The sequence below is a fragment of the Salarias fasciatus genome, chromosome 19 (genome assembly GCF_902148845.1).
Source record: "Salarias fasciatus chromosome 19, fSalaFa1.1, whole genome shotgun sequence".
Lineage (NCBI taxonomy): Eukaryota > Metazoa > Chordata > Actinopteri > Blenniiformes > Blenniidae > Salarias > Salarias fasciatus.
Genome location: NC_043763.1, coordinates 22,004,724 through 22,148,902, shown reverse-complemented (window position 1 = coordinate 22,148,902; position 144,179 = coordinate 22,004,724). Strand labels below are relative to the sequence as shown.

The window sequence follows — 144,179 nt, the reverse complement described above, 5'->3', positions numbered from 1 at the left end:
CGCCACCCGCTGGTAGAAGTGAGGCTTGTCATGATGCGCATGCGTTAAACTGCGTTAAAAATTTTAACGAGATTGATTACGTAAATTAATTAACGCAATTAACGCGTTATTTTTGACAGCCATAATGTGTGTGTGTATATACACACACACACACACACACACACACACACACACACACACACACACACACACACATGGCTGGGCACGTGAACTCAACTATTTATTTTAAAAGTTGAGTGTTTTCTGCTGGAAAGAGTGAAAAACATCTTTAAGAGTCTTAAGGTTTTCAGATCCCAGCTCCAGGATGAAATTTGATCAGTCAGGAAAAACACAGCAGATGTTTTAACTGTAAAAGATGAATCCTGAAGCAATGAACAGCTAAATAGAAGGAAGTTAAGTAAACTGTGGCACCGATTGGACAAAAGTGAAATTACAGCATTCCTTCATACTGCTTCTTCAAACAAGATTGGGATTGATAGAAAAATAGTTACAAATATCCATTGAATGAGAGGCGTCTCTGTATTCCTGAATGTGTGCAGATAAAAAGCTACATGTGAATATTTCAGTCACTATCTGATCCTGGTGAGAGCAGACTTGCTTCAGCTGGTTAGCTCCAGGTGTGAGTGGATGTTTGATGTTTGATGAGGAGGTTTTAGTACTGAGGAGCAGTGATGTGGAGCACTGTGGTAACTGGCTGCACAGAAGTACACTGCACTGCTGCTGACTTGGAGTTTCTCCATGGTTAACGTGCTGTTCTTGTTCTTGTTTGCGTCTCCGTGCATCTTCACATCCAGTCCTGGTTCTGGATTGCCGTCTGTGAAATAGATATATCCGAGGAGCTGCAGCTCTCCCTGGGACTGCTTGTACCACAGGATTCTGTCGTAGTTGTCAATGCTGTGTGAGCAGTAGATTTCAGCTTGTTCTCCTGGTTTGCTGTGAATGTTTAGTGGCGTCTGGCTCACACGTTCAGTGGAGGAAGAACCTGCAACACAGAACAGTGAAACACTTTACAGTATAATTCCAGCTTTGTGTGCTGTCTAAAACTGTTGAAATGTCGTTACCTGAAACCAGAAGACATACAAAGTGATTGATGACAAATATGATGATCATGTTGACGATGTTGTCAGTAAAAACCTCCAACCTCATCTTGAAGGAAAATAAACTGCCACCCTGATGCTGTACGGTGGGAGGAGTTTAGGAGTCCTGGACCCCTTTGAAGGGGTGTGACAGATCTCAGTTCAGCCTGAAGCCTCCAAATTGAATAGAATTTTCATGTTTTGTTATTTCTTTGCTCTGAAACGATGAGGAAAAACAGATTTTTTTTTTCTCAGATTATTATGCCCTCAGTGTCGGTAAGTTTCCTGGACATTTCACTGTATTTTGCAGCACAGAGTGTCATTAAAAGTTGCGTTATGTTGAGACTGTAGTAATTTTCAGGGCGAGACAACAAAATTTATTTCTTGGCAGGTGCTCAAAGTTGAAAGGAGACACATGGAACACAAACTTGAAATTCCACACAGAAACATTCTTCCTTTACCTGTTTGAATTGTAGCAACCCATATTCTTAAAACATGTAACGTGGAATCAAAACATGCCATATCATTCTCTGCACAGCAGCAGCCTCCTAGTGGACACTGAGCTGCAACTACAGTAGAATGTGAAGCAAACAAAACCAAACACGTAAATGTAATCTGGCTGACAGTGACTGAAGAGTCATGATAATATGTGGATAAGTTTGATCACATGTATTGATGTTTCACAGTTGTTGAACACAAACTATAGCTCCCCCGTTACACACCATGATCACCTTCAGTCACGATTGTATTAATAATGTGCACATCGTTGTCCATATGTAGTGTGTACACAGCAATGTCTTAAATGAAAATGCATTGTTTTTGAACACAATCATATCCACCCCTGCAGACTAAAGAGTCACCATGTTTCAAAAACAAAAAGCATGTTTTTTTATATGTTTTGAGTTCCTTCCTGTGCATCGTCTGTGGCTTTATTTGTATGACTTCCTGGACTGTGTGTGTCACTGTGCCTGGCAGCGCAGTAGTAGGTGCTGCTGTCGTTGAGAAGCAGCTTGGTGATTTGAAGAGAGAAGCTGGTTTTGTCTGTATTGAAGTGTGGCTCAAAGCGGCCCGTGGTTTCATCATACTCCTTTGTAAGAAACTCTATTTGGGCTCCTTGGTGGCTCTGTCGGTACCACAGCATGGTGTAGCTGCTCATGCTGGACTCTGAGCCCAGCCGGCAGTCCAGCGTCACTTTGTCTCCCGGGTGAGATGTTTGATCTCCAGACTGAAGAACGACGAAAACAAGAGCAATAGTCTCATTGACAAGAAATCGTGGAGGTTTTTTAGTGAAGGAGTGTCATCAGACCACATCACTGTGTTACTGGCAGCACAGAAATAAAGAGCCGAATGTGACGACTCTGCTTTCTGTACGATCAGAGCTCCTTCCACCACGCTCTTCCTGGTCAGCTTGAATTCTTTTTCAAACTGACCCTCGTAGTTTTGGGAGTTTTCATAGCCGTAGCCAATGAGAGTCATGGCCGTGCTGTCTCTTTTCTGCTGACACCACATCATCAGAAGGCTGCTATCGTCATGCTTGCAGTTAATGTGGACTTCACTGCTCTCTTTCTCCACCAGTGGAGATGACTGTTTGATTGTAGCTGCGCTCACCTGACCTGCAGAGAAGAAATCAGAGAATTCAAGTCAACATTAATGCTGAATCTTAACGACTCAAGAAGGTCAGGATCAAATTTAGAATCTTACTTGTGAACCAGATGGAGAGGAAGAGGATGGTTTGAACAGGTGAAGACATGATTGACGACTGGTGAGGAGAAAGTGCTGCATGTCAGAAAGAAGGAGGGTGTTGTGATGTGACGGCTGATCCATCCTCACTCCCTCATGACGGAGGCTGGATGTGCTGTGCCTCCACCTGTTGGTCACATCTGTTCATGCAGCTCATTTTCTGCAAATATCAGAGAAACCAGTGATTCACAGCATTTTTATTGAGGGACCCAAATGTTGACTGTTGGAAACTTAACACATCACCACCACACCCTGGTCAATTCAATCCAGAGTTGATGGAACCTCATACCACTATTGTGAAATCCATTTTCTTTGTTATATTTTGTAATGATGATTTCCTGATGATAAACTCTTTGGGTTGGCGGTCCATTTTGAAGTGTTTGGTGGTCTGGTGCTGTTTAAACTTGCAGTTTCAAGCTTTCATTCACCAGCTCCACTTTTGTCTCTTGCTTCAGTGAAGCCATATTCTACATAGCTCTTGGTCCACTCCTTGCTACTTTTAATCTTTCCCTTTAGCCTGACTTACCTCCATGTTTTCTCCACTTTTCTGTTTATTGGAGACGCGTTCCATTGAAGACAAAGTGCCCCCTTCAGAATCACTGACATTGTCCAACAATGAAACAGCAACAACAAGCAGAAGATATAAATATGTAGAACTGTAATTTGCAAACACTTTTTTATACAAGTGTCACTGCTGGAGAAAGTAAAAACTCAACTGTCTATTTAAGGTGCCTCTGAGAGGAGGGTTCCTCACATTTGAAGGGACGGGGGTTTGGTGGTGTGTGTGTGTGTGTGTGTGTGTGTGTGTGTGTGTGTGTGTGTGTGTGTGTGTGCGTGCGTGTGTGCGTGCGTGCGTGCGTGCGTGCGTGCGTGCGTGCGTATAATACTGAGCTACCACAGTAATCAAATTCTGAGGTTTCATGATGCACAATCTCTTTTCAAGCACATTTGTTTTTTTCAATCGTGACATGAACAGTCATGTTTCGAATACTATGAACATTTTTGGTCAGAATCCACCTTTTTCCTTAATATTGAAACTGGTTGGACTTTCTCTAAAGCACAATGAGGCTGATTTACAAGACGTTTCAATATATCCTGTAAAAAAAGAGTACAAACTCCTGGTTGTGTGCAGACAAGAAATTGATCGACTCAAAGTCGATGCAGGTGTTGATTGTGAGTTATTTTCTGAGTTGATGGAGGAAAAAAAATATCCTGTTGTTGAATTGCAATGCTTAACGGTTGTAAACCAGCTTTGATCCTGTGCTGTCTGGGTTTGGAGTTTCCTGTCGATGTGCGGTTATCTTCCAGCTGGTTCACATGTTTTTGTACAGTAGAGTCAGTGTTTCTGATCACTGTGCATTCTTGCAGCACCAAAATATTCACCAGTGTCTTCTGGGTGTTTGAGGCTGAGCAGGTGAAGATGAGCCTCTTTCTCTCCGTCTCCAGTCACATGGAAGCGTCCTTCAAACGACTTCTCCACGTTAATAGTCTTAATGTACATGTAGGCCACCAGCTTCAGTGACGTGTCCCCTCGCGGGCGCTGATACCACAGAATCATGTCGTAGCTTGAGATTTGATGAGAGAAAGTGAGGCGGACTTCACTGCCTGTTTTCCAGAATAATTGTCTTGGCTCCTGCGACACTTGGTTTTCTTTATTGAGGTAAACTCCTGTAAAGAGATGAAGGAAAATGAGACACTTTGAGCAGTGTATGCAAAAAAAATTGATGGATTTTTGTGAAATTGCTGGGAGACTGAATTAATACCTTTAATCCAGAGTGCGGAGAGTACAGTGATGAGGAGATGGGATGGCTTCATGTTGAAATGTGATGAACTGACTCACCACGCTTTGTGAAGTCAGAAAAAAGGAGGAGGAAACATTGAAGAGGAGTCAACGTGAGGCTGTTTTCAGACCAGCCCCCTCTGAGGTCGACCTCTGAGTTTAGGTTCAACTGGGCAGAAGGTCGTGTTGCAGTAAAGACCACCTAACCTGAGAATAAGTCAACACCAAGAGGAGAAGATCCTGAAACAAAGAACAGACCACGACTTTGATGGGCTGACACCAAATCTAGACTGAGACCAGAGCATTTCGAGACCAAGGACTGCTGCTCAACACGTCCAAAATGAAAGAGATAAGTGGATTTTGTCAGGCGGAAGTCACAGCGTCTGCCAGTCCAGATTGATGGTGAATGTATTGAGGTGGTCACTGCCTGTTAATATCAGGGTGATGATGAGGTTTTTTGATGGAAATCACGAAACCTGTTCCATTTTCCAGGCCTCTGTATCTGCAGAACTCCAGAGCATTTCACCTCTGGGTTTTGGGTGGGGTCAGCACGGCTCCACATGCGGAAGAACTTTTTTTTTTTTTTTCAAACTTGGAGTAAATCCATATTTTTCAGAATGGAATGAGGTTTTATTACCAGAAACCAGTAAAACACTGAAGGTCACACAGAAGAAGATGATCATGACGTTGTATTTCCATTTCATTCATAGATCAAACCCTCCCTTTGAGAACACAGACACATTCTTATTTCACTGGTTTCCTCCTCTTCCACCCAACAACCAATCAGTGATCACGACACGGCGCTGAATCTGTACACACACACTGAAACAGACTCACTTTTTATTTTACACTTTACAACCATTTGCGATATTTTCAGACTTTATACTTGTAATTGTTTTAAAATACTGTGAGACGTTACATTTAACAGATTTGTGTTTGCACCATTCTCATTTTTACCATGTTTTCACAGATTTTTTGAGACTCTGGTCAATTATTTTCAGTCGTCTTTGTTGATAACATTCAGACCTTTCTCAGCAAAATGGACAAGGAAGAAATATTGAGACCAAAGACAACCCTTTAATTTGTATGAATCCTGGACTTAAATTTCAAATTGAATTTAACACCAAACAACAGCAAAAAGAAAACCCTGGAATTGAAATGAAGGATTGAAATCGTTTTCCTGTTTTCTTCTTTATTTGCACACAATAAGATTATACTGCAGAATTCAAGGTAATAATACTTGACTCAACACACTGGCAAGAAATCATCCTTAAAATGGTGAAAAAAACTAAACAGGGACTAAAATGGCAAAAACTCCAAAAATAGCTTGAACCACCAAATACTGCACACTGAAGAAAATACCAGCTAAAGTTGCTCAGATTAGGAAACAGTTTTTCAGATGGAACAACAATTTCTGGAAGTATTTTAAATTATATACACACACTCATAAACTAAAATATCTGCTTTTAAAACATATTAATTTATTTCAAAGTTTTCAGATCACAGTTCCAGGACAAACTCTGATCAGTAAGGAAAAACAGTCCATGTTTTAACTAAAGATAAAGGTTGAAGCTCTGAGCAGCTAAAAACTACAAACTGTCTAAGGTCTGTCATCCAGTGGCCAATAGTGGGGTTACATTATAACTTCATACTACTCTTTTAAACAAGATTGAGAGAAAAAGTAGTTTTAAATATCCACTGAATGAGAGGAGTCTTTGTGCAGATAAAAAGCTACATGTGAACATTCCTGTTACTATCTGATCCTGGTGAGAGCAGACTTGGTTCAGCTGGTTAGCTCCAGGTGTGAGTGGATGTTTGATGTTTGATGAGGAGGTTTTAGTACTGAGGAGCAGTGATGTGGAGCACTGTGGTAACTGGCTGCACAGAAGTACACTGCACTGCTGCTGACTTGGAGTTTCTCCATGGTTAACGTGCTGTTCTTGTTCTTGTTTGCGTCTCCGTGCATCTTCACATCCAGTCCTGGTTCTGGATTGCCGTCTGTAAAATAGATATATCCGAGGAGCTGCAGCTCTCCCTGGGACTGCTTGTACCACAGGATTTGGTTGTAGCTATCAATGCTGTGTGAGCAGTAGATTTCAGCTTGTTCTCCTGGTTTGCTGTGAATGTTTAGTGGCGTCTGGCTCACAGGTTCAGTGGAAGAAGAACCTGCAACACAGAACAATGAAACACTGAAAAGTATAATTCCAGCTTTGTGTGCTGTCTAAAACTGTTGAAACCTCGTTACCTGAAACCAGAAGATTGATAAAGTGACTGATGACAAATATGATGATCATGTTGACGATGTTGTCAGTAAAAACCTTGAACCCCATCTAGAAGGAAAACAAACTGCCACCCTGATGCTGTACGGTGGGAGGAGTTTAGGAGTCCCGGACCCCTTTGAAAGGGTGTGACAGATCTCAGTTCAGCCTGAAGCTTCCAAATTGAATAGAATTTTCATGTTTTGTTATTTCTTTGCTCTGAAACAATGAGGAAAAACAGATTTTTTTTCTGAGATTGTTATGCCCTCAGTGTCGGTAAGTTTCCTGGACATTTCACTGTATTTTGCACCAGAGAGTGTCATTAAAAGTTGCGTTATGTTGAGACTGTAGTCATTTTCTGGGAAACGAAATTTATTTCTTGGCAGGTGCTCAAAGTTGAAAGGAGACACATGGAACACAAACTTGAAATTCCACACAGAAACATCTGTGAAAGAAACTTCCTATAACTGTTTGAATTGTAGCAACCCATATTCTTAAAACATGTAACGTGGAATCAAAACATGCCATATCATTCTCTGCACAGCAGCAGCCTCCTAGTGGACACTGAGCTGCAACTACAGAAGAATGTGAAGCAAACAAAAACAAACATGTAAATGTAATGTGGCTGACGATGACTGAAGAGTCATGATAATATGTGGATAAGTTTGATCACATGTATTGATGTTTCACAGTTGTTGAACACAAACTATAGCTCCCCCGTTACACACCATGATCACCTTCAGTCACGATTGTTTTCATAATATGCACATCGTTGTCCATATGTAGTGTGTACAGAGCAATGTCTCAAATGAAAATGCATTGTTTTTGCACACAATCATATCCACCTCTACAGACTACAGAGTCACCATGTTTCAAAAACAAAAAGCATGTTTTTGGACTGTTTGAGTTCCTTCCTGTGCATCATCTGTGGCTTTATTTGTATGACTTCCTGGACTGTGTGTGTCACTGTGGCTGGCAGCGCAGTAGTAGGTGCTGCTGTCGTTGAGAAGCAGCTCGGTGATTTGAAGAGAGAAGCTGGTTTTGTCTGTATTGAAGTGTGGCTCAAAGCGGCCCGTGGTTTCATCATACTCTTTTGTAAGAAACTCTATTTGGGCTCCGTGGTGGCTCTGTCGGTACCACAGCATGGTGTAGCTGCTCATGCTGGACCCTGAGCCCAGCCGGCAGTCCAGCGTCACTTTGCCTCCAGCGTGAGATGTTTGATCTCCAGACTGAAGAACGACGACACTCAGACCTGCAGCACACAGAGGTTTCACCATGTGGAATCATCTCGTGTCATGAAGGGAAGCTCTGGAAATGTGACTGTGACTCTCAACTGAGTGTAAAAGAAGAGGCAAATACAGCAGTTTGACCAGCATGTTCCCTTTACGAGCTGCTCTCTGCTGAATGGTGCAAACTTCCCTCTTTTCGAACAAGGTGAAGTCACATGATCACATCAGGATGTCATCATAAGACCAACTGATAATCTGATTCCCTTGGAGGACATTTGTCTTCAGAGTATGTCAGAGCAGATCCTGCTTCATGATATAATAGATACAGTTTGACCCACATGCACCTGGATCAAGAATGTTTTTCTTTTTTTTTTTTTTTTTTTTAACTTGATTGCTGTATGACCAGGGCAATTAACATGGTCAAATGTGCTGACGACACCACAGTGGTCGGCCTGATGTCAAAGGGATACGAGATAGTGTGCAGACAACAGCCTAACCCTGAACACCTCAAAGAGAAAGGAGATCATCATAGACTGCAGGAGGAACAGGACTGACCCCTCCGTCAACGGCAGGTGTGTGGAAAGAGTCCACACATTCAGGTTCCTGGGTCTCCAGATCTCGATGACGTCTCCTGGACAGACAACACCACAGCTGTCATGAATAAAGTTCAGCAGCAGCTGCAATTCCTGAGAGTCTTCAGGATGTACAACATGGACAGGAAGCTACTGCTGGCCTTCTACTGCTCATCTATTGAGAGCCTGCTGACGTCCAGTGTCTCCACCTGGTCTGGGAGCTGCATCGAGGCAGAGTGAAGCTCAGTCAAAGCAGCACAGAGCATTTCTGACTGTCCTCCATCCTCCGTCATGGACATCTACTCCACCGGGGGTCTCAACAGAGGTCAGAATATTATCAAGGACAGATCACATCGCATTTCTCAGCTTTTTGATCCGTTGCTCTCTGGGAGGCCATTGGCAATCATTAAGAAATCAAGAGGGAACCTCCCCTCAAACATCATCGGTGAAATATTTAGCAACGTGCAGTTACTCATCTTGCACAATTGTGTGTGAGTGTATTGGGAGCTGACGCAGCCTTTCATCAGGCTGCTGAAGCCAAAGTGTGTTTTTAGTCAGGGTTTCTCATCAGACCACATCACTGTGTACTGGCAGCGCAGAAGTACACAGCCGAGTCTGTTATGTTCACATTGCGAATGATCAGAGCCCCATTTTTCACGTCTTCTCTCCTAATCTCAAAGCCAGTCTTGAACTGCTCCTCATAGTTCGGATCGCTGCCCTGGTAGCCGTATCCGATTAGATTCAAGCCAACTGTCTGGGTTTGCTGGTACCAGAGCATCACAGGCAAATCACTGTCATCGTGTTTGCATTTAAACTCCACTGTTTCTGTTTTGGGAACTATTTTGGGATGAGAGGGATCAAATTTCACACTCTTGGCTTCATCTGTGGGTAACAAAAAAAAAAAAAAAGCATTAATACAAGACCAATAACCACAATGCTGTTTATAGCAATGCACAAAGTGAAGATGTTTTGAAAGGTGATCTTACATGAGGGGAGCAGGACGACGAGGAGTCCGAACAGAGCTGGAGACATCCTGCAGGCGTGTGCTGCTGCCAGAGCCTGAAAACAAGAGCAATAGTCTTATTGACAGGAAATTGTGGAGGCTTTTTAGTGAAGGAGTGTCATCAGACCACATCACTGTGTTACTGGCAGCACAGAAATAAAGAGCCGAATGTGACGGCTCTGTTTTCTGTACGATCAGAGCTCCTTCCACCACGCTCTTCCTGGTCAGCTTGAATTCTTTTTCAAACTGTCCCTCGTAGTTTTGGGAGTTTTCATAGCCGTAGCCAATGAGAGTCATGGCCGTGCTGTCTCTTTTCTGCTGATACCACAACATCATCAGAAGGCTGCTATCGTCATGCTTGCAGTTAATGTGGACTTCACTGCTCTCTTTCTCCACCAGTGGAGATGACTGTTTGATTGTAGCTGCGCTCACCTGACCTGCAGAGAAGAAGTAAGAGAATTCAAGTCAACATTTATAATGAATCTTAACGACTCAAGGAGGTCAGGATCAAATTTAGCATCTTACTTGTGAACCAGATGGAGAGGAAGAGGATGGTTTGAACAGGTGAAGACATGATTGACGACTGGTGAGGAGAAAGTGTTGCATGTCAGAAAGAAGGAGGGTGTTGTGATGTGACGACTGATCCATCCTCACTCCCTCATGACGGAGGCTGGATGCCATGTGCTGTGCCTCCACCTGTTGGTCACATCTGTTCATGATCACAGAAACCAGTGATTCACAGCATTTTTCTTGAGGAACCCCAAATGTTGACGATTGGAACCTCAACACCCCACCACCACCACCACACCCTGATCAATTGTTCAACCAGAGTTGATGGAACCTCAGAGCACTATTATAAAATCCATTTTCTTTGTTATATTCTGTCATGATCACTTCCTTTATTCTGAGGATGAACTCGGGGTCATGGAGTGTTTGGTGGTCTGATGCTGCTAAAAACTTGCAGTTTCAAATTTTCTTTCACCAGCTCTAGTTTTGTCTCTTGCTTCAGTGAAGTCATATTGTCTGTAACTGTTGGTCACATCTTTGTTTCTTTTAATCGTTCCCTTTAGCCTGACTTCCCTCCATTTTTTCCACTTTTCTGTGTATTCGAGACGCTTTTTTATTAAAGTCCACATGAGCTTCATTGTCATTTTTGCTGTGAGCTTCTGCTGTGGGGGCCAGGCCCCCTGGTTGGGAATCACTGACATACCGTAAATCCTCTTATAGCAGCCGGGGCTTTTATTTGTCCTAACTGGATCAGGCACCAGGCTTTTAATGGAAGGAGGCATGTATAAGAGAGAGGCTTATATTTAAAATTTTTCAAAAAGAGCAGAAAGATCTTTTGACAGTAATGCAATTTAGAGCTGGGGTGTATATCGAATTAATTCGAATAATTCGATTTTATTTTTTCAATCGATGTGAAAAAATTTGAAGTTCAACATCGAGTTTAATGTTGTCTGTCCCTCCACCATTTTTACCGGACGTGTGTAATACACACAGTCGCCATAACAGGAGGACTGGCGCTGTAGCACAGACTACTGTAAGTACAGCGCCGTAGCGCTTCACAGAAATAAGACAAGACAGAAAAAAAAGAACAGGCTGATATTGGGAGGCGGCTTTTCTGAGTTTCCTTCAAAGATGCATCCGGTCACAGGGCCGGCCCTGGCTTCTCAGGCGCCCGAGGCGAGCCCAAGACGAGTGCCTCGTCGGAGCAGGTTGCCGAGCAACCCCGAGAGTTGTTGAGCAGGGGGCTGCTTCATAAGCAGCTCATGAAGGGAATTGTATTTCATGATTTTTTTTCCCCCTTCATCATGCCGCCCCCGTGAGTCTGCCTCCCAGTTGACTTGTGGAAAAAACCGCCACTGCCTGGTCATTAAAGATGTTAAAGGAGTTTTACAACCTTAAAAATACTTATTTTCCACCATAACTATGTTCCACATTTTGAATGATGTGTACAGTGTGCCCTGACATATTCATTACAAGTACCTCTAACAGCGCTAAATTCTCACTTGAAAGTTGCAGTGCAGGTAAAGTAAAGTAAAGAAAAGTAAGAAAAGACTGGCTTCTAGCACTGCCACAGCTCCACACAGACTCCACCAGGTAGAGGACACTTACATCTTACTTGAGCGCTTCTAAACGAGTGAAGACGGAGTTCCCCTCTTCCGTGCACACGAGCCACAGGGACGAGTTTTTCACTAAGCTGCATTATGCCGAAGGCCTGCAGGGGGCGCTGTTTCGCATAAAATGTGCAAACTCCATAATAGGGCACCTTTAAAGGAGACAGGCTTTTCATGGAATACAGGTCATTATTAGAGGATTTTCAGTGATAAAATGATCAAGCAGTAATACCAAACAGAAGATATCAATATGTAGAACTGTTGTTTGCGAACACTTCTTTACACAAGTGTCACTACTGAAAGTAAAGTAGAAAGTGAAAATAGTCTACTGAAGTAAATGTATTCAAATACTCAACAACCAAAGTAATCAAATTCTCAGGATTCATGATGCTCAATCTCTTTTTTTTTTAGTCTGTTTTTTTTAAATCGTGACACATCCAATAAAGGGTCATGTTTAAAATAATATCAAAATTTTGGAACAGAATCCAAATTATTTCTGAAATATTGAAACAGGTTGCACTTTCTCTAAAGCACCATGAGGCTGATTTACAATACTTTTCAATATATATGTGAAAGAAGGTGTCCAAACTCCTGGTTGTGTGCACACATGAAGTTGATCGACTCAAAATTGATCCAGGTGTTGATTGTGAGTTATTTTCTGAGTTGATGAAGGAAAAACGTGAATGGTTGTAAACCTACCTTGATCCTGTGCTGTCTGGGTTTGGAGTTTCCTGTCGATGTGCGGTTATCTTCCAGCTGCTTCACATGTTTTTGTACAGTAGAGTCAGTGTTTCTGATCACTGTGTATTGTTGCTGCACCAAAGTATTCACCAGTGTCTTCTGGGTGTTTGAGGCTGAGCAGGTGAAGATGAGCCTCTTTCTGTCCGTCTCCGCTCACATTGAAGCGTCCTTTAAACGGCTCCTCCACGGTTATTGTCTTGTAGTATATGTAGGCTATCAGCTTCAGTGACGTGTCCCCCCGCGGGCGCTGATACCACAGAATTGTGTAGTAGCTTGAGATTTGATGAGAGAAATTGAGGCGGACTTCACTGCCTAGTTTCCAGAGTAATTCTCTTGGCTTCTGTGACACTTGGTTTTCTTTGTTGAGGTAAACTCCTGTACAGAGATGATGGAAAATAAGACACTTTGAGCAATGAATGGAGAGAAATTGATGGATTTGGGTGAAATTGCTGGGAAACAAGAATTTCAGAAATTCAAAATTCCCATCGCCGTCATCATACTGTTAGAAATAGCAAGAACTGGGTGAATGAGGAACTTCTTCAACTTTATTCACTGTCAAAGCTCCTGTATTAAACACTAAGTGCACTTCAAAGAATATCACACAGGTGGACCAGAAAACACTCAATCCTCTCCTTTTCAATATTCGTCTATTTTGAAGAAACAAGAATTAAATTAGTTTGTGGTACAAAACAAAGACTGAATTAATACCTTTAATCCAGAGTGCAGAGAGTACAGTGATGAGGAGATGGGATGGCTTCATGTTGAAATGTGATTAACAGACTCTCCACGCATTGTGAAGTCAGAAAAAAGGAGGAAACAGTGGAGAGGAGTCAACGTGAGGCTGTTTTCAGACCAGCCCCCTCTGAGGTCGACCTCTGAGTTTAGGTTCAACTGGGCAGAAGGTCGTGTTGCAGTAAAGACCACCTAACCTGAGAATACGTGAAGACCAAGATGGGAAGATCCTGAAACCAAGAAAAGACCACGACTTTGATGGGCCGACATCAAGTCTAGACTGAGACCAGAACATTCCGAGACCAAGGACTGCTGCTCAACACGTCCAGAATGAAAGAGATGATGAGGACTTTGTCAGGCGGAAGTCACAGCGTCTGTCAGTCCGGATTGATGGTGAATGTGTCGAGGTGGTCACTACCTGTTAATATCTGGGTGATTATGAGGTTTTTTGTTGTTTTTTTTTTGCCAAAATCATGGAACTTGTGCCATTTTCCAGGCCTCTGTATCTGCAGAGCTCCAGAGCTCATCAGCAATTCACCTCTGGGTTTTGGATGGAGTCAGCGCTGCTCCACACACGGGAGACCCCACCCCACCACCGCTGGATTGTCACTCACAGAAACATTCAGAAATGTAATTTTGAGCTTAGTTTTCTCAGGATATTTCCCCAGCATCAGAAAAATGCCACAAGAACATGTGAGTAACATAATAAACATGATTTTCATTGGAGTGGATCTTTAATGTCAGTACTTTACATTTGAGCGAGTGAGAAATGATCAGTTCTGATGTCAGTTTTCTTGCTCAATCAGATCTTCTTCTTCCAATCTGTTTCATATGGTGTGAATTTTAAGATAGCATGGTTATATTTTATTCTTCAAATCCTGAAATTTCATGCCAACATCTGCAGTCTTGCTCAGGCTTTTGTTTCCTCCCTGAAGCTCCACCCTTTTATCTGATGTGGCTCTGCAGGGGGAGACCAGGGACTGAGGGGAGAGCCAGGTGCACCCTCCTGACATGATTCATGCTGGTTTTTGTATTGAGGAGCAGGGAAAAGTTGCACTGTGCCGAGAAGCAGCACAGAAGTACACAGCAGTGCTGCTGAGCTGGAGCTTCTCGGCTGTGAACGTGCACGTTTGACCCTTCATCGCACCGCCGCTCAGCTTCGCCGTCACTCCGTCCTCCATTAGCCCGTTATTCACGTTCATGTATCCGAGGAGCTCCATGTGGCTGCTGCCGCTGGGCTGCTTGTACCAGAAGATCCAGGTGTAGTCCTGAAGTTCATGCCGACACGTGATTGTGGCCGTTTGTCCAGTTTGGGAGTAAATGTGACGAGGATTCTGGTGAACTTGATCACTTTGAGAAGACACTGAGAACACAGAGCAACTTCTGCACTGAATATGTTGACTTTCCTTCAAATTCTGATTGTTAACATTTCTGAAGTTTCTCCAAATCCTAAAGTTTAATTTCCCAAATGGAAAAATATTTTTTCTTTTCAAACTCACAGTGAATCCATATTTTCATAATGAAATGTTTTATTACCTGAAACCAGGAAAACATTGAAGGTTACACAGAAGAAGATGATCATGATGTTGTGTTTCCACTTGATTCATAGATCAAACTCTCCCTTTAAGAACACACACACCCTGTGAGTTCACTGGTTTCCTCCTCTTCTAAACCCAACAACCAATCAGTGATCACGACACGACGCTGAATCTGTACACACACACTGAAACAGACTCACTTTTTATTTTACACCTAACAATCATATTTTAATTGGAGCTGGGACATTTTCAGACTTTATACTGGTAATTGTTTTAAAATACTGTGAAGCATTCTCATGTTTACCATGTTTTCACAGATTTTTTGAGACTCAAGTCAATTTATTTCAGTCATCTTTGCAAATAACACTCCCGCCTTTCTCAACACAATGGACAAGTAAGAAATATTGAGACCAAGGACAAACCTTTTAATTTGTATGAATCCTGCACTTTCATTCAAATTGACTTTAATAGCAAAAAACAGCAAAAAGATAACCCTGGAATTAACATGAAGGATTAAACTCATTTTCCTTTTTTTCTTCCTTCTTTGCACACAATAAGATTATACTAGAGAATTAAAGGTAATAAAACTCGACTCAACACACTAAGAAATCATCCTACAACAACACTGCAACACTGGGGGAAAAAAACAGGCAAAGTTGCTCAGATGGCAAAACAGTTTTTCAGATAGAACAGTTTCTGTATGTATTTTTAATGACATACACACATACGTAATCTAATTTTGAAACATCTCTGTTAGTCTTGAAGTTTTCAGATCCCAGTGCCAGGACGAAGTCTGATCAATAAGGAAAAATCCAGTCAAAGTTTTTTTTAACTGTAAAAGATGAAGATTGAAGCTCTGAGCAGCTAAAAACTACAAACTGACTAAAGTCTTCCACCCAGTGGATAACAGTGGAATTGCAGTAAACCTTCATACTGCTCCTTTAAACAAGATTGAGATTGAGAGAAAAATAGTTACAAATATCCACTGAATGAGAGGAGTGTCTTTGTTTCTGGATGTGTGCAGATAAAAAGCAGCATGTGAACATTTTTGTTACTATCTGATCCTGGTGAGAGCAGACTTGGTTCAGCTGGTTAGTTCCAGGTGTGAGTGGATGTTTGATGTTTGATGAGGAGGTTTTAGTACTGAGGAGCAGTGATGTGGAGCACTGTGGTAACTGGCTGCACAGAAGTACACTGCACTGCTGTTGACTTGGAGCTTCTCCATGGTTAACGTGCTGTTCTTGTTCTTGTTTGCGTCTCCGTGCATCTTCACGTCCAGTCCCGGCTCCGGTTGGCCGTCTGTGAAAGCAATATATCCGAGGAGCTGCAGCTCTCCCTGAGACTGCTTGTACCACAGGATTGTGTAGTAGTTGTCAATGCTGTGTGAGCAGTAGATTTCAGCTTTTTCTCCTGGTTTGCTGTGAATGTTTGGTGGCGTCTGGCTCACACGTTCAGTGGAAGAAGAACCTGCAACACAGAACAATGAAACATTTTACACTATAATTCCAGCTTTGTGTGCTGTCTTAAACTTTTGGAACGCCGTTACCTGAAACCAGAAGACTGATAAAGTGACTGATGAGAAATATGATGGATCATGTTGACGATGTTGTCAGTAAAAACCTTCAACTCCATCTTGAAGGAAAACAAACTGCCACCCTGATGCTGTACGGTGGGAGGAGTTTAGGAGTCCTGAACCCCTTTGAAGGGGTGTGACAGATCTCAGTTCAGCCTGAAGCTTCCACATTGAATTGAATTTTCATGTTTTCTTACCGTTTTGGTCTAAAACAAAGAGGAAATAATGCAATTTTTTTCTGTTTTGTTTTTGTTTTTGTTACGGTCTGTACAGAGGCTCAGACGCAGACAGCAAGTCGGAGGCGGGTCTGAAGGATGCAAGAACAGTTTATTCCGGGGGGTCAGGAACCAGCGAGTCCAGGCGGCTGATCTGAAGGGGCTCAGTCCGAATTGTCGGTGGCGAGCTTCAGTAGTGGTGTCCTGGCTCTGCGTCCTGAGACAGTTCGGGGCAGGTGGGCGGCTGGAGAGGCAGAGAGCTGCTGGGCACTGTGGCAGGCTGATCGGGGCTCAAACTGCAAATAAGAATAACTATGTTATCTTGGGTAGCTACTCAGCTGAAAGTGCTCACACACGTCACACATGGGCATAGATGTTACGATCCAGCGCTGACTCTCAACCTGGGTGTTGCTTAAATAGTGCCAGTGTCCCAAGCAGCTGAAAGTCATCCTGCTGACGAGCTGAACCCATGCTGCAGCAAGCCTCCTCTCCAGCTCCACCCACCTGAAAAACAAAAACCAGAACCGCACAGCACCACTAGGAGGCTGCTGCTGTGCGGGTCCTGACAGTTTTAGAGATCTTTGTGCTGTCAGTAAGTTTCCTGGATATTTCACTGTTTTTTGCACCAAACATGATCATTAAAAGTTATGTTATGTTGGGATTGTCGTCATTTTCTGGAGTAGATGTGAAAAAATGTACAAAAACGTAAACTTTCACAAAACTTTCCCTCTGCACTACAACCACGAAACGCTTTAAAGTTTAACTTCAAAGATAGTTGTGTCTCTATTTTACCAGTCCGGCCCACTCAGCCAGACATTGCGCTGAATGAGGCCTCTGAACTGAACTGTGTTCGACACTCCTGGTGTAGAAGATGGAGGGATGATGAATGTTTTGACTTCTGTTATAAGATGGTGAATGAGCGTTCATGGAGCACTCGTGTTGCACTGTGCTCTGCTGGCAGCGCAGTCGTCCACCGTGTTGTCCTTGGACTGGTTCGGTTTCAGAAGATGAAGAGAGGACGAACTGTGTCCGTCTCCGCTCGCTGCATAAAGCTCTTGATCCATTTCAGAATCAACACTTGTGTGTGTATCTCCTGTTACGTCAACATAAACTATATCCATCCTCCTTGGAGACTGTTTGTACCATTGAATCAAGATGAACTGAGGGTCTGAATGTTTGCAGTTCATCTGGAGTTCTTCTCCCAGTGGTGAAGATCATTTACATTTTCAGACAATTTTTATTTCATGTAAAATCCTGAAAACGACTCTTTGTGTCCCAGTCCTGTATCATTTCATTCCAAATTGAATGAATCACATGCTGGACCCCCCCTGCTCTCCCTGCTCTTCAACACGAGCTCCTTGAGGTTTCTGCACATGGTCTGTGTGTGTGTGTTTCACTGTGTTGACTCACAGCACAGAAATACAGGCCGCCGTCTTCAGGTTGAAGCTGTTTGACTGTGAACGTCCCGCTTTGAGCTTCAGTCTTGGTGGCTGAGAACTTGTCTCTGCTGAACTCTCCAAAGTCGTGGTCTTTCCTGGCCGTGGACGTGAACACTATCAGCTCCATGGTTTCTCCAGGCAGCTGTCTGTACCAGTACATCTGGAGGAAGGATGCATCCTTGGTGTGCTCGCAGTCGATTGTTGCATCGTCACCCTTGTTTCTCCACAGTGTGGACTTTTGAGTAACATCACTGCCGTGACTGGGATCTGTGCATATAAACCAGGAGAAGATCCTAAACATATGTTTCAGCAGCAAAAACATGAGAGAAACTTGTGAAAACTGATTATTTGAGCCCAAATGGTGTCGCATTACCTGATATCCACAGAATAAAGATGGAGAATGAGAGGAAGGCTTGTTTTAAGATGATGACCTGCATATTTTGTAGGACTGAAGCCGCCTGAGTCTCTGGGATATGAAGAGCTGCAGGTGGGAGTGTCTCTGCTTCAAGCTGCTGTGAGCCTTCAGGATCTGTGCTTTGTTGGTGCTTTGGCTCCCCCTGTCAGTCACAGAACACGGGATTAGGTTGAAATCAGTCTGAAAACAGTTGGATCTTTTCATGGCTGAGGATTGTAGTATTTGCAACAGCTTCAGATCTACGGTCTCCTTCAGAACTCCTGCCTTTGGCACCGTTAGCAAGCCAGCATCCATTATTGAGTCGCCTGCAGTCAGCAAGAAATGAGCATTTATTACCATTTCCCATATCAGCATAGGGTTTTGGTGGTGTTTGGTGTTTGGAGCAGCTGTTCTGGCTGTTGGAGGCTCTGCTTTGTTTCATCATTGTGCTGGTGGTCGTTTCATCCCCAGTGGGTGTGTACGTGTGTGTGTGCCTGTATATTCACAGGGTTGGGGTGGGTGAGGTGACACTGGGGGTTGGATTGATCGATGGGTGGGCTGCTGGTTGGCCGGGGTTGGGGAGCTGGCTGTCCCTCGGCAGGGCGTCCGGTCCTCCAATCTTCCTGATCCGGGGTGGGGCTGGGCTGGTGTGTGGAGGCTGGGCTCTGCTCTGCTCCGCCTTAGGGGCCGGGTGGTCGGGCTTGGCTCCTGGGGGCACGGTGGACTCTTCCTCTGGATTTGGGTGGGGCCCTGGCCCCCTCTGCAACACACACACACACACACACACACACACACACACACACACACACACACACACACACACACACACACACACACTCTTGTATTCTTACATCAGAAATGTCACTACTATATCAAATCTGCTGCTGACCAGAATGTCAGCGTTATAAACCTCTGTATCTCTCTTGGTTGATGTGACTGCAGTTCAGAACTGTCTGGAGCACAGCTGTCGCATATTTACTGGTTAGAAGATGGTTTGATGCTGTGTGATCACTGAGGTTTTGATATGTCAGCAACTGCCATTTAAACTTCCCCTCATAGACATATGAAGTTATTTTGATTGACTCTGTAGAATCAACCTTCTGTTGTTTCATGAAGAAGTGAAGATCACGACTCAGTTCTGTATGTTTGAAATTCTTTTAGAGAAAAGAAATGAAAAACAAAATTTCGCTTGTTGTGTAAAGACACCGTCACTATTTGAGAAGACTGAATACAGAGAAGCTCAGATTGGGTCGTATTGACAGAAACTATGTTGATCTCTGTAAATATTGGCGTGTGAAACATTGATTGTATTGCAGGTTGATCCAGCAGGTGGCGCCGCGGTGATGATCCTGCTGCAGTCTGTGGAGTCTGGAGTAAACTGCAGCTTCAGAGGAGTCTCAGAAAGAGAGGTGAGTCTGAGAAACAAACAAGTGTTACTCTCAGTAGGTGAATCACTGAATAAGTCGACAACTATGTGAGTACCGTGTACTCGGTTACGAACTGAGTAACTTTGTAAGCAGTAACATATCTATGTTAAAAAAAGAAGAAATAAGAAGACATAAGCATGTCTTATTTGAGAAAGTTTAATCTTGGCCCCCGCCTTCTCTCAAAGACAGGGATCGTTAATTGAAGTTGGGCTGTCAGTCATTCCATCAATGAAGCTTGTCTGTTTTTTTTGTGTCCATTGTACGATTGTAGGTGACTCAGGTCTCAACCAGCAGATTTTTACCATTTTTCTTGCAGTCTTTAACAGTAGATGCAGTGGAAATCCCAGATCATGTGTGACTGGTCCCCCACCAGTCCACAGTTTCTTATACTAATGTAATCCAATCTATGGAAATATTCTGTGATAACTATTGTACTCATAAATCCTGTGTATGAGTGTATTGGGAGCTGACGCAGCCTTTCATCAGGCTGCTGAAACCAAAGTGTGTTTTTAGTCAGGGTTTCTCATCAGACCACATCACTGTGTACTGGCAGCGCAGAAATACACAGCCGAGTCTGTTATTTTCACATTGCGAATGATCAGAGCCCCATTATTCACGTCCTCTCGTAATCTCAAAGCCAGTCTTGAACTGCTCCTCATAGTTCGGATCGCTGCCCGGGTAGCCGTATCCGATTAGATTCAAGCCAACTGTCTGGGTTTGCTGGTACCAGAGCATCACAAGCATAGCACTGTCATTGTGTTTGCATTTAAACTCCACTGTTTCTGTTTTATGGACTATTTTGGGATGAGAGGGATCAAATTTCACACTCTTGGCTTCATCTGTGAGTAACAAAAAACAAACAAAAAAAATGTTAATACAAGACCAATAATCATAATGCTCATAATAATCATAAAATGAAGATGTTTTGAAAGGTGATCTTACATGATGGGAGCAGGACGAGGAGGAGTCCGAACAGAGCTGGAGACATCCTGCAGACGTGTGCTGCTGCCAGAGCCTGAAAACAAGAGCAAAAGTCTCATTGACAGGAAATCGTGGAGGCTTTTTAGTGAAGGAGTGTCATCAGACCACATCACTGTTACTGGCAGCACAGAAATAAAGAGCCGAATGTGACGGCTCTGCTTTCTGTACGATCAGAGCTCCTTCCACCACGCTCTTCCTGGTCAGCTTGAATTCTTTTTCAAACTGTCCCTCGTAGTTTTGGGAGTTTTCATAGCCGTAGCCAATGAGAGTCATGGCCGTGCTGTCTCTTTTCTGCTGATACCACAACATCATCAGAAGGCTGCTATCGTCATGCTTGCAGTTCATGTGGACTTCACTGCTCTCTTTCTCCACCAGTGGAGATGACTGTTTGATTGTAACTGCACTCACCTGACCTGCAGAGAAGAAATCAGAGAATTCAAGTCAACATTTATTTGGAATCTTAACGACTCAAGAAGGTCAGGATCAAATTTAGCATCTTATTGTGAACCAGATGGAGAGGAAGAGGATGGTTTGAAAAGGTGAAGACATGATTGACGACTGGTGAGGAGAAAGTGCTGCATGTCAGAAAGAAGGAGGGTGTTGTGACGTGATGACTGATCCATCCTGACTCCCTCATGACGGAAGCTGGATGCCATGTGCTGTGCCTCCACCTGTTGGTCACATCTGTTCATGCAGCTCACTTTCTGCAAATATCACAGAAACCAGCGATTCACAGCATTTTTCTTGTGGGACCCCAAATGTTGACTGTTGGAAACTCAACACCCCACCACCACCACACCCTGGTCAATTTTTCAACCAGAGTTGATTGAACCTCAGAGCACTATTATAAAATCCATTTTCTTTGTTATATTCTGTCATGATCACTTCCTTTATTCTGAGGATAAACTCTCTGGGTTGACGCTCCATCTTGGAGTGTTTGGTGGTCTGATGCTGCTAAAAACTTGCAGTTTCAAATTTTCTTTCACCAGCTCTAGTTTTGTCTCTTGCTTCAGTGAAGTCATATTGTCTGTAACTGTTGGTCACATCTTTGTTTCTTTTAATCGTTCCCTTTAGCCTGACTTCCCTCCATTTTTTCCACTTTTCTGTGTATTCGAGACGCTTTTTTATTAAAGTCCACATGAGCTTCATTGTCACTTTTGCTGTGAGCTTCTGCTGTGGGGGCCAGGCCCCCTGGTTGGGAATCACTGACATACCGTAAATCCTCTTATAGCAGCCGGGGCTTTTATTTGTCTCAACTGGATCAGGCACCAGGCTTTTGATGGAAGGAGGCATGTATAAGAGAGAGGCTTATATTTTAAATTTTTCAAAAAGAGCAGAAAGATCTTTTGACAGTAATGCAATTTAGAGCTGGGGTGTATATCGAATTAATTTGAATAATTCGATTTTATTTTTTCAATCGAAGTGAAAAAAATTAAAGTTCTACATCGAGTTTAATGTTGTCTGTCCCTCCACCATTTTTACCGGACGTGTGTAATACACACAGTCGCCATAACAGGAGGACTGGCGCTGTAGCACAGACTACTGTAAGTACAGCGCCGTAGCGCTTCACAGAAATAAGACAAGACAGAAAAAAAAGAACAGGCTGATATTGGGAGGCGGCTTTTCTGAGTTTCCTTCAAAGATGCATCCGGTCACAGGGCCGGCCCTGGCTTCTCAGGCGCCCTAGGCGAGCCCAAGACGAGTGCCTCGTCGGAGCAGGTTGCCGAGCGACCCCGAGAGTTGTTGAGCAGGGGGCTGCTTCATAAGCAGCTCATGAAGGGAATTGTATTTCATGATTTTTTTTTCCTCTTCATCATGCCGCCCCCGTGAGTTTGCCTCCCAGTTGACTTGTGCAAAAAACCGCCACTGCCTGGTCATTAAAGGTGTTAAAGGAGTTTTACAACCTTAAAAATACTTATTTTCCACCATAACTATGTTACACATTTTGAATGATGTGTACAGTGTGCCCTGACATATTCATTACAAGTACCTCTAACAGCGCTAAATTCTCACTTGAAAGTTGCAGTGCCGGTCCGGCACCAGCTTTTTTTTGGGGAGAATTTGAAAGGAATGACATAATGCGCGCTCCGGCTGGTTCGGTTTCATTTTGTCCGCCATTACTCCGCCAGATGCTTAGTGAGCAACAACTGAGCAGGAGCTTCCAGAAAGTAAGAAAAGACTGGCTTCTAGCACTGCCACAGCTCCAGCACAGACTCCACCAGGTAAAAGAAACGTAAATCTTACTTGAGCGCTACTAAACGAGTGAAGACGGAGTCCCCCTCTTCCATGCACACGAGCCACAGGTACGAGTTTTTCACTAAGCTGTATTATGCCCAAGGCCTGCAGGGGGCGCTGTTTCACATAAAATGTGCAAACTCCTTAATAGGGCACCTTTAAAGGATTTTCAGTGATAAAATGATCAAGCAGTGATACCAAACAGAAGATATCAATATGTAGAACTGTTGTTTGCGAACACTTCTTTACACAAGTGTCACTACTGAAAGTAAAGTAGAAAGTGAAAATGGTCTACTGAAGTAAATGTATTCAAATACTCAACAACCAAAGTAATCAAATTCTCAGGATTCATGATGCTCAATCTCTTTTTAAGCTTTAGTCTGTTTTTTTTAATCGTGACACACCCAGTGAAGGGTCATGTTTAAAATAATATCAAAATTTTGGAACAGAATCCAAATTATTTCTGAAATATTGAAACAGGTTGCACTTTCTCTAAAGCACCATGAGGCTGATTTACAATACTTTTCAATATATATGTGAAAGAAGGTGTCCAAACTCGTGGTTGTGTGCACACATGAAATTAATTGACTCAAAATTGATCCAGGTGTTGATTGTGAGTTATTTTCTGAGTTGATGGAGGAAAAACGCTAACAGTTGTGAACCAGCTTTGATCCTGTGCTGTCTGGGTTTGGAGTTTCCTGTCGATGTGCGGTTATCTTCCAGCTGCTTCACACGTTTTTGTACAGTAGAGTCAGTGTTTCTGATCACTGTGTATTGTTGCTGCACCAAAGTATTCACCAGTGTCTTCTGGGTGTTTGAGGCTGAGCAGGTGAAGATGAGCCTCTTTCTCTCCGTCTCCGCTCACGTTGAAGCGCCCTTTAAACGGCTCCTCCACAGTTATTGTCTTGTAGAAAATGTAGGCTATCAGCTTCAGTGATGTTTCCCCCCGCGGGCGCTGATACCACAGAATTGTGTAGTAGTTTGGGATTTGATGAGAAAAATTGAGGCGGACTTCACTGCCTGATTTCCAGAGTAATTCTCTTGGCTCCTGCGACACTTGGTTTTCTTTGTTGAGGTAAACTCCTGTAAAGAGATGACGGAAAATAAGACACTTTGAGCAATGAATGGAGTGAAATTGATGGATTTGGGTGAAAATGCTGGGAAACAAGAATTTCAGAAATTCAAAAGGTCCCATAGCCGTCATCATACTGTTAGAAATAGCAAGAACTGGGTGAATGAGGAACTTGTTAAACTTTATTCACTGTCAAAGCTCCTGTATTAAACACTAAGTGCACTTCAAAGAATATCACACAGGTGGACCAGAAAACACTCAATCCTCTCCTTTTCAATATTCGTCTATTTTGAAGAAACAAGAAATGAAATTACAGTTTGTGGTACAAAACAAAGACTGAATTAATACCTTTAATCCAGAGCGCAGAGAGTACAGTGATGAGGAGATGGGATGGCTTCATGTTGAAATGTGATGAACTGACTCACCACACTTTGTGAAGTCAGAAAAAAGGAGGAAACAGTGGAGAGGAGTCAACGTGAGGCTGTTTTCAGGCCGGCCCCCTCTGAGGTCGACCTCAGAGTTTAGCTTCAACTGTGCAGAAGGTCGTGTTGCAGTAAAGACCACCTAACCTGAGAATACGTAAAGACCAAGACGGGAAGATCCTGAAACCAAGAAAAGACCACGACTTTGATGGGCCGACATCAAGTCTTGACTGAGACCAGAGCATTCCGAGACCAAGGACTGCTGCTCAACACGTCCAGAATGAAAGAGATGATGAGGATTTTGTCAGGCGGAAGTCACAGCGTCTGTCAGTCCGGATTGATGGTGAATGTGTCGAGGTGGTCACTGCCTGTTAATATCTGGGTGATTATGAGTTTTTTTTTTTTTTTTTTTTTTTTTTTTTTTGCCAAAATCATGAAACTTGTGCCATTTTCCAGGCCTCTGTATCTGCAGAGCTCCAGAGCTCGTTAGCAATTCACCGTTGGGTTTTGGACGGAGTCAGCGCTGCTCCACACACGGGAGACCCCACCCCACCACCGCTGGATTGTCACTCACAGAAACATTCAGAAATGTAATTTCGGGTGTAGTTTTCTCAGGATGTTTCCTCCAGCATCAGAAAAATGCCACAAGAACATGTGAGCAACATAATAAACATGATTTTCATTGGAGTGGGTCTTTAATGTCAGTACTTTACATTTGAGCGAGTGAGAAATGATCAGTTCTGATGTCAGTTTTCTTGCTCAATCAGATATTCTTCTTCCAATCTATTTCATATGGTGTGAATTTTAAGATAGCATGCTGATATTTTATACTTCAAATCCTGAAATTTCATGCCAACATCTGCAGTCTTGCTCAGGCTTTTGTTTCCTCCCTGAAGCTCCACCCTTTTATCTGATGTGGCTCTGTAGGGGGAGACCAGGGACTGAGGGGAGAGCCAGGTGCACCCTCCTGACATGATTCATGCTGGTTTTTGTATTGAGGAGCAGGGAAAAGTTGCACTGTGCTGAGAAGCAGCACAGAAGTACACAGCAGTGCTGCTGAGCTGGAGCTTCTCGGCTGTGAACGTGCACGTTTGACCCTTCATCGCACCGCCGCTCAACTTCGCCGTCACTCCGTCCTCCATCAGCTCGTTATTCACGTTCATGTATCCGAGGAGCTCCATGTGGCTGCTGCCGCTGGGCTGCTTGTACCAGAAGATCAGGGTGTAGTCCTGAAGTTCATGCCGACACGTGATTGTGGCCGTTTGTCCAGTTTGGGAGTAAATGTGACGAGGATTCTGGTGAACTTGATCACTTTGAGAAGACACTGAGAACACAGAGCAACTTCTGCACTGAATATGTTGACTTTCCTTCAAATTCTGATTGTTAACATTTCTTAAGTTTCTGCAAATCCTAAAGTTTAATTTCCCAAATGGAAAAATATTTTTTCTTTTCAAACTCACAGTGAATCCATATTTTCATAATGAAATGTTTTATTACCTGAAACCAGGAAAACATTGAAGGTTACACAGAAGAAGATGATCATGATGTTGTATTTCCACTTCATAGATCAAACCCTCCCTTTAAGAACACAGACACATTATGAGTTCACTGGTTTCCTCCTCTTCTAAACCCAACAACCAATCAGTGATCACGACACGGCGCTGAATCTGTACACACAAATACACACTGAAACAGACTCACTTTTTATTTTACATCTAACAATCATATTTTAATTGGAGCTGGGACATTTTCAGACTTTGTACTGATAATTGTTTTAAAATACTGTGAAACTAAGAAATCATCCTACAACAACACTGCAACACTGGGAAAAAAAAACAGGCAAAGTTGCTCAGATGGCAAAACAGTTTTTCAGATGCAACTGTTTCTGTATGTACTTTCAATGATATACACACGCATGTAATCTACTTTTGAAACATCTCTGTTAGTCTTGAAGTTTTCAGATCCCAGTGCCAGGACAAAGTCTGATCAATAAGGAAAAATCCAGTGGAAGTTTTTTTTAACTGTAAAAGATGAAGGTTGAAGCTCTGAGCAGCTAAAAACTACAAACTGACTGAAGTCTTCCACCCAGTGGACAACAGTGGAATTGCAATAAACCTTCATACTGCTCCTTTAAACAAGATTGAGACTGATAGAAAAATAGTTACAAATATCCACTGAATGAGAGGCGTCTCTGTATTTCTGGATGTGTGCGGATAAAAAGCAGCATGTGAACTTTTTTGTTACTATCTGATCCTGGTGAGAGCAGACTTGGTTCAGCTGGTTAGTTCCAGGTGTGAGTGGATGTTTGATGTTTGATGAGGAGATTTTAGTACTGAGGAGCAGTGATGTGGAGCACTGTGGTAACTGGCTGCACAGAAGTACACTGCACTGCTGCTGACTTGGAGTTTCTCCATGGTTAATGTGCTGTTCTTGTTCTTGTTTGCGTCTCCGTGCATCTTCACATCAAGTCCCGGCTCTGGATTGCCATCTGTTGAATAGATATATCCGAGGAGCTGCAGCTCTCCCTGGGACTGCTTGTACCACAGGATTGTGTAGTAGTTGTCAATGCTGTGTGAGCAGAAGATTTCAGCTTTTTCTCCTGGTTTGCTGTGAATGTTTTGTGGCGTCTGGCTCACACGTTCAGTGGAAGAAGAACCTGCAACACAGAACAATGAAACACTGCTCAGTATAATTCCAGCTTTGTCTGGTGTCTAAAACTGTTGAAGCGTCGTTACCTGAAACCAGAAGACTGATAAAGTGACTGATGAGAAATATGATGATCATGTTGACGATGTTGTCACTGAAAGCCTTCAACCCCATCTTGAAGGAAAACAAACTGCCACCCTGATGCTGTATGGTGGGAGGAGTTTAGGAGTCCTGAACCCCTTTGAGGGGGTGTGACAGATCTCAGTTCAGCCTGTAGCTTTCATGTTGAATTGAATTTTCTTACCGTTTTGCTCTAAAACAAAAAGGAAATGGTGGGATTTTTTTGTTTGTTTTGTTGTTGTTTCAGAGATCTTTGTGCCGTCAGTAAGTTTCCTGGATATTTCACTGTTTTTTGCACCAAACATGATCATTAAAAGTTATGTTATGTTGGGATTGTCGTCATTTTCTTAAGTAGATGTGAAAAAATGTACAAAAACGTAAACTTTCACAAAACTTTCCCTCTGCACTGCAACCATGAAATGCTTTAAAGTTTAACTTCAAAGATTATTGTGTCTCTATTTTACCAGTCCGGCCCACTCAGCCAGACATTGCGCTGAATGAGGCCTCTGAACTGAACTGTGTTCGACACTCCTGGTGTAGAAGATGGACTGATGATGAATGTTTTGACTTCTGTTATAAGATGGTGAATGAGCGTTCATGGATCGCTTGTGTTGCACTGTGCTCTGCTGGCAGCGCAGTCGTCCACCGTGTTGTCCTCGGACTGGTTCGGTTTCAGAAGATGAAGAGAGGACGAACTGTGTCCGTCTCCGCTCACTGCATAAAGCTCTTGATCCATTTCAGAATCAACACTTGTGTGTGTATCTCCTGTTACGCCAATATAAACTATATCCATCCTCCTGGGAGACTGTTTGTACCATTGAATCATGATGAACTGAGGGTCTGAATGTTTGCAGTTCATCTGGAGTTCTTCTCCCAGTGGTGAAGATCATTTACATTTTCAGACAATTTTTATTTCATGTAAAATCCTGAAAACGACTCTTTGTGTCCCAGTCCTGTGTCATTTCATTCCAAATTGAATGAATCACATGCTGGACCCCCCTGCTCTCCCTGCTCTCCAACACGAGCTCCTTGAGGTTTCTGCACATGGTCTGCGTGTGTGTGTTTCACTGTGTTGACTCACAGCACAGAAATACAGGCCGCCGTCTTCAGGCTGAAGCTGTTTGACTGTGAACGTCCCGCTTTGAGCTTCAGTCTTGGTGGCTGAGAACTTGTCTCTGCTGAACTCTCCAAAGTCGTGGTCTTTCCTGGCCGTGGACGTGAACACTATCAGCTCCATGGTTTCTCCAGGCAGCTGTCTGTACCAGTACATCTGGAGGAAGGATGCATCCTTGGTGTGCTCGCAGTCGATTGTTGCATCGTCACCCTTGTTTCTCCACAGTGTGGACTTTTGAGTAACATCACTGGCGTGAGTGGGATCTGTGCATATAAACCAGGAGAAGATCCTAAACATATGTTTCAGCAGCAAAAACATGAGAGAAACTTGTGAAAACTGATTATTTGAGCCCAAATGTTTTAGTTGGTGTCACATTACCTGATATCCACAGAATAAGGATGGAGAATGAGAGGGAGGCTTGTTTTAAGATGATGACCTGCATGTTTTGTAGGACTGAAGCCGCCTCAGTCTCTGGGATATGAAGAGCTGCAGGTGGGAGTGTCTCTGCTTCAAGCTGCTGTGAACTTTCAGGATCTGTGCTTTGTTGGTGCTTTGGCTCCCCCTGTCAGTCACAGAACACGGGATTAGGTTTAATTCACTCTGAAAACAGTTGGATCTTTTCATGGCTGGGGATTGTAGTATTTGCAACAGCTTCAGATCTACGGTCTCCTTCAGAGCTCCTGCCTTTGGCACCGTTAGCAAGCGAGCATCCATTATTGAGTCGTCTGCAGCCAGCAAGAAATCAACATTTATTACCATTAACCCTGTCACCATGCAGTTTTGGCGCTTGGGGCAGCTGTTCTGACTGTTGACCGGGGTTTTGGAGCTGGCTGTCCCTCGGCAGGGCCTCCGGTCCTCCAGTCTTCCTGATCTGGGGTGGGGCTGGGGTGGCATGTGGAGGCTGGGTTCTGCTCTGCTGTGCTTTGGGGGCAGGGTGGTATGGCTTGGCTCCTGAGGGCATGGTGGGCTCTTCCTCTGGGTCAGGGTGGGGCCCTGGCCCCCTCTGCTCCGGGGCTTGGGACCTGCATGTGTTGACCTGGCAGCTTGTGCTGAGGCCTGGTGCCAGCTCCCATTTTCCTGCAGGCCCCTCCTGCCTGGGCTGGCACTGGTCTGGTGCCTCCTGGGCTGGGGGCATGGCCCTGCCTGCGGAGGTTTGCAGGGGCCCCATTGAGCCTTGTGGGGCACTGGGCTGCATGGTTTGGGCCCATCATCCTGGGCCCTGGGGGTTTTGCGACAAGCCCTCCTCCATCTCGTTCCACACATGCTCAGTGGGCAACACACACACACACACACACACACACACACACACACACACACACACACACACACACACACACACACACACTCTTGTATTCTTACATCAGAAATGTCACTACTATATTGTATCTGCTGCTGACCAGAATGTCAGCGTTGTAAACCTCTGTATCTCTCTTGGTTGATGTGACTGCAGTTCAGAACTGTCAGAACTGACAACTGTCGCATATTTACTGGTTAGAAGATGGTTTGATGCTGTGTGATCACTGAGGTTTTGATATGTCAACAACTGCCATTTAAACTTCCCCTCATAGACATATGAAGTTATTTTGATTGACTCTGTAGAAACAACCTTCTGTTGTTTAATGAAGAAGTGAAGATCACGACTCAGTTCTGTATGTTTGAAATTCTTTTAGAGAGAAGAAATGAAAAACAAAATTTCACTTGTTGTGTAAAGACACCGTCACTATTTGAGAAGACTGAATACAGAGAAGCTCAGATTCGGTCGTATTGACAGAAACTATGTTGATCTCTGTCAATATTGACGTGTGAAACATTGATTGTATTGCAGGTTGATCCAGCAGGTGGCGCCGCGGTGGTGATCCTGCTGCAGTCTGTGGAGTAGAGTAAACTGCAGCTTCAGAGAAGTCTCAGAGAGAGAGGTGAGTCTGAGAAACAAACAAGTGTTACTCTCAGTAGGTGAATCACTGAATAAGTCGACAACTATGTGAGTACCGTGTACTCAGTTACGAACTGAGTAACTTTGTAAGCAGTAACATATCTATGTTAAAAAAAGAAGAAATAAGAAGACATAAGCTTGTCTTATTTGAGAAAGTTTATACTTGGCCCCCGCCTTCTCTCAAAGACAGGGATCGTTAATTGAAGTTGGGCTGCCAGTCATTCCATCAATGAAGCTTGTCTGTTTTTTTGTGTCCATTGTACGATTGTAGGTGACTCAGGTCTCAACCTGCAGATTTTTACCATTTTTCTTGCAGTCTTTAACAGTAGATGTAGTGGAAATCCCAGATCATGTGTGACTGGTCCCCCACCAGTCCACAGTTTCTTATACTAATGTAATCCAATCGATGTAAATATTCTGTGATAACTATTGTACTCATAAATCCTGAGTGTGAGTGTATTGGGAGCTCACGCAGCCTTTCATCAGGCTGCTGAAACCAAAGTGTGTTTTTAGTCAGGGTTTCTCATCAGACCACATCACTGTGTACTGGCAGCGCAGAAATACACAGCCGAGTCTGTTGTGTTCACATTGCGAATGATCAGAGCCCCATTATTCACGTCTTCTCTCGTAATCTCGAAGCCAGTCTGGAACTGCTCCTCATAGTTCGGGTCGTTGCCCTGCAAGCCGTATCCGATTAGATTCAAGCCATCTGTCTGGGTTTGCTGGTACCAGAGCATCACAGGCAAAGCACTGTCATTGTGTTTGCATTTAAACTCCACTGTTTCTGTTTTGTGGACTATTTTGGGATGAGAGGGATCAAATTTCACGCTCTTGGCTTCATCTGTGAGTAACAAAAAACAAACAAAAAGAAATGTTAATACAAGACCAATAATCATAACGCTCATAATAATCATAAAATGAAGATGTTTTGAAAGGTGAACTTACATGATGGGAGCAGGACGAGGAGGAGTCCGAACAGAGCTGGAGACATCCTGCAGGCGTGTGCTGCTGCTAGAGCCTGAAAACAAGAGCAAAAGTCTCATTGACAGGAAATCGTGGAGGTTTTTTAGTGAAGGAGTGTCATCAGACCACATCACTGTTACTGGCAGCACAGAAATAAAGAGCCGAATGTGACGGCTCTGCTTTCTGTACGATCAGAGCTCCTTCCACCACGCTCTTCCTGGTCAACATGAATTCTTTTTCAAACTGTCCCTCGTAGTTTTGGGAGTTTTCATAGCCATAGCCAATGAGAGTCATGGCCGTGCTGTCTCTTTTCTGCTGATACCACAACATCATCAGAAGGCTGCTATCGTCATGCTCGCAGTTAATGTGGACTTCACTGCTCTCTTTCTCCACCAGTGGAGACGACTGTTTGATTGCAGCTGCGCTCACCTGACCTGCAGAGAAGAAATCAGAGAATTCAAGTCAACATTTAGAGTGAATCTTAATGACTCAAGAAGGTCAGGATCAAATTTAGCATCTTATTGTGAACCAGATGGAGAGGAAGAGGATGGTTTGAAAAGGTGAAGACATGATTGACGACTGGTGAGGAGAAAGTGCTGCATGTCAGAAAGAAGGAGGGTGTTGTGATGTGACGGCAGATCCATCCTCACTCCCTCATGACGGAAGCTGGATGCCATGTGCTGTGCCTCCACCTGTTGGTCACATCTGTTCATGCAGCTCAATTTCTGCAAATATCACAGAAACCAGAGATTCACAGCATTTTTCTTGTGGGACCCCAAATGTTGACTGTTGGAAACTCAACACCCCACCACCACCACACCCTGGTCAATTTTTCAACCAGAGTTGATTGAACCTCAGAGCACTATTATAAAATCCATTTTCTTTGTTATATTCTGTCATGATCACTTCCTTGATTCTGAGGATAAACTCTCTGGGTTGACGCTCCATCTTGGAGTGTTTGGTGGTCTGATGCTCCTAAAAACTTGCAGTTTCAAATTTTCTTTCACCAGCTCTAGTTTTGTCTCTTGCTTCAGTGAAGTCATATTGTCTGTAACTGTTGGTCACATCTTTGTTTCTTTTAATCGTTCCCTTTAGCCTGACTTCCCTCCATTTTTTCCCACTTTTCTGTGTATTCGAGACGCTTTTTTATTAAAGTCCACATGAGCTTCATTGTCATTTTTGCTGTGAGCTTCTGCTGTGGGGGCCAGGCCCCCTGGTTGGGAATCACTGACATACCGTAAATCCTCTTATAGCAGCCGGGGCTTTTATTTGTCTTAACTGGATCTGGCACCAGGCTTTTAATGGAAGGAGGCATGTATCAGAGAGAGGCTTATATTTTAAATTTTTCAAAAAGAGCAGAAAGATCTTTTGACAGTAATGCAATTTAGAGCTGGGGTGTATATCGAATTAATTTGAATAATTTGATTTTATTTTTTTCAATTTATGTGAAAAAAATTAAAGTTCAACATCGAGTTTAATGTTGTCTGTCCCTCCACCATTTTTACCGGACGTGTGTAATACACACAGTCGCCATAACAGGAGGACTGGCGCTGTAGCACAGACTACTGTAAGTACAGCGCCGTAGCGCTTCACAGAAATAAGACAAGACAGAAAAAAAAGAACAGGCTGATATTGGGAGGCGGCTTTTCTGAGTTTCCTTCAAAGATGCATCCGGTCACAGGGCCGGCCCTGGCTTCTCAGGCGCCCTCGGCGAGCCCAAGACGAGTGCCTCGTCGGAGCAGGTTGCCGAGCGACCCCGAGAGTTGTTGAGCAGGGGGCTGCTTCATAAGCAGCTCATGAAGGGAATTGTATTTAATGATTTTTTTTTTCCTCTTCATCATGCCGCCCCCGTGAGTCTGCCTCCCAGTTGACTTGTGCAAAAAACCGCCACTGCCTGGTCATTAAAGGTGCATTTAGGAGTTTTACAACCTTAAAAATACTTATTTTCCACCATAACTATGTTACACATTTTGAATGATGTGTACAGTGTGCCCTGACATATTCATTACAAGTACCTCTAACAGCGCTAAATTCTCACTTGAAAGTTGCAGTGCCGGTCCGGCACCAGCTTTTTTTTGGGGAGAATTTGAAAGGAATGACATAATGCGCGCTCCGGCTGGTTCGGTTTCATTTTGTCCGCCATTACTCCGCCAGATGCTTAGTGAGCAACAACTGAGCAGGAGCTTCCAGAAAGTAAGAAAAGACTGGCTTCTAGCACTGCCACAGCTCCAGCACAGACTCCACCAGGTAAAAGAAACTTAAATCTTACTTGAGCGCTACTAAACGAGTGAAGACGGAGTCCTCCTCTTCCGTGCACACGAGCCACAGGGACGAGTTTTTCACTAAGCTGCATTACGCCCAAGGCCTGCAGGGGGCGCTGTTTCGCATAAAATGTGCAAACTCCATAATAGGGCACCTTTAAAGGAGACAGGCTTTTCATGGAATACAGGTCATTATTAGAGGATTTTCAGTGATAAAATGATCAAGCAGTGATACCAAACAGAAGATATCAATATGTAGAACTGTTGTTTGCGAACACTTCTTTACACAAGTGTCACTACTGAAAGTAAAGTAGAAAGTGAAAATGGTCTACTGAAGTAAATGTATTCAAATACTCAACAACCAAAGTAATCAAATTCTCAGGATTCATGATGCACAATCTCTTTTTAAGCTTTAGTCTGTTTTTTTAAATCGTGACACACCCAGTGAAGGGTCATGTTTAAAATAATATCAAAATTTTGGAACAGAATCCAAATTATTTCTGAAATATTGAAACAGGTTGCACTTTCTCTAAAGCACCATGAGGCTGATATACAATACTTTTCAATATATATGTGAAAGAAGGTGTCCAAACTCGTGGTTGTGCGCACACATGAAATTAATTGACTCAAAATTGATCCAGGTGTTGATTGTGAGTTATTTTCTGAGTTGATGGAGGAAAAACGCGAACAGTTGTAAACCAGCTTTGATCCTGTGCTGTCTGGGTTTGGAGTTTCCTGTCGATGTGCGGTTATCTTCCAGCTGCTTCACACGTTTTTGTACAGTAGAGTCAGTGTTTCTGATCACTGTGTATTGTTGCTGCACCAAAGTATTCACCAGTGTCTTCTGGGTGTTTGAGGCTGAGCAGGTGAAGATGAGCCTCTTTCTCTCCGTCTCCGCTCACGTTGAAGCGTCCTTTAAACGGCTCCTCCACAGTTATTGTCTTGTAGAATATGTAGGCTATCAGCTTCAGTGATGTTTCCCCCCGCGGGCGCTGATACCACAGAATTGTGTAGTAGTTTGGGATTTGATGAGAGAAATTGAGGCGGACTTCACTGCCTGATTTCCAGAGTAATTCTCTTGGCTCCTGCGACACTTGGTTTTCTTTGTTGAGGTAAACTCCTGTAAAGAGATGACGGAAAATAAGACACTTTGAGCAATGAATGGAGTGAAATTGATGGATTTGGGTGAAAATGCTGGGAAACAAGAATTTCAGAAATTTAAAAGGTCCCATAGCCGTCATCATACTGTTAGAAATAGCAAGAACTGGGTGAATGAGGAACTTGTTAAACTTTATTCACTGTCAAAGCTCCAGTATTAAACACTAAGTGCACTTCAAAGAATATCACACAGGTGGACCAGAAAACACTCAATCCTCTCCTTTTCAATATTAGTCTGTTTTGAAGAAACAAGAAATGAAATTACAGTTTGTGGTACAAAACAAAGACTGAATTAATACCTTTAATCCAGAGCGCAGAGAGTACAGTGATGAGGAGATGGGATAGCTTCATGTTGAAATGTGATGAACTGACTCACCACACTTTGTGAAGTCAGAAAAAAGGAGGAAACAGTGGAGAGGAGTCAACATGAGGCTGTTTTCAGGCCGGCCCCCTCTGAGGTCGACCTCAGAGTTTAGCTTCAACTGGGCAGAAGGTCGTGTTGCAGTAAAGACCACCTAACCTGAGAATACGTAAAGACCAAGACGGGAAGATCCTGAAACCAAGAAAAGACCACGACTTTGATGGGCCGACACCAAGTCCAGACTGAGACCAGAACATTCCGAGACCAAGGACTGCTGCTCAACACGTCCAGAATGAAAGAGATGATGAGGATTTTGTCAGGCGGAAGTCACAGCGTCTGTCAGTCCAGATTGATGGTGAATGTGTCGAGGTGTTCACTGCCTGTTAATATCTGGGTGATTATGAGGTTATTTTTTTTTTTTTTTTTTTTTTTTTGCCAAAATCATGAAACTTGTGCCATTTTCCAGGCCTCTGTATCTGCAGAGCTCCAGAGCTCATCAGCAATTCACCTTTGGGTTTTGGACGGAGTCAGCGCTGCTCCACACATGGGAGACCCCACCCCACCACCGCTGGATTGTCGCTCACAGAAATTCTCAGAAATGTAATTTCGAGTGTAGTTTTCTCAGGATATTTCCTCCAGCATCAGAAAAATGCCACAAATACATGTGAGCAACAACATGATAAACATGATTTTCATTGTAGTGGGTCTTTAATGCCAGTACTTTACATTTGAGCGAGTGAGAAATGATCAGTTCTGATGTCAGTTTTCTTGGTCAATCAGATCTTCTTCCAATCTGTTTCTTATGGTGTGAATTTTAAGATAGCATGGTTATATTTTATTCTTCAAATCCTGAAATTTCATGCCAACATCTGCAGTCTTGCTCAGGCTTTTGTTTCCTCCCTGAAGCTCCACCCTTTTATCTGATGTGGCTCTGTAGGGGGAGACCAGGGACTGAGGGGAGAGCCAGGTGCACCCTCCTGACATGATTCATGCTGGTTTTTGTATTGAGGAGCAGGGAAAAGTTGCACTGTGCTGAGAAGCAGCACAGAAGTACACAGCAGTGCGGCTGAGCTGGAGCTTCTCGGCTGTGAACGTGCACGTTTGACCCTTCATCGCACCGCCGCTCAGCTTTGCCGTCACTCCGTCCTCCATCAGCCCGTTATTCACGTTCATGTATCCGAGGAGCTCCATGTGGCTGCTGCCGCTGGACTGCTTGTACCAGAAGATCTGTCTGTAGTCCTGAAGTTCATGCCGACACGTGATTGTGGCCGTTTGTCCAGTTTGGGAGTAAATGTGACGAGGATTCTGGTGAACTTGATCACTTTGAGAAGACACTGAGAACACAGAGCAACTTCTGCACTGAATATGTTGACTTTCCTTCAAATTCTGATTGTTAACATTTCTTAAGTTTCTCCAAATCCTAAAGTTTAATTTCCCAAATGGAAAAATATTTTTTCTTTTCAAACTCACAGTAAATCCATATTTTCATAATGAAATGTTTTATTACCTGAAACCAGGAAAACATTGAAGGTTACACAGAAGAAGATGATCATGATGTTGTGTTTCCACTTGATTCATAGATCAAACTCTCCCTTTAAGAACACAGACACCTTGTGAGTTCACTGGTTTCCTCCTCTTCTAAACCCAACAACCAATCAGTGATCACGACACGGCGCTGAATCTGTACACACAAACACACACTGAAACAGACTCACTTTTTATTTTGCACCTAACAATCATATTTTAATTGGAGCTGGGACATTTTCAGACTTTATACTGGTAATTGTTTTAAAATACTGTGAAACATTCTCATGTTTACCATGTTTTCACAGATTTTTTGAGACTCAAGTCAATTTATTTCAGTCATCTTTGCAAATAACACTCCCGCCTTTCTCAACACAATGGACAAGTAAGAAATATTGAGACCAAAGACAAACCTTTTAATTTGTATGAATCCTGCACTTTCATTCAAATTGACTTTAATAGCAAAAAACAGCAAAAAGATAACCCTGGAATTAACATGAAGGATTAAACTCATTTTCCTTTTTTTCTTCCTTATTTGCACACAATAAGATTATACTAGAGAATTAAAGGTAATAAAACTCGACTCAACACACTAAGAAATCATCCTACAACAACACTGCAACACTGGGAAAAAAAAACAGGCAAAGTTGCTCAGATGGCAAAACAGTTTTTCAGATGGAACAGTTTCTGTATGTATTTTTAATGACATACACACATACGTCATCTAATTTTGAAACATCTCTGTTAGTCTTGAAGTTTTCAGATCCCAGTGCCAGGACGAAGTCTGATCAATAAGGAAAAATCCAGTCAAAGTTTTTTTTAACTGTAAAAGATGAAGGTTGAAGCTCTGAGCAGCTAAAAACTACAAACTGACTGAAGTCTGCCACCCAGTGGATAACAGTGGAATTGCAGTAAACCTTCATACTGCTCCTTTAAACAAGATTGAGATTGAGAGAAAAATAGTTACAAATATCCACTGAATGAGAGGCGTCTCTGTATTTCTGGATGTGTGCAGATAAAAAGCAGCATGTGAACTTTTCTGTTACTATCTGATCCCGGTGAGAGCAGACTTGGTTCAGCTGGTTAGTTCCAGGTGTGAGTGGATGTTTGATGTTTGATGAGGAGGTTTTAGTACTGAGGAGCAGTGATGTGGAGCACTGTGGTAACTGGCTGCACAGAAGTACACTGCACTGCTGTTGACTTGGAGTTTCTCCATGGTTAACGTGCTGTTCTTGTTCTTGTTTGCGTCTCCGTGCATCTTCACATCCAGTCCCGGCTCCGGTTGGCCGTCTGTGAAAGCAATATATCCAAGGAGCTGCAGCTCTCCCTGGGACTGCTTGTACCACAGAATTGTGTTGTAGCTATCAATGCTGTGTGAGCAGTAGATTTCAGCTTTTTCTCCTGGTTTGCTGTGAATGTTTAGTGGCGTCTGGCTCACACGTTCAGTGGAAGAAGAACCTGCAACACAGAACAATGAAACACTGCTCAGTATAATTCCAGCTTTGTCTGGTGTCTTAAACTGTTGGAACGTCGTTACCTGAAACCAGAAGACTGATAAAGTGACTGATGAGAAATATGAGGATCATGTTGATGATGTTGTCAATAAAAACCTTCAACCCCATCTTGAAGGAAAACAAACTGCCAACCTGATGCTGTATGGTGGGAGGAGTTTAGCAGTCCTGGACCCCTTTGAAGGGGTGTGACAGATCTCAGTTCAGCCTGAAGCTGCCACATTGAATTGAATTTTCATGTTTTCTTACCGTTTTGGTCTAAAACAAAGAGGAAATAATGCAATTTTTTTCTGTTTTGTTTTTGTTTTAGAGATCTTTGTGCTGTCAGTAAGTTTCCTGGATATTTCACTGTTTTTTGCACCAAACATGATCATTAAAAGTTATGTTATGTTGGGATTGTCGTCATTTTCTTAAGTAGATGTGAAAAAATGTACAAAAACGTAAACTTTCACAAAACTTTCCCTCTGCACTGCAACCATGAAACGCTTTAAAGTTTAACTTCAAAGATTATTGTGTCTCTATTTTACCAGTCCGGCCCACTCAGCCAGACATTGCGCTGAATGAGGCCTCTGAACTGAACTGTGTTCGACACTCCTGGTGTAGAAGATGGACTGATGATGAATGTTTTGACTTCTGTTATAAGATGGTGAATGAGCGTTCATGGATCGCTTGTGTTGCACTGTGCTCTGCTGGCAGCGCAGTCGTCCACCGTGTTGTCCTCGGACTGGTTCGGTTTCAGAAGATGAAGAGAGGACGAACTGTGTCCGTCTCCGCTCACTGCATAAAGCTCTTGATCCATTTCAGAATCAACACTTGTGTGTGTATCTCCTGTTACGCCAATATAAACTATATCCATCCTCCTGGGAGACTGTTTGTACCATTGAATCGTGATGAACTGAGGGTCTGAATGTTTGCAGTTCATCTGGAGTTCTTCTCCCAGTGGTGAAGATCATTTACATTTTCAGACAATTTTTATTTCATGTAAAATCCTGAAAACGACTCTTTGTGTCCCAGTCCTGTATCATTTCATTCCAAATTGAATGAATCACATGCTGGACCCCCCTGCTCTCCCTGCTCTCCAACACGACTTCCTTGAGGTTTCTGCACATGGTCTGCGTGTGTGTGTTTCACTGTGTTGACTCACAGCACAGAAATACAGGCCGCCGTCTTCAGGCTGAAGCTGTTTGACTGTGAACGTCCCGCTTTGAGCTTCAGTCTTGGTGGCTGAGAACTTGTCTCTGCTGAACTCTCCAAAGTCGTGGTCTTTCCTGGCCGTGGACGTGAACACTATCAGCTCCATGGTTTCTCCAGGCAGCTGTCAGTACCAGTACATCTGGAGGAAGGATGCATCCTTGGTGTGCTCGCAGTCGATTGTTGCATCGTCACCCTTGTTTCTCCACAGTGTGGACTTTTGAGTAACATCACTGCCGTGAGTGGGATCTGTGTATATAAACCAGGAGAAGATCCTAAACATATGTTTCAGCAGCAAAAACATGAGAGAAACTTGTGAAAACTGATTATTTGAGCCCAAATGTTTTAGTTGGTGTCACATTACCTGATATCCACAGAATAAAGATGGAGAATGAGAGGAAGGCTTGTTTTAAGATGATGACCTGCATATTTTGTAGGACTGAAGCTGCCTCAGTCTCTGGAATATGAAGAGCTGCAGGTGGGAGTGTCTCTGCTTCAAGCTGCTGTGAGCCTTCAGGATCTGTGCTTTGTTGGTGCTTTGGCTCCCCCTGTCAGTCACAGAACACGGGATTAGGTTGAAATCAGTCTGAAAACAGTTGGATCTTTTCATGGCTGAGGATTGTAGTATTTGCAACAGCTTCAGATCTACAGTCTCCTTCAGAACTCCTGCCTTTGGCACCGTTAGCAAGCGAGCATCCATTATTGAGTCGCCTGCAGTCAGCAAGAAATGAGCATTTATTACCATTTACCATATCAGCATAGGGTTTTGGTGGTGTTTGGTGTTTGGAGCAGCTGTTCTGGCTGTTGGAGGCTCTGCTTTGTTTCATCATTGTGCTGGTGGTCGTTTCATCTCCAGTGGGTGTGTACGTGTGTGTGTGCCTGTATATTCACAGGGTTGGGGTGGGTGAAGTGACACTGGGGGTTGGATTGATCGATGGGTGGGCTGCTGGTTGGCCGGGGTTGGGGAGCTGGCAGTCCCTCGGCAGGGCGTCCGGTCCTCCAATCTTCCTGATCCGGGGTGGGGCTGGGCTGGTGTGTGGAGGCTGGGCTCTGCTCTGCTCCGCCTTAGGGGCCGGGTGGTCGGGCTTGGCTCCTGGGGGCACGGTGGACTCTTCCTCTGGATTTGGGTGGGGCCCTGGCCCCCTCTGCAACACACACACACACACACACACACACACACACACACACACACACACACACACACACACACACACACACACACACTCTTGTATTCTTACATCAGAAATGTCACTACTATATTATATCTGCTGCTGACCAGAATGTCAGCGTTATAAACCTCTGTATCTCTCTTGGTTTTTTTTTTTTTTTTTTTTTTTTTTTTTTTTTTATTAATCCAATTTCAAACACACAACAGTTACTCAGAACACAAAAGGGGGATACACATACACATAGTCAAAACAAAAAGTACAAATTAGCACTGCAATATGTCAGCCAGCATAAGACAGAAACAAAACAGTCAGCGTGAGGGGAATCCCTTAAGCAAGTAAGATGATTTCGATGGGCCTATAAATGTCAAATACAGGTTCCAGGTGGAATAAAAAGCATCAGATGAGGAAGTGAACATACAAGTAATGAATTCACTAGGAATACATTCCATTACAAGATTGTGCCAAGTTCTCTTGGTAGGAGCCGAGTCTTTGATCCAAAAACACAAAATATTTTTCCTGGCAGCAAAAGTCAACAAATTAAACAGTCGTTTGTGCTGCTTAGAATGAATACGAGGGTCCGGAAGGCCGAGTAGAAGATGTTTGGGATCCAGGGGTATTATGGTATTAAATATAAAAGACAAGTCTTTCACCACACCAGACCAATAATTCTGCATTTTGACACAGGACCACACGCAATGGAAATAGTCACCAACCTCAGATTTGCATTTCCAACACAGCGGAGAAAAATTTGAGTCCATCTTATGTTTAAGAACAGGTGTTATGTGTATACGATGCAAGATCCTAAATTGAATTGACTTAGTTCGATTACAGATGGATATTTTGGAAGCTTTTTCCCAAACATCATACCAAACCTCTGGATCAATTAATATTCCCATATCCTTTTCCCAATCTAGTTTTACAGACATGGAGACTGGGAGAGTAGTAGAGACTATCGTTTTATAAAATATTGAAATTGACTTCTTACCACTGTGGGAGCAGAGTAAGTTTTCCACCACAGATAAGTCATTTATTAATTTTGTGCCACTGGTGATAAAATGTCTGAGTTGTAAATATCTAAAAAAATCTGTTTTCTGAAGGCCAAATTTTTGCTGTAGCTGAACAAATGGTAACACTTCTTGGTTTACAAACAGGTCACCTAGTTTTGTGACCCCCTTGTTTACCCAAAGTTTAAATCCGTCATCTTTACAGCCGGGAAGGAAGTCAGGATTATCTACAATTGGAACCAGAGAGGACGTAATATTACTGCGACCTTCCAACTTACAAATCATTTTCCAAGCTTTAACAGTATTTATGGAAATTGGGTTGGAACACAGTTCTTTAACTGATTGTTTTACAAAAAGAAGGTTCCAGAGAGGGCAGGTGCACTGAGCGGATTCAATATCTAACCACACTGAAGTGGCATCATTCTTACACCAGTGCATGATCGTGCATAAATGTACAGCTAGCTGGTAATGTCTGAAGTTGGGCACATCAAGGCCCCCATCAGAACCAGGTCTTTGGAGTTTAGACAATTTCAGCCTTGGTTTTCTCTTGCTCCAGATAAAAGAACTCAGCCATCCCTCAAGCAACTTAATAACCTTATTTGTCAGTAAAAGTGGTATCATCCGGATAGGATACAGTAATCTCGGTAGAATAAACATTTTCACCAGAGAGACCCTGCCCAGCCAAGACAAAGGCAGAGTTCCCCACCGATCTAAATCTGCTTTTATGGCATCCAGAAGAGGCGGATAATTGGCTTTATACAAAAGTTCAAAAGAAGGGGTTATAGAAATACCTAGATAAACAAATCCTGAAGGAGACCAGCGGAAAGGAAATGCAGAAGGTAATGTAGGAACAGATACTAAGGACCCAAGTGGCATAGCCTCTGACTTGGAGAAGTTAATTCTATAGCCAGAAAATTCACTAAACAAAGAAATAACACGAGTGAGAGTCAAAATGGACGATTGAGGATCGGACAGAAAAATTAGCACATCGTCCGCATAAAGAGAAATTTTGTGTTCTTTATCATTCACGGATATGCCAGTTATTGATTTGTTCTGTCTAATTACTTGGGCTAGTGGCTCAATAGCCAGATCAAAGAGCAGAGGACTCAAAGGGTCGCCCTGCCGGTTGCCTCTGAAAAGGGAAAAACAATCAGATTTAAAACCATTCGTAATGACAAATGCAGTGGGAGAGTTGTAGAGAATTTGAATCCACTTAAGAAAAGTATCACCGAAACCAAATCTAGAAAGAACAAAAAATAAATAGGTCCATTCCACGCGGTCAAAAGCTTTTTCTGCGTCGAGAGAAACTACTAAGGCTGGATCATTGGAGCCATGAAGAAGTTGAATAATATTAAGTAGTCGTCGCACATTATCACTCGAGTTTCGGCCCTTAATAAAACCAGTCTGATCATTGTGAATAACATCAGGGAGTACTTTTTCTAACCGTAAGGCAAGTATTTTAGAACGTAATTTTTGATCTGAATTGAGTAGAGATATTGGTCTATAAGAGGTACACTTTTCTGGGTCTTTTCCTTTTTTAAGAATAACAGAAATATTAGCTTCCCTCAGAGAGGGAGGAAGTACACCTAGAGTAAATGAATGGTCTAGCATGGCTAGAACGGAGTCTATGACTGTCTCCCCAAAAGTTTTGTAAAATTCAGATCCAAATCCATCTGGTCCTGGTGCCTTTCCTGATGGCATGGATTTCAATGCAAAAAGGGCCTCCTCTCTGGTAATTGGGGCATCCAGCCTCTGTCTCTGGACATCTGTGATGCGTGGAAGTGTGATCTCTGAAAAGAAAGTGTGCATAAGATCTAAGGCATTGTGAGGTTGCTCTGATTTGTACAAGTTTGAATAAAAAGCTGCAAATTCGGCATTAATGGATTTTGTATCGAGAAGCCTGGAGCCATCTGAGCCAGTAATAGAGACAATAGTTTGGGCAGCATATCGCCTTTTAACCAGATTTGCAAGATATTTTCCAGGTTTGTCTCCTGATTCATAGAGTTTTTGCTGAGCAAATTTCAAAGAGTATTCTGCTTGTTCTATAAGTAGTGTATTCAGAGCTGTTTTAGAAGCTGAAATTTCAGTGAGTAATTCAGGATCATTTGTGGATATGTATCTCTTCTCCAAATCAGCAAGGCCACACTGAAGATCAATAATATATTCTCTTCTCTGACGCCTCCTGGATGCCACATAGGAGATAATCAGGCCCCTACTGTAGGCCTTACAAGTCTCCCAAAGAATCGAGGGATTTCCTGCCGGTGATGAATTAATGGACAAAAACATTTTCAATTCAGAGGTTAAATAAGAAATAAAACGGTCATCCTTAAGAAGAAAGGTGGGCAATCTCCAAAATTTAGATAGAGCACAGTTACTGGTAAAATTATAGACCATAAAGACTGGAGCATGATCAGAAAGTATAATATTGCCAATTGAGCATGATAGAACTTGAGAAATATTAGTTGAGGGGACAAAAAAGTAGTCCAGTCTGGAGTAACTTTTATGGGGAGCAGAGAAAAATGTGAACTCCAAGTTTGTGGGATGAAAACATCTCCAAACGTCAACGTAACCTATATCTTTGCACAAAGAAGAGAGCATTTTGGCTTGTTTGGAGACAAAAAAGTTTTTATGAGCTGGGAGTCTATCAATAGAGGGGTCAAGAATACAATTAAAATCGCCCCCTACAAAAAAATGGTCTGAGGTTAAATTGGCAAAATCTGAAAAAACCTTTGAAATAAAGTCAGGAGAATACCCAGGAGGGCAATATAGATTTAAAAATGAAACAGTCTGACCAAAAAGTGTCCCTGAAACCCTAACAAAACGTCCTAAAGGATCTTTAAAATAATCTGTAGCTATGAAAGGGATTTTTTTATTAACTAAAATAGCCACCCCCCTGGCATAAGATGAGTATGAAGAAGCAAAAACTTGACCAGCCCACCCCTTACAAAGTTTGGAGAAGTCCTTGCTCATAGTATGAGTTTCCTGAAGGAATGCAACAGAAATCTCCTCCCTCTTCAAAAAGGAATAAATCGCTGCTCTTTTGGCAGATTTTTGTAAACCTCTCACGTTCCACGAACATATTTTAATTTTCACATTAGAACCAACCATAAACAACAGTCAGTAGAAGTATAGGCGCTGACATAGCAGATAAAATATGCAAATAAATGTGGACCAAAAATGTATTCAAGAAATGGATGAAAAGAATAAGCAATATCCCCTATCTGAGCAACAAAGAACAAGTGTGAAAACCACATAACATTAGAACAAAAACGTAACAGAGCAAAGAAAATAAAAGGGTCATTCCCTAAAAAAGAAGGGACACCATTCTCATATCCTACTGTTATCAAACAGTGTATAACTGTACAACTAAACAATTTGCATTTGCACCACTTGGCTTAATCAATGAAGATATTTTTAGTCAATCAAAATGCAACATAATAACCACGGGCATAAAAAACGGAGGCATGTACCGGTACTTTTATGAGTCAGTCATGGAGTTCAAGAAGGCTTCGACCTCCTCCGGACAACTGCACCTCTTCTTAACACCGTCGTGGGAGATTTGCAGAGTAGCTGGGTAATACAGTCCGTAGGTTATTCCTCGGTCCCGTAGTTTGCGTTTAACGGCATCAAACGCCTTGCGTTTCTTCGCCAAATCCGCGGAGAAGTCATTAAAGAAAAAAAGTCGGGATCCGTTGAAAACCAGAGCGTTATTATTGCCGGCCCGGCGAGCCGCCTCCATTACTCGTTGTTTATCCTGGAAAGCGTGGAAGCGTAAGAGCAGCGGCCGGGGTTTGTTGCCCACAGGTGATTTTGGTCCAGGGATCCGATGCGCTCTCTCCAGCGGGATGCGCCCAGTATCCGCTGGTAGCTTTAAAAACTGCGGCAACCACGACTCAAAAAACGTCACCGGCTGACTCGTCTCAGTTCCTTCAGCTAGTCCCAAGAGGCGAATATTCAAACGCCTGCTGTAGTTTTCAGCCATATCCGCCTTTTCCGACAAGACACCGACCTGCTTCTCGAGTTGTCCGATTCTTGTTTCATACGCCAGAATGGAGTCTTCGGAGGCTACCATCCGAGCCTCCGCCTGGTCAAGACGTGAGTTGGCGGACTTAATATCCTCCGCATTCTGGCGCACAGTTTCGGTCAGAGGTCCGAGCTTCTCGTCAATAACTTTAGTGATGTTAGCGGTCATTAGCTCAAACGCCTTGGCCATAGCAGGATCGAGGTCCGCCGTAGCATCATTAGCATCGGGGCTAGCGGGCCCATCGCCATCTTGGTGCGAGTCACCGTCAGCCGAAGGTGCGCCGTTTTTGTCCTTTACCCTCCGAGGTTTCCCCATGCTGTCAAAAGATTGTGGCCAAAATGTTTCTAGGGACATAGCCCGTGTTGTCCACCTAAATATCAGAGAATAACTCAGGAGATTGTCAGGATATTAGAAGAAATAAAGCCAAGTGGCACGGAGCCTCTACCTAAACGCTGTTTTCACTTCGCCGCCATCACGTGACCCGTATCTCTCTTGGTTGATGTGACTGCAGTTCAGAACTGTCTGGAGCACAACTGTCGCATATTTACTGGTTAGAAGATGGTTTGATGCTGTGTGATCACTGAGGTTTTGATATGTCAGCAACTGCCATTTAAACTTCCCCTCATAGACATATGAAGTTATTTTGATTGACTCTGTAGAATCAACCTTCTGTTGTTTAATGAAGAGGTGAAGGTCACGACTCAGTTCTGTATGTTTGAAATTCTTTTAGAGAGAAGAAATGAAAAACAAAATTTCACTTGTTGTGTAAAGACACCGTCACTATTTGAGAAGACTGAATACAGAGAAGCTCAGATTGGGTCGTATTGACAGAAACTATGTTGATCTCTGTAAATATTGACGTGTGAAACATTGATTGTATTGCAGGTTGATCCAGCAGGTGGCGCCGCGGTGATGATCCTGCTGCAGTCTATGGAGTCTGGAGTAAACTGCAGCTTCAGAGGAGTCTCAGAAAGAGAGGTGAGTCTGAGAAACAAACAAGTGTTACTCTCAGTAGGTGAATCACTGAATAAGTCGACAACTATGTGAGTATCGTGTACTCAGTTACGAACTGAGTAACTTTGTAAGCAGTAACATATCTATGTTAAAAAAAGAAGAAATAAGAAGACATAAGCTTGTCTTATTTGAGAAAGTTTATACTTGGCCCCCGCCTTCTCTCAAAAACAGGGATCGTTAATTGAAGTTGGGCTGTCAGTCATTCCATCAATGAAGCTTGTCTGTTTTTTTGTGTCCATTGTACGATTGTAGGTGACTTAGGTCTCAACCAGCAGATTGTTACCATTTTTCTTGCAGTCTTTAACAGTAGATGTAGTGGAAATCCCAGATCATGTGTGACTGGTCCCCCACCAGTCCACAGTTTCTCATACTAATGTAATCCAATCTATGGAAATATTCTGTGATAACTATTGTACTCATAAATCCTGTGTGTGAGTGTATGGGGAGCTGACGCAGCCTTTCATCAGGCTGCTGAAACCAAAGTGTGTTTTTAGTCAGGGTTTCTCATCAGACCACATCACTGTGTACTGGCAGCGCAGAAATACACAGCCGAGTCTGTGGGGTTCACATTGCGAATGATCAGAGCCCCATTTTTCACGTCTTCTCTCGTAATCTTGAAGCCAGTCTTGAACTGCTCCTCATAGTTCGGATCGCTGCCCTGGTAGCTGTATCCGATTAGATTCAAGCCAACTGTCTGGGTTTGCTGGTACCAGAGCATCACATTCATAGCACTGTCATTGTGTTTGCATTTAAACTCCACTGTTTCTGTTTTGTGGACTATTTTGGGATGAGAGGGATCAAATTTCACACTCTTGGCTTCATCTGTGGGTAACAAAAAACAAACAAAAAAAATGTTAATACAAGACCAATAATCATAATGCTCATAATAATCATAAAATGAAGATGTTTTGAAAGGTGATCTTACATGATGGGAGCAGGACGAGGATGAGTCCGAACAGAGCTGGAGACATCCTGCAGACGTGTGCTGCTGCCAGAGCCTGAAAACAAGAGCAAAAGTCTCATTGACAGGAAATCATGGAGGCTTTTTAGTGAAGGAGTGTCATCAGACCACATCACTGTTACTGGCAGCACAGAAATAAAGAGCTGAATGTGACGACTCTGCTTTCTGTACGATCAGAGCTCCTTCCACCACGCTCTTCCTGGTCAGCTTGAATTCTTTTTCAAACTGTCCCTCGTAGTTTTGGGAGTTTTCATAGCCGTAGCCAATGAGAGTCATGGCCGTGCTGTCTCTTTTCTGCTGATACCACAACATCATCAGAAGGCTGCTATCGTCATGCTTGCAGTTCATGTGGACTTCACTGCTCTCTTTCTCCACCAGTGGAGACGACTGTTTGATTGTAGCTGCGCTCACCTGACCTGCAGAGAAGAAATCAGAGAATTCAAGTCAACATTTATTTGGAATCTTAACGACTCAAGAAGGTCAGGATCAAATTTAGCATCTTATTGTGAACCAGATGGAGAGGAAGAGGATGGTTTGAACAGGTGAAGACATGATTGACGACTGGTGAGGAGAAAGTGCTGCATGTCAGAAAGAAGGAGGGTGTTGTGATGTGACGACTGATCCATCCTCACTCCCTCATGATGGAGGCTGGATGCCATGTGCTGTGCCTCCACCTGTTGGTCACACCTGTTCATGCAGCTCACTTTCTGCAAATATCACAGAAACCAGCGATTCACAGCATTTTTCTTGTGGGACCCCAAATGTTGACTGTTGGAAACTCAACACCCCACCACCACCACACCCTGGTCAATTTTTCAACCAGAGTTGATTGAACCTCAGAGCACTATTATAAAATCCATTTTCTTTGTTATATTCTGTCATGATCACTTCCTTGATTCTGAGGATGAACTCTCTGGGTTGACGCTCCATCTTGGAGTGTTTGGTGGTCTGATGCTGCTAAAAACTTGCAGTTTCAAATTTTCTTTCACCAGCTCTAGTTTTGTCTCTTGCTTCAGTGAAGTCATATTGTCTGTAACTGTTGGTCACATCTTTGTTTCTTTTAATCGTTCCCTTTAGCCTGACTTCCCTCCATTTTTTCCACTTTTCTGTGTATTCGAGACGCTTTTTTATTAAAGTCCACATGAGCTTCATTGTCATTTTTGCTGTGAGCTTCTGCTGTGGGGGCCAGGCCCCCTGGTTGGGAATCACTGACATACCGTAAATCCTCTTTTAGCAGCCGGGGCTTTTATTTGTCTTAACTGGATCTGGCACCAGGCTTTTAATGGAAGGAGGCATGTATAAGAGAGAGGCTTATATTTTAAATTTTTCAAAAAGAGCAGAAAGATCTTTTGACAGTAATGCAATTTAGAGCTGGGGTGTATATCGAATTAATTCGAATAATTCGATTTTATTTTTTCAATCGATGTGAAAAAAATTAAAGTTCAACATCGAGTTTAATGTTGTCTGTCCCTCCACCATTTTTACCGGACGTGTGTAATACACACAGTCACCATAACAGGAGGACTGGCGCTGTAGCACAGACTACTGTAAGTACAGCGCCGCAGCGCTTCACAGAAATAAGACAAGACAGAAAAAAAAGAGCAGGCTGATATTGGGAGGCGGCTTTTCTGAGTTTCCTTCAAAGATGCATCCGGTCACAGGGCCGGCCCTGGCTTCTCAGGCGCCCTAGGCGAGCCCAAGACGAGTGCCTCGTCGGAGCAGGTTGCCGAGCGACCCCGAGAGTTGTTGAGCAGGGGGCTGCTTCATAAGCAGCTCATGAAGGGAATTGTATTTCATGATTTTTTTTTTCCTCTTCATCATGCCGCCCCGTGAGTTTGCCTCCCAGTTGACTTGTGCAAAAAACCACCACTGCCTGGTCATTAAAGGTGTTAAAGGAGTTTTACAACCTTAAAAATACTTATTTTCCACCATAAATATGTTTCACATTTTGAATGATGTGTACAATGTGCCCTGACATATTACAAGTACCTCTAACAGCGCTAAATTCTCACTTGAAAGTTGCAGTGCCGGTCCGGCACCAGCATTTTTTTGGGGAGAATTTGAAAGGAATGACATAATGCACGCTCCGGCTGGTTAGGTTTCATTTTGTCCGCCATTACTCCGCCAGATGCTTAGTGAGCAACAACTGAGCAGGAGCTTCCAGAAAGTAAGAAAAGACTGGCTTCTAGCACTGCCACAGCTCCAGCACAGACTCCACCAGGTAAAAGAAACTTAAATCTTACTTGAGCGCTACTAAACGAGTGAAGACGGAGTTCCCCTCTTCCATGCACGGGAGCCACAGGGACGAGTTTTTCACTAAGCTGCATTATGCCCAAGGCCTGCAGGGGGCGCTGTTTCGCATAAAATGTGCAAACTCCTTAATAGGGCACCTTTCAAGGAGACAGGCTTTTCATGGAATACAGGTCATTATTAGAGGATTTTCAGTGATAAAATGATCAAGCAGTAATACCAAACAGAAGATATCAATATGTAGAACTGTTGTTTGCGAACACTTCTTTACACAAGTGTCACTACTGAAAGTAAAGTAGAAAGTGAAAATGGTCTCCTGAAGTAAATGTATTCAAATACTCAACAACCAAAGTAATCAAATTCTCAGGATTCATGATGCTCAATCTCTTTTTAAGCTTTAGTCTGTTTTTGAGGAGTCAAACATATTCTTCAGGGACACAGGACAAAACAAAGATCAGGGTTCAATTATTTATTGAATATCCTCCACAGAGTCGGCGTCTTCGTGTGGTGAATTGACGAAGCTCTGGGGGAAAAGGAACCCTCATCACCCGTGCCCCAAAAGTTACATCAAAATGAAACAAAGTATCAAACGAAAGGAGGCCCAGATGCGCCAGCCAACTTAAGAAAAAGACGAGTTCGCAGCCCAGCTGCTATGCAGCCGTCGAAGCTGATCCCTCGTCCAAACTAAAAAAAACCCCAACTAAACCCGATCAAAAGAAAGGCGAAAACGGGACGGCTGGTCACACCTGGACGGAAAAAGACAGCGATCCAAAAGAAGGGAAAAAACGCAAAAAAGAGAACGCAAAGCCGGCTAGTGGGCTAGCATGCCCTGCAGCCACATGCCTGCCTGTTGGAGCCGGAGTCCATGGCGCGCCGGCGAGCGCACCTGGCGACAGGTGTAACGAGGTGGGTGGGCGAGCGAGAGAGAGACCGGACAACGACGACTCAGAGCGCCGCCTCCACGCTGCTATTTATAGCGCGGCGACGCGACTCGCTCCAATCAGAACCGAACAAAAAAGGAAAAAGATAATTACTTCAAAAAAGTACAAAACAGGATAAATATTCCCTAAATATCTGAAGGGGGAAAAAAACGTGAAACTGTCCGTAAAAAAAAACCACGATGTGCCCGCAGCACATCACACACCCAGTGAAGGGTCATGTTTAAAATAATATGAAAATTTTGGAACAGAATCCAAATTATTTCTGAAATATTGAAACAGGTTGCACTTTCTCTAAAGCACCATGAGGCTGATTTACAATACTTTTCAATATATATGTGAAAGAAAGTGTCCAAACTCCTGGTTGTGTGCACACATGAAATTAATTGACTCAAAATTGATCCAGGTTTTGATTGTGAGTTATTTTCTGAGTTGATGAAGGAAAAACGTGAATGGTTGTAAACCTGCCTTGATCCTGTGCTGTCTGGGTTTGGAGTTTCCTGTCGATGTGAGGTTATCTTCCAGCTGGTTCACATGTTTTTGTACAGTAGAGTCAGTGTTTCTGATCACTGTGTATTGTTGCTGCACCAAAGTATTCACCAGTGTCTTCTGGGTGTTTGAGCCTGAGCAGGTGAAGATGAGCCTCTTTCTCTCCGTCTCCGCTCACATTGAAGCGTCCTTTAAACGGCTCCTCCACGGTTATTGTCTTGTAGAAAATGTAGGCTATCAGCTTCAGTGATGTTTCCCCCCGCGGGCGCTGATACCACAGAATCGTGTTGTAGCTTGAGATTTGATGAGAGAAATTGAGGCTGACTTCACTGCCTGGTTTCCAGAGTAATTCTCTTGGCTCCTGCGACACTTGGTTTTCTTTGTTGAGGTAAACTCCTGTAAAGAGATGACGGAAAATGAGACACTTTGAGCAATGAATGGAGTGAAATTGATGGATTTGGGTGAAATTGCTGGGAAACAAGAATTTCAGAAATTCAAAATTCCCATCGCCGTCATCATACTGTTAGAAATAGCAAGAACTGGGTGAATGAGGAACTTCTTAAACTTTATTCACTGTCAAAGCTCCTGTATTAAACACGAAGTGCACTTCAAAGAATATCTCGCAGGTGGACCAGAAAACACTCAATCCTCTCCTTTTCAATATTCGTCTATTTTGAAGAAACAAGAAATGAAATTACAGTTTGTGGTACAAAACAAAGACTGAATTAATACCTTTAATCCAGAGTGCAGAGAGTACAGTGATGAGGAGATGGGATGGCTTCATGTTGAAATGTGATGAACAGACTCACCACACTTTGTGAAGTCAGAAAGAAGAGGGAGGAAACAGTGGAGAGGAGTCAACATGAGACTGTTTTCAGACCGGCCCCCTCTGAGGTCAACCTCTGAGTTTAGGTTCAACTGGGCAGAAGGTCGTGTTGCAGTAAAGACCACCTAACCTGAGAATACGTGAAGACCAAGATGGGAAGATCCTGAAACCAAGAAAAGACCACGACTTTGATGGGCTGACACCAAGTCTTGACTGAGACCAGAGCATTCCGAGACCAAGGACTGCTGCTCAACACGTCCAGAATGAAAGAGATGATGAGGATTTTGTCAGGCGGAAGTCACAGCGTCTGTCAGTCCAGATTGATGGTGAATGTGTCGAGGTGTTCACTGCCTGTTAATATCTGGGTGATTATGAGGTTTTTTTTTTTTTTTTTTTTTTTTTTTTGCCAAAATCATGAAACTTGTGCCATTTCCCAGGCCTCTGTATCTGCAGAGCTCCAGAGCTCATCACCAATTCACCTCTGGGTTTTGGACGGAGTCAGCGCTCCTCCGCACACGGGAGACCCCACCCCACCACCGCTGGATTGTCGCTCACAGAAACATTCAGAAATGTAATTTCGAGTGTAGTTTTCTCAGGATATTTCCCCCAGCATCAGAAAAATGCCACAAGAACATATGAGCAACATGAAAGACATGATTTTCATTGGAGTGGGTCTTTAATGTCAGTACTTTACATTTGAGAGAGTGAGAAATGATCAGTTCTGATGTCAGTTTTCTTGCTCAATCAGATCTTCTTCCAATCTATTTCTAATGGTGTGAATTTTAAGATAGCATGCTGATATTTTATTCTTCAAATCCTGAAATTTCATGCCAACATCTGCAGTCTTGCTCAGGCTTTTGTTTCCTCCCTGAAGCTCCACCCTTTTATCTGATGTGGCTCTGCAGGGGGAGACCAGGGACAGAGGGGAGAGCCAGGTGCACCCTCCTGACATGATTCATGCTGGTTTTTGTATTGAGGAGCAGGGAAAAGTTGCACTGTGCCGAGAAGCAGCACAGAAGTACACAGCAGTGCTGCTGAGCTGGAGCTTCTCGGCTGTGAACGTGCACGTTTGACCCTTCATCGCACCGCCGCTCAGCTTCGCCGTCACTCCGTCCTCCATCAGCTCGCTATTCACATTCATGTGTCCGAGGAGCTCCATGTGGCTGCTGCCGCTGGGCTGCTTGTACCAGAGGATCAGGGTGTAGTCCTGAAGTTCATGCCGACACGTGATTGTGGCTGTTTCTCCAGTTTGGGAGTAAACGTGACGAGGATTCTGGTGAACTTGATCACTTTGAGAAGACACTGAGAACACAGAGCAACTTCTGCACTGAATATGTTGACTTTCCTTCAAATTCTGATTGTTAACATTTCTTAAGTTTCTACAAATCCTAAAGTTTAATTTCCCAAATGGAAAAATATTTTTTCTTTTCAAACTCACAGTGAATCCATATTTTCATAATGAAATGTTTTATTACCTGAAACCAGGAAAACATTGAAGGTTACACAGAATAAGATGATCATGATGTTGTATTTCCACTTGATTCATAGATCAAACCCTCCCTTTAAGAACACAGACACCTTGTGAGTTCACTGGTTTCCTCCTCTTCTAAACCCAACAACCAATCAGTGATCACGACACGGCGCTGAATCTGTACACACACACTGAAACAGACTCACTTTTTATTTTACACCTAACAACCATATTTTAATTGGAGTTGGGAAATTTTCAGACTTCATACTGGTAATTGTTTTAAAATACTGTGAAGCATTCTCATGTTTACCATGTTTTCACAGATTTTTTGAGACTCAAGTCAATTTATTTCAGTCATCTTTGCAAATAACACTCCCGCCTTTCTCAACACAATGGACAAGTAAGAAATATTGAGACCAAAGATAAACCTTTTAATTTGTATGAATCCTGCACTTTCATTCAAATTGACTTTAATAGCAGAAAACAGCAAAAAGATAACCCTGGAATTAACATGAAGGATTAAACTCATTTTCCTTTTTTTCTTCCTTATTTGCACACAATTAATTATACTAGAGAATTAAAGGTAATGCAACTCGACTCAACACACTAAGAAATCATCCTACAACAACACTGCAACACTGGGGAAAAAAAACAGGCAAAGTTGCTCAGATGGCAAAACAGTTTTTCAGATGGAACAGTTTCTGTATGTATTTTTAATGACATACACACGTACGTCATCTAATTTTGAAACATTTCTGTTAGTCTTGAAGTTTTCAGATCCCGGTGCCAGGACGAAGTCTGATCAATAAGGACAAATCCAGTTGAAGTTTTTTTTAACTGTAAAAGATGAAGGTTGAAGCTCTGAGCAGCTAAAAACTACAAACTGACTGAAGTCTGCCACCCAGTGGATAACAGTGGAATTGCAGTAAACCTTCATACTGCTCCTTTAAACAAGATTGAGACTGATAGAAAAATAGTTACAAATATCCACTGAATGAGAGGCGTCTCTGTATTTCTGGATGTGTGCAGATAAAAAGCTACATGTGAACATTTCTGTTACTCTCTGATCCTGGTGAGAGCAGACTTGGTTCAGCTGGTTAGTTCCAGGTGTGAGTGGATGTTTGATGTTTGATGAGGAGGTTTTAGTACTGAGGAGCAGTGATGTGGAGCACTGTGGTAACTGGCTGCACAGAAGTACACTGCACTGCTGTTGACTTGGAGTTTCTCCATGGTTAACGTGCTGTTCTTGTTCTTGTTTGCGTCTCCGTGCATCTTCACATCCAGTCCCGGTTCTGGATAGCCGTCTGTTAAAAACATATATCCAAGGAGCTGCAGCTCTCCCTGGGACTGCTTGTACCACAGAATTGTGTTGTAGCTATCAATGCTGTGTGAGCAGTAGATTTCAGCTTTTTCTCCTGGTTTGCTGTGAATGTTTGGTGGCGTCTGGCTCACACGTTCAGTGGAAGAAGAACCTGCAACACAGAACAATGAAACACTGAAAAGTATAATTCCAGCTTTGTGTGCTGTCTTAAACTGTTGGAACGCCGTTACCTGAAACCAGAAGACTGAGAAAGTGACTGATGAGAAATATGAGGATCATGTTGACGATGTTGTCAGTAAAAACCTTCAACTCCATCTTGAAGGAAAACAAACTGCCACCCTGATGCTGTATGGTGGGAGGAGTTTAGGAGTCCTGAACCCCTTTGAAGGGGGCGTGACAGATCTCAGTTCAGCCTGAAGCTTCCACATTGAATTGAATTTTCATGTTTTCTTACCGTTTTGCTCTAAAACAAAGAGGAAAAAGTGGGATTTTTTTTGTTTGTTTTGTTGTTGTTTCAGAGATCTTTGTGCCGTCAGTAAGTTTCCTGGATATTTCACTGTTTTTTGCACCAAACATTATCATTAAAAGTTATGTTATGTTGGGATTGTCGTCATTTTCTGGAGCAGATGTGAAAAAATGTACACAAACGTAAACTTTCACAAAACTTGCCCTCTGCACTACAACCATGAAACGCTTTAAAGTTTAACTTTAAAGATTGTTGTGTCTCTATTTTACCAGTCCGGCCCACTCAGGCAGACATTGCGCTGAATGAGGCCTCTGAACTGAACTGTGTTCGACACTCCTGGTGTAGAAGATGGAGGGATGATGAATGTTTTGAATTCTGTTCTTAGATGGTGAATGAGTGTTCATGGATCGCTTGTGTTGCACTGTGCTCTGCTGGCAGCGCAGTCGTCCACCGTGTTGTCCTCGGACTGGTTCGGTTTCAGAAGATGAGGAGAGGACGAACTGTGTCCGTCTCCGCTCGCTGCATAAAGCTCTTGATCCATTTCAGAATCAACACTTGTGTGTGTCTCTCCTGTTTCGCCAATATAAACTATATCCATCCTCCTGGGAGACTGTTTGTACCATTGAATCAAGATGAACTGAGGGTCTGAATGTTTGCAGTTCATCTGGAGTTCTTCTCCCAGTGGTGAAGATCATTTACATTTTCAGACAATTTTTATTTCATGTAAAATCCTGAAAAAGACTCTTTGTGTCCCAGTCCTGTATCATTTCATCCCAAATTGAATGAAACACATGCTGGACCCCCCCTGCTCTCCTTGCTCTTCAACACGAGCTCCTTGAGGTTTCTGCACATGGTCTGCGTGTGTGTGTTTCACTGTGTTGACTCACAGCACAGAAATACAGGCCGCCGTCTTCAGGCTGAAGCTGTTTGACTGTGAACGTCCCGCTTTGAGCTTCAGTCTTGGTGGCTGAGAACTTGTCTCTGCTGAACTCTCCAAAGTCGTGGTCTTTCCTGGCCGTGGACGTGAACACTATCAGCTTCATGGTTTCTCCAGGCAGCTGTCTGTACCAGTACATCTGGAGGAAGGATGCATCCTTGGTGTGCTCGCAGTCGATTGTTGCATCTTCACTCTTGTTTCTCCACAGTGTGGACTTTTGAGTAACATCACTGCCATGAGTGGGATCTGTGCATATAAACCAGGAGAAGATCCTAAACATATGTTTCAGCAGCAAAAACATGAGAGAAACTTGTGAAAACGGATTATTTGAGCCCAAATGTTTTAGTTGGTGTCACATTACCTGATATCCACAGAATAAAGGTGGAGAATGAGAGGAAGGCTTGTTTTAAGATGATGACCTGCATGTTTTGTAGGACTGAAGCCGCTTGAGTCTCTGGGATATGAAGAGCTGCAGGTGGGAGTGTCTCTGCTTCAAGCTGCTGTGAACTTTCAGGATCTGTGCTTTGTTGGTGCTTTGGCTCCCCCTGTCAGTCACAGAACATGAGATTAGGTTGAAATCACTCTGAAAACAGTTGGATCTTTTCACGGCTGGGGATTGTAGTATTTGCAACAGTTTCAGATCTACGGTCTCCTTCAGAGCTCCTGCCTTTGGCACCGTTAGCAAGCGAGCATCCATTATTGAGTCGTTTGCAGCCAGCAAGAAATCAACATTTATTACCTTTAACCCTGTCACCATGCAGTTTTGGCGTTTGGGGCAGCTGTTCTGACTGTTGACCGGGGTTTTGGAGCTGGCTGTCCCTCGGCTGGGCCTCCGGTCCTCCAATCTTCCTGATCTGGGGTGGGGCTGGGGTGGCATGTGGAGGCTGGGTTCTGCTCTGCTGTGCCTTGGGGGCCGGGTGGTAGGGCTTGGTTCCTGGGGGCATGGTGGGCTCTTCCTCTGGGTCAGGGTGGGGCCCTGGCCCCCTCTGCTCCGGGGCTTGGGACCTGCATGTGTTGACCTGGCAGCTTGTGCTGAGGCCTGGTGCCAACTCCCATTTTCCTGCAGGCCCCTCCTGCCTGGGCTGGGACTGATCTGGTGCCTCCTGGGCTGGGGGCATGGCCCTGCCTGCGGAGGTTTGCAGGGGCCCCATTGAGCCTTGTGGGGCACTGGGCTGCATGGTTTGGGCCCACCGTCCTGGGCCCCGGGGGTTTTGCGACAAGCCCTCCTCCATCTCGTTCCACACATGCTCAGTGGGCAACACACACACACACACACACACACACACACACACACACAGACACACACACACACGCACACACGCGCACACGCATGCACACATGAACACACACACACACACACACACACACACACACACACACACACACTCTCTCTCTCGTATTCTTACATCAGAAATGTCACTACTATATTATATCTGCTGCTGAACAGAATGTCAGCGTTGTAAGCGTCTGTATCTCTCTTGGTTGATGCGACTGCAGCTCAGTATTGTCTGGAGGACAACTGATGCATATTTGCTGGTTAGAAGATGGTTTGATGCTGTGTGTTCACTGAGGTTTTGATGTGTCAACAACTGCCTTTTAAATTTCCCCTCATGAACATATAAAGGGATTTTGATTGACTCTGTAGAATCAATCTTATGTTGTTTAATGACGAGGTGAAGATCATGACTCAGTTGTGTACGTTTGAAATGCTTTGAAAGAAAAGAAATGAAAAACAAAATTTCACTTTTCATGGATTATAAGAATGGACAGAAAGACATTTAAAAGACACCATCACCTTTTGAAAAGACTGAATACAGATAAGCTCAGATTGGGTCGTATTGATAGAAACCATGTTGATCTCTGTAAGTATTGAAGTGTGAAACGATTGTTTTGCAGGTTGATCCAGCAGGTGGCGCCGTGGTGATGATCCTGCTGCAGTCTGTGTAGTCTTCGGTAAACTGCAGCTTCCGAGGAGTCTCAGAGAGAGAGGTGAGTCTGAGAATCAACCGTTATTCTCAGTAAGTGAGTGAGTGTACTCATTAACTAATTGACTAACTTTGTAAGCAGTTGAGTAACTACATAAGTAGCAGATTAAGTAACTTGTAATTAAATGAACCAGTGAGGACAAGGTGAGTTTATCACAACATACATAGGTAAGTAGTTTGGAATTAGATGAGTGTGTGAATGGGAAAGTACATCTACGTATATGTAGGTTGTGTGTAGGTGGTGTGTTTTATTCGTTCATTTCAGACATGTTCAAAACCCACACAAAACACATCTACAACAGAGAAAACACACATGTTCATACCCTCCCACACACACCCACAAACGCGTGTCTGATTGAACACGTCTGAAAAGAGGCAGGATCAAGAAAAACGGATTTCGTCAGACTCTTTCTGTTGAAGATATGTAGTCCAACACATTTATACACACCTCTGCATATGTACAGCCATACACACATACAAATCAATAATGTAAGAATTTCATCTCATATTATCTCCCTGCTTGTTCAGCTCCCCACAGCATCACAAGTTACACACTCATACACTCCTGAGCGGTCCGGTTTACAGTGTTACTGACACTCATAAATTCACTGCAGGTCTTCCTTCCTTTACTTGTTGATCATGAGATCAGTCTGAACCTTTTTTTTAAACAGTCTCATGCTTCTACGTTATTTCACTTCTTATTTTGTTCCAAGCCGTCACTTCAGTGACTGAGGTTCACTTTCTCTTCACGGTGGTTAAACACTCCTGGTTTGGAAGTCAAGGTCTCTCTTGAATGTCAAAGTGAAGAAGTTGCTGAGAAAGTAATGATATAGGACAGTGATAAAGTAGATTCATGTGTCGGTGCTTCTCATGCAATAATCAGCCTCCATACACTGTAAAAAAAATTCCGTAGAATTTACGGTAAAATACTGGCAGCTGTGGTTGCCAGAGATTCCCTGTAAACATTACGGTGACAATATAGATGAATTTATGGTATAGTGACTGTAAATTTTGCAGTATAAAACTGTTATTTATTTACAGTAATTTTCTGTAAAAATAACGGTGACAAACCTGTTTACAATTATCTTCTGTCAAAATTGCAGTCTATCTTGGTAATAAACACAGCAGAAACTGTATGATATATTATGGGACTTCAAAAAATGTATTGAATGAATATTTGTTCATTTCCCAAGCCGCTTTGTCAGGGTCACAGGGGGTTGGAGCCAATCCCAGCTACTTCAGGCAAGGGTGGGGTCACCCTGGACACCCTGTTTGTCACAGGGCTGACGCCTATTCACACACATTCACTGGGGGCAATTTTGGGCAATTAACCTGGCATGCATGTTTTTGGACTGTGGAAGGAAGCCGGAATACCCAGAGGAAACCCAGACACAGGGAGAACATGCAAACTCCTCGAGCTCCAACTGGTATTTGAACCTCGGGCCTTCTGGCTGTGAAGCCAGAGCGCTAACCACTGCGCCACTGTGCAGCCCATTGTCTGCATTCTGTTCAAGGATATGCTCATGAATTGTACGCGCTCAACTTGCGCTCCAAATAGTCAATCAATAACATTGATTAACAACAGCTGATATTATGTCATTGTGAAATATCCTTTTTCTTTAAATCAGCAACATTTTGAACATGTTTTTTTCTGCAGAAATGACAGTGTATATCAGTGGTCGTCAGTTAGGTTTGGCGTCGGGCTACTTTTTTTTGAGCACTCGAAATGGGGGGGGGGGACCGCGCAGACCGGACCGGGTGCTGGGTGCGGGTATGGTTGCGGGCCCGGGGGGTGCATGCGTGCGTGCCTGCATGCTACTTTGGACGGTTCGGCCCACGGGCGGCCATTTGACAATCACTGGTGCATATTATGCTGAATGATTAACAGTTTTCTCCTGTAAATTTAAATGTACACATTTGTGGAATCCGTGATTTATCCTGAATAATACTGCAGATTATAGATTTATTGTCCACTTTCGTCTATGGGATTTCCTCATAAATTTTACAAATCTTTGAAAAAAAAAAATCACAGTAAAATTGTGAGTTTTTTATACATTTTAAAATTGCAGTTCTGCACTGTATCTTGATTGACAGAAATTCAGTGTATTTACTACGGTGATGCTCAATTTTGGAATTGATGGTGCTTTGCAGTTGCTGTTTGACAGTTTTTTACTGTATTTTTTACAAACTTTTTTTTACAGTGTAGTGTTTATCTGAGGATAATTTATAGAGGAAACAACATCCAGAAAGACTCACTTCTTGTTCATTACCCTGCAGCCAGTTTGCATTTGTATCTGTATCTGCTGAACATCGATGATCAGATTCCTGCACCAGATCGGAGCAAACAGCTGCTACATGCTCATATGAGGCCCAGCAGCTTTCCCAGCTGTTTGCTCAGAGCCGTGCAGAGCCGTGCGGGTTCGGTGCAGACGCAGCTGCAGCTGTGGTGAAGTGGGAGGTGGCGCCGCCGTCGTTTCTCGCTGCTCTGCGACCACATCCTCCCTCCTGCTCCTCTGCAGGGTTTCATGACCTGGTTCCACTTTCCGCTGTGAGCGAAGGAGAACTTCCTGTTGTCGTCTGGTGGATCTCTCACTTACATTTACTGACAGTTTTATATGATGAGGAAAGTGTGCAAAAAGCAAGAACACAAGTAGAACTTTGTATTTGTTTGGCATTTCTCTCATGAAACAGTTTCATTGTTTATTGGTCATCCACTATGAATGAATCATACAATACAAAGTGTTGTTTCCCCCCAAAAAACACTGATTGTAATTCAATTTGAATTTGCGTATTGAGAAAAGGATACCTTCACTCAGTCTGTTCAAGACAGTTTTTAGTTGATAAGAAAATGAAGAAATGCTGAATTTCTCAAATGAAACTGTTTTCAGACCTCCTACATGTTCTTATCTGCTGATCAGGTGTGAGTTGCCACACACATCCTGTGACATTTACATCTGTCTGCTGGAAAATATGACGAGCTCCGTGAAGAGCTGTGACTTTTCTTTACGATGTGAGGAGAAAGAGGCGGTTTTCTCACAAATGAAGCAGTAAATCTCACTTGATGGTGGAAAAAAGGCTCAAAATGTTCAGAGTACTTGTTGAAAAAGCTCCATTTATTAACAGAATGGTTGAAAATCAAGCAGAAAGTCATAGACAAAGCAGGTGATGTATAAAAAACATTCAAGTCAGGAAGAAAATTGTTTCCATCAAACCAGAAGCCGATTGACTCAGTTATAGAGGTACATTAAAAAAAAAATTGAAAACAAAAAAAAAAAGAAATACTGATAAATGTTTATTTTAGATTTACTGCTGATAAACTGAAACATTTAAACTGATTTTTTGTTCTTCTCTTTGCATCTATTATATTATAAATATCACAAATCTTAAAATATTGAATTTTTGTCTTAAAATGACATTTTTTTCACCTGACACCAAAATTAAACACCAGTAAAAAGTCAAAACCTTCAGTTGATGACTTGTAAGCGCAGAAATAACAGGGAGAACATTTAACTTTTTATTGATCTTATTTTATGTCCATGAATCGCTCTGCAACGCTGAGAAACGACAGACTTTCTGTACAGACATCAGATGGTCGTCTTCTGCTCTCAGCGTTTCCTCTTTGAACCCTGCAACAAGCACAAAACAGACAAGAAATCCTTTAACTGTCTGCTCATGAACTTAAACCATCCATCCATTTTCTATTCTGCTTCATCCTGAAGCTCAAAGTCCAGGAATTCAGAATCATTTGTTCGCCTCACACGTGTGTTTTTGGACTGGGAGGAAATGAAGCTTCATTCAATCTGTTTTTGACAATAATTCTTCCTGTAAAGTGACTTTATATGATCGTTATATCTCATGTCAGCTTGAAAGACGAGAAGAAGGAAAGATGAAGGAGTTTTGAGATGAACAGTCACAAACCTGAAGTTTCCACATGACGAATCCCACGAAGGCTCCGTAGGCGCAGCTCTTCACGATGAAGACGCAGTAGGAGAGTTTGGCTTTTTGAGTGATCATCAAATAGTTTTCTGCTCAAGGAGAAGAAATGACACACAGAGGAAACTGTCAGAGGGGGGGAAACATTGAAATATCAAATGAAAGCTGAAGAATCCAAAAACAAATATGCTTTTTTCCTGCACTTTGGCTCCATGAAGTGTTTTTAAAATACTGATGGATTTGATCTGTTGACTGCGGCCGTGGTGCTCATGTGCAGCAGCAGCATTTCCTCCGTCTATACGTATGAAGACGGAGCCTGAGCATTTTCCAAAAGTTTCATTTCCACTGTCTCCGCGCAGTGTTGATATAAATTGAGCCTGAAAATTCACCTGTTCTGTAATTATCATCAACTAGTTATTAGTTTTAAATGAATGAGAACTGCGACCATATATGGTCAGTTGCTCAGTAAAAGGTTGAAACTTCAAGGTTTTTGTTGTTGTTGTTGCTCTCGCTGGTGTTTCCTCAGTTTTTCAGTGATGTGACTCAATAAATGAGTAGAAAACATTTATAGAAACAAAACAGCGTGTTTACCTCTCGTGTTTCCAGTGGAGTTACCTGATGGGAAAAGTAAAACAGATTAGAGAACATGTTTTTCCACAATGATTCAAAGATTTTTATCAGTTTTAAAGCAACAAACCTGGGACCCCAGGAATCATTTTTTTCTCGACTACGATGTCATTTTCCCCACGATAGAAAGAGACGAGACAGGTGAACGTGTTCTCGGGGTTTTCCCAGATTTCTGTGAGGACCTTCAGCCTGCTGGTGATCCTGTAGTTACCACCGTCGACCCGCTTGGCGGCGCTGTCCGTCGCAGCTTTGTCACATTTTCCCGCGCTGCATTCCCAGGACACGCTGACATGGTCCGGGTAGAAATCCGAGGCCACACACACCAGCGTCGTCTTCTTCTTTTCCCTTTTTGTCTTCGTCTCTTCGGCCTTTGAGGGGCGAAGGATTTTAACTGTCGGTAAAGTGATGTTGCGATCTTTTTCTGCAAGAAATCACACAGGAAGTAGAGTTTCATCAAGAACGGTTAGCTTTGTTCCCTCTCCAACAGTACAACCACCAAACAGTAGAACCTCCTGCTGAAGAAACAATCCAACACAGCAGTGTTTTCCTCACTTTTCCATTAGAACCTGCTTTAACTTCTGCAGAAGTTTGAGCTTGAGTCGTTCAGCTGTCACTGGTTCACCTCTTTTCCTTACTTTTTTTTTATGTTGTTTTTTTCCACAGTGTCTTGTAGATTAGAGGAATCATTCCAAAGCATCAGTGGAGATCTACATCTACATCTTTTCATTGCACCAGTTTCAATATTTCTGGACTGTTTAAGACCTCAAACATCCCACATGAGCTGCAGTTTTTTTCTGACCACTTGACAATAGATTAACTATTTCTAACAAAGTTTTACGACAAAGTATCTGCTTAATATTTGCTAATTAGGTTTATTTTTTAGTCATTTTATGATGATTCAGTTGATCAGTGTAAGTGAACTTCACTCATTTTTCACATTTTGAGGAGTTTTACACCATTGGTTCACCACTGATGAACAGTTTTCTCCTGCTTCATTCGTTTTTTTCCCACACAAAGTAAAACTTTTACAGTTTTCTGTCTGATACGACTTGAAATGCTGCTTTTTAAATTAGATGCTTTAGCAGTTTGTTCGACTTAAAGATAATTGACCTTAAGTTTAGGAGAATTTGACAATTTTTTTGTGTAATCCTGAAATCCAACCATCAGAAAATACATTGATTCTTTTTAAAACTATTTTTTTCCATTACAGAACAAATAAAAGTTTCATATAAAATCATATGAAGTTTTTCTAGTTTATTTTAATGACAAAAGTAACAGTAATTTTCCCCCCACTGTTTTCAAAGTTTTAGCTGTTTCACCATGACTTTTTTTTATTTTCTCTCAGCACCACACATTAAGATGAGTTAGTTTCTTCGTCTCTCTTAAATTTAACATGCTGTAAGTGAAGGTATTTGAAAATTTCAACATGATTTTATATTTCTTTCAAGTTAACATTCATACATAAAAGAATATATGATTTACTAAGAGCTTAAATCAATGTTGAATATTGAAATATGTGACTAAATGTATGGTTGAATAAATCTTACCTTTTGTTCCTCAATTTCAGCAGGATCTTCATGAAACACGTAAATCCAACAATAACTCCAGATAATGCAAATTTAAATGACACCTGGATTTCACCTATTTTGCCCTCGAACAGATCATTTAGCTTGATTTTCATTTTTTTTTTAAGCAAAATTTTCTGCAATCCAGTTCGCTCAAGTTTTCACAACTCTGGAGCCACTAGAGAGTTTATTCTCCCTCAGTTACCTGCATAAATAAAGAGTAAACATGTTTTATTTTCACATCTTTCTTACCCAGAACTGTGAGTTTGGTGCCGCTGCCAAAGTAAGCTGGATCGTAGTTGTTCACACTGATTCACAGCTGCAGAAAAAACTGCTCACGCTCGCTGCTGACACACTTTACGCTCAGTTTCTGACAAAGAATAAACCTTTTTCTCACTTTGACCTCCTCAAATCTGCACTTTATTGGCATAAACTGACAGATTAAGGCTTCTTTTTGACCTTAAAATCAATAAAAGCTGAATTACTGCAGCAATTATAAACACTCAGATTATTTATTAGTATTTTAAGTGTCAGAATTGTGAAATTGAGAAACGTGTGTTTTCTTACCTAAAACTGTGAGTTTAGTTCCAGCTCCAAAGTAAGCTTCTGACTGGAAGTTCACAGTACTCAACAGAGATGATAAGAACTGACTGTGAGATTAATAATCCGGGCGTAAAGCCAAGAGGTTTCAACCAAAACGGTTTCAGCCAAAATTTCACTCTTAGCTCACTTTGCAGACAGTTTTAACACACAAATAAGTGACATATAAATCTCAAATCGGCAGTTTTAGTTGAAGTTTTCTTACCTAAAACTGTGAGTTTTGTTCCAGCTCCAAAGAAAGCTTCAGAGTAGGAACACAGAGACTTTCAACGGTTACAAAAACGCTTCCTCTTCACTTTTTTTTTTCTTTGTGGCTCTTTGAAACCACTCAACAGCGTCTGTCTCTTTGCCATGTGAAGCCCTTTCAGTGAATTTAACAGGATCTCAGTGAGATTATTCCCACATGAAGTTTCAGGAATGTAGAAGAGCTTTCTGACTGACAACAGTGAGCCCTGTGCCTTCACCGAAGTAGATCTCAGTGTTTCCAGCGTCACATTGTAAAAGATCAGTGTGGAAAACTACTGAGCTTCACATTTTCTGTTAACTGCTGAGATTTCACTCATTTGGAGCTTCGAGAATTCAAACTTTCATCACAAAAACACATTTTCAGACTGGTCTTTCTGCTTTTGTCACTGTTTAAAGTAAGAATTACAGGATTGTTGTTCATGTTAAATTGAACAAAATGACCCATTTAAGTTCTATCAATTAGATTAGATTAAAGTCTAAGAAATCATGTTGATCATGAACTTCCAAGAATACAAACTACAACATAACCTGGAACTATTAGAAGCTTCACTTATTCAACTGCACATTAACAGTTCTGTTTGTCTCTCTGTATTTTCATTCTCCAGCAACCTAAACATGTGACTGAAGTGACAGAAGTCTGATAAAGACTTGAATAAATGTGTTTCCTGTGTAGATTAAACCAACTGCTTCTTTTTTTTCTGAATTGACAGTTTTTCTTAAAAATCTTCCTGCTTGACTTTTATCCTCCACAGGTGTTTTTGCCAGTAGATTTTTAAAGATAAATTTCAGTTTATTTCTCACTTAAAGCAGAAATGTACTCTTTACTCTGTTACCATCACAAGAAAAAGACCTCACATGAAACTATGCTGCAAATAAAAGCAGTTCTCGTCTTTATGTTTTGTTATAACTAATCAAATTTCATGTTTCCTTAAAACTTCTATCAACAGTCTGAAGGACTTCTCAGGAGAAATGTTTGTTTCTTACTTACCGAGAACAGTCAGTTTTGTCCCTTGGCCGAAATAAGCTTCGAACTGACACAGAGTTTGAGCCTCATAACAAAAAGACCTCCGTATATCAGCTCCAACTACAGTCACTTTACAAGACAATATTCTCATGTGGACGGATTAATTCTAAACATTTGGTTGAACATTTGACCATAAAACATGGATCTTACCTAAAACGGTTAACTTTGTTCCTCCACCAAAATAAGCTTCAGCAGCAGTAGAGTCACAGTGGAGACGATCAGAACTCAAACTGCACCAGATGCTGCTCTCACATCCCTTTTTCAATCAATACATTCCAAATACAGCAATCTGCAGCATATTTTCTGAGCTGCTGGAGGAACATTATTTTCTTAATGAGCATGTTTCAATGTGTTTTTGTGGATTCAGATGAAGAAATTAGAGCTTTTATTGTCTTTTTCAGATATTATATAGATTTGTGTCATGTCAGATGGATGTATAGTCAATATCTGGAGTCTCGTGTACATTTGTATTAACAAAGGGATTTAATCCTGAAGTCTCACTTAATTTTTTCAGCTTTTCTCATTCTTCAGTTAGACTTCAACAGACCGCCTAATGTTTACATTTACAGCTTTAATATGACCACACATCCTGTTTTCAACATGTTAAGACTTGTAAATATGTAAAGTGAAGGATATATGAGAGGAAATGTTGCCTTACTTACCGAGAACAGTCAGTTTTGTCCCTTGGCCGAAATAAGCTTCATAATTGACACAGAGTCGAAGCTCCAGAGCAAAAAGCTGCCAGCAGACTTTCTACAGAGCTTCAGTAAAGATACTGCCAGATTTAGGGTCCTGATCACAAAATTCACTGCTTTTCTTTTGAGTTCTTATTGCTTTCTTCATATAGACTCCATGTTTCATTGACTTGTCTTACCTAAAACAGTGAGTTTTGTTCCTCCACCGAAGTAAGCTTGATCGGAACCAGAGTCACAGTGCAGACGATCAGTGCTGAAAACAGCCTGACACGCTGCTGCTTTTTCAGCCCCCTTTCTTTTGAATTTTCTTCCATCTTTTTAACAATAGCATAACAGATCTACAAAACGTGAGGCTGTATACACACTTTGAAAAGCTTCATTTTCCAGTGAGACAGCAGGAGTTTCTTACCTAAAACAGTGAGTTTTGTTCCTCCACCAAAGTGAGCTTCATAACCAGAGTCACAGTGCAGACGATCAGAGCTCAAAACACACAGCTTCTACATTAAGTTCTGACTGCTGGGTTTTTTCTCAATCACAGTCTCATCACAGTTTGGTTGAATTGCTTCAACAAACTTCATGGATTAAGACACACTGAGCTGAATTTAAATGATAAAGAAATCATATTACATTTGTTCATCCTCACTTACCGAGAACGGTCAGTTTTGTTCCGTGTCCGAAGTACGCTTCGTTAACGTTGTCACAGTGTAAAAATCCTGAGCATGAAACCTCCGTTTCATCCTGACTTACTTAACACCGAAGTAAATCTGTTTTCAATGTTCTTACCATTAAAAAAGCATTCAGCCTTTATAAAGAAAAGTAATGTTCTCTTGAATTATTCTTATTTTCCACTTTTTCTAAGCAAACACTGAATCACCACTACAGAGCCTGAAACTAAAGTTTTTACTGAAGCTTTTGAGTTCTGACTGACATTGTTTGATTAAAAATGGAGGTTTAAAGTGAAATATTTACATAAATCTGTGACTCTGGTTTCTCTCCCAAAAGGTCACAGTGTTCAGTCAGTTCAATATTTTAACTTGTTTTATCTTTTGAACATCAATCGAATGTTTCCACTGTTTTAAGTCCAGTTTAGAGCAGCGATGTGACGTTTTGAGGAATCAGACTTACCCAAAACAGTCAATTTTGTGCCTTTTCCAAAGTATGCTTCCTCGTTGTAGTCACAGTGCAATAATACCATGCATGAAACCCCTTTTTTAATCACAATTATCTTTAAAGATGCCTCAAGTAGACCTTTTACGTCTCTAGTAAAACTTACAATCACAAAGAAATCTCAAACAGCGTCTTTAAAAACTCAGTTTTGTTCATGTTAAAGGTGAACTTCACTGACAACACTGAGTTTTTGAAAGAATATCTTTACTGAAACTTTGATGTTGGAAGCAACATTATTAGATTGAGAATATTAAGAGAATATTAAGAATTTAAGTGAGATATTTACCTAAAACTGTGAGTTTGGTTCCTTGCCCGAAGTAAGCAGGTTCAGTGCTGGTCACAGTGTTCACACTCGGTTCAATATTTCGTTATATTCCAGTATTTTTTATTCAAAAATTATTTTAAGTCTAATAATGTGATGTGAAGCTGCAAGATGTCCAACTTACCCAGAACAGTGAGTTTTGTTCCTTTTCCAAAGTAAGCTTCAGTTCCAGTGTCACATTGAGTTCGTCCTCAGCTAAAAAGTCCCTGAAGTTTTCACAATCGTTCTGTTCAAAGATTTTACAAGAATCCACGGGATGAAAACATTTCAACAACACAGACTGAGTTTTATAAAGTCGCATTATGCATTCTTTCTCAGGCGAAATAAACAAATCACTCAAATGCTTCACAGATGAATGAAAAGTAACAAAAACACTATTTTTCATTCTGCAAAAATACTTGTTTTAGTGTCTGAAGTGTCTTTCGATCCTGCCGGGCTTCAGATCCGTGATTTCTGCTCCTCAAAAGTGTCCCATGCCGCAGGCAGCCGTCTCCACAGTGTGTTTCAATGGCAGGAGGTTTTTGTACGGCGGCTCTATGGGGTTGTATCACCGTGGCCCCCTGTCCCCACGGTGAAAAAGCATCACACAAAAACCTGCCAGTGTTTTTCTCTGCCTCCTCCCTCCTGCCTCCATATCTCAGCCTCCATCTGAGAGCTGCTGTGCAGCTGGAGCTGACGGAGGCCCGACCGGGGCCGCCGCCTCGCCGCTGCTATTTCTGTGACTGCTAAGAAAAGAAAAGTGCGCTTTGTTTGTGTTTGTTTGTTTGCTTGTCGGCGGAAGTGACGCCTCTGCTGGTCACAGCTTTTCATCCAATCAGATCGGCGTGGCTGATGCTGCTGGTGTGATCATGACTCTGTCTGCCGTCTTTATCTCTTTCCGTCTGTTTTCTTGATGCAGTCACTGTGTCGTTTGACCTGCTATAAATCTGGTCGCCCAAACAACACACTGAACGAGTCGACATGACGTTATATTTGAGCCTGCAGAGTGAAACAAATCACACATTTTATACCTTGATGTTGGAATTTAAAGTATCTAACTTCCTCTGGCGAGTCCAGTTTCCTCTCACACTCCAACAGCATGCATCTGAGATGTCTTGGTGAGGTGGTTCTGTGTGTGTTGGTGTGTGTCCTGTGATGGCCTGGTGACCTGTCCAGGGTGTGTCCTGCCCTCTGGGATTGACTCCAGCAGCCCAGCTCAGGATGAAGCTCTGGACAAGACAATGAGCTGGAGAAAGCACTGTTCAGGATTTAATCGATTCCGTTACAATTTACAATAATAATATTAAAAGTAATTGAATAAAAACTAATTGGATGCCCAACATGAAGGCAACAATGTGGACTTAGTGTCATCCCTGGGAATTTTTTGCCGATTGGTTTGTTTGTTTGAACAGCTACTCTTCAGTGTAGTCCCACATGAGCCCTGCAGAGGTCAGTGTGTGATAACCTCACATGCTTTTATTCTCACAGAACTAAACAACAAGAAGTAATGGAACTCAGAGGAGACACTGCAGGAAACAACCGTTTGAGTATTTTTGAGAACGTAAGAATGAAAACACCTGCTGACTTATCTGGACGTTTCATCTCTGCAGTGATGAAAACACATCAATGAAACATGAAGGAAATTCCTCTATTTTCATTAACCCACTCTGCTTTTGAAATATTTGTTTCGTCTTTCACTTTTTATTTTGGACGGCATGGTTATCAAAATGTATTTCTTGAACCTTTTCTCTCGTCGACTCATTCCCGAGCTCCTCCCTGGTGACTGAGCTCCTCACCCTATCTCTAAGGGAGCGCCCAGCCACCCTACGAAGGAAGCTCATTCCAGCTGCTGTATCCGTGATCTTGTCCTTCTGGTCATGATCCAAAGCTCATGACCATAAGTGAGGGTGGGGATGTAGATTGACCGGTAAATTGAGAGATTCGCCTTTTGGCTCAGCTCCTTCTTGACGACAACGGACCAATACAACGACCGCATCACTGCAGATGCTGCACCGATGCGCAGGTCAATCTCGGGTGACCACCTGCTAATGAGTCCAATGGGGGACAAGGGGTATGATTCTGAGGGACAGTGTGGGACGGCACCCCCACCCGGCAGGCAGACTCACTCACTGATACCGGTATACCAAGTTCCAGCATATCTTACTTTAGATGGTATATTAATGTTAATTCTTGTTGCCTTGTTCCCCTAACAGATTTAATTGCTGTTGTATGCTCATAATAGGCCATCCTTGGCCTCAGCCCTTAGCTTTCAATGTGTTTTGCTTTTCCCAGGTTCTCCGACCTATTGATTCCAAATCACTTGTGAATCGCATTACTACAGTGTCTGATTCAGACGCGTCATTTTGTTTTAGCTTTTGATATTTTCAATAATTTGTTTTAATATTTTTATGAAAAATACAGTATTTTAGCTCAATAACTCCCAGGTTATTTGACATACTGAATCCAAATCGCTTGCGAATCACATTACTACACAGTCTGGTTCAGACGCGCCTCTTTGTTTGCTCTGGCAATGTTTCTAATAATTTTTATTAATATTTCTATGAAAAAAAGAGTTTTTTTCTCAATAGCTTGCAGGTTATTTTACTTATTTACTCCAAAGTACCTGTGAATCCCATTACTTCAGTGTCTCTTTCAAACACAGCTCTTTGTTTTAGCTTTAAATATTCCAAAAATTTTATATTAATATTTGTAAGAGAAATAAAGTATTTTATCTCAATATCTCCCAGTTCATTTGACCTATTGACTGAAAATCAGCATTAGCACAAGCTTTCCTTAATTTACTTTGTTGTTCAGTTTTGTTTTTTATCAGCAGTATTCATGTGTGTTCTATTAATTATAAATAAGGTGAGTGTGATCCGCGGCACTTAACGTTTGTTTTGCAATCCTCTCGTTTTTGTCGTTTTTGCTTTTACCGTAATGCGTAGAATATGTGCGCACCGCTAAACAACATGTTGGCTCACTTGACTGTCAGAGCGCTGCGGTTTCGCTTTTACCATAATGCATAAAATATGTGTGCACCGCTAAACGTCGGCTCACTTTCAGACCTGCCAACCTGTACGCTTTTTGCGTTAGCAGGTACGCAATTTGACATTAAAATACGCTGGTACGCTTCGCCTCATTAAACTACGCAAAAAGCTGCAGACGTCTGTGAGCGCTGTTATAAATGCGGACCGTGGACGTTCTCATGTCTGACAACACAATGCAGCAGCAGGGCTCTGAAGTGTCACGCATTTCGGTGTGTTGTCACGCAGTCACGGCACACATTGTATTTGTCACGTTGAAAAAAATACCGGTAAATTAGGCTGGTGCGCCGCAGCTATGGAACCGGGAGGAAACACATGTGCTCCCCTCGTAGAGCTGCGACGTTCAATGAACGAGTCGTTCGTTTGAACGGCTCTTTCAAGTGAACGACGAGAGCCGGTTCTCAGCTGTCTGAGAGCCGTTCCTTTGTGCAAACTGTCCACGCTTCCTTCACATGTCTCCTGAGTGTCTCCTGAGTGTCTCCTGAGTCCAGCTGTCTCCGCTGCCTTCATGTGAATGATGGAGTTTCAGTTTTCCGCCGCTTGCTCCAGTCACCTGAATGCAGCAGCTAACTAGCGGAGGAGGAGTGTCGCGAAACCGGAGAGGAGCCGGTGTTTTGAGACGTTTTGAGATGTTAAAAACCAGACAAAAAGCCGTGTCCGACCTTTTATGAGTCTGATTTCAAAATCTGCTGCTACTAGCAGCAGCAGCAGGAAGTGCTAAAGGAAGTCAGTCACCAGTTAGCAAGGAAACCAGTTAATTTGAAACACCGTATTGACGGCTTTATAAAGGTTTTAGTAATGGAACACACGCACACATGCGCACACAGCATAAAATGCTCAGTTAAAGGACACGTAGCAGCATTTTGAAGCTCTTTTCTGGGGACGACGTGCAAGGTCAGCCGCAATGTAATGTGTATCAGAAAAACATCTGTTTTCTCAAATTTTAATCGCAAACAACATATACTCCCATCAACACTCAAGAGACGGAGGGGGGGGAGGGAGGGCAATGGGGTCTTCTGCGCCCCCGTTTCCAGATTCCTTCTGGTGGGGGGTGGGGCGGGGGGGGCTGTTGTTTTCCCCACAGGCCGGGGGTTTGGAGCGGCTGTGGTTTGGGGGACTGCTGGCTCAGGGGGGTGCATACCTGTCTGCGGCGGGGGGGTGGGGGGGTGGGGGCGGCAGTTGTGGGTGGCGGGGGGTTCTGGATGTGGGGTTCGGTGTTCCCTTGCCTTCCGGGGGTGTCTCCCACAGGATGTGACAGTTGGATGACGCGGGAATGTGAGTGTGTTTGGGGTAGGATGGACTGTGTGTGTGTGTGTGTGTGTGTGTGTGTGTGTGTGTGCGTGTGCGTGTGCGCGTGCGTGCGTGCGTGCGTGCGTGCGTGTGTCTGTGTGTCTGTGTCTGTGTGTCTGTGTGTATGTGCGTGTGCGTGCGCGTGCTTGTTAGCGTGTGCGTGAGAGGGTGTGAGTGTGTTGGAATGTGAGTGTGTGTGTGTGTGCGTTTGGTTTAGGGATGAGTGGTTGTGTGTGTGCGTGTGTGCATGTGTGTGTGTGTCAGTATGAGTGAGTGGGTATGAGTGTTGGGTTGGGGCGGGGGGGGAGTGAGGCGGGAGAGGACAGGGGGTGGGAGGGGTGGGCCGGGCGGGGGACGGGCGGGGGGGTGGGTTCCGGGTGGGGGTCGTGGGGTGGGGGGTGGGGTGGGGTGGGTTGGGGGGGGGGGGGGGTGGGGTGGAGTGGGGTGGGGGGGGGGGGGGTGGGGTGGGGTGGGGGGGGGGGGGTGATGCCCTGGATCTCGGGGTGCGTGGCCGGAGCGCTGGGGGGTGTACTGGCCCGGGGTGGGTAGCCGCCCGTGTGGGCTGGTTCTCCCGGGTGGGTCATAGCCCTTCGCCTGGGTGGGGGGTTGGCTCCTGGGCTCTTGGGCCTTGGGCTCTCGGCCCTGCCCGCCCCGGGCGTCCGGCGCCCGGGGTGGACCGGCTCCTGCCGGTCATGGCTCCGCGGGGCCCGGGCCCCGGGACTGCCGGGGTCCCCGGCCGGGGCTTTCCTCTGCCCCGTTTCTGGACTGGAGCGTGGGCGTCTGCCTGGGGGGGCGGCTTGGATCCGGGCTCTGTGATGTCCGCCGGCTGTCTGGGCTCTGAGGGCCTCTCTGGCCTGCTTCTGGCCTTCTCAGAGGTCAGAGGTCATATATGCATGATCACTATCACCATCACTGTCACCATCATATTCACATGATCACGTTGATCTTTAATCACTCTTTACATACTGGGTTACCTTGTCTTCTTGTGGTGGTTAGACTAATGGTGATCTGTAGCAGACCTCTCTTGATGCACGCCCCTAGTTTACTACTAGTTACGACTAGCTATATTCAAAAAAAAAAAAAAAAAAAAATACGGTTTGTGGTGTCCTTGCATTTCCCTCCTCCCCTACACCTCCTTTTATTTTTGTGGCCTGGTCTGTTCACTAATATGGTTTGGAAAAAAAGGGGGGAAAAAAAAAAAAAAAAAAAAAAAAATGTATGTATGGTTCTGTAATTTTCTGTGTTGGTTGTCGGCTCTGTTTTGGTGTTGTCTAGATTGGGGGTTTGGGATTGTTCTAGGTTGCGTGTGGTGCGTCGACAACACTGTTTTGTATTGTGACTTTCTACATAGGTTGTGTGCCCCCCCCCCCCCCCTTCCGTTCTCCCTCTCTTTATCTTTCTCTCTTTCTGTCCCTGCTCTCTGAGCGTTTCCGTCCCGGTCCTGTCCGGTAGCCATGCCGGATGCCAGCTTTAAATAAAGGCAGCAGCAGGAGGAGACTCAGTCTCATCCTGCTGCTAATATTAAAATCTGTTCGGATAGTAAAAGGCTACAATCATCCAATATTGCACGCCCCAGCTACCGAACAGGACAAGGGAAAAAAAAAAAAAAAAAAGAAAAACATCTGTTAAATATTTGTCATTAAACAAATTAAAGAACCAAATGAAAACTTAAAATTTAAAACTGACAGAATTTTTTTTAGAGCAACCATTCATTATGCGGGACGCGGTCTCAATTTGCGGGACGCGTGAAATGGGCTTGAAACTCTGCACGCGCTATGCGGGACGGGTGGTCACCCTAGGTCAATCTTATGCTCCATCCGTCCCCCTCTCGTGAAAAAGATCCCAAGATACTTAAACTCCTTCACATGGGCCACTTGGGCCAGAATCACAACAAGTCTCTCCAGCTGGAGGCTCAGACTTACCAGAGGATCCAGGAGAAGATCCAGGAGAGAGTAATGAACAATCTGGGCACCTGGATTGACTGGCAGTACCTCCATAACACTGCAAAGCTACTGGCCAAGTTCTGGAGAGGGTAAGCCACCTTCTTTCAGTCGAGGACCATGGCCTCGGATTTGGAGGTGCTGATCCTCATCCCTGTCGCTTCACACTCAGCTGCAAACCTCCCCAGCGCGTGCTGCAGGTTCAGGTTCGATGGAGCCAACAGGACAACATCATCTGCATAAAGCAAAGAAGAAATCCCGCGGTCCCCAAACCGGACCCCCTCTGGCCCCTGGCTGCACCTAGAAATTATGTCCATAAAGATTATAAACAGAACTGGTGACAAAGGATAGCCCTGCTGGAGTCCAACATGCACCGGGAACAGGTCCGACTTACTGCCGGCAATGTAGACCAGACTCCTACTCCGGTCATACAGAGACCGGACGGCCCTTAACAAGGGGCCCCTGTACTCCGTATTCCCGAAGCACCCCCCACAAAGCACCACGAGGGACGCAATCAAACGCCTTCTCCAAGTCCACAAACACATGTGAACTGGTCGGGCAGACTCCCACAAACCCCTGTGGAGGGTATAGAGCTGGTCTAGTGTTCCGCGACCAGGACGTAAACTGCATTGTTCGTCCTGGATCCGAGGTTCAACTATCGGTCGATTCCTCCTCTCCAGTACCCTGGAATAGACAGGGAGGCTGAGGAGTGTGATCCCCCTACAATTGGAGCACATCCTCCGGTCCCCCTTTTTAAAAAGGGAAACCACCACCCCAGTCTGCCAATCCAGGGGCACCGTCCCTGACCGCCACGCGATGTTGCAGAGACGTATCAACCAAGACAGTCCCTGCACATCCAGACACTTAAGGTTCTCAGGGCGAATTTCATCAACCCCCAGTGCCTTTCCACCGAGGAGCTTACCAACCACCTTGGTGACTTCAGCTTGGGTGATGAACGAGTCCCCCTCTGAGACCTCAGCCTCTGCTTCTTCCACGGAAGACGTGGCGACGAAATTGAGGAGGTCCTTGAAGTATTCCTTCCACCGTCCATTAATATCCCCAGTTGAGGTAAGGAGCTCCCCACCTCTACTGTGAACGATGTTAGTGGAGACCTGCTTTCCCCTCCTGAGGTGCTGGATGGTTTGCAAGAATTTCTTTGAGGTCGACCGGTAGTCCTCCCCCATGGCCTCCCCAAACTCCTACCAGACCCGAGTTTTTGCCTCCACAACCACTCGGGCTGCAGTTCGTTTGGCCTGCCGGTACCTGTCAGCTGTTTCTGGAGTCCCACGAGCCAACAAGGCTCGATAGGACTTCTTCTTCAGCTTGACGGCATCCCTTACTTCCGATGTCCACCAACAGGTTCGGGGGTTGCCACCACAACATTTCAACACTCCTCTCTTCACCCCAGTGTCCAAAATGCGCGACCGGAGGTCAGTTGACATTACAACAGTCGATCATTGACCTCCGACCCAGGATATACTGGTGCCAAGTGCACTTATGGACACCCCTGTGCTAGAACATGGCGTTCGTTATGGACAAACTGTGGCTAGAACAGAAGTCCAAAACCAGAACACCACTCGGGTTCAGATCAGAGAGGCCGTGCGTCCCAATCACCCCCCTCCAGGTCCACTGTTGCTGCCCAAGTAGGCATTGAAGTCCCCCAGTAGAACAATGGAGTCCACAGATGGCGCGCTGTCCAGCAACCCTCCCAGGGACTCCAAGAAGGCTGGGTACTCTGCACTGCCATTCGGCCCGTAAGCCGAGACAACAGTGAGGCACCTACCCCCGACCCGAAGACGCAGAGATGCAATCCTCTCGTTCACTTGGGTGAACTCAAACACATGGCGACTGAGCTGTGGGGCTTTAAGCAAATCCACATCAGCCTGCCGCCTCTCACCGCGAGCAACGCCAGAGAAGTGGAGAGTCCAGCCCTTCTCGAGAGAATGGGTTCCAGAACCCAGGCTCTGTGTGGAAGTGAGCCTGACTATATCTGACTGGTAACTCTCAACCTCCCTCACAAGCTCAGGCTCCTTCTCCCCCAACAAGGTGACATTTCATGTCCCTAGAGCTGGTCTCTGTGTCCGAGGATCAGGCTGCCGGGCACCCTGTCTTCGGCTGCCTCCCAATTCACATTGCATCCGGCCCCTAAGGTTCCCTCGGCGGGTGGTGAGTTCGCCGGAAGGTTGGCCTACGTCGCCCCTTCGGACTGAGCCCGACCGGGCCTCGTGGGCAAAGGCCCGGCCACCGGGCGCTTGCTTACGAGCCCCAACCTCAGGCCTGGCTCCAGGATGGGGCTCCAGGATGGGGCCCCGGCTGCACCATACCGGGCAACGTCAGTGACCTAGATTTTAATTTCTTCATAAGGGCTGTTGACCTGCCCTGAGTCTGGCCCGTCACCCAGGACCTGTTTGCCATTGGAGACCGTACCAGGGGCATAGAGCCCCGGACAAAATAGCTCCTGGGATCACGCGGGCACTCAAACTCCCCCACCACTTTAAGGTGGCAGGTCAGGGGGGAAAATGTAAAACTTTGACCATCCAAATGTCTGAATGACGGTGTGATCCTCCCAACATCACCTTTCACTGGTTTCTCTGCACAGCAGCAGACTCCTAGTGGACACTGAGGTGCAACTACAGATGAACGTGAAGCAAACAAAAACAAATGTGAATGTAATCTGGCTGACAGTGATTGAAGAGACATGATAATATGCTAAACATGGATAGGTTTGATCATATGTATTGATATTCCACAAATTATTTTTAACTTGGGCAATGATGGTAATCGAAATAAGACTTTATCTAGTTTTTGTGTCTATATTGTGCAAATTGTTTCTCCGATATTAAATACAAACTTTTGCTCCACTGATACCGATAATGATCACCTTCAGTCATATTTGTTTTAATAATGTGCACATCGTTGTGCATATATGTGGTTTGTAGACAGCAATGTTTCAAATGAAAATGCTTTATTTTTGCACACAATCATATCCACCACTGCAGACTAATTGTGTTTTTGGACTGTGGGGCATAAGATGGACAAATAGAACATCCAAACACAATGGAAGGTGTGACTTGAGAGTCATAATTATGCTTATGGATTGATTTTTCTCCCTGTTATGAAGATGCTTGAAATGATGGTACGAAGATTGATGTTTTTTTAGTGTCTTGGGAACACTAAACTGGGAACAGTTCCTTCCTGTGCATCCTCTGTCGCTTTATTTGTATGACTTCCTGGACTGTGTGTGTCACTGTGCCTGGCAGCGCAGTAGTAGGTGCTGCTGTCGTTGAGAAGCAGCTTGGTGATTTGAAGAGAGAAGCTGGTTTTGTCTGTATTGAAGTGTGGCTTAAAGCGGCCCGTGGTTTCATCATACTCCTTTGTAAGAAACTCTATTTGGGCTCCGTGGTGGCTCTGTCGGTACCACAGCATGATGTAGCTGCCCATGCTGGACCCTGAGCCCAGCCGGCAGTCCAGCGTCACTTTGTCTCCCGGGTGAGATGTTTGATCTCCAGACTGAAGAACGACGACACTCAGACCTGGAGCACACAGAGGTTTCACCATGTGGAATCATCTCGTGTCATGAAGGGAAGCTCTGGAAATGTGACTGTGACTCTCACCTGAGTGTAAAAGAAGTGACAAATACAGCAGTTTGACCAGCATGTTCCCTTTACGAGCTGCTCTCTGCTGAATGGTGCAAACTTCCCTCTTTTAGAACAAGGTGAAGTCACATGATCACATCAGGATGTCATCATAAGACCAACTGATAATCTGTTTCACTTGAAGGATGTTTGTCTTCAGAATATGTCAGAGCAGATCTTGCTTCATTATATAATTGATAGAATTTGATTCAATGCAGTTTTATTCATTTGTCAGCTATTATACATAGTGATTATTAGGCAATATAACTCCTATTTCATACAGTTTGGCAACTTCTTCCTCTTCCAGCTGTGTCTGGTGAAGCGCTCTAACAACACAGTGTGTGAACATTTGCACATTGTCATCAAATGAACTGATATTGCTCTGGAGTTTTTGAATACACAGATATTCACAGAATGCTTTTGGAATTTTGATTTTATTCCACATTGAATATTTCTTCCTAATATTCATATGACTTTTTACTTTGAATATTGTAAGGTCGGTTTTAACTGGATGATGCCGTCTGACAACTTTAGCTGTGAGAGTGCTTTTACAGTATGTTTTATTAGCACAACTAAAGATATACTTTATCCATTTATCTAAACTCAAAATGTGTTTGAGTCACGACTTCCTCAAATGCAGTTTCATTTCTTAAATGGTAAGAGAAAACCCAGTAACCATGTTTAACTGCCAGTTATGTCATGTATGCCTTTGTTTATTTTCTTGTGTGTGTGAGTTTTAGCGGGTTTTGTTTCATTTGTTGCACACCTGCAAACCGTCATTCAGTATGCCTTGCGCCATACATTTGGACAGCTTTTAAGTTGCACGTTGCCTGAGGAATGACAATGTGGGTGAACAGATGAGTCGAATGTGCAGTTTAGTGATAAGAGAGGTACATTTTAGTCAAAGTTTGTCTGAAACATACTTAACTATTCACGTAATTATGCACAGCCAGCAAGAGCTGTGTGATGTGTTTCCTTGTTTAGGTTTTTGTTGCATTTTCCATTTTCTGAATGTTTGGTCTATATATATGAATAGTTGGATCTGTGAAGATGTGGATGAGTAAAGTAAGAAAAAAAAGAACAGGTAAATGAGATTCACTTTCCTGTCCTATAAATATTCATAAATCCTGAGTGTGAGTGTATTGGGAGCTCACGCAGCCTTTCATCAGGCTGCTGAAACCAAAGTGTGTTTTTAGTCAGGGTTTCTCATCAGACCACATCACTGTGTACTGGCAGCGCAGAAATACACAGCCGAGTCTGTTGTGTTCACATTGTGAATGATCAGAGCCCCATTTTTCACGTCTTCTCTCTTAATCTCAAAGCCAGTCTTGAACTGCTCCTCATAGTTCGGGTCGTTGCCCTGGTAGCTGTATCCGATTAGGTTCAAGCCAACTGTCTGGGTTTGCTGGTACCAGAGCATCACATACAAGTCACTGTCATTGTGTTTGCATTTAAACTCCACTGTTTCTGTTTTGTGGACTATTTTGGGATGAGAGGGATCGAATTTCACACTCTTGGCTTCATCTGTGGGTTAAAAAAAACAGTTAATATAAGAGCAATAATCAAAATGGTGTTTATAGCAATGCACAAAATGAAGATGTTTTGAAAGGTGATCTTACATGATGGGAGCAGGACGAGGAGGAGTCCGAACAGAGCTGGAGACATCCTGCAGGCGTGTGCTGCTGCCAGAGCCTGAAAACAAGAGCAATAGTCTCATGAACAGGAAATTGTGGAGGTTTTTTAGTGAAGGAGTGTCATCAGACCACATCACTGTGTTACTGGCAGCACAGAAATAAAGAGCCGAATGTGACGGCTCTGCTTTCTGTACGATCAGAGCTCCTTCCACCACGCTCTTCCTGGTCAGCTTGAATTCTTTTTCAAACTGACCCTCGTAGTTTTGGGAATTTTCATAGCCGTAGCCAATGAGAGTCATGGCCGTGCTGTCTCTTTTCTGCTGATACCACAACATCATCAGAAGGCTGCTATCGTCATGCTTGCAGTTAATGTGGACTTCACTGCCCTCTTTCTCCACCAGTGGAGATGACTGTTTGATTGTAGCTGCGCTAACCTGTCCTGCGGAGAAGAAATCAGATCATTCAAGTCAACATTTATGCTGAATCTTAACAACTCAACAAGCTCAGGATCAAATTTAGCCTCTTACTTGTGAACCAGATGGAGAGGAAGAGGATGGTTTGAACAGGTGAAGACATGATTGAAGCCTGGTGAGGAGAAAGTGCTGCATGTCAGAAAGAAGGAGGGTGTTGTGACAGCAGATCCATCCTCACTCCCTCATGACAGAGGCTGGATGCCATGTGCTGTGCCTCCACCTGTTGGTCACATCTGTTCATGCAGCTCACTTTCTGCAAATATCAGAGAAACCAGTGATTCACAGCATTTTTATTGAGGGACCCTTTTTTTTTGACCACATCAAATTGAGGCATCCAAAAATTTTGAGTAACAATCTAAATTGTCTTCTAAGTATCGAAACTGGGAGGACTTTATGTAAAGCAGTAGGAGCCTAATCTACAAAAGGTTTGTGTATCTGCTGTAAAGAAAGGTCACAAACTTCATTTTGAAGAGGCTGCAGCAGGACATGTAGCTTATGAATAGAAGTTATCGGGTATGGGCTTCAGAACATTTATGATTGGAATGGGTATTATTTGAAGCATCCAAACACGTTTTGTTTTTGTTGTTTTTTTAATTTGTAATTTCAATCAAACATGCTGATCTTATTTTTGTGGGAGGCTTTTCCTCAGTCACCCCCTCAGAACTTCTATCTGCACACTTTCTCTTGTGATCAATCGGTCAATTACTTTACTCGACAGCCTTTCAAGTGAAAATGCATTTTACTTTTCATTTCAGAAAACTTTTGCATTCACACCATCCAACCATTTTTTGACAAATATTCTCTCCATTTTTTTTTACATCTGACTTTATAAACATCTGTCCTGAATCTCATTTCAGGAATCATCGTCATAATCTTGATTTCAATGCAGTCATGCATTGAAAGTGGTTTGTTTTTAACTGTTTTCAAGTAATTTCTATCTTTCCCACATTGTTGGTTGTCTTTGTAATGAAACAACAGACTCAATACAATACACTGTAAACATAAACAATGGGAATACACTGACATTTGGAGACAGAGTTGAAGCGTTTTATGAAAGATCCACTGAGTGCTGATTGTAAAAAGCAACATTGTCACGTACCGTGAGTGATAATAATATGAGAAAGGTTTCATTACTATAATTCACCTCTTTCAGATTGTTTTTTCCTCCGCTGGAGTCCAATTGAGCCCACGGAGCATCAAGTTTTTTTGTACAGAAAGAAGAAACTGTATTGATGCAAAGTGCGTCACGTGACGTGACTGAGATAGTCACAGAGAGCCCTGATCGTTCAACGGCAGCTTTTAAAAGAAGTACAGACATCTATTGATATGCAAGTGTTTTATTAATCTATTATAAATGTAGAAATGCTATCAACAGGTACAAATCAATTTTGATTGTTTTCTTATTTCAATATTATCACACAACAACGTTTAAATAATTTGATTTAGATCAGGGGTTTTCAAAGTATGGGAGAGCGAGTCGACGGTGAGTGAGCGTCCTCCAATCCCTGCCTTAAACTGTGTGGTTGCTGTGGCAGGTTGCTAAAATCTATGTCAGGTGTATAAAGTCCACGCTCCTTGGCATGGCGGATCTGATGACCCGCCACAGGTCCTTGACAACTGCCTCAAAAAACAATGGCTACCGGTCGAACTCCTGCCGCTGATCTGAGGCAACTGCCACAAACTGCCTCGGCGAGTTGCCGGACGCGGCACTTCGAAGTGGTGAGATGCTGGAAGAGCCTCAGCCGTCGTGAGGCAGGTTAGTTCTGCCCCACTGATGGTGTGTTGTTGCAGTAATCCTGCTCGGTGCCAGAAGTGCCACGGCAAGTTGCCACTGCCACAATTTGTATTTGCCCCACTGCATATTTTAGAAGATTCTTTTCTGGTTTAATTTTTTTTTTTTTTTTTCACACCACGTCTCCCCTGAAATGGACTGGCGCCACCCAGGGGAGGCGTGCCTCACTTTGAAAACCACCAGTTTAGATTAATGTAACATTTCCTGTTTGTAATTTATTCCGTCAACTGTGCAAACATTTCATTAATCATAAATTCAGTTTTATAGTAAATAATTGAACATGCATCTTAAAGCTTAAAGAGGGGATCCAAATTATTTGACATTACAGCTTTTTTTTTAAATAACTTGTCCAACACTGCATTTGACAGTGTCAAACCAGAAATGAGGTTTCTGAATACCCATCATGTAGCTGTTTTTCTTCTGATGGATATTTTCCTTTGTGAGTCAGGTGTCTGGAGAACCGGTAGCCTCTTGGCTGTGTGTTTTTGTCACAGCCCTGAGGTTTGCCAGAGCACCGTGCAGTCTGGCAGCACACAGATAAAGAGCCTCATCTCCTTCCTTCATGCTCGAAATTGTCAGAGAAGCCTGCTTATCGTTAACTTTCGCCGCATGAAAACGACCTTTGAACCCATCTGTGTAGTCTGGTATGCCTGATATCACAGAGGCGATCATCTGGAAGCCTTCTCCCCTCGCCTGCTTGTACCAGTACAGATACTGATAGTCGGTGTTGTTCTGGTAGCAGTTAATTTGTGCTGAGCGGCTGTGCGGACTGAGGATCTGTCGAGGCCACTGAGTGATCAGAACACTCTCAGAAACACCTGAAGCAGAGGAGAGGAAACTGAACATCTCACACACAGATCGAACATGAGCAGACCGCAGTGTGTTTGCATGTTTCTGTCTTTAAAGAAGCTTACCTGCAACACAGAACACAAAGATGCTGAAGGTGCTGATGTGCGGAGTCATTTTGACTGGAGGGGGAGGAAATAACACGGCCATAGATGCTCAATCGGTGAGGAGGAACTGACGTCAGTACATTTGCCAGGATGCAATCTGATTTACCTTTTACCAGGAAATGACAATGGTTATTAATGTTGTGCATTGCTTGGAAACTGAAAACAGTCAGATATTAACAGTTTCAGATAACAGCTGGCGTGTCAGTCATCTTACATTTCAGGGTCGACATACAGCCCACAAGCTCAGGTGCTTCACGGCTCCTCTGATAGAAACCACTGATGACAGAACAACATGAGAGGTTTTTGTAAAGTTGAGATGAGACTTTCTGTCAGTGTGCTTGTCTCGCTGCACAGTAATACACCGCAGTGTCTTCCACTCCTTTGACTTGAATACTGAGAGAGCCATTCTTTTTTTCATTTCCTCCCAAATCTCCACCAATAGTGAAACTCTCATTATATCCCTTCTCCATGGTGGGATCTGCATAATTTAAGTATCCGATGAGTTTCATGGCTGTGTCTTTGGGTGTGCGCTGGTACCAGAGAATCACCCTGTAGTCTGTTTTCTCGTGGCTGCAGAACATCTGAACCTTGGTGTCAGGTTTTATGATGGAATCAGAAGGAGACTGGTCGACTTTCACACTCCAACAAACACCTGGACGGAGAAAGGAAACTCAAATCAAGTCATGAGGGATCATCATTTCAGAGACACCAAATGTGAGTGAGCATGTTACCTGACAGGCAGCAAAAAAGGATGAAATGAATCATGTTGAAGTTCTGAGAATTGACCGGTGGATTGATTTGCTTGAGTCTGACTGAAAGCTCTACTCAGTTTACTGAGGTTTGAAAAGGAAATGAAGTGACGCTGTACATGTTGACAGATAACTGCATCACATGAGGAGCTGGGAGGGCGTGTTCAAGCTCTCTGATCAGTTTTTGTATTGAGAATCAGGGCTTTCTTGTCAGTGTGCATAGCTGGCTGCACAGTAATACACTGCAGTGTGTTGGAGCTTCAGGTCGACGATGAACAGAGAAATATTCTTTGGTTTTTCACCACTGAGGTCGCCAGTGAAATTAAAATGTTTTTCAAATGACTCCTCGTATTGTTTGTCTCCAAAATTCACGTGTCCGATGCGCTTCAGGGCTGCATCTCCAGGGGATTTCTGGTACCACTGCATGTAGGTGTAGTCCGTTTTTCCATGGCTGCAGACCAGCTGGACGTCTTCTCCAGGCTCTCTGAGGACTTCCAGAGGAGTTTGGGTGACTTCAACTCCGACACAAACACCTAGAATGAAGGAAGATGAGTTAATGTAGTAGAAATGATTGTTAAAGAGTCTTCATGAATTTTAAAGTTGATTACCCAAGAGCCAGGAGAGAACAAACGAGGCCAACATGTTGACTTCCTGCACACAGAACGCAGAGTGACTCTTCATTATATCCTCCTCCGTCACCTTCCTCCTCCTCAACAATTCATCAGGCCAACATATTTGGTCTTTATTTCCTCACATCTCCCAAACTAAAAGAATTAAGTTCATAGCAGCCAAATTAAACTGGAGCCATCACAACATCAAACTGATGAAAATTATGAAACTTCTAATTATTAAATTGCAATCAATCTGCATTCATGCAGGTTTCTGAATCATTCATTCAGTGGAAGGTGAAATACAACCTTCTTTTCCAAGTTATCTCTGAAGGTTTTCCCTCCATCTTATGTATTTTTTTCAGAAACATTTCAAGGTAAAAATTATTTTTAAAAAATTGTGTGATTTTGGAATTAGTTGTTGTCACCATATGTACGTAAATGATGGCTGATTTTTCTAATTATGGTTGTTGATGAAACTCTGTTGAAAAACTGTATAAAAGTTCCCTGTTAGACTTAAGCTTGATTTGTTTTACAGAAGTATTTGAATGAGTGACTTCTGAGGGGTTGATTGTTCTGAAGCTGATGTTCACTTGAGGAGGATTTCTGAAGTTTGAGTGCCACCTACTGGCACAAGCAATGTAAAAAGAGAAACAAAAAGCTTTTTGTTGTGACAGTTGCACCTCTCACATCACTGTGCCTGCTGACGGCACAGAAATACACAGCGCTGTCTTCAGGCTGCAGGAGCTTCACAGTGAGACTCCCGCTCTCTATGCTGCTCTTATTGGCTGAATATTTCGCCTGAGGGATCAAGCCCCCGAAGTCGGGCTGCCCTCCGAAAACTGTGTAGACGATGAGGGTCATGCTCTCCCCGGGTTGCTGTTTGAACCAGTACATCTGGTTGTGGCCCTGATCTCTTGTGTGTCTGCAGTGCAACACTGCATGTTTGGAGACATAACTCCAGCTGATCTCAGGGCTTTGGATCACATCCCCGCAGTGTGCTGTGAGAGAAAAATCAGATATTTAATGAGATGCATTTGATTAAAAAAGAAATAAACATGCACACATATTGAATATGAAACAGTGATTTGTGATGACAGCATTTCAATTTCAATCAACATACATTTACATGTTAATAGATAAAAACATCCAACAAATAAATCCCATGTGTTGTTGACAAAATGACAGTGTTGTTGTACCTTGGAGAAACAGCGAAGACAATACAAACACAACCAGTTTGTGTAGGACCATCGTGATGTTGTCTGATCAGATGCAGTCACAGCAGACAGACTGAGTGTTTCAGATGACTTACAATGAGAGTGAACAGGCTGCAGTATGGACCAACCCTTCAACCTCCCATTAAAGCTGAGGGCGTTCACACACCACAACTACATCTGGTTACAAACTATCCCGATGATGCCTCCAATCACTTATAAGGTAAATAAGCTTTCAATAAAACTATCAACAGAGACTGTCATAAAAACAAGCCAAAATTCAACTTTAACTACAAACAAATTAAAGACAGAAACCACGACTATATTATACATTTAAGAAGACTACCACCCGACACAATTCTACCAGTGTCACAACGCTGAAAAGATTTTGGACTAGTTATGTGAGACTCCAACTGGAATACAAGCAGAGACAAAGTTACGAATGTAACTAGACGACAGGCAGGATGCAACTGGAAGTGAACAACAAACAGACAATACGACGACCCTGTTGAGGACTTGGCGGGAACATTGTCATTGACAAGAGCAAAGTGGCTGAAAGGTTTGTGAGGATGAAAGGGAAGAAGATGGTGCCATAAGATATGAGGCCACCTTACTGTGTGTAGTGTCGAAGTATGTTGGAGAACATTGTGTTCAAACTGTGTGATTGTTGTTGGGTTTTTTTTATACAATAGAATTTTTGCACTCTGGATATTTCATGTTGGCTGCAGTGGATGTTTTGCTGAATTGGATACTGTGACGGAGTTCTTTCCGGAAAAAGTCTCAACAAATATGACATTGTCGAATATGACTTTTCAAGGTGTTTATTTCACTGCTCCACAAACTGCAATGACGGAAAATACTTGCAAGTTTAAAAAATGCACAGTAGGAAAGTATGTACCATATTCAGAGGACACTTACTGAAATAATGTTTCAGGGTTTTTTGAAATTAGACATGTCAGTTTTTAATGTCACTGTGTTTAATAAACATCACGAGCCTTCTAACTGTGAAAGATTCAGTGGAAATAACAGAAAAGTGACCATAAAATATACATCTTCCATCATTTATAACTTCAAAATAATTGACAAAGTCTTCATAAGTCATGGTTTATTTTCACATTAAAGATAGTTATGATGGCTTTTTCTGCTTTTCTATGGCTAAAACTGAAACTCAGTGACATTACGTTTTAAATCATATTATTAAAAATGTTAATAAAAAAAACCCATGGGGTTCAAAAACAGATACAGCATCTCTCTCATTTTGCATTCTTTAAAATCGGAAGCTTCACATTCCCAGTGCTCTCTTCTGGCTCTATCTCTGCAACTTTGAGAGTCCAAGTCGAATCAAGAAGATTGATCGATGATAGATTTACTAATCTTCATGACATCCAAAAATGACATTTTTGTTTCTTGATTCAAAAACTAAAATGGAGATTTTCAGCAGTTTTTTGTACTTTTCATTCACATATCTCCAGTCAATAGTAGAAACAACTCTTTTAGAAAATATGAGTGATGGAATTTCCTCTGTGGAGTCATGAAGTCTCCAGTAACAGTCAGAGGAGGATAAGATCTACCAAGACTTCTCTGCAGGTGCTCAGAAGGTTTTTGTATTGACTCCACTGAGATGTGCTGCACTGTGGAGACTGGCTGCACAGAAATACACTGCACTGTCATTCAGTCTGAGATCAGAGATGCTCAGGTATCCGTCGTTACGGCCATCTCCATTGAAGTTGATCTTTCCCTCCAACTCTTTCTCGACGGTGGGGTATTCCAGGTTGAGATATCCCAGGAGCTGCAGGGCTTTGTCTTTACCTTGTTTGTACCAGAGGATCATTTGATAGCTCTGTATTTTGTGTGAACATTTGATCTCACTCTGTACAGATTCACTGACTCTTTTAGTGATGAACCGAGGCGTTTGGTTGACATCTTTTGTTTCTGAGGCTCCTGTGGGAAACAGACCAGCTGAAATGAGAGGAAATATTCACATTGCATTGCAGTAATCTACAAGTGTTTCCTCACCCTTGATTCCTGGTGAATGAAGAAAACAATATAAAATGATGATTAATATCATGTTGAATCAGTGCAGACTCCTTCCTTTGAGATCTTTTCCTTCATGTGAGCCTCTGCAGCCTAAAGTTGCAAACATAGAAACAAGAGGAGGAGCCAGAAACGTTTCCATCAGGAGGTTTCAGAATGTGGGCGGACAAACCTCCGTCAGTTTCAACCACCGTTCAACCTCCTGAGCCTCCAGAAGCTTCACACCACCAGAAATATCTTGTTAATCTTAAATAACACGAGTGGATGTGAACTAACATTTGTTTTTAATGTGAATTAAAATGTTTGTATTCCTCCAATCTAAACAAAAAGTCAGTTTTAATGAAACCTTCTGGTGCAAAATGTCGTGAAATGTCAAAAAAAAAAAAAAAAAAAAAAACTGCTAAAGGTGTCGCATTTTGGGTGTTTTTCCAAACTCCCCCCAACACCATGGCTTTGAGGCGAGTGCAAGTTTATTGGCAGCATCCTCGGCATCTCAGCTCAGGTCTCAGTGTTGTGTTCACTACTCGAAAGAAATTTGACATGAAATCAGTGTTTTTCTTTCATAATTTTTTACAATTGTCTTGGTGTTTTGGCCAGATTAGAGCCTCTTGAGGGCTAGTTTTGGACCACATGCCTTGTGTTTGACACCCCTGTTACAGATGATGCTTTGCAGCTGCGAAAAATTGTCTGATTCAACACTGTGAGGAAACTGTCACATGTGGAGATGAAAAATTTCAGCTGGGTCTTCAGAGGAGGTTTGGTATTCGTCGTGTGCTTTGTGGGGTTTTTGTGCAGCTATTGGGAGCGTCTCCATCACTGTGCACTCACAGCACAGAAATAAAAGCCTTGATCTCCTGGCTGCACGTTCTTCACCGTGAACGTTCCGCTCTCAGCTGCCGTCTCGGTGGCTGCATATTTCTCCGTGCTGAACGGTCCAAAGTCGTGCTCTTTGCTGCCGACTGTTGTGAACACGATGCGTTCCATGTTTTCTCCTGGCAGCTGTCTGAACCAGTACATCTGAGGATAGCTGCTTCCCTTGGTGTGTCTGCATTCCATGGTGGCATTGTTGCCCTGCTTTTTCCACAGTATGGAGGTCTGGTTCACATCACTGCCACCAGTAAAACCTGTGTGTTTAACAGTTTGTATTTTAAATATTGAGGTCAAAGTTTTGCATCATTTCAAATTCAGAATGACAGAGAGAGCAAACACCACAAAGCTGCTTATGAATTACCTGGAGTCCACATTAACACTGCTAATAAACTCAGGAAGCATTGTTTGATGATGATGATGAAGATGTCCATGTTGCACAGGACAGCTGCTGCTGGAGGGCTTTATAAAGTCCCAGAGACATGAAGAGCTGCAGGTGGGAGTGTCACTGCAGTGTGTGAGCTCACACATGCAAATACATGCAGCATATATCAGCAGTACTTGAGGTCCCCCTGCAGTCCACCTGCAGTATAATTAACAGCACCTTTCAGTCAGTAACACTGATTTGTAATGAAGATTTTAAAGAAGACCTCATTCAGCTATTGTCTAAAGACAGTTTGAACTTTCCCGGAAATCAAAAATTCTTCACCACAGATCAGAAAAAAACCGAACACTGATTTTTATACAACTGCAGAATCTTTCATGTTCACAGTTAATGAAATGTAAACATTAAAGGATATGATATCAGTACATGAGGCACGTATGCAGGATGCGATTTATGATTTACCTCCTACTAGGAAAGAATCATTCGATGTTTTGAACATTTCTTCACATTTATTTGGGCCTGAAAACAGTGAGTTGCGAACAATCTGAATACAGCAGGGGTGTCAGACTCAGTCTTCAGTTCAGGGTCTGAACTGATATAGAAACAATGTTTCTGGTTGAAAACCACAAAGTCAGGTGCTTGAAGATTCCTCTGATCAAAACCACTGATGACAGAACAACATGAGAGGTTTTTGTAAAGTTCAGATGAGACTTTCTGTCAGTGTGCTTCACTGGCTGCACAGTAATACACCGCAGTGTCTTCCACTCCTTTGACTTGAATACTTAGAGAGCCATTCTTTTTTTCATTTCCTCTCAAATCCCCAGCAATAGTGAAACTCTCATCATATCCCTTCTCCATGGTGGGATCTGTATTGTATAAATATCCAATGAGTTTCATGGCTGTGTCTTTGGGTGTGCGCTGGTACCAGAGAATCACCCTGTAGTCTCTTTTCTCGTGGCTGCAGAACATCTGAACCTTGGTGTCAGGTTTTATGATGAAATCAGAAGGAGACTGGTCGACTTTCACACTCCAACAAACACCTGGACGGAGGAAGGAAACTCAAATCAAGTCATGAGGGATCATCATTTCAGAGAAACCAAGTGTGAGTGAGCGTGTTACCTGACAGACAGCAAAAAAGAATGAAATGAATCATGTTGAAGTTCTGAGAATTGACCGGTGGATTGATTTGCTTGAGTCTGACTGAAAGCTCTACTCAGTTTACTGAGGCTTGAGAAGGAAGTGAAGTGACGCTGTTCATGTTGGCAGATAACTGCATCACATGAGGAGCTGGGAGGGCGTGTTCAAGCTCTCTGATCAGTTTTTGCATTCAGAATCAGGGCTTTCTTGTCAGTGTGCATAGCTGGCTGTACAGTAATACACTGCAGTGTGTTGGAGCTTCAGGTCGACGATGAACAGAGAAATATTCTTTGGTTTATCACCACTGAGGTCGCCAGTGAAATTAAAATGTTTTTCAAATGACTCCTCGTATTGTTTGTCTCCATAATTCACGTGTCCGATGCGCTTCAGGGCTGCATCTCCAGGGGATTTCTGGTACCACTGCATGTAGGTGTAGTCCGTTTTTCCATGGCTGCAGACCAGCTGGACGTCTTCTCCAGGCTCTCTGAGGACTTCCAGAGGAGTTTGGGTGACTTCAACTCCGAGACAAACACCTAGAATGAAGGAAGATGAGTTAATGTAGTAGAAATGATTGTTAAAGAGTCTTCCTGGATTCTAAAGTTGATTACCAAAGAGCCAGGAGAGAACAAACGAGGCCAACATGTTGACTTCCTGCACACAGAACGCAGAGTGACTCTTCATTATATCCTCCTCCGTCACCTTCCTCCTCCTCAACAATTCATCGGGCCAACATATTTGGTCTTTACTTCCTCACTTCTCCCAAACTAAAAGAATGGAGTGAATCGCAGCCATGTTAAAGTGGAGCCATCAGAACTATTAAACTGTTGAAAATTATGAAAGTTATTAAAATGTATTAAATTCAACTGGGGTCAAATAAATCTGCATCATTCATTTCGTGGAAGTTGAAATACAAACTTTTTTTTCCAAATAGTCTCTGAAGGTTTTCCCTCTATCTTATGTATTTTACTCAGAAACATTTCAAGGTAAAAAAAAAATGTTCAAAATTGTGTGGTTATGGAATTTTGTTTTCACCATATTGTATAAATGATGGCTGATTTTTCAAATTTTTGATTATTGATGAATTTCCCTTGAAAAAGTGTTTGAAAGTCCCCTGTTACACTTAAGCTTGATTTGTTTTAATCATGTGTTTAAATGAGTGACTCATGAGGGGTTGAGTCTACTGAAGCTGATGTTCACTTGAGGAGGATTTCTGAAGTTTCAGTGCCACCTACTGGTACAAGTAATGTACAAAAGCAACAAAAAGCATTTTGTTGTGACAGTTGCACCAAGTCAACAGGCTCCAGTATGGACCAATCATACAACCTCCCATTAAAGCTGAGTGCATTCACATCCTGCAACTGCATCTGGTTACAAACTCTCCCCATGATGCCTCAAAGACCTTTATGAGGTTAAAAAAAAAAAAAACATCCAATAAAACTTGAAACAGACCACCATAAAATCAGACCAGATTTCAACTGGAAGTACACTACAAACAAATTAGACTGATATCAAGACAAAATTACAATTTGACGAGACTACAATCCGACATAATACTAATGTCACAACGAAACCAGAATTTTGGGATATTTGTGAGAGATGGCTGTGACGAGACTCCAACAAAACTACAAGCAGAGACAAGGATACGAATGTAACTGAGTAAGAGGCAGGATGCAGGTTTTTGAGGATGAAGGAGAGGATGATGGTGCAATGGTGCAATAAGACATGAGGCCACATTACTGTGTGTGGTTTATAATTACTTTGGAGATCAGTGTGTTCAAACTGTTGGAGTGTTTTTTGTGTATCGGACTTTTTGCACTCTGGATATTTCATGTTGGCTGCAGTGGATTTTTTTGCTGGATTGGATACTGTGATGGGGTTCTTTCCAGAAAACTTATCAACAAATATGACACAGTGGAAGATGACCGTGTAAGGTGTTTTTCACTGCTCCACAAACTCCAGTGGCGAAAAATACTTGCAAGTTTGAAATATGCACAAAAAGAAAGTATTTACAAAATGTACAGAAGGCTTTGGTCTCTTTTGAGCTCTCCCATTGCTACTTAGTCACAGTCAATCAACAAAATCTTTGCACTTTCATCAAACACTGCCAAGCCTGTTGTGCTCTGTCCAGCTCTGTTGAACTCTGTCTTTCAGCAGCCAGAACGGCTGTTTTATACTCCCAAAGCCCCTGCTGCTGGGAGCTGCAAACAAAATACATATTTATTTAAACAAAAGGCATATTTATGGCCCTCAAATTACAAGAAAGTAAGTCTGTGCCAAAAATGTGAAACACCTCATGAGTACAGGACATCCCCCAAGTTCATATTAAACACTTGAATAACATAAAATATAGATAATTGGTCCAGAAATTCACAATAGCTGATTGGGTGGTGATTTCCCCGCCCACTGTCCTTATTAGAGTGAAGCTGTAGGAAAGCCCCTGTTTGCTCGAACACACGTCTGATTGCTAGCACACGGGGGAAACAACGCGGGGTCTGGTGAGTGTTTATGGTCTGTAGGTTAAATGCATGTATCCGTCACAGATACATTGTTGTTGGCATTTTTTCAGGATCAGTTTCAAACTACCTTATGCTGGATAAAAACATCATCAGTAGATTGTTCCATATTCAATATTTCTGACAACATTGGCTCAGCTTTTCATCGTTGCTGGCTGTCTGGCATTTCTCTTAAATAGCGTTGTTATCATTGCTGTCTGTGTTGTGCATCGCCGTGTCTGCTTGGTTATTGCATTAAGGACAGCCAACACATGTAACTTGTTCACTTATTATTTCTGTCGGGGTTGATCATGTGTGACTTGATTATGCAGGATATTGAGACTGGATGGCATCCATCATCGCTGAAAGTCATTGACCTTCCTTTCCCACCCCGTTGGTTTAGTCTGTTTTACTTTTTGACCTTTATCTGACCCAGGTTTGAGCACATTATTGGAAATGTCCATGGCACTGACCATGGTGCTGAAATGGCCTTTCGACATTTGTAGTGCTTTGATTATCAGCAGGTGGTTGTTTCATGATAAATCCATGGCGCTGTCCATGGTGCTGAAATAGCGCAAATTGTGCTATTCATCTCATCGTACACCACTCTCTCTCCATTTTGCCCTTCTGTCTCCGTTTCTTATTGTTAACGCTACTAATTGATCAGCTGTGTCATTACAGGCTGTCACTGCACAGTGTCTGATGTTGGATTTAATTTGTTTTATGCAATATCTGCCTGTTTTGAAAGCAAATTGATTCTCTTTGTTGAGCTGTGATTTTATTCCATATTTTGATGGTTCAAAGTGAGACTTTCTTTTCATTTTGGAAACTAAAGCAGTTCATTCAGTCCCCTGTAAGCAGATTAGATCTGTCATGTGAATTGTTAACAAGTGAAATTACCAATAGGCTCTCAGTCCTGCCCCCTCTGCAGAGTGACACTGGATCTGCACCTGCAACTAACTGATGACAAAAAACTGAAGATATAAGACTGAATAGAACAAAAGTGAGAAAAGATGAAAAACAGACAGGACTGCCAACTCGCCGAGTACAAGTTGAGACACGGCAGCAAATGAAACGAGTCTCCAAGTACAGACAAGGATATGAATGGAAACGACTTCAAGTGGAGAGAAGAGATGTAAGCAAACAACAAATAGAGCCCAGATTAAAAATGTAAATGAACATAAACAAATGTGAGAAGACTACACATGGAAGCAGAATACAAGCATGGACTATTCTTCAAGTGGATATATTTACCAATATAAATGAAAGAGGCAAGTCCTGAAATCAAACAGTTTTGACACATATAAGAAAACAATTTACAGAGACACAAATAGTTTCTTGTGCTTTCCATGCACATGTGTGTAATTTGATAACAACAACAGCTCCCACTAGTGGCCCAACATGAAAATTACATCATTGTCAGCTATTCTGCCATTAAAATGGAAATGTTGTTTTTTTTTTTTTCAAACTTTGCCATGTCAACAGAAAACTTCTCTTTAATGAAAGTGCAAAAATTATATGCTCTCCACATTTATAGTATTTTCTTGTCGATCTCCAGAAGTATTCAACATGCAGCTACTGAACCTGTGGTTCTAACCAGAGGAAGCAGTGTTTTCAGCACAGCTGCTCGGGGTGTGAGCATTAATACAGACAGACTGTGGTGGAAGGTTTTTGTACTGAGCAGCAGTTACATGCAGCACTGTGTCGACTGGCTGCACAGAAATAAACTGCACTGCTGTTCAGCTCAAGACCTTCAATTATTAAATAACAATCCTTGTCTTTATTTGCGCTCCCCTCAATCTTCACATCCACTCCGGGCTCTGTGCTCGAACCAGTTCCTAACATGTATCCCAGGAGCTGCAGAGGGCTGTGAGCCGGTTGTTTGTACCAGAGGATTCGGTTGTAGTTGTTGATGGTGTGTGAGCAGCGAAGTTTGGCTGTTTCTCCAGGCCGTCGGTACATGTCGAGAGGATCCTGATGTACTTGGTCACTAAGAGAGGAACCTGTTCAGATAAAAGGTGAATAATTTTTAAAAATGAATCCACTAATTGAGCTTCATTTGAATATAATCTATTACCTGATACAAGAAACAAGTTCAGAACAATGCACAGAAATAACTGAATCATTTTGCGTTTTTCTGATGGAACGAAGCTCCTGAAAGTGTTTCTGCTATGAGAGAAGCTCTGAAGGTATTTCCTGCCTTCTGATTGAACCCTCCTCAGTCATAAAGTGGGAGGTGCCAGTTATTTTTCTCCTCCTTCACAGGATGATTTTTGCTTTGTGACTGTCTGCTGTTCAGCAATCGGTGCTCTGAGCCACTGAGTGCATGAATGTTTGAGGAGGACTTCCATGTTGGGAGTTTCTGAGAACGCTCCAACTCAGTCTCTGTGAAAAACTTTTCGACAGCACAGCTGCTGCTCATGTATTGTTATATATTTTCTTTCTCTGCACATGTTTCTGTCATGTGAGGAGTTTTATGTGGTTTTCCTTGATGACTCTCTGATCCTCCAGGTGAACCAGACTCTGGGTGTTTCATGGTCCTTGACTTCCCCCTACAGCAGCTGAGCTGGTTTTTGTCACAGTCTTCAGTGTATCTTCATCACTGTGTTGACTCACTGCACAGAAATACCAGGCTTTGTCTCCTGGCACCACGTTTTTCACCACCAGCTCCCCCCTGTGAGCATCAGGCCTGATGCCTGAGAATTTCTCTTGACTGAAACCTGCTTCGAATGTGGCTGGAGAGTCTGGAGTAGTGAGCATGATTTGCTTCATATGTTGTCCTGGAAGCTGTTGGTACCAGTACATCTGGAAGTAGGTTGCATCCTTGGTGTGGTTGCAGTCTAACGTTGCATTTTCACCCAGATTTATCCACAGTTTGTCGGCTTGATTAACGTCACTGGCCTCAGATAAACCTGGTGGTGCCAGTTATTTATCTCCTTCTTCATAGGATGTTTTTGTTTTGGGAGTGCCTGTTGCCAAACAATCGGTGCACTGAGCCACTGAACGTACTATTGTTTGCGAAGGACTCCAACGAGGTGGAAGTTTTTGAAACGCTCTGACGCCTGGTGTCGGCTTCGTGTCGAGATGCTGACATTTCTCGGGGGGGGGGGCAGCATTGTTGGCAGCGTGCCTCTCTCTTCCGCTGCGCTGCTGAAAGCTGGAGACACAGAGGGCGTGCCATCTGGTGGCCAAAGTATGTCATTGACATTAAATGTGCGCAGCAAAATACATTTTTTTTCTTTTTAAAACATTAATTTGGGGGGCCGTACAGAGGGAGGGTGCAGGCCGCCAGTTGCCCATCCCTGCCCTAGCCAATCAAATAAAGACAACTTTAAGTGAGCTGTGACTCAAAATCAATTCACATATCTGGCGACATTCCCAGTGATCACTGCTGACAGAGGGTTGGTTAGCCATTTCAAAGACACAAATCCTCAGATGAAGACATCAGTTGCAATTTGGCATAAGATTGTCAAAAAAAGCAGGACCAAAGAACCATACTGGAATATGAGGTGGACAGGATACCACTCTGAATTTTTACTAAACAGAATGGATGCCAGATTTACCGGTAAATAGTGGATTGATAAGGGGTTGGTAACACATGATCTTTATGATAAAGGAACACTGAGACAATTCCAGGATCTTAAGAACCGTTTTGGTTTAACCAGCCTATAGATTCTATAGATTCTTACAACTTAGACATTACCATAATAAATGAAGAAAGAAAGAATCTGAACAATTTAATTCTGGGTTATTGAACCCGGGGCAACAGATCAGATTTAGGCCGTGGAAATATTTTAAAGATATATATAAGGCATTACAGGAGTTAAAAGGGGAAGGGAGTACATATACGAGTATCAAGGGAAAATGGGAGAAAGAGTAACATTGTGATTCATGAAGAGATATAAAAGAGATTAAAAAAATCATTTTACAACAATGAAAAAGTTCATCAGCCCTGTCTTGGAGAGAGTTTGGATGGAAAAAATATAGTGAGGTTTTTCAGGGTCCCAGCTCAAAGATTGTTGGCAGGAGGGAATTCATCCTGCTGGAGATCCTGTGGCAAGAGTACAGAAATGTATTTCCATGTGTTTTGGGATTGCCCAGCTATCTTAAACTGTTGAAGAGAAATTAAAATGGCCTTGGAGAAAATCTTGAGAATGGTGATCTCTTCAGGGTTTGAGACTTTATATCTGGGATTAACACCAGCTACTATGAAGTGCTCTGGAAACAAATATATGTACAATATTACCATCGCCACCATTATCTTCACATTATAAGCTGTTGATCACAGTAGTCAGATGGGATAGAGAGACTTATGAGTGGACAAACATGTTATAACTCATTGTCCATTTTTTATTCCTAGATGTATAATTTGTAATTTTGATTGCTTTCATGATGATAGTAAGTTTGGATATTTATATACAGGATAGGAAATATCTCAATGACAGAAAAGATGGAACATTTATATCAATTTTCTCTAATTTTACATTTTGTCTATTCATTTAATCGAGCTCTTTCTCTTAATATCTCATTTTAGTTAAAGACGCGGTGACACAAGCACAAAATTCTGAGCGACGTGTAATCTATGTTCTTTTTTCATATAAAAAAATTTTATTAAAAAATTCTCTTGTACACCCTCAAAGCCATCCACAACCTCCCCCCCCTTTCTCTCTGATCTCATTCGCATCACCACCCCCTCTCGCTCCCTATAGTCTTCGTCCTCTCTTCACCTTTCTGTCCTCTCCACCCGTCTCAGCACCAAATGGAACAGAGCTTCTTGTCCCGCCGCTCCCCAGCTTTGGAACTCGCTCCCACCTGACATCCGAAACACTGACTCTCTGCCCCTCTTCAAGTCCAGACTCAAAACACGTGTTTAAATCTGCCTTTCCACCATGATGCACTTAATCTTATAACTTTTTGATTCTGTATTTGTGTTTATTTACTTGTTGTTTTTATCTTTGTACAACAATCTTAAGATTCTTGAAAGGTGCTTTGAAATTAAATGTTTTATTAATTTTATTTCATTCTCTGGGTGTATGTATGCGTGCGTGCGTGCGTGTGTGCGTGTGTGTTTGTGTGTCTCTCATGTGCGGAGTTTCATGTGGTTTTCCTTGATGACTCTCTGATCCTCCAGGTGAACCAGACTCTGGGTGTTTCATGGTCCTTGACTTCCCCCTACAGCAGCTGAGCTGGTTTTTGTCACAGTCTTCAGTGTATCTTCATCACTGTGTTCACTCACTGCACAGAAATACCAGGCTTCGTCTCCTGGCACCACGTTTTTCACCACCAGCTCCCCCCTGTAAACATCAGGCTTGATGCCTGAGAATTTGTCTTGACTGAAACCTGCTTCGAATGTGGCTGGAGAGTTTGGAGTAGTGAGCATGATTTGCTTCATATGTTGTCCTGGAAGCTGTTGGTACCAGTACATCTGGTAATAGTTCACACCCTTGGTGTGGTTGCAGGCTAACGTTACATTTTCTCCCTGGTTTATCCACAGTTTGTCGGCCTGATTAACGTCACTGGTCTCAGATAAACCTGTAAAAATCACCACGGACGTTTTAGGATTATTAGTCAAAATGCTGCATTGAAAAATCGGTTTTATTTGACAGTGTTTAATTTTCATACCTGAGGTCCAGAGCAAGAAGACAGAGAGAATCAGGAGGTCCTGTGTGAGATCCATGCTGTGTTAAACAATAAAATGTACAGTGTCATTACATTAAAACTGTGGAGATAATCCACGCCCAGCACACCCTCCCACTGCAGTGTACACGCGCACGCCTCAAGCTCTCACATTAACCCTTCACAGGACACTCACTAAAATATTTCAAGGTTTTATTTTCAAATGATATAAGGCACTTTTTCAAGTCACTGTGACAAATAAACTTCATGGGCCATTTAATTTTAAAAGATTCAGTTGAAATCAAGAAAAATAGAGCAGAAAATGTATATTTCTCCTCAATTGTGAATTCAAGATAAATGAACAAATGTTCATAACTTATGGTTTTTGTTCACTTAAAAAATAATGATGATGTCTTTTGTTTTTTGTTTTTTTTTTTTTTTTTTTTTTTTGCTTTTCCACTGCTAAAACTGCAACTTTATGACAATATGTTTTAAATCATATAATTAAAAAAGGAAATAAAGTTGGGCAGGGTGTTCAAACACAAATATACAGCATCTCTCTCATCATGTAATCTTTCAGGTTAAAGCTTCACATTCCCAGTGCTCTCTTCTGGCTCGATCTCTGCAACTTTGAGACTCTGAGGTGGATCAAGAATAAGGATGTTCGATACCACTTTTTTTCACCAAGTACAAGTACTTCATCTTCAGTACTCACCGATTCTGATACTCATACCAATACTTTCGATGCATAAAATTTAAAATAATGCAATGACAGATAATTTTTGAAAAATGACTTTTATTTCTGAAAAGAGGCAGCAAATTAAGTCCAAAATAATAGTCTGAAAAATTAAACAAACAACTCTGAGTTTCACACTCTTTTAAATGAAATTAAGTGCAAGAGAAAACAACTTCTCTGAGTTTTAAGCTTTTTTTAAAATGAACTGAAGTACAAAATGTAAAGAAACAACTAAATTACACACTGGTCCGATGAGGTTCATTAGGCCTTTTTTTGTATTCATGTTTGATTCTTATAAACAGGCCAATGACGATCTTGCTTACCTCTACATGTTTCGGCTGTCAACCTGCAGCCTTCCTCAGAAGTGTCACGTGATGTTGTTGTGTCTGGCCAGCTGATTTATACAGAAAATGGCACCAGCTTCCTACTGGGTGCAGTAGGATGACAGCGCCATCTGCAGTCCGACTTCTTCAGCACAGTGTCCCAGGTGTGAGAAAGTTGATATGCCCCCTCCGCCCGGTTCACAGTCTGGAGGGCGCGTTTCCGGATCTTGATGGCCTCCCTGATCCAGCGGTGGTATTTGTTGCTTTCCGTGCTGATGATCTGGGCATGATCCCAGTCCATAAGGTGGTTTTCCCTCTTGCAGTGTTCGGAAATGGCAGACTTAAGCTGTTCCTGCTCTGCCTGTTGTTTGGAGGAGGGTGTGCATGCTTTAGATGTTTCTTTTTCACATTCTGTGTGATGACTAGCGAGAACTATAACTAAACAAACTGAGAAACAAAACAGGGCCATGGTGACACTTCCATACATCAGAGGGATCACAGAGAGAATACAACGGGCCATGAATAAGCACAACAACAGCACCCCAGTAAAACCACACACAAAACTACGGCAGTTATTAGTACATCCCAAGGACAAAATAGAGCCACAACACAAATGCAATATTATTTACGAAATACCTTGTTTGTCGTGCAACAAATCCTACGTCGGGGAGACTGGCAGAGCCTTCAACGTCAGGACAAAAGAACATCGCACTGAATGTGAAAAAGAAACATCTAAAGCATGCACACGCTCCTCCAAACGACAGGCAGAGCAGGAACAGCTTAAGTCTGCCATTTCCGAACACTGCAAGAGGGAAAACCACCTTATGAACTGGGATCATGCCCAGATCATCGGCACAGAAAGCAACAAATACCACCGCTCTTTATAAATGTTGGACCCACCCTTGCGAATGAAATAGTGGAACCTACAAATATACAAGGACTGGGTATAAACAGTATACAAGGTAATATTAGTTAATTTTTTCTCAGTGGTGTTGAGGAAAGCGAAATTATCAAAATAGTAGGCCAATTCAAAAGTAAGAGGTCAACAGACAGTTCTAACTTAGATATGGTTTTGATCAAAAATATAATTAACTGCGTTATCACACCATTCACATATATTTGTAATCAGTCCTTTCTCACCGGCATCTTCCCTGCAAAAATGAAAACCACAAAAGTGATACCCATATTTAAAAATGGTGATCAACACCAGTTCACTAACTTCAGACCAATTGCATTATTGTCTCAATTCTCAAAAAATTTAGAAAAATTGTAAGTCATTAGGTTAGATAATTTCCTTAACAAGTACAACCTTATAAGTGATTTTCAGTTTGGATTCAGGACCTCAAGATCAAAATCAATGGCTATAATGGAACTGGTGGAGGATATTTCAGAAGCAATAGACAAAAAATAGTACACTGTTGGAGTTTTCATTGACCTTAGTAAAGCATTTGACACCATAGACCACAATTTGCTCTTGTCAAAATTGAACAGATACGGAATTAGGGGTGTGGCTCATGATTGGCTATAAAACTATCTCACCAATAGGGAACAATATGTTCAATTCAATAATTTCGATTCTGGGAAAAAAAATTATAACTCATGGCATTCCACAGGGCTCTGTCCTGGGTCCCAAATTATTTAACACATATATATAAATGATATAGGCTCTGCCCATAAAAAAATGCGTAGTATTTTATTTGCAGACGACACCAGCATCTACTGCTCTGGGAAGAGTCTTGAACAGCTTCTGGAAACTGTGAGCAAAGAACTTGAGACATTAAAAAAATGGTTCGACCATAACAAACTATCTATGAACTTAGAAAAAAACTAAATATATTATTTTTGGAAATAGGAAGATTGACATATGTACTAAATTGAAAATAAATCAAACAGAAATAGAGAGGGTAAGTAATACTAAGTTTTTGGGTGTAAATATTGATGAAAAGTTGAATTGGAAATTGCATGTAAACTATCTCAAAAGTAAAATAGTGACAACCATTGGTATAATGTGTAAAATTAAACATTCTGTAAACCAAAAATCATTGCACTTACTGTACAATACCCTCATCCTACCGTATTATAACTATTGTTCAGAAATATGAGGGAACACCTACAAGTCTACACTTCAACCAGTTATCATGGAGCTGATTACTACACTCCAACAAACCCATTATTTTTGAAATTACATATGTTAAAATTGCATGATCTAGTTGACCTAAACACAGTTGCACTAGTGTACAAAGCTCTTAATAATATGCTTCCTAAATGTCTCCAGGAGAAATTCAAACCAAGAGAGACACACTATAGTTTAAGAGGAACTGATATCTACCACAAAATAGGGCTAGGACAAACACTAAAAGGAGTTGTATCTCGATTAGAGGAGTCAATTTATGGAACAGTCTTGATAATATGATAAAACAGGCAACTTCTATTAAAACATTTAAGAAGATGTTCAAATCCAAAGTTCTTGATAATTATCGAGCAATATAATGTATTTGGTTCTTTCAGTTGATTTGAAAAAAAAAAATAATTCATTACTGTCATGTAGAGTGTCTTTTCAGTGACTTTGATGTAATTTTCTCATTTTTCTCTTTACTTTTGCTGCTGTCAATAATGGCATTTTTGACATTACCAATTTTGGCTAGTTTACTACATTATTGGTTAAATAATAACATACAGTTATATATATTATATTGTTATTTTTATTACTGCATTTATTAACGTACTCATATCAATATATACAACACCTTGATATTGTAGTCATTGTCGGATCATCACTACATCATTCTATATCTAGAAATCTCAAAAAAAAAAAAAAAATCAACAGTCAGGAGGAATGGTGCTGAATGTAAACATTAAGTAAGACACAACATAATCACCAGTGTAGGGCAGGCAAGGGGGGCTGTACTGCTTGAAGACCACCATTTTCTTGTGGTACGCTTCCAAATCTTGTCTCTTTTAGTGCACAGTGCAGGACACTCAGACAGGGATGGTCCTGCTGCCCGGGGACTGACCTCCTCAGGCAACCACTCCACAAAACACTTGGTCTTTTTAATGCACCTCACACTAACAAAACAGAAAATCAAATTAAAAACAAATGTAACCACCAGCACCATTCACTGTGACTACTTTTATGTGAAGCACTTTGTGACCCTGGTCTGGGAAAAGTGCTATACAAATAAAACTGTTTGTAGTAATATGGATAACTGTAGAAAATTTAAATTTGCTTTCTTTTTGTATATGTTGTAGTTATTATAAAAACATATAGCAGTAGTTGTTGTGTATAATAGTAATTGTAAATGTAGGATGTAATAATAGGTATGTAGTGTTTAGATTAAGAAAAAAAATCTCTACTTAACGCAGCTGACTGAAACTTACAGTGAATGTGCAAGGGGTGGGAGTTTATAAGCTTGTCTTCTTCCCACTCCTTTTCGAGGTAGAGACAAGAAATCTTTCTATAACACACTTCTTGCTCTAATGCTAATAACTTATGTTTCTGAAGAAATGTTGGAAATAGTACTGTGCAGTTTGTTTGTTTTCTTGTATTTTTTTTTGGTTTACCAAATGTGGCTCTTTTGTATGGAATATTTTACAGTACATTTTTAATTTATTTTGTATTTTTGTATCTCGAAATAAATTCATTCATTCATTCATTTATGAGGTCTCCAAAAACAGTCAGAGGAGGATAACATCTACCAAGACTTCTCTGCAGGTGCTCAGAAGGTTTTTGTATCGACTCCACTGAGATGTGCTGCACTGTGGAGACTGGCTGCACAGAAATACACTGCACTGTCATTCAGTCTGAGATCAGAGATGCTGAAGGATCCGTTGTTACGGCCATCTCCAATGAAGCTGATCTTCCCATCCAGCCCATCCTCGACGTTGGGGTAGTTCACATTGAGATATCCCAGGAACTGCAGGGCTTTGTCTTTACCTTGTTTGTACCAGAGGATGTTGTTGTAGTTTGGTATTTTGTGTGAACATTTGATCTCATTCAATGCATATTGACTTATTGTTTTAGTGATGAACCGAGGCGTTTGGTTGACATCTTTTGTGTCTGAGGCTCCTGTGGGAAACAGACCAGCTGAAATGAGAGGAAATATTCACATTGCATTGCAGTAATCTACAAGTGTTTCCTCACCCTTGATTCCTGGTAAATAAAGAAAACAATATAAAATGATGATTAATATCATGTTGAATCAGTGCAGACTCCTTCTTTTCCTTCATGTGAGCCTCTGCAGCCTAAAGGTGCAAACATAGAAACAAGAGGAGGAGCCAGAAATGTTTCCATCAGGAGGTTTCAGAATGTGGGCGGACGAACCTCCGTCAGTTTCAACCACCGTTCAACCTCCTGAGCCTCCAGAAGCTTCAAACCAACAGAAATATCTGGTGAATCTTCTTAAATCGGCTGTAACACGAGTGGTTTGAGCTGATACTTGTTTTATGATATGAATCAAAATGTATGTATTCCTCCAATCTCAACATAAAAGCCAATTTTAATGAAACCTTCTGGTTCTAAATACAGACAAATGTCCCAAAAAATTGTCCTGAAGATGTTGCATTTTGGGCGTATTTCCAAAACTCCTATTGAAATCATGGTTTTGAGGCTCGTGCCAGTTGTATTCATCGCTCGTGGCATCGTCACTCTTACCTCAGGTCAGGTCTCAGCGTTGTCTTTTGTTTATTTTCTGTTAAAAAAAAAAAAATATATATATATATATATATATTATTCTTTTAATTTTTTTTTCTTTCACAATTTTCTTGGTGGTGTGGGCAGATTAGAGCCTCTTGAGGGCCAGTTTTGGCCCACGGACCTTACGTCTGACACCCCTGTTGCAAATGATGCTTTGCAGGTGAGATAAATTGTCTCTGATTCAACACTGTGAGGAAACTGTCACATGTGGAGATAAAAAGTTGCAGCTGGGTCTTCAGAGGAGGTTTGGTATTCGTCGTGTGCTTTGTGGGGTTTTTGTGCAGCTATTGGGAGCGTCTCCATCACTGTGCACTCACAGCACAGAAATACAAGCCTTGATCTCCTGGCTGCACGCTCTTCACCGTGAACGTTCCGCTCTCAGCTACCGTCTTGGTGGCTGCATATTTCCCCGTGCTGAACGGTCCAAAATCGTGCTCTTTGCTGCCTGTTGTTGTGAACACGATGCGTTCCATGTTTTCTCCTGGCAGCTGTCTGAACCAGTACATCTCGAAATAGCTGGCTCCCTTGGTGTGTCTGCATTCCATGGTGGCATTGTTGCCCTGCTTTTTCCACAGTATGGAGGTCTGGTTCACATCACTTCCACCAGTAAAACCTGTGTGTTTAACAGTTTGTATTTTAAATATTGAGGTCAAATCTTTGCTGCATTTCAAATAAAGAATAACAGAGAGAGCGAACACCACAAAGCGTCTTATGAATTACCTGGACTCCACATTAACACTGTTAATAAACTCAGGAAGCATTGTTTGATGATGATGATGATGATGATGTCCATGTTGCACAGGACAGCTGCTGCTGGAGGGCTTTATAAAGTCCCAGAGACATGAAGAGCTGCAGGTGGGAGTGTCACTGCAGTGTGTGAGCTCACACATGCAAATACATGCAGCACATATTGGCAGTACTGGAGGGCCCCCTGCAGTCCACCTGCAGAAGAAATAACAGCTCCTTTCAGTCAGTAACACTGATTTGTAATGAACATTTCAGAGAAGACCTCATTCAGCTTTTGTGTAAAGACAGTTTGAACTTTCCCGGATATCAAAAAATCCTTCACCACAAGTCAGAAAAGACTCTACACCGATTTTATACAACTGCAGAATCTTTCATGTTCACAGTTAATGAAATTTAAACATTGAAGGACATGATATCAGTACATGTGTCAAGGTTCGGACTCAGTGACTCAGGCACGGACAGAGACAGCAGATCAACAGACTCCAAAGAAAGATTCATTTGCAGATTGGGAACCCAACACAAAAACCAGTTCAGTCCAGAACAGCGGGAAAAGGTGTCAAAACTTCCAGGTAACAAATGGGCATTGTTGGGTAGTAACGCGCTATTAGTAACGGCGTTACTTTTTTCAGTAACTAATAACGTAATGCGTTCTTTTTTTAATTCAGTAACTCCGTTTCCGTTACCAAACACTGCGTTACTCCGTTCCTTTTGGTTTCATACATTTTCATAAAGCTAGGGTTTATGACTTTTTGCCACAATGTTGTCGTGGCAAGGCGTGCCAATCTGGAGTCATGAACTGGCAGGCTCCCGCACATTTCACGACTAGTTCACGACTAGTTCACGAATAGTTCACGAATGCGCCCCGTCAGTGTCACGAACTGGCACGACGCATTCACGCATAGTTTGCGCATAGTTTACGTGCTTCCCGCATTGGCATGACATGGTTGCGCGCGCAATTCTGCACGTCATTAAGGGGGCTTCCCCAACCGCGGGATTTCTTCTTTTGACACCCGGACCCTCTTCTTCCGCTGACTGGCGGCCTCGTCCTCACCCAGTGGTGTGTCCGGAAAATCGGCACTCTCACCGGTCTCTGGCCCGTCGGCTTCTGGCCTTCTCTGTTGGGTCTACTCTTCTGACATCTCCTCTCCTTGCTGGCGATCTCTGAAACGGCGAGCAGTGACCAGGAAGGCCAATTTGTTGTCCAGCACCGTGAGGTCGTGAACTGCTTGTGATTGCTGTAAACTGCTCGTGATGTGCTTGAAGTTGTCGTAAACTGCTCGTGCACAGGTGGTAAACTGCTCGTGAAGTACGGGAACGAGCCGTGAACTGCTCGTGCCATGGGAAGGCACGGCCTGGTGCGACGCGCAACAATTGGCAAACATGTCATGAAGTACTCGTGAACTCGTCGTGAACTATTCATTGCGGTGCGTGGCAGTGCGTGCCATGCCACGACTGGCACGCATCCTCCCGCATTGTCCCAACGAGTTCACGAGGCGTTCACGGACAGTTGGCGCATAGTTCACGGCCCTGTCGCAATATTTTGTCGCGCCCAAAATTTTGAACATTTCAAAATTCTCGTCCCGGCATGGCACGCAGTCACGATGGGTTTACGCACACTTTACGTAACTTTGAGTGGTTTGTGACTCAGTTCGTGCCAATGCGTGCCACAGAATCGTTCAAGTGTAAGCCTAGCTTTACAATGGCGCACAGGTCCTGTAACATTCCAGCGATCAATAAAGTTTAATTGAATTGAAAATAAAACATTTTGGCGCTCTCTCTCCTGCGTCCGCACTCCGGTCAGTCCCTGACCACTCTGGTTTGATGAGCAACAAGATGGCAGAGAAGAATAGTTTCCAGTTGTGGAGATATTCGCATTATTTCTTGCATTATTAAGACCCGTTCGGCCCGACGGAACCTGTACTGGGTCCAGCTGTATGCGCCACTTCATGTGTAGAAAGTGACTAAAGTGCTGTGTGGATGTTTTCTTTCAATTGTATCTCAAACAAGAAGTATTTATCTCACTAACGGAATGCTCCAGCTTCACTTTGACGACTGAGTATTTGTTTTATAACAACTTTAAAATCCGGATGCAAATTCGACACGACCCCATCACCCAACTCCAGACACAAAACGCAACACAACGCAAGATCCGTTTGCTCCACCGCAACATGTTTGGTCTCATATGAAACTAGAAAATCTACACTTTAAGATGACACCAGGCAGAATATTCTCTGAGCCGACCGCCTCCCGTCAGCGGCAAAACAAACCCAAAACCCAGCTTCACATTTCACAGCCAGCACCTCAGATTGCATGTTTCTCACACATTTCTTCACCAAATCTCAAAGCTATTCACACCAAACACAACACATTGTATTTCCTTACCGTTTTGTGGTCATTTTCCATCTATCCACGCTCTCCTCTGACCAGAATTAACTTCATAATCCTCTACTAAAAGAGCGTCATGATGTACTGCCCCTTGTCACCATCTTGTGGGCTTGTCGTTAATATTGGGAGTTTAAATAAAGTTTGTTGACGTTTTACGTCTTGCAAACTTTCGAATGATATGTTACATGTGACTGAGGCATCATCCAGCTGGGAAACATCTTTAAGCGTAACTGCTGGAGCGCCGCCGCCCTCTTGGATCACTGGGGGCGCTGCAGAGCGAGACGCACGCGAATGGCAAATAGTTACCATTTCCATGATATTTGTTTGTTTTTTTTATTCTGAAACATGCACATTTATCTTCATTGTTCGTTTCTACAGCACATTGCACATTGTTTCTGTTTTTTCTTGATGTGCATTTTGAATATATGACTGTTTACATATTGCAAAGGGGATTTTTTTGTTTTCCCTGTGATATAATTGACTATTTCTGTATTGATATGCATACGGTGTTATGCATCAGTAAGCATTTCATACTTCATTCGTTGTCTTTAAAAGAAGTTCTTGGTGCTGAGTGAAAGCATGTTAATTTGTCCAACTTGATTCTGAATAATAGATTATATCAGAACGTCTATATTTGCTTTAAACCACTTCATTTTTTTTTTGCAGGCTGTTGTTGAATAAAATAAATAGGCATTGAAAAAATACTTTGGTGTTTGTGTTGGTGCACAATGTATATATAATATTCCATGGCTAGTCAGTAGTTAGATTCAGTGATGTGGATGCAAATGAACTGAAATGGTCGGTTTCATCAACAGTTTGTCATATAACATCAGTACAGACTGAAATCAGGGCTACAGGCGAGTTCAATCAGTCAACCTTTATTCATTGAGAGCACTGGAAAAACATTTAAAAGTAACTAAAAAGTTACTTTTTCAGTAACGCATTACGTTTTGGTTTAAGTAACTGAGCTACTAACTGAGTTACTTTTTCATGAACTAACTAATAACTGCAACTAGTTGCTATTTTTCAGTAACTAGCACAACACTGCAAATGGGTCTCGAAGGAACGAACTAAGGACTCAGGCAAGAATGTCCTCTGACTCTAATAGAACTCAAACTGACAAGCTGCAAGCTGAACTAACCAACGACTAACTGAACCAACCAGGACAAAGACAGAAGTAACCAAAGATGCGAATAACTACACTGAAGCCCGACCACCACAACCCGGAGTAGGAGGGCGTGTTCAAGCTCTCTGATCAGTTTTTGTATTCAAAATCAGGACTTTCTTGTCAGTGTGCATAGCTGGCTGCACAGTAATACACTGCAGTGTGTTGGAGCTTCAGGTCAGTGATGAACAGAGAAATTTTCTTTGCTTTATCACCACTGAGGTCGCCAGTGAAATTAAAATGTTTTTCAAATGACTCCTCTTATTGTTTGTCGCCATAATTCACGTGTCGGATGCGCTTCAGGGCTGCATCTCCAGGGGATTCCTGGTACCACTGCATGTAGGTGTAGTCTTTTTTTCCATGGCTGCAGACCAGCTGGACGTCTTCTCCAGGCTCTCTGAGGACTTCTAGAGGAGTTTGGGTGATTTCAACTCCGAGACAAACACCTAGAATGAAGGAAGACGAGTTAAGGTGGTAGAAATTATTCTTAAAGAGTCTTCCTGGATTCTAAAGTTGATTACCAAAGAGCCAGGAGAGAACAAACGAGCCATAGCAGCCATATCAAACTGAAGCCGTCACAACTGTTAAACTGATGAAAAAAAATGATAAAATATGTCATTTTGGAATTTCTTTTTTGCTTTCAACATATTGTATGTAAATGAATGTGGAGAGATTGTGCTAACTATTCATTATTCATGAAAGGCTCATGACAAAAAAATCTCCAAAAAGTCCCCTGCTACACTCAGGCTTTATTTGCTTTACTCAAGTATTTGAAAGAATTGCTTATGAGAGGTTGATTCTGCTGAAGTTGATGTTCACTTGAGGATAATCTCTGAAGTTTCAGTGACACCTACTGGTATAAGCAATATAAAAAAACTAAAAGGTTTTTGTTGTGAAAGTTGCACATCAGATGAGTGTTGGCGATTAATCTATTACTAAGTTATCCACTACTGTAATTAAAGGACTTTTTCAGCAACGGAGTAAGGTAACGGGATTACTACGGCATAGATAGTAATTCTATCATAATAACTTTAAAAAGTAACTACTCCATTACTTTCCCCCAATGTTTTGGGAGCTGAAAAGGTCTTATTATGCACAAAAAAATCTGATAATGTATAGAAACAGCCGAAAAGAAGAATGTTGCAGTTTTAAGACGTGTCTGCATGTGTCATTTCATTAAACTGAGACGAGCAGAAAATTAAACCCAGCATGGGGACGGTGGGGGAAAATCCAGCAATAGCATTTAATGGCTGGAAATACAAAAATTATTTAGAGTTTATTTAGAATGGGATGGTATCCATCATTGCTGAATGTCATTGACCTTCTGTTCTTTGTTTCCCACCCCACTGGTGTGTGAATGGATAGATGTGATATTGCAGTGTAAAGCGCTTTGGGTTCTGTTAATGCAGAGGAAAAGCGCTATACAGGTGTAGTCCATTTACCATTTTTACCATTTACCCCGTTGGTTTAGTCTGTTTCACTTTTTAACCTTTATTTGACCCAGGTTTAAGCACATTATTGGTAACGCCCATGGCGCTGACCATGGTGCTGAAATGGCCTGTTGGCAGTTGTAGTGCTTTGATGATCAGCATTTCGTTGTTTAAAGATAAATCCATGGCGCTGTCCGTGGTGATGAAATAGCGCAAATTGTGCTAATCGTCTAATCGTAATCCAAACTCGATCCACTTTGGCCTTTTGTCTCAGTTTCTTATTACGCTAGTAATTGATCTGCTGTGTCATCACAGGCTGGCACTGTGCAGAGTCTAATGTTGGATTCACTTTGTTTTACCTAATATGTGGCTGTTTACAAAGCAAATTGAGTCTCTTTGTTGATCTATGATTTTATTTCATATTTTGAAATGTGAGACTTTTTTATTTTGGACAAAAAGACAACAACACAAACCTAAGAAGACTACAACTGTAAGTAGAATACAACAACTAGTCCTCCAACTGAAACTCTGTTTCATACCTAAAACTAGAAATTGGCACTCAGAGAGCGCAGACCTCCGCCACAGCTCAAATCAGTCACCAACAACCATAAGAACACCATATGTAATCAAACATTGTGATCGGAGCGGAGCGCTGCAGCGTGCGGTGCCTCTCTCTGTCGCCCTGTCGCCCTCTCTCCCTGTGTTTGTGTGTGTGTGTTTATCTGAAAAGGAAAACAAAAAAGCAACATAATTAATGTTATTTTACTTCATTTTAATTTGAAAATTGACCGGATTTTCTCGTATTTTCTGTTCCCGACTTCCTGTGTGGTGCGATGTGCTCTGTCCAGCTTTACAACTGGCGGTCCAAGGCTCGCGGAGAAAATAGAGAGGAGCGGGGCGGCTGCGCTTCACGGCGTGAGCCGCTACGCACGCGGCACTGTCCCGCACCTCTTGTATGAACCGTCAGATAGGTTAAGAAGGGCACCGATCTGACAGACGGTGCGCGGCGCTTCCCACTTCCGCGTCGGAAGTGGCGCGTCCTGTGTGAACCAGGCGTTTGTCCCCCCCTGTCAGCGGGCCTGCCCAACCATGTGAAAGACTCCCTATCTCTCAATGATAAAGAATCCTTTAAAAAAATTCCTGGATCCAGACAGTGATCCGGATCATCACCAAAATTTAATGGATTCTAAGTTAGCCCAAGACCCACCTTTCCACAAAGTTTCATTGCAATCCGTCAATTACTTTTTCCGGGATCTTGCTAACAAACCAACCAACCAACCAACAAACCAACCAACCAACAAACCCACATGATTACATAACCTCCTGGCAGAGGTAATAACTTTTTTTTTTTTGTTCATTTTAGCAGAGGGAGTTGTACTTAATAGTTACACTTGACCACAAATGCGCTTCTCTGTATTGAATCGGTTTGATTTTCAAAACATAAAATCTTTGAAATAGTTTCTGAAACAGATCAATTGATGAACCACAATAAAAACTGTAGAATGGAAAAATCTCTGGCTCGTAATTCACACAGTGCTTCTCCAGAGACAGATACACACTTTTTCTTCACAGTATCCACTCGGTTTATGGATGTGATCTGCAGTTTTTTCATTTCTACGTGCATTCCAAATGCTTTCTCTGCAGAGCTGTCAGAGCAGACTGGTTGCTATGCTGGTTGCTCAGGACTCTGACCTATGACCCGGAAGGAAGTTGATGTGCATCACGGACTGGGTTTTTTTTTTTTTTTTTTAAGGACGGACTTTTACTCTTTAATAACATTTGTCTACTAATACCCTTTTATGCATTAAATAGCTTTTTTTTTAATGTTCCAAATAATATTCATTTACTATTTGTTTTTGATTCAGTACTATACTTGTAGTGCCGGAACAATTTTGTTCCTCTTCTGTTGTAAATCGATCAACAAATCAATCTATCTTTCTGTCTGACTGTCTGCATTTATATGTTTTATCACAAAATTAAGGGCGTACCTTTTCAAATGTTCTAATTGCATCTCTAAAGATTATGAAGTATCGATGTAACAACAACAACTACAACAAATAAAATAAAGGATGATTGATAAGTTATTTAAAAAATACAGAAATATGGCAGCAGCCTTCACAAATATGCTTTCAGTTTATACATTTTGGGCTGAACAATGAGTGTCTGTATGTGTGTGTACTTGTAGATGCTTAATTGTGAGGACCAGAATGAGTTTTAAACCAACTGAGTGAGGACATTTTTATAAAGTGAGGACATTGTTGCCGGTCCTCACTTTTCGACACACCTTTTTGAGGGTTAAGACTTGATTTCTGGGTTAGGGTTAGAATTACATTTGGTTGTGGGTTAGTGTTAGGCATTTATTTTTGATGGTTAAGGTTCGGGTAAGGTAGGGTTGCCAACTCCCAGAGATTGAAATAAGGGACGCCTCTCGCGGGCAGCTGAAAAAAAAAACTGGGTTTTTGGGGGGGGTCAAAAACGCATATATAACAGCATTTTGCCACAGTTATACCTATTACAGACTATACAAACACATTAGGCTACTGCATTACACCTACAGTAGCAAGATCGTAATAACTCATGATCAGTTTGATCTGTTTGTATTTGAGGCCTACAGTGAGACAGTTATCATTCAAGTATCATCCATCATCATGGACAACAGCTCTCAGCCGCTGCACCGGACCGTAGAGGAGCTCAGCAGCTCCTTCAGTGGCCAGCTGAGACACCCTCAGTGCAGGAACGAGTGCTACCACAGGTCTCTCATCCCCACCGCTGTCAGACTGTACAATTCTACTGTGCAGAATATGTGCAATAATCCTGGACATTATAATATCCTGCACCCCCCCCCCCCTTAAGAAATTCAGCGACACTTTATCATCCATTCACTCTGCTGTATCCATTTACTCCGCTAAAACATATTGTACATATTATATATCAAACTGTATAATTATATATTGCATCGTATATTGCATATTGTATTGTATTGTATATATTGTATATAGTATATATTTCCTGTTATATTTTTAAGTTTCAGGTTGTACATACAGTTAGATCTTCATTGTCTTCAGCTTCTATTATCAATCCTAGTATGATTTGCACTATTACTTGTTAATTATTGCACCATTCCTTACTTTGGCACCCCACTGTGGGCTCTATGAGCCTATACACCTGTAAATGTCTCCACTCTGAGATAAATAAAGTCTTCTATTCTATTCTATTCTATTCTATTCTATTCTATTCTATTCTATTCTATATTTATTTCTAAGTGTGCAAAATAACATCAAACAGCTGCTGTCTCTTCTGGATTTTAACATGTTATTTTTTATTTTCAACTAAAAAGTGCAAAATCAAAACTGAAAAACCTTCTGAACAAAAAAAATAACAAGGTGCTGTTTCTAAATTGAAAACACACACCACAGTCTGCAGTAGCAGACACAAATCAATGAACTAATCATAATATATCCGATATGTAAATGGCACAAACTTACATGTCTATGGAAGCCATGCTGCGCTGCTTTAATGTTTTGATTTACTTCTTCCCATGTGCTCTGTAAAGAAACTGACTATTGGCCAATGAACTACCCTAGCCTACTAGGAACTGTCTTTTTTTGACCAATGAGATAAGAGTGATTCTGTGTTGTCAAGCCATGTTTGTCAGCTCATTGGTCACAGAACGTCAGAGAGCCGGTGAACAATTTACCGAAAGTTTTCAGAAAAAAACGCATGTTCCATTGCTCTCGTTTTGACTCTCACAAAAATACGGAACAAAGTGCGTTCCTTTTCAGCTCAATACGGAACGCACACTTTTACGTCCAAATACGTAACGATTCCGTTTTTCAAGGAACGGTTGGCAACTCCAGGGTAAGGGGCTAGGAAATGAATTATGTCAGTCCTCACAACTATAGAAGTACAAGCGAGAGATGGTGTGTGTGTGTGTGTGTGTGTGTGTGTGTGTGTGTGTGTGTGTGTGTGTGTGTGTGTGTGTGTGTGTGTGTGTGTGTGTGTGTGTGTGTGTGTGTGTGTGTGTGTGTGTGTGTGTGTTTTATGTGAGGAGTGTGGTTTTCCTTGATGACTCTCTGATCCTCCAGGTGAACCAGACTCTGGGTGTTTCATGGTCCTTGACTTCCCCCTACAGCAGCTGAGCTGGTTTTTGTCACAGTCTTCAGTGTATCTTCATCACTGTGTTCTCTCACTGCACAGAAATACCAGGCTTCGTCTCCTGGCACCACGTTTTTCACCACCAGCTCCCCCCTGTGAGCATCAGGCTTGATGCCTGAGAATTTCTCTTGACTGAAACCTGCTTCGAATGTGGCTGGAGAGTTTGGAGTAGTGAGCATGATTTGCTTCATATGTTGTCCTGGAAGCTGTTGGTACCAGTACATCTGGGAGTAGCCTACACCCTTGGTGTGGTTGCAGTCGACCTTTGCATCTTCTCCCTGGTTTATCCACAGTTTGTCGGCCTGATTAACGTCACTGGCCTCAGATAAGCCTGTAAAAATCACCACAGACAACTTAGGATTATTAGTCGAAATGCTTCATTGAAAAATCAGTTTTAATTTTCATACCTGAGGTCCAGAGCAAGAAGACAGACAGTATCAGGAGGTCCTGTGTGAGATCCATGATCTGTTACACAAAACATAAAGTGTCTTTGCAGTAAAGCTGTGGAGATAGTCCACGCCCAGCACACCCTCCCACTGCAGTGTACAGGCGCCCGCCTCGAGCTCTCACATTAACCCTTCACGGGACACTCACTAATATACTTTTTCAAGGTTTTTTCTTTTTGACTGTCAATTTTTAATATTTTTAACAGAAGAAAATACAGAACAGCAGTGTCAGTGAGGTACAAAGCTGAAGTAAAATCAGTGATAGTATTTTTGTTTTTTTGTTTAAAACTCCGTTAGTGTCTCTGTTTTGAGATAGGTACCTTGTCCATTTTTCCCATTTGGTGTCGAATTCAGTTTGCTTCAGTCTCAACTTATATGTGAGTCTTTCCATGTTAAAGATCTCCACTACTGTGTTCATCCAGTTCCTCAGTGTTACGGCCGTCGCCATATTGTCTTGTACTTTTCTCCCAAAGTGTGTGAGTGTGGTTTCCCAGGTTGCTTCTGCTGCAGGAACTGTAGCAATCGCCTCATCGCCTGCACGAGAGGGCAGTTCGTTAGCCAATCCTGCAAAGCCACCTGAAAGGATAAAAGCGGCTGGCAGGACACTGACCGGGAGCTTGCTGCAAACAGCAATGCTCACGTCACGTGCCTCTTGTTGTCACCATTTAATTACCATTACCATTTAATTTACAGAATAGATTTGCAAAGCGAGACAGTCAATATAGATTAAGAGGCACTGAAGTTTTCAAACGACCGGAGTCAAGAACCAAATTGAAAGAAAGATGCATCACAACAAAAGGAATCAATTTATGGAAGAAAACTTGACAGTGAAATTAAGAGTTCTCAGTCCATTCACATCTTCAAGAAATGTTTAATAGTACAGTTATTGGGAGGGTACAACTCTGTTTTAAAGAATGGTCAAACTCAGGATGATTGTTTCTTTTGAAAATATTTCATTAAGGTTTTTTTTTTTGTATTTACATTTTGGGAAATGGTTGTATTTGATCTGTAATTATTTGTGAAATGGTCGTATTCGATTTAGTGAAATGGTTGTATTTAATTTTGGATTTTTTTTTGTGATATGTTAACAAATCTTGACAAATTGTCATTTATTTTATGTTGATAGGGGCAGACATCATAAGTCTCACTTCTTTCTGTTCCTTTTCATTTCTTTCCTTTAAAAAGAATGAAACAAATAAAATCAATCAATCAATCAATCAATCACTCATACTTTATTAGTTAAAGGGACTTAAGGCAACTTTACAAAATTTACCTCAGTGCTGCCGCAATAGGCGCTGTGGGTAACTGCAGCCACCAGCCAAGGCGGCACGGGAGCGCGCACGAACACTTTACGGACTGTCCGTCTTCACAGCACTGCACCAGGGACGCTCATGCTGTTTACTACGTCGCGGTTTACTGCCTTATTACTGGCTTCATATCAGGGTCTAAACACGACGTATAATGTTCTCTTACCTTGTCACAAGGAAATGGGCCATGTCAGCATCCGTTTTCACTCCCAAATGCAGCTGAAGTTCCCTCCATGAATCAAACGCATATCCAATATTTATTCGGGTGCCTGCCCGGCTTCGGTCATGTTTTTTTTTTGACTCACGAGATAACGCTGATAAAGTCCTTTTTTTCTTCGTGGTGGCACTTTTTTGTGGGCTTTGAGTGGATGCAGGTTGTTTGATGGCTGCTGAAGAATCCATTTGTGTCCCAGCAGTGTTTGAGTCGGTGTCCACGGCGGCCATGTTCATCCTGTTCAAGAGCTGTCGGCAACGCGCATACAGCGTCAGTTTAGGTCACTTCCCCACGATTGCTTGGGAAATTCGGATGTCGAACTGCAACCAATTCTGTGGCACACAGCCTGTATAAGGCAACAGACAGATACGTGGATTGGCCTGTTATTTGAGGTTTTTAATGCTTCACGGCCCATTAGCATTGAATAAACTGGAAATGCATGTGTAGTTTTCACAAATCTTGCCTTAAGTCCCTTTAAGCCTGGTACACACTCCAGGATTTTTTCATTCTTCCCTGATTCAGAGACCACACACTGGAAGACAACAGAAGATCGGCTCCTCTTGCAGGGCACCACACATAGCAAGATTTGCAATCAGAAATATTAAACATGTTCATGATTCTAGATCTCCCCTTCCGATGCCTCCCGAGCGGCTCCGACCGGAAAAAGTCTCTGAACACACTGCACACCTTGAGGCATAATTCTGCATCGGACTTTGGCACAGAGATGATTTTAGATGTCTTGCATGGTGGAACTCTGGCCTGGGACAGTGTGGGACAGTTTAATATGTCTGCCTAAACCTCACACAGCTGGTGTGCACAGTCCTTCAGAACCCTGCCTGGTAATCGGTCAGGGCCCGGGGCCTTCCTGGGGTCGATCCTCTGGAGCGTTTTCCTCACCTCAGCTGTTGTTATGTTATTAGCTGGGGGCTCATCGGGGAGGAGGTGAGTCAGGTGGGAGCGGTGGTGTTGGAGGCCTCAAAGCGGGCGTAGAAGGTGTTCAGGATGTTAGGAAGCTCTGGGTCCACAGGGCGTTGTGCACCACTCTTTTCATAGTCCGTGATGCATCTGATGCTTTCCACATGCTCCGTCGGTCGTTAGTTTGAAAATGGCTCTGGATCTGGATGGAGTATATGTGGACTTTGCTCTCTTGAAACCCGCTGGCAAATTCTCTCTGGCTGCTTTGAGTGCTGCTGCATCATCCTTGAACACAGCATCACAGGTTCTCAGCAGGGAGCAGCTGTGGCGTTCAGCCAGCATTTCTGGTTTAGCCTGATGGTGATGGTCCTTGAGGTTATCACATTGTTCATGCAGTATTGTCGGTCATCTCAAAGCAGTCTTGAAGCAGGGACAGCTCCGTCCGGCCACACAGTGATGGTTCTGGTCACAGAGTCTCTGCTTCTGGATACTGGGCTGTACGAAGGAACCATGAGGCGGGAGATGTGGTCTGAGGCACCAAGGTGGGGGCTGGGCTCTGTTCTGTACGCTGATTGATCCTAAGTTTGTTTGAGGAACCTAATTTTCTTTTCTGCCTCTTTTCCTAGTTAGTATATCTTTTACTGTGGTCTTCACCTCTCTGATCTGTTGAATTGAACTTGAATTATTTGAGTCTTTATGTCTTTGTTCCAAATGTTTAAGTTCTTTTAAAGGTGCATTAAGGAGTTTGCACGTTCTTTGCGAAACAGCGCCCCCTGCAGGCCTTAGGCGTAATGCAGCTTAGTGAAACACTCGTGCCTGTCGCTTGCGTGCACGGAAGAGGGGAACTCCTTCCTCGCTCTTCTAGTAGCGCTCAAGTAAAATGTAAGTTTATTTTCCCTGGTGGAGTCTGTGCTGGAGCTGTGTGTGTCTCCTCCCAGTGGGACATGCCCGGAACACCTCCCTAGGGAGGCGTCCAGGAGGCATCCTAAACAGATGTCCGAGCCACCTCAGCTGGTTCCTCTCAATGTGGAGGAGTAGCGGCTCTACTCCGAGCTCCTCCCTGGTATTATGATGATTATATTATTCTTTCAATTTTTTTTTCTTTCACAATTTTCTTGGTGGTGTGGGCAGATTAGAGCCTCTTTAGGGCCAGTTTTGGCCCACGGGCCTTATGTTTGACACTCCTGTTACAGAAGATGCTTTGCAGCTGAGATAAACTGTCTCTCATTCAACACTGTGAGGAAACTGTCACATGTGGAGATAAAAGGTTTCAGCTGGGTCTTCAGAGGAGGTTTGGTATTCGTTGTGTGCTTTGTGGGGTTTTTGTGCAGCTATTGGGAGCGTCTCCATCACTGTGCACCCACAGCACAGAAATACAAGCCTTGATCTCCTGGCTGCACGCTCTTCACCGTGAACGTTCCGCTCTCAGCTGCCGTCTTGGTGGCTGCAAATTTCTCCGTGCTGAACGATCCAAAGTCGTGCTCTTTGCTGCCTGTTGTTGTGAACACGATGCGTTCCATGTTTTCTCCTGGCAGCTGTCTGAACCAGTACATCTGGTAATAGCTGCCTCCCTTGGTGTGTCTGCATTCCATTGTGGCATTGTTGCCCTGCTCTTTCCACAGCATGGAGGTCTGGTTCACATCACTGCCACCAGTAAAACCTGTGTGTTTAACAGTTTGTATTTTAAATTTTGAAGTAAAATTTTTGCATCATTTCAAATAAAGAATGACAGAGAGAGTGAACACCACAAAGCTGCTTATGAATTACCTGGAGTCCACATTAACACTGCTAATAAACTCAGGAAGCATTGTTTGATGATGATGATGAAGATGTCCATGTTGCACAGGACAGCTGCTGCTGGAGGGCTTTATAAAGTCCCAGAGACATGAAGAGCTGCAGGTGGGAGTGTCACTGCAGTGTGTGAGCTCACACATGCAAATATATGCAGCACATATTGGCAGTACTGGAGGGCCCCCTGCAGTCCACCTGCAGTATAATTAACAGCCCTTTTCTGTCAGTGACACTGAATTTAATGACGATTTTAGAGAAGACCTCATTTCGCTTTTGTGTAAAGACAGTTTGAATTTTCCAGGAAATCAAAAATTCTTTACCAAAATCAGAAAAACTGTTCATCCACTGTGTACAACAACAGTAGACACTTGATACGAAAAAAAAAAAAAAAAGGAAAAAGAAAAGAAGAAGCTCAGAGGGGACAGAGCTTTTTCTTCAAGTTTCCCGAGGTTCTTTATCAGATTGTACCAGGTTTCTTTTGGTGAAAAACCATTGACAACAACAAAAAATACAACAATATAGACAGACAAGGGGACCATGGGAGGAAGCTGGAGTACCTGGAGCCCCCCTGCGACCCTGAAAAGGAAAAGCGACTCAGAAAATTAACGAAATAGAAACATTGTTTCTGTTTCAAAACCACAAGCTCAGGTGCTTCAAGGCGCCTCTGATCAAAACCACTGATGACAGAACAACATGAGAGGTTTTTGTAAAGTTCAGATGAGACTTTCTGTCAGTGTGCTTCTCTGGCTGCACAGTAATACACCGCAGTGTCTTCCACTCCTTTGACTTGAATACTTAGAGAGACATTCTTTTTTTCATCTCCCGTCAAATCTCCAGCAATAGTGAAACTCTCATTATATCCCTTCTCCATGGTGGGAGTTGCAAAGTATAAATATCCGATGAGTTTCATGGCTGTGTCTTTGGGTGTGCGCTGGTACCAGAGAATCATCCTGTAGTCTCTTTTCTCGTGGCTGCAGAACATCTGAACCTTGGTGCCAGGTTTTATGATGAAATCAGAAGGAGACTGGTCGACTCCAACAAACACCTGGACGGAGAAAGGAAACTCAAATCAAGTCATGAGGGACCATCATTTCAGAGAAACCAAGTGTGAGTGAGCATGTTACCTGACAGGCAGCAAAGAAGGATGAAATGAATCATGTTGAAGTTCTGAGAATTGACCGGTGGATTGATTTGCTTGAGTCTGACTGAAAGCTCTACTCAGTTTACTGAGGTTTGAAAAGGAAGTAAAGTGACGCTGTTCATGTTGGCAGATAGCTGTATCACATGAGGAGCTGGGAGGGCGTGTTCAAGCTCTCTGATCAGTTTTTGTATTCAGAATCAGGGCTTTCTTGTCAGTGTGCATAGCTGGCTGCACAGTAATACACTGCAGTGTGTTGGAGCTTCAGGTCGACGATGAACAGAGAAATATTCTTTGGTTTTTCACCACTGAGGTCGCCAGTAAAATTAAAATGTTCTTCAAATGACTGCTCATATTGTTTGCTGCCATAGTTCACGTGTCCGATGCGCTTCAGGGCTGCATCTCCAGGGGATTTCTGGTACCACTGCATGTAGGTGTAGTCCGTTTTTCCATGGCTGCAGACCAGCTGGACGTCTTCTCCAGGCTCTCTGAGGACTTCCAGAGGAGTTTGAGTGACTTCAACTCCGACACAAACACCTAGAATGAAGGAAGATGAGTTAATGTGGTCGAAATGATTGTTAAAGAGTCTTCCTGGGTTCTAAAGTTGATTACCAAAGAGCCAGGAGAGAACAAACGAGGCCAGCATGTTGACTTCCTGCAGGCAGAACACAGAGTGACTCTTCATTATATCCTCCTCCGTCACCTTCCTCCTCCTCAACAATTCATCAGGCCAACATATTTGGTCTTTATTTCCTCACATCTCCCAAACTAAAAGAATGAATTTCATAGCAGCCAAATTAAAGTGGAGCTAAACTGATGAAAATTATGAAATTTCTATTCATTAAATTCCACTGGGGTCCAATAAATCTGCATTATTAATTTGTTTTGGACTGTTTTCAGCTGTGTGTTGATGGATGTGATGAAAGGTGAAGAACAAGCTGTTTTTCAATTAGTCTCTGAAGGTTTTCCTTCCATCTTCTGTATTTTATTCAGAAACATTTCAAGATACAAATTATTTAGAAATAATTGTGTGATTTTGGAATTTCTTTTTTGCTTTCAGCATATTGTATGTAAATAAATGGTGACTGATTTACTAATTATTGATTATTGATGAGAGGCTCACAAAAAAAGTATTTCAAAAGTTCCCTGCTGTATTCCAGCTTTATTTGTTTTTTAACTTGTTTTTTTTTTTTTCCCCCCATATGCAGTCCCTTTAGTGAACGCAGATTGAATGGACGTCTGACTGCTACTTGGAGATTGAGCTGTGGATGTGGAGGCTATGGATCTCAGTTTATGACATTCCTGGAACTCTAAAACATGTTTTCTGCTAAGGTGGTGAAGCTAATTGCTGGTGTTAGCACCGCCGGCTACCACTTCTGCTCGACAGCATTTGCAAAAGATAGTTGTTTGATCCACGTCCGACCTTTTAAAGCCGAAAAACTTCTAAACCACAGATGTGGCTCCTCTTTTTGTTCTTAGTTCCTCTGGGTAAACAGTGTGTGCTTCACTTTAAGAGCTCTCGCCGGCAGCCAACTACACGCTGTGTTGTTGGTGTGCAGCAGTGAAATGGGTCCCTGCTGAAACACTTCACCGCCGCGCACGTTCCGGACGTTGTTTTGGCTGTTCACCGGTATTGCAGTATATGAAAAATTCATATCATAACGAAAATAAAAACCAGTATTCGGTACAAACCGGTATACCGCACAGGCCTAATGGCGGGCACGCATGTACGAGGCCAGACTGTCAAACCTCACTTCTCTGTCCACAGAGAGGGATATTGTCATTGAAAGAACAGGGTGGCTGAAAGGTTTGCGAGGATGAAGGAGAGGAAGATGATGCGATATGAGGCCACATTTGAGTGTATGATTCAGAAATACTGTAGAGATTGCTGTGCTCGACCTGTTGGTGATTTTTCATATTGGACATTTTGCACTCTGGATAGTTTGTGTTGGCTGCAGTGGATTTTTTTTTTTTTTTTTTTTTTTTTTTTTTTTGCTGTATTTGGTACATTGTTGCTGGAGTTTTTTTTTCTGGATTGCTTTCAAACTACCTTTGACTGGATGAAAACATAATCAGTAGGTTGTTCCATATTGAATATTTGTGATGACACAGGCTCAGCTTGTTTTAGATGCTGGCTGTCTGGCCTTTTTCTTAAATAGTGTTGTTTTCATTGCTGTCTTTGTTGTGGACAGATGTGTCTGCTTGGTTATTGCATTCACAACAGCCCACACATGTGACTTGTAGACTTGTTTGTTGTCCTGTAGGGGTTGATCATGTGTAACTTGATTATGTAGGTTATTAAGACTGTATGGCATCCATCATCGCTGAATGTCATTGACCTTCTGTCCATAGTTTTCCACCCCATTGTTTTAGTCTGCTTTGCTTTTTAAAGGTATAATACAGGATTTTGATTTCCGGGTGGATCACCTAAATAATTGGTGGGTCCGTTTGTCAGTCATTCTGACAAGCTGGTTTTGTAAAGCGGTTCCACGTGCTTGCGCCCAGTAAGCTTCTCCTTTTTGCGCATGCGCATTCAGAGTGTTTATGTCGCCGGTGATCTTCTGAGCTAGTATTTACCGATGGCGAGTCTGACATAATGAAACTGTAACTGTTTCTGAAAACATGCTTTATGTATGAGCGAGGCCGATCGCAGAAACTGTAAACAGAGCCGTGCACGCCGGAGAAGAGGAGATCGCGCTCGCACACTTCCGTGTTTCCTGGGAGAAGCAGGAGAGCCGGGCGGATGGTCTGGTGCATGCGCGTTGTTTAAAAAAGTGAGTAACAGACGTTTGGCTTCGTCTTTTCGAGAAAATCCTGTATTAGACCTTTAACCTTTTTCTGACCCAGGTTTATGCAAATTATTGGTGAAGTCTGTGGCGCTGACCATGGTGCTGAAATAGCCAATCGGCAGCTGTGGCGCGAGATTATCAGCAGGTCGCTGTTCAATGATAAATCCATGGCACTGTCCATGGTGCTGATGCAGCGCAAATTGTGGTGCACAACTAATCGTAATCCACACACTCTCTGTTTTCTGTCTCCGTTTCCTATTAGTAACGCTCCTAAATGATCAGATGTGTCATTATGGACTGTCACTTTGCAATGTCTGTGTCACGCCCTGTGCCCCTGCGACCTTGTGGAGGTGCTGGGGTCTTGTTCTGTTTGTCTGCCCTCATGTTCTCCTGCCTGGTCACCTGCCTGCTCCTCTTGTTCTCCTGTCAAGCCACCTGCCCTCATGTTCTCCCGCCTCGTTAACTCCCTGATGTGCCTCACCTGCCCTGCCCTGTATTTAAGTCCCGTGCTCCAGGTGTGTCTTGTCGGCTCCTTGTGAGTCTGTCTGTGTGCCTCCATGTCCCTGCCTGCACCTCAGCTCCGTTTTGCCTTTTGTTCCTGTGTTCCTGAATTTTTTGGACAATAAACACTTTTGTACCCCGCCTGGCTGCCTGCGCCTGGGTCCTTCCCCCCTGCACCTGTGACAGTCTGATGTTGGATTTACTTTGTTTTACATATATGTGGCTGGTATCATTTGCTGGTTTTCAAAGCAATATGAGGGGTTTTTTTTTTATCTATGACATTTTTATAGATATTCAGGTACTAACATTGTTTATTCTGCAGGTATTTCTGACCATGCAACAGTTTTAGGGGTTCAAATGAAAGGAAAATGTATTTATCAATATATTTGTTTAAAGTTAGGGTAGACGATGTTGTCCAAAAGCACTTTTTGCCATACTGAGTGAAATGCTCCTTGCCCCTTGGGAGAAGTCAATTCATTATGTGGACGGAAAAAGGTGTGGAAAAAGTCTGACAATTGTAGCGGCCACAGGAGTGTAAAAACTCCGATCAATTGAAAGGCGCGGACCGCTCTTCAGGAACCAATCAAATCCCTTCGCCATTCTACCAGCCCCCTGCGCGTACATTTCAATGGCGTGCACTGGCCCTGGTTCAGTGCGCGCGCTCGCAGCACTCGCGGCTCGCGTGAAAAATAGAACGAAGCGGAGCGGGCACGCTGCGCTCCTGTGCGCGTTGTGTGCGGGCAGTCAGGTTAATGACATTGGAGGCGATCACAAAGTCCGTGCGCGTCGCACTTCCGCGTCCAGTGCGTTCGCTCCCAACGGGAGCTCCTCCAATGGGGTGGGAGCTGGGCAGAGCCTTGGGAGATGCTACATTTGTGCTACATGCTACTTTTCCAAGATCGTCGACCCTAGCTTCAAGTGTGTTACCATATATTGCAAAATATATTATATAGTGTAATATACTGAAAAATGTTAAACAGAAGGAGGAGAAGGAAGACAGCAGGTTAGCGTGCAGACGGCTGCAGTGTTGGCCACAGACAAAGACGAGAGAAAAAAATGGTGAAGGGGGAGGTTTTTGGTCCCCTCCAGTTGAGTTTAAACTTTTGTGCCCAGTGGGTCATAAAACCCTGCACCTTATGTCCAAACTGTTTTGTGTTTCTCCTTTCTGTATCTCAACACTGAAGCTCTCCTGTCCTGCCCAGGTCAATCCTCTCAGGACATCACAATCCAAAAATGCTAAAAGCTAACGAAAAACTAGAAACCCTCACAAACCACAGCCCTGTGGTGCAGAGGGGGCATTTGACATCGGGACAGACAGACGGATGGACAAACAGACATGGTGAAAACAATACATCCATGCAGACACTCTGTGAGCTCTAACAACAAGACTGTGTGCAGGAATGTATGAGGATGTCACAGAGTGATTCATCAAGAAGGCATCTGCAAGTGGTGAGTGCAAGGCTTTGTTGTTGCGGTTTCTTTTTTTGTTTTGTTTTTAACAGAATGTGTGTGTATTTATGTATTGTACAGCATATGTCTACAGGGGTGGGGGTGTTCTTCTAACCAGAGGAAGCAGTGTTTTCAGTACAGCTGCTCGGGCTGTGAGCGTTTATACAGACAGACTGTGGTGGGAGGTTTTTGTACTGAGCAGCAGTTACATGCAGCACTGTGTCGACTGGCTGCACAGAAATAAACTGCACTGCTGTTCAGCTCAAGTCCTTCTACTATTAAATAACAATCCTTGTTTTTATCTGCGCTCCCCTCAATCTTCACATCCACTCCGGGCTCTGTGTTCGAAGAGGTTGCGTACATGTATCCCAGGAGCTGCAGAGGGCTGTGAGCCGGTTGTTTGTACCAGAGGATTCGGTTGTAGTTGTTGATGGTGTGTGAGCAGCGAAGTTTGGCTGTTTCTCCAGGCTGTCGGTACATGTCGAGAGGATCCTGATGTACTTGGTCACTGAAAGAGGAACCTGTTCAGATAAAAGGTGAATAATGTGAATTTTGAAAAATGAATCCACTGATTTAACTTCATTTGAATATAATATATTACCTGAAACAAGAAATGAGTTCAAAACAATGCACAGAAATAACTGAATCATTTTGCGTTTTTCTGATGGAACGAAGCTCCTGAAAGTGTTTCTGCTATGAGAGAAGCTCTGAAGGTATTTCCTGCCTTCTGATTGAACCCTCCTCAGTCATAAAGTGGGAGGTGCCAGTTATTTTTCTCCTCCTTCACAGGATGTTTTTTGCTTTGTGACTGTCTGCTGTTCAGCAATCGGTGCTCTGAGCCACTGAGTGTGTGAATGTTTGAGGAGGACTTCCATGGTGGGAGTTTCTGAGAACGCTCCAACTCAGTCTCTGTGGAAGTGGAAAACGTTTCGACAGCACAGCTGCTGCTCATGTATTGTTATAACTTTTCTTTCTCTGCACACGTGTGTGTGTGTGTGTGTGTGTGTGTGTGTGTGTGTGTGTGTGTGTGTGTGTGTGTGTGTGTGTGTGTGTGTGTGTGTGTGTGTGTGTGTGTGTGTGTGTGTGTGTGTGTGTGTGTGTGTGTGTGTGTGTGTGTGTGTGTGTGTGTGTCACGTGAGGAGTTTCATGTGGTTTTCCTTGATGACTCTCTGATCCTCCAGGTGAACCAGACTCTGGGTGTTTCATGGTCCTTGACTTCCCCCTACAGCAGCTGAGCTGCTTTTTGTCACAGTCTTCAGTGTATCTTCATCACTGTGTTGACTCACTGCACAGAAATACCAGGCTTCGTCTCCTGGCACCACGTTTTTCACCACCAGCTCCCCCCTGTGAGCATCAGGCCTGATGCCTGAGAATTTCTCTTCACTGAAACCTGCTTCGAATGTGGCTGGAGAGTCTGGAGTAGTGAGCATGATTTGCTTCATATGTTGTCCTGGAAGCTGTTGGTACCAGTACATCTGGTAATAGCCTGCACCCTTGGTGTGGTTGCAGGCTAACGTTGCATTTTCACCCTGGTTTACCCACAGTTTGTCGCCTTGATTAACGTCACTGGCCTCAGATAAACCTGTAAAAATCACCACAGACAATTTTGAATTATTCGTCAAAATCCGTCATTGAAAAATCAGTTTGATTTGACAGTGTTTAATTTTCATACCTGAGGTCCAGAGCAAGAAGACAGATAGTATCAGGAGGTCCTGTGCGAGATCCATGATCTGTTACACAAAACATAAAGTGTCTTTGCAGTAAAGCTGTGGAGATAATCCACGCCCAGCACACCCTCCCACTGCAGTGTACATGCACCCACCTCGAGCTCTCGCATTATCTCTTCACAGGATACTCACTAAAACACATTTTAACTGTTTTTCCAAATTAGAAATGACAAATTTTAAAGTCGCTACGAGTAATAAACATCATGAGCCATTTAATTTTGAAAGATTCAGTGGAAATCGTGGGAAACTGCCATAGAAATGTACATCTTTCATCATTTGTAAATTCAAAATATCTGACAAAGTGTTTGTATGTCATGGTTTTTGTTCACTTTAAAAATGATGATGGCTTTTTCTGCTTTTCCATAGCTCAAACTGCAACATTATGTTTTAAATCATATTATACAAAGTAAATAAAGTAGATCAGGGTGTTTGCAAACAGGCAGTATTTCTCTCATCATGTCATCTTTCAGGTCAAAGCTTCACATTCCCAGTGCTCTCTTCTGGCTCGATCTCTGCAACTTTGAGACTGAGGTGGATCAAGAAGATTGATAGATGAAAAATTCACTGATCTTCATAACATCCCAGAATGACTTTGTGTTTCTTCCATCCAAAAGAAAAAAGCACTTTTTCAGCAGCTTTTTGTATTGTTTTCATTCACATACCTCCAGTCAATGATAATAACACTATTAGAAAGTGTTCATGATGGAATTTTTTCTGTGGAGTCATAAATTCTCCAATAAGTCAGAACACCAAAACCCTTTACGAGGAGGCTGTCTCTTAGGTGGACGAGAGCCGTGAATGAGGGATCGCAGATAGAACATCAATCGCGGCTGATCCATTGATCTAATGAGACGGCCTCAATTCTAATTGGGCATCAATCAAAACAGCTGATCTATTGATTCGTTGAAGTAACCCGGACCCAGTGGGTGTAAGCGTTTACTTAACTCCGGGCTCCTACCATGTAAACCGGCTCCCAGTTCTGCTCCTTTCTCTCAGTTTAATTTCATATATTTAATAATATTTAATGTAATTTCATTCTATTACTACGTGTCATTGATGATTGTTCCTCTTGTAGCCTATGTTCTCTCTGTTTATATATGAAATGTATGTGGGAACAAGAAACTGTCTGTCCTGTCTCCTTCTCTTTCTGTCCCCTCACCCCAACCGGAACAGCAGAAAGCTGCTGCCTCTGAGCCTGGTTCTGCAAAGGTTTCTTCCTGTTAAAAGAGAGTTTTTCCTTTCCACTGTTGCTTATGCTTGCTCATGTGGATCTATTGGGTCTGCTCTGTTAAAGTGTCCAGAAACAACCATGTTGTAATTGACACTTCATAAATAAAGTTGAATTGAATTGAATTGAATAACAGTCAGAGGAGGATAAGATCTACCAAGACTTCTCTGCAGGTGCTCAGAAGGTTTTTGTATTGACTCCACTGAGATGTGCTGCACTGTGGAGACTGGCTGCACAGAAATACACTGCACTGTCATTCAGTCTGAGATCAGAGATGCTGAGGGATCCGTTGTTACTGCCATCTCCCTCGAAGTTGATTTTCCCTTTCAGCTCGGCCTCGACGTTGACGAGCTTCACTCTGAGATATCCCAGGAACTGCAGAGCTTTGTCTTTACCTTGTTTGTACCAGAGGATATTGTCATAGCTTGGTATTTTGTGTGAACATTTGATCTCACTCTCTACAGATTGACTTATTGTTTTAGTGATGAACCGAGGCGTTTGGTTGACATCTTTTGTGTCTGAGGCTCCTGTGGGAAACAGACCAGCTGAAATGAGAGGAAATATTCACATTGCATTGCAGTATTCTACAAGTGTTTCCTCACCCTTGATTCCTGGTAAATAAAGAAAACAAAATAAAATGACAATTAATGTCATGTTGAATAAATTCAGATTCCTTCCGTTGAGATCTTTTCCTTCATGTGAGCCTCTGCAGCCTAAAGTAAAAAATATATAAACAAGAGGAGGAGCCAGAAATGTTTCCGTCAGGAGGTTTCAGAATGTGGGCGGACGAACCTCCGTCAGGTGATGATGATGATGTCCATGTTTCACAGGACAGCCGCTGTTAGAGGGCTTTATAAAGTCATGAAGACATGAAGAGCTGCAGGTGGGAGTGTCACTGCAGTCTGAGCTCACACATGTACATACACTACATGCAGCACATATTGGCAGTACTTGAGGTCCCCCTGCAGTCCACTTGCAGTATAATTAAATGCACTTTTCAGTCAGTCACACTGATTTGTGCTGAAGATTTTAGAGAAAAGCTCATTCAGCTTTTGTGTAAAGACCGTTTGAACTTTCCACTAAATCAAAAATCCTTCACCACAAATCAGATAAAACTGTTCACCCATTTTATACAACAGCAGAATCTTTCATGTTCACAGTTAATGAAATGTTTATTTATGTATTTATTTAACATTTATTTATCGAGGAGTAGCTCCTTGAGATGCACCATCTCGTTTTCAAGGGGTTCCTCTGGAAAAAAAAGACAATTAGTCGTAGTAGTAGTAGTTAATAGTTTATTTCAGGCAAGGATGCACAAACAAAATGATTTCAACGCAGGTATCACTTACACGACCGTAACAGGACAGGTAATACATGTGCTTACATATCCCGAATGACAATGACAATTAACATAGAGAGCATGGCATAAATAAAGGCCAACCATAATCATAATACAATGAATTAGTAAGAGAACTAAACAAAACCAAAAATACAAAACACAACAACCACACACACACACACACACACACACACACACACACACACACACACACACACACACACACACACAGCTGTCGTGAATCAGCCAACTCCCCAGCCACTGCCACCACCGCATCATGCACAGAGTAAGCATATAACACAATTTTTAGCATATAACATTGGTTTCAAAAATAAAAATAAAATAAATGGTAATACACAGATAAAAAATAAAACACAAAACAACCACAACAAAATTAAGTAACAAAATGATCAGTACATACTGAATGAATAAGTAAATAAAGCTAAATAAAACAGGGTTTATTGTGGACTGGGCAGGGGATCCACAGCTGCAGGCCTCCCCCCTGCCCAATGAGCAGAGGGTGACCGAGGAGAATGAAATACCCAGAACCCTCCCCAAACCTGAAAGGGTTGACAGGGGAAGTGGAGGCTAGTAGAGTAGTGTAACCAAGCCTCCGCACTACCCTTGAGGTGTGGAGACAGTCGGGATATGTTTAACTAAAAACACGAACAGACATTCTGAAGAAGTGAGAAAACAGAATTTTGAAACATTTGAATTGAGTTTATTGAGCGAATATGTTCGGAAAGGTTGTTCGAGTCTTGAGGAGCTTTAACGTTGAAAGCTAATTTTCCAATTTCTAACCTGGTTCTGGGAAGATTCAGATAAATTTGCTCATGATGACGTAAACCATAAGGAGTACTGAAAGGCACTAAGTATCTTTTCAAATAAATTGGGTAGTTGAGGTGTATACATTTGTAAATAAAGTGTAACCAATGATACTGTCTTCTCTGAGAAGGAGCAAGCTGCTCATACAGCTCACAGTGGTGGTTCAGATAAAGACAACAAAGAACAAAATGACAGAGTTTGTTGTAGACAACATCCAAAGTGTGCAAATAAGTTTGAGTCGTATTTAAATAAACTATATCTGCATAGTCCAACATGGGAAGCAGCAATTGTGTAACTATCCTTTTCCTAATTTGAAAAGTGAAACAATTTATGGATTGATATCGTTTTTTTAAACGATAATTCAATTTGTTAGTAATGTTTTGTATATATAGTTTAAAAGAGAGATCTTGCTCCAACCACACTCCAAGGTATTTAATGGAGTCTGTAGGTTCAAGAGGAGAGGAATCCAAAAAATATAGACTAAGGTTATTTTCCGGAGTATCTATACACCATCACTTAAACAACATAATATGATTTAGCTTTGTTAAGGAGTAATTTATTATATGACAACCACTGTTGCACAGAATCAAAATCATCCTGCAGAGATTCATTTATTTCTGAAATAACAGGTCTGGAACAATGGATGACTGTGTCGTCTGCATAGAGATGTATATCACAATTTGTGCAGCAAAGTGGTAAGTCATTTATAAATATTGAAAACAACAAAGGCGAGAGAGGAACCTTGGGGAATCGCTTTATCAATTCCAATAAATTTAGATTGAGTGCCTTGAAATGACACACATTGGCTGCGGTGGTGTAGATATGAATTAAACCACAATAACGATGATCGATCAAGTCCAATGGCATGCAATTTGTTAACAGTAAAGGAAATGATATCAGTACATGAGCCACATACGCAGGATGTGATTTATGATTTACCTCTTACTGGGAAAGAAACAAGAGTCAATGATTTCAACATTTCTTCACATTTCTTTGGCAGTGAAAACAGTAAGTTATGAACAATCTCTGAATACAGCAGGGGTGTCAGGCTCATTTGATTTCAGGGTCTACATACGGTGGCCGCACGGTGACGCAATGATTGGTGCAATAATTAGCGCTCTTGCCTCACAGCAAGAAGGGGCTCGGGGCCTTTCTGTGTGGAGTTTGCATGTTCTCCCTGTGTGTGCGTGGGTTCCCTCTGGGTTCTCTGGCCCAATTCCAATTCTACTTTTCATCCCTTCCCCTCGCCCTACCCCTTGAAACAGAGTGTCAAGGGGTAGGGCCTGAAATTCCCCCCTAAGAAATGGAACAACCCTTTGAGCTCATCATACGTCATCAGTAGTCGCCCGTGACGTAGTAAACTGACGCCGGTATTGTTTATGACAGAGCTTACGATGCGTCTCCAGCTGCAATAATCTCCCTTTCCTGGACAATTGGATTGTTTTTTCTGCATTTTCTGTGTGCTTGCATAAAAATGTTAATAATGATTCATACAAATTAGAAAGAATGCATTTTATTATGCAATTGGCATTACCAGCAACAGTTTTAACTTTCTTTGCTCCAAAATTATTAAAATAGTATAAACATGGAAAAAGATGAAGCTGTGTGTAAACATTCACCATCAATATTGCACAACAACCAAAATAAACATTTTGGTCAAACCAGTAGTTCTGTAAAACAAAAAACGTATTCTTATATATTTAACTAACCATAACAATAATAAAATGTGCAAAAGAATCCTACACACCATTGTACGGACAAGGATTAATTATCTGCATCTGGCAAAAATGCTCAAAAAACGCTCAGTTTTGGCTTCACTTTCTTTGTGGCACTTCTGCTCCTTTTGCACTTTCCTCTTTCAAAAAGTGAATTAGGGTGTTGCTCTTCTTCCTCTTCTTAGGGGAAGGGGTTGGAGGGGTGGAGGTAGCCATGGTGGAGGGTGAGCTGCAGGTTTCCATGGATGATCCTAAGGTAGAGGTGCTCCCTGAGGTAGAGGCGATGCCTGAAGTGGAGGCGATAGAGGGGCTCGGCTCTGGGGTCTCAATCATTCTGGGCTCAACCATTTCCTGAAAGAAAGAAAAAAAGGAACATATGAGAGGGATATATATGCCAGGGGTATATTTCACCAAGCAGGTTGAAAAACCTCTGAGGGAAATCCTGAACTCTGTGTTGATCTACTCTGAAAGGGAAAACGCTGGGTTTTCAGTTACACAACAGCTGATTTGAGTTGGATTACTCAACTCGAAGTAGTTTCACCTGGAGTTAAGCACGTGCACGACAACTATAAAAAGCCAGCCTCAATGGAGCGCCGATCCACAAGTCACCATGGCAACAGAGAAGCGCAGAGCGACATATCGCAAGCTGGAACACATTTTTAGAAAAAAATGCAACACAGCTGCAGCAGCGAAAGAGAGGGAGATGCCATGGCAGAAAATTGCTGCCCGTGTCAATGCGTAAGTTTAAATGTAGTCCTTTATGTCAGAATATTATTAAATATTAACTATTATTACAGGGAAACTGTTTGAATGGTCACCAATTAAGGTATTTCATTTAGGTGTAATCCCGCGGGGAAGGCGCACAAATGGCAGTAGCTAAAGATGAAATATAAAAACTTTGTTCAAACCGGTAAGACCTCGGCATGATCTCATTGAGGTTCATCTTTTTAAGCATGTTTAACATTGTAAAGTAGCATAAATACTAAGTGGCTGATGGACTGTGCAGTTGTTTTATGTCAAAAATCTCATGTTATGTTAAATAATTAATCCTATTTAATCTAATATTATCTATAATTTGAGTATAATATTTTAAAAATGTTATTGATACAAATATTTATTTTGTCTTTCATGTCCTTTTCTTCTTTTGGCCCAGATTGTGAAGGTTCTACCTGCCTGCTGGAGCCCCTTCATGCTACAACCAACCTGAAACTGTCAGTAGGAAATACTCAGAATATTTTTGCCAAATGTTAGTTTGGAAAAATATACGCAAATATACTGAAACATGTCATTTATCTAGGATGAGGAGGATGAAACCGTGTCTGCTGCCTTCACAGAGGATCCAGAAAGTCATATCGAGGGACGTTACTGATTGTTCTCTTCCCATTAAAATTCTGAATACTCCTGTGGAACATAGAGCTTGACATTTGGCCGACACTGAAATATTCAACATTGCCATCCTTTTTAACAGATCATGGCTGGTCAGCAGCAGGATGGTCCCTCAACTTCCACATCACAGATCAACACTGTGAGATGATGTTCAGTAAACACCAGAGGTTCATTTCATTCAATTCATGTGCAGCTGTATAATTTAATGTCCTCTATGTATTCCCAGTTAGCAGTCAAAGAAATTTACAAAGTCCACTTACTTAACAAGATAGAGAAATCCCTTAAAGAACAGCAGTATCTGGACCTCCAGATGAAGAAGACGAAATTGGAAATTGAGATACTGGAGCACAAGTTGCAGGTGGGTTCATGGTCACAGGGGAATTATGTTCACTATTGGAACATGAATTAAACCCTTTATTTTTTTTTTAGGAAATAAAGAAGACAAAATGAAATGTGTGTCATGTCTTTTATTTGCTGTGGTGGTAATGATGGTGGTGATTTAAACTCCTCAGTGCTCTGCATCTCCAGTGTTATATAAAAAACTCCCATTTGCGAAGAACCACAGCGCAACACACAATATCTGCTGGGATGTGAGTGCGCGACTACGTTTGGTTATGTTGCAAAATATGGACGGAAAAGATTGTGAATGCAGCGTATGGATTGAGACATGAAGCGGTACCATTCAAAAAGATAACTGTCCGGAAACACCAAAACATCTATGTGCTGTCTATAAATAATCTCCCGACGAATATTCACATCACGCTGCACTAGTAATGCCGCTCCTTCATCTACAGGATCGCTGATAAAAGGACATGATATTTTGACAGCTACACAAAACCTCGCCAGCTGACTGAATGAATGAGGAAATGGAGCAGTGTGTGTGGCTGAAAGGGGGCGGTGCCAGAGAGAAACTTCAGGGTTGACTGAGAAAAACCTGCTTCCGACCAGGTTAGAGTCACAGAGTGTGTTACTGCGGTAACTGAGCGACAGTTTAAGGTCCCTCTCCTAGTGGAACAGGCTGGAGTTACTCCTCTGTCTCTGGTTTGAGTTCTCCAGCTTTGTGTAATGGAAATCTCAGAGTTTCCCTCATTTCCGGGTTATTGAACAGAGTTTTCTTAAAACCTGCTTGGTGAAATAGACCCCTGAACTAGGTGATAAGGCCACAAAAATAAAACTGGAGCTTCACCAATCACATCATTCCACATAAACATAGCATTTTACTGTTTAATTTTTGTAATGCTTTTCAGTAGCCTTACTAAAAGAATTGGAACAGGATCCTCATCAGTCACAAAGGATGAAACCAACAGAGAAGGGTCGATCGAAGGCCTGGCACCCAGCACCTCCTGCATGTCTTCAGAAAACTGCCAGGTGACAACCGTTGTCTCCCCACTATCAGTTCTTGATCGAGTTTTTGGAGTTTTTAGGTCCTGCAACAAACACATATAAAACCCACATTGCAAATCATTATATTATGTTTTCAGGACCATCTTATAGTGGACTTAAGTGGACTTAAGGATTGTGACCTGTTATGCATCTCATTAAAATTCCTCTGATTACCTTGTATTTCTTTTTATATTTTCCCACTTTTTGGAAGCCTGCTGAGGGGTGACCTTCCCCTGAAGGCCCAGGACGCTGAGAAATGCCCTGTATAAAAAGTAAAGTGAAATATGAGTGAAAAGTTATGACACAAAATATGTGAACAAAGGTACAAGGAATATGCTGTTGTAAAATGCTGCCAGGCTGGTTATTTTATAATATAACATTTTCACAATTGTCTGGTTGATATGCAGCACTGTTGTGAAGGAATAATTCGTTCACAACCCACATGTTTTTCTTCATCAATCATACGATCCCAGCGGTGCTCGTTGATGTTAACGGTACAGTCCGTGATGCTGCAGAATGCTCCGGTAATGTTAACTTTACTGGCGGAGCACAAATGGCATATTTTCGGGTGTCTTATACGCTCAAAGCAGAAAAGCAGGCTGGTGTAATATCAATAAAACGTGCCATGGTCGTGCAGAAATTAAAACAAGTTAATCGTTAACGTTACATGAGCAGATGCACTTAATGCTACACAACTCACTGTCATGTAACATTGCAGCAACCTTAAAAAAGTGGGATTTTTTTTTGTTTGTTTTTTTTTTTAGTTTTGGGGGGGGGTTTTTTACAAAAAATACTAACATTTGTAGATTTCTTTGGCTGCCGCGGATGTTTTCTTCGCCATTTTGCCGGCATTTCCCAGCGTAATGTGGGAAATTTCCCATAGCCCTCGTTTTCTAGTGTGATCCTGGAAAATCTCCATTTCAAGGGCCAGATAGCCCTCGCACTCCGCCCTCCCTCTCGGGGTGTGAAGTAGAGTCGGAACGCCCCAACCACTTCACAGTTCTAAAACTTGCATGTCAAGTTAATTGTTCACCCTAATTTGATGTGAATGTGAGTGTGAATGGTTGTCTGCCTGAATGAAGCAGCTTGGAAAATGGATGGATGTATGCCGTCTACATACGGCTTTACAGCAGGTGTCAGTAGTAGTTGTGTTGGGATGACTCATAATATGGTATGATGTCTGGTATTTCCACAAACATTCAGTGTTAATACCATGTTTTCTTATGACTTATGCAATGTTGAAATTTTATTACTGAAATGAAGTCAATTTTTGAGCTTCACTGTGTAGATTTGAGCTTTATTCACGATCATAATTAGTCAACTAATGTACCTGATCAGCCCAGTAATGATTTTCACAACTCTGAAATAAAATCCAGCAGCAGCAAACACAATAGGTGGATTTTATAAAGTAGTCAGGATTGTTTCTTCCTCATTATTGAGTCTCTCATTGAAAAGCTTTTCCCGTAACTGAAATAGAAACATTGTTTCTGTTTCAAAACCACAAGCTCAGGTGCTTCACGGCTCCTCTGATCAAAACCACTGATGACAGAACAGCATGAGAGGTTTTTGTGAAGTTCAGATGGGAGTTTCTGTCAGTGTGCTTCACTGGCTGCACAGTAATACACCGCAGTGTCTTCCACTCCTTTGACTTGAATACTTAGAGAGCCATTCTTTTTTTCATCTCCCGTCAAATCTCCAGCAATAGTGAAACTCTCATCATATCCCTTCTCCATGGTGGGAGCTGCAAAGTGTAAATATCCGATGAGTTTCATGGCTGTGTCTTTGGGTGTGCGCTGGTACCAGAGAATCACCCTGTAGTCTCTTTTCTCGTGGCTGCAGAACATCTGAACCTTGGTGTCAGGTTTTATGATGAAATCAGAAGGAGACTGGTCGACTTTCACACTCCAGCAAACACCTGGACGGAGAAAGGAAACTCAAATCAAGTCATGAGGAACGATCATGTCAGAGAAACCAAGTGTGAGTGAGCATGTTACCTGACAGGCAGCAAAAAAGGATGAAATGAATCATGCTGAAGTTCTGAGAATTGACCGGTGGATTGATTTGCTTGAGCCTGACTGAAAGCTCTACTCAGTTTACTGAGGTTTGAAAAGGAAGTGAAGTCATGCTGTTCATGTTGGCAGATAACTGCATCACATGAGGAGCTGGGAGGGCGTGTTCAAGCTCTCTGATCAGTTTTTGTATTCAGAATCAGGGCTTTCTTGTCAGTGTGCATAGCTGGCTGCACAGTAATACACTGCAGTGTGTTGGAGCTTCAGGTCGACGATGAACAGAGAAATATTCTTTGCTTTATCACCACTGAGGTCGCCAGTGAAATTAAAATGTTTTTCAAATGACTCCTCGTATTGTTTGCTGCCATAATTCACGTGTCCGATGCGCTTCAGGGCTGCATCTCCAGGGGATTTCTGGTACCACTTAGGGCTGTAGCGATACACTCATTTGACGATACGATACGATACACGATATTCATCTCACGATATGATATATATCACGATTTTCGGCCAACGATATGATCCAATACGATTCGATGCAACTCGATACGATTTGTTAAACTAACATCATTTTCTGCAAGATTTTCAGGGGAAAGTTTGATTTTGGTGACATCTTGTTACTGTTCCATTGACTTGGATTGATTTAACCGAACTGAAAAAAGAATGCATCAAATACACAATGTATGGCTCTGACGAGGCAGAGAGAGTCTACAGCTTGCAAATGCTGCACAAAGGGAATCAAAGACGTGGCGAGAAAATTTATTTTTTATTGAAACAGTGCAAACTGTGGCTTGCAAGCCTTTGTGAGGTGAATAAAACAGCCAATAATTCAAGTAACAACGTGCCATTTGAACACATTTAACTCACTGGTGACGTTTGAGGTGCGCCCGTAGGTTCGTTGTATTTCCTGAGTATTTGACGTTTGTGTGACACAGCTTGCAAACCGCAAAATTTTGTCCAAATCAACACTTTCTTTCTTCTTTTTAAAACCAAAGTACTCCCACACATCTGATTTAAGACACGGCGGCGCTGGAGTTAAATTCTCTGCCATTTTCTCGATCCTTCCTGCTCTTTTTTCTTCTGTGGGTAACTTACTGGAAGTGCTACAGCGACACCAGTGGCTGGCTGACCTAATTGCTCTTCCTGCAAAGCAGACGGAGCAGGGGGAGGGGGCAGTGAGCAGCGTGCCGGACGGAACAAGCGGGATTTGAATGAGACTTAATCTATCGATAATTGCGGCTGAAAGATTGATACTTTCTGGCGAAAAAAAATATCGATTTATATCACAGAATCGATAAAATTGCCCAGCCTTAGTATTTCCTGCCTTCTGATTGAACCCTCCTCAGTCATAAAGTGGGAGGTGCCAGTTATTTTTCTCCTTCTTCACTGGATGATTTTTGCTTTGTGACTGTCTATTGTTCAGCAATCGGTGCTCTGAGCCACTGAGTGCATGAATGTTTGAGGAGGACTTCCATGGTGGGAGTTTCTGAGAACGCTCCAACTCAGTCTCTGTGAAAACTTTTCGACAGCACAGCTGCTGCACATGTATTGTTTTATCTTTTCTTTCTCTGCACATGTGTATGTGTCACGTGAGGAGTTTCATGTGGTTTTCCTTGATGACTCTCTGATCCTCCAGGTGAACCAGACTCTGGGTGTTTCATGGTCCTTGACTTCCCCCTACAGCAGCTGAGCTGGTTTTTGTCACAGTCTTCAGTGTATCTTCATCACTGTGTTGACTCACTGCACAGAAATACCAGGCTTTGTCTCCTGGCACCACGTTTTTCACCACCAGCTCCCCCCTGTGAGCATCAGCCTTGATGCCTGAGAATTTCTCTTCACTGAAACCTGCTTCGAATGTGGCTGGAGAGTTTGGAGTAGTGAGCATGATTTGCTTCATATGTTGTCCTGGAAGCTGTTGGTACCAGTACATCCGGAAGTAGCTTGCATCCTTGGTGTGGTTGCAGGCTAACGTTGCATTTTCACCCTGGTTTACCCACAGTTTGTCGGCTTGATTAACGTCACTGGCCTCAGATAAACCTGTAAAAATCACAACAGACAACTTAGGATTATTAGTCAAAATGTTTCATTGAAAAATCAGTTTGATTTGATAGTTTTTAATTTTCATGCCTGAGGTCCAGAGCAAGAAGACAGACAGAATCAGGAGGTCCTGTGTGAGATCCATGCTGTGTTATATAAAAAAAATATACAGTGTCATTACATTAAAACTGTGGAGATAATCCACGCCCAGCACACCCTCCCACTGCAGTGTACATGCACACGCCTCAAGCTCTCACATTAACCCTTCACAGGACACTCACTAAAATATTATTTCAAGGTTTTATTTTCAAATGACACAAGACACTTTTCCAAGTCACTGTGACAAATAAACTTCATGGGCCATTTTTAAAAGATTCTGTACAAATCAAGAAAAAAATGACCATAAAATGTATATTTTTCATCATTTGTGAATTCAAGATAAATGACCAAGTGTTTATATGCCATAGTTTTTGTTCACTTTAAAAGTAATGATGATGACGAAACCTTCTGGTGCAAAATGCAGGGAATATACATATATGAAAAAAAAAAAAAAAACCTTCTAAAGGTGCAGCATTTTTGTTTTTTTTTCAAAACTCCTCCCTACACCATACTTTGAGGCGAGTGCAAATTTATTGGCAGCATCGTCGGCGTCTCAGCTCAGGTCTCAATGTTGTGTTCACTACTCGGAAGAAATTTGACATGAAATCAATGTTTTTCTTTCATAATTCTTTGCAATTGTCTTGGTGTTTTGGCCAGATTAGAGCCTCTTGAGGGCCAGTTTTGGACCACAGACCTTGTGTTTGACACCACTGTTACAGATGATGCTTTGCAGCTGAGAAAAATTGTCTGATTCAACACTGTGAGGAAACTGTCACATGTGGAGATAAAAAGTTTCAGCTGGGTCTTCAGATGAGGTTTGGTATTCGTTGTGTGCTTTGTGGGGTTTCTGTGCAGCTGTGAGGAGCGTCTCCATCACTGTGCACCCACAGCACAGAAATATAAGCCTTGGTCTCCTGGCTGCACGTTCTTGACTGTAAATGTTCCGCTTTCAAATGCTGTCTGGGTGGCTGCAAATTTCTCCGTGCTGAACGGTTCGAAGTACTGCTCTTTGCTTTCTATTCTTGTGTACAGGATGCATTCCATGTTTTCTCCTGGTAGCTGTCTGAACCAGTACATCTGGTAATAGCTGGCTCCCTTGGTGTGTCTGCATTCCATGGTGGCATCGTTGCCCTGCTTTTTCCACAGTATGGAGGTCTGGTTCACATCACTTCCACCAGTAAAACCTGTGTGTTTAACAGTTTGTATTTTAAATATTGAGGTCAAAGTTTCGCAGCATTTCAAATAAAGAATAACAGAGAGAGTGAACACCACAAAGCTGTTTATGAATTACCTGGACTCCACATTAACACTGCTAATAAACTCAGGATGATGGTGATGATGTCCATGTTGCACAGGACAGCTGCTGCTCGAGGGCTTTATAAAGTCCCAGAGACACGAAGAGCTGCAGGTGGGAGTGTCACTGCAGTGTGTGAGCTCACACATGCAAATACGAGCACATACAATATGTGCTGCTCGTACATGCAGCACATAATGGCAGTACTTGAGGTCCCCCTGCAGTCCATCTGCAGTATAATTAACAGCACCTTTCAGTCAGCAACACTGATTTTAATGGAGATTTTAGAGAAGACCTCATTCAGCTATTGTCTGAAGACAGTTTGAACTTTCCAGGAAATCAAAAATTCTTCACCACAAGTCAGAAAAAACTGTACATCTACTTTCTACAACAGCAGACACTTGATTGAACTTAAAGGCACAGTTAATGAATTGTTAACTGTAAAGCAAATGGCATCAGTACATATACCACAGGTGCAGGATGTGAACTGTGATTTATCCCAGACTGGGAAAGCAATTAGAGCCGATAACATAACATATGAGCAGTTTCGTTCTTTAAATAAATTCAGTGTCCAGACTGCTTAGATTTTAGCTTTATTCACTGTCAGATTTAGTAAACAACTAATGGTACCGAACTACTCAAACAATGATTTTCATTAGTCATCCCAGCCTGAAATAAAGTCTGGCAGCCAATAAGAAAATAAGTTGATTTTATTAAGTTTTCAGGATTATTTCTTCCTCATTGAAATATTTCTTGCCACTGGTTGAAAAACACAAAGGCAGCTTTTTCAAGGCTCCTCTGATCAAAACCACTGATGACAGAACAATATGAGAGATTTTTGTGAAGTTCAGATAGGAGTTTCTGTCTTGTGTGCTTGTCTCACTGCACAGTAAAACACCACAACATTGCAGTGTTGTTACATCATCAGTAGGGTAAAACTAACCTGTCTCACTATGGTCTAATCCTAGCTCACGTTCCCTGAGTGGGTGAACAATCTTTGAGTGAATTCACCTTGCTCTCTGACTTCTGCTTCTGCTATAACGTCCATGGCGCTGACCATGGTCCTGAAATGGCCTATTGGCAGTTGTAGTGCTTTGATAATCAGCATTTCGTTGTTTAATGATAAATCCATGGCGCTGTCCATGGTTCCCACACTCTCCGTTTTGCCCTTCTGTCTCTGTTTCTTATTGTTAACGCTAGTAATTGATCTGCTGTGTCATCACAGGCTGGCACTGTGCAGAGTCTAATGTTGGATTGACTTTGTTTTACCTAATATTTGGCTGTTTACAAAGCAAATTGAGTCTCTTTGTTGATCTATGATTTTATTTCATATTTTGAAATGTGAGACTTTATGTTGGACAAAAAGACAACAACACAAACCTAAGAAGACTGCAACTGTAAGTAGAATACAACAACTAGTCCTCCAACTGAAACTCTTTATTACCTCCGCCAGGAGGTTATGTAATCATGTGGGTTTGTTGGTCGGTTGGTTGGTTTGTTCGCAAGATCCTGGAAAAAGTAATGGACGGATTGCAATGAAACTTTGTGGAAAGGTGGATCTTGGGCTAACTTAGAATTGATGAAATGTTGGTGAAGATCCGAATCACTGTCTGGATGTGGGATTTTTTTTTAAGGATTCTTTATCATTGAGAGATGGGGAGTCTTTCACATGGTTGGGCAGGCCCGTCGACGGGGGGAGACAAACGCCTGGTTCACGCAGGACGCGCCGCTTCAGACGCGGAAGTGGAAGCGCTGCGCACCGACTGTCAGATCAGCGACTCTGTTAACCTATCTGACGGAGGTGCGGGGGGCCGCCACGTGCTTAGCAGCTCGCGCTGTGGACCGGGGCTGCTCCGCTCCTCTCTATTTTCTCCGAGCTGCGCGCGCCGTGCACCGCCAGTTCTGCAGCTGAACAGAGCAGATCGCACAACACAGGCAGTCGGAACGGAAAATAAGACAGAATCTGGTCCATTTTCACATTAAAAACAAGTAAAATAACATAAATTGTTGCTTTTCGGTTTTCCTTTTCACATAAACACACACACACACACACACACACACACACACACACACACACACACACACACACACACACACACACACACACCAGGACCAGAATGAGTTTTGAACCATACCGAGTGAGGACATTTTTGCATAGTGAGGACATTGTTGCCGGTCCTCACTTTTCGACACACCTTTTTGAGGGTTAAGACTTGATTTCTGGGTTAGGGTTAGAATTATGTCAGGTTTAGGGTATGGGTTAGTGTTAGGCATTTATTTTTGATGGTTAAGTTTCGGGTAAGGGGCGAGGAAATACATTATGTCAATGTCCTCACAGCTATAGAAGTACAGGAGTGTGTGTGTGTGTGTGTGTGTGTGTGTGTGTGTGTGTGTGTGTGTCAGTAATGTGAGGAGTTTCATGTGGTTTTCCTTGATGACTCTCTGATCCTCCAGGTGAACCAGACTCTGGGTGTTTCATGGTCCTTGACTTCCCCCTACAGCAGCTGAGCTGGTTTTTGTCACAGTCTTCAGTGTATCTTCATCACTGTGTTCTCTCACTGCACAGAAATACCAGGCTTCGTCTCCTGGCACCACGTTTTTCACCACCAGCTCCCCCCTGTGAGCATCAGGCCTGATGCCTGAGAATTTCTCTTGACTGAAACCTGCTTCGAATGTGGCTGGAGAGTCTGGAGTAGTGAGCATGATTTGCTTCATATGTTTTCCTGGAAGCTGTTGGTACCAGTACATCTGGAAGTAGGTTACACCCTTGGTGTGGTTGCAGTCGACCTTTGCATCTTCTCCCTGGTTTATCCACAGTTTGTCAGCCTGATTAACGTCACTGGCCTCAGATAAACCTGTAAAAATCACAACAGACAACTTAGGATTATTAGTCAAATGCTTCATTGAAAAATCAGTTTTATTTGACAGTGTTAAATTTTAATACCTGAGATCCAGAGCAAGAAGACAGACAGTATCAGGAGGTCCTGTGCGAGATCCATGATCTGTTACACAAAACATAAAGTGTCTTTGCAGTAAAGCTGTGGCGATAGTCCACGCCCAGCACACCCTCCCACTGCAGTGTACAGGCGCCCGCCTCGAGCTCTCACATTAACCCTTCACGGGACACTCACGAATATACTTTTTCAAGGTTTTTTTTCTTTTTTGACTGTCAATTTTTAATATTTTTAACAAAAGAAAATACAGAACAGCAGTGTCAGTGAGTTACAAAGCTGAAGTAAAATCAGTGATAGTATTTTTGTTTTTTGTTTAAAACTCCGTTAGTGCCTGCTGCTGCAGGAACTGCAGCAATCGCCTCATCGCCTGCACCTGGGGAGCCTGACGAGAGGGCAGTTTGTTAGCCAATCCTGCAAAGCCACCTGAAAGGATAAAAGCGGCTGGCAGGACACTGACCGGGAGCTTGCTGCAAACAGCAATGCTCACGTCACGTGCCTCTTGTTGTCACTCATACTTTATTAGTTAAACCTACACTAAGGAACTTTTCAACCTTAATAAAACATTTTAATATCTTTTGTGATGATACTTCGACTTACAACTAGTTGAATGACCCCTCTGTCACGGGCTGAGGGCGTCAGTATTGCTTTCACTTGGACTAAGCAGCTGTGAGGAGGGTGGTAGGAATCCTGCACACTAAAAAGCTCCAAATGTGCAAACTGCTTTACGGCATGCGTCACATCTTGATATAACATTGTTTAGCCACCATTAGATTCATTTAGATTCATTACCTCGTCGCCATCCATCCTTCACACAGCCCCTGGAAACAAATGAAGGCGAGTTCAGTCCGACAGCACGCCACCGGGAGCAGCAATTTACGACGCCACGTGCTAGTCCTCATGGGAACTGTAGTATTCGGTCAGGCAAAACACTACCACTTTTGTCCACTGGCGCCGCCAAAATCAACGAAAACTGAAAGTTCCTTAGTGTTGCTTTAAAGGGACTTAAGGCAACTTTACAAAATTTACCTCAGTGCTGCCGCGATAGGCGCTGTGGGTAACTGCAGCCACCAGCCAAGGCGGCACGGGAGCGCGCACGAACACTTTACAGACTGTCCGTCTTCACAGCACTGTACCAGGGACGCTAATGCTGTTTACTATGTCGCGGTTTAGTGCCTTATTACTGGCTTCATATCAGGGTCTAAACACAACGTATAATGTTCTCTTACCTTGTCACAAGGAAATGGGCCATGTCAGCATCCGTTTTCACTCCCAAATGCAGCTGAAGTTCCCTCCATGAATCAAACGCATATCCAATATTTATTCCGGTGCCTGCCCGGCTTCGGCCATGTTTTTTTTTTTGACTCACGAGATAACGCTGATAAAGTCCTTTTTTTCTTCGTGGTGGCACTTTTTTGTGGGCTTTGAGTGGATGCAAGTCGTTTGATGGCTGCTGAAGAATCCATTTGTATCCCAGCAGTGTTTGAGTCGGTGTCCACGGCGGCCATGTTCATCCTGTTCAAGAGCTGTCGGCAACGCGCATACAGCGTCAGTTTAGGTCACTTCCCCACGATTGCTTGGGAAATTCGGATGTCGAACTGCAACCAATTCTGTGGCACACAGCCTGTATAAGGCAACAGACAGATACATGGATTGGCCTGTTATTTGAGGTTTTTAATGCTTCACAGCCCATTAGCATTGAATAAACTGGAAATGCATGTGTAGTTTTTCACAAATCTTGCCTTAAGTCCCTTTAAGCCTGGTACACACTCCAGGATTTTTTCATTCTTCCCTGATTCA

General features: G+C 42.5%; 2 protein-coding genes and 15 gene segments (V, D, J or C); all 17 read right to left on the bottom strand.

The window, feature by feature from the left end:
• The window catches only part of LOC115407184 (M1-specific T cell receptor beta chain-like), a 93,986-nt gene extending 75,264 nt beyond the window's left edge, over positions 1-18,722 (bottom strand). Inside the window, exons 1-3 of the mRNA XM_030117533.1 lie at positions 18,672-18,722; positions 18,387-18,570; positions 17,981-18,280 (exon numbers count right to left, since the gene is read on the bottom strand). Of these exons, the coding sequence (XP_029973393.1) occupies positions 17,981-18,280; positions 18,387-18,570; positions 18,672-18,722 (535 nt within the window). The remainder of the gene's footprint in view (positions 1-17,980; positions 18,281-18,386; positions 18,571-18,671) is intronic.
• On the bottom strand, positions 9,097-9,773 carry LOC115406820 (T-cell receptor beta chain V region C5-like). The segment is given in 2 exon segments: positions 9,097-9,537; positions 9,642-9,773. Coding segments are annotated over 2 exon segments (351 nt in total).
• On the bottom strand, positions 14,160-14,864 carry LOC115406811 (Ig kappa chain V-V region MOPC 149-like). The segment is given in 2 exon segments: positions 14,160-14,611; positions 14,785-14,864. Coding segments are annotated over 2 exon segments (393 nt in total).
• A 6,780-nt stretch (positions 18,723-25,502) lies between the features above and the next one.
• On the bottom strand, positions 25,503-26,147 carry LOC115406808 (Ig kappa chain V-V region MOPC 149-like). The segment is given in 2 exon segments: positions 25,503-25,868; positions 26,042-26,147. Coding segments are annotated over 2 exon segments (414 nt in total).
• Positions 26,148-26,817: 670 nt separating this feature from the next.
• Positions 26,818-27,364, bottom strand: LOC115407183 (T cell receptor alpha variable 36/delta variable 7-like). The segment is given in 2 exon segments: positions 26,818-27,200; positions 27,280-27,364. Coding segments are annotated over 2 exon segments (468 nt in total).
• Positions 27,365-30,738: 3,374 nt separating this feature from the next.
• On the bottom strand, positions 30,739-31,891 carry LOC115406818 (T-cell receptor alpha chain V region PHDS58-like). The segment is given in 3 exon segments: positions 30,739-31,198; positions 31,303-31,375; positions 31,750-31,891. Coding segments are annotated over 2 exon segments (351 nt in total).
• Positions 31,892-37,699: 5,808 nt separating this feature from the next.
• Positions 37,700-38,246, bottom strand: LOC115407182 (T cell receptor alpha variable 36/delta variable 7-like). The segment is given in 2 exon segments: positions 37,700-38,082; positions 38,162-38,246. Coding segments are annotated over 2 exon segments (468 nt in total).
• Positions 38,247-47,054: 8,808 nt separating this feature from the next.
• On the bottom strand, positions 47,055-48,050 carry LOC115407181 (immunoglobulin heavy variable 2-5-like). The segment is given in 3 exon segments: positions 47,055-47,359; positions 47,463-47,535; positions 47,910-48,050. Coding segments are annotated over 2 exon segments (351 nt in total).
• A 4,906-nt stretch (positions 48,051-52,956) lies between these two features.
• LOC115407179 (uncharacterized) lies at positions 52,957-55,108 on the bottom strand. Its single transcript, XM_030117531.1, has 3 exons — positions 55,024-55,108; positions 54,645-54,944; positions 52,957-53,303 (listed from the first exon to the last, which is right to left on the bottom strand). Exons 1-3 carry the CDS (start codon positions 55,106-55,108, stop codon positions 52,957-52,959), a joined length of 732 nt encoding a protein of 243 aa, XP_029973391.1.
• Positions 55,109-61,273: 6,165 nt separating this feature from the next.
• On the bottom strand, positions 61,274-78,307 carry LOC115407178 (T-cell receptor beta-2 chain C region-like). The segment is given in 7 exon segments: positions 61,274-61,807; positions 62,100-62,206; positions 62,706-62,729; positions 62,812-63,162; positions 64,559-64,614; positions 77,867-78,146; positions 78,228-78,307. Coding segments are annotated over 7 exon segments (882 nt in total).
• Positions 78,308-79,380: 1,073 nt separating this feature from the next.
• On the bottom strand, positions 79,381-80,454 carry LOC115406817 (T cell receptor beta variable 10-3-like). The segment is given in 3 exon segments: positions 79,381-79,772; positions 79,868-79,944; positions 80,409-80,454. Coding segments are annotated over 2 exon segments (351 nt in total).
• A 2,137-nt stretch (positions 80,455-82,591) lies between these two features.
• Positions 82,592-83,110, bottom strand: LOC115407177 (T cell receptor beta variable 5-1-like). The segment is given in 2 exon segments: positions 82,592-82,965; positions 83,062-83,110. Coding segments are annotated over 2 exon segments (423 nt in total).
• A 7,194-nt stretch (positions 83,111-90,304) lies between these two features.
• On the bottom strand, positions 90,305-90,782 carry LOC115407176 (immunoglobulin kappa variable 1-39-like). The segment is given in 2 exon segments: positions 90,305-90,627; positions 90,703-90,782. Coding segments are annotated over 2 exon segments (396 nt in total).
• Positions 90,783-97,738: 6,956 nt separating this feature from the next.
• LOC115407175 (T cell receptor beta variable 29-1-like) lies at positions 97,739-98,263 on the bottom strand. The segment is given in 2 exon segments: positions 97,739-98,118; positions 98,209-98,263. Coding segments are annotated over 2 exon segments (435 nt in total).
• A 19,804-nt stretch (positions 98,264-118,067) lies between these two features.
• On the bottom strand, positions 118,068-118,566 carry LOC115407174 (T cell receptor beta variable 29-1-like). The segment is given in 2 exon segments: positions 118,068-118,378; positions 118,486-118,566. Coding segments are annotated over 2 exon segments (381 nt in total).
• Positions 118,567-135,581: 17,015 nt separating this feature from the next.
• LOC115407173 (immunoglobulin kappa variable 1-8-like) lies at positions 135,582-136,091 on the bottom strand. The segment is given in 2 exon segments: positions 135,582-135,904; positions 135,984-136,091. Coding segments are annotated over 2 exon segments (357 nt in total).
• Positions 136,092-141,903: 5,812 nt separating this feature from the next.
• LOC115407172 (T cell receptor beta variable 29-1-like) lies at positions 141,904-142,427 on the bottom strand. The segment is given in 2 exon segments: positions 141,904-142,283; positions 142,373-142,427. Coding segments are annotated over 2 exon segments (435 nt in total).
• Positions 142,428-144,179: the final 1,752 nt, after the last annotated feature.

Excerpts from the sequence above, each read along its gene's own strand:
- LOC115407179 (XM_030117531.1), bottom strand. The coding sequence starts at position 55,108 with ATGGAGTTGAAGGTTTTTACTGACAACATCGTCAACATGATCCTCATA. Across the intron at positions 54,945-55,023 it reads TCTCAGTCTTCTGGTTTCAG|GTTCTTCTTCCACTGAACGT; the intron begins GTAACGGCGTTC and ends TCTGTGTTGCAG. Across the intron at positions 53,304-54,644 it reads CTGTGCAGCCAGTTACCACA|TGTCTTCTCAAAGTGATCAA; the intron begins GTGCTCCACATC and ends CTGTGTTCTCAG.